A 106,583-nucleotide genomic window follows, 5' to 3' on the forward strand; every position below is an offset into this window, starting at 1 on the left:
TGAGATTATTTTGTGCCCAATAGAAATTAATGGTAAATTATATATTGCCATTTTGGAGTCACTTTTGTTGTAAATAAGAATAAAATATGTTTCTAAACACTTCTACATTAATGTGGAGGCTACCATGATTACAGATAATCTTAAATTAGATAATCTTAAATTAATCGTAGATAATGATGAGTGAGAAAGTTAACGGCATAAATATCATATCCTCCCAAAAATGCTAACCTCCCCTGTTATTGTAATGGTGAGAGGTTAGAATGTCTTGGGTATGATATTTGTGCGTCTAACTTTTGAATGAATGAATCTCATGCTTCCTGTTTCCTTTCTCTACCTTGCTTTGGATGCAGAGCAACATAGTAAGTGGTTTTAAGTCTAATAGGTAGTCTCACTAGAGTCTCCATCCACTAGAGTGTCCCTCCTAACATCACTCCCATGTAACTGTCATTGTAGTGTCCATGTCTCTGTGGTGGCTTCCTATTGCATTCATTGTCTCCATGCTCCAGCAAATGTCTCAACAGAGGCAGTGGAACAAAACATATAAACATAATATAATTCCACAGCCCCTATGTACTAGAACAGTAGTATTCAAAGTCTGGGTTGTGACAAACTTGAGTACAGATTATTCATATTTATTTTGATAAGAAATGAAGGTTACTTGTTGATGTAAAAATATACAAACTGATTTGGGGTGGGGTTGCAAGAAATTCTTGGGGAAAAAAGGGGTCCCTACTGAAAAAGTTTGAATACCGCTGTACTAGAATATATCCGGACTTCAGATATGTTTGTGCTGCCTTGCCAACGCCTATGATCAACATGACAATGACCATAACAGTTGGGTATACATCCCTAGAATTCACTAGCTCGTGACATCTTCAAGTCTCTAAAGGGTGTGTGCTCGTGCGTGCTTGTTTGTGTATGTGTGCACTTGTCCTTCCCCCAGAGCATAGACCCCATCCACCAGATGCGTATGGTGGAGATCTTAAATGATGGATAGGGGGACAGGGAGAGACGGAGGATTAGGGACAGCCTGTCCAGCGTTAAGTGCGAGAGCGGCTCCGAGACCGGCGAAAAAGTGAGTGTGGAGTGGAATGGGGTGAGTACAAATACACTTCAACTTATTCAGTCCCCTAAACTCCAGTGACCTTAGTGATGGACATAGCAGTCATACAGACTACACTGCTGAGCTAATGGTCTGGTACAGTAGGACACCCGCCCTAATCCTCAACATTGCACAATCCGTTCTCACTATCCCTTGCTGTTTCTAACATGGTTGTGTACTGTTAGGTTCTTATTTTTCAGAGTAAATAACTCACGGCCACTAGAGAAGCTTAACCAAGTTTAATTCTTCCCAAAAGGTTGTTGCAGTTGTAATTCAGACAAAAAATGTTCTCACCATCACAAGTATATATTCCCCACTTTGGACAGTCCTCCTTCTCTCCAATCCTTACATCGTATGGTTCCACAGGAAGAGGGTAACAGGATAATATAACCAGTATTTCTCCCTTCAGGGGATCTGACCTGACCTCACCCCCCCCCCCCCCCCCCCCCCCCTTCGCCTAATCCACAGATGTCCTCTCGTATCACCTATCGCACTCCCGTGACTCTCTCCCGTCCACCCAGGACATTCCACATCCACTCTGTCTTTCTACAGATCTCACTCCTTTATATACTATGCGTCTGATCTATCATGTCTTTAATATCACGATGTTCAAAGTTTAGCCCGAATCCAACAGTACCAATTCTTCGCACTTTTTCCAAAGTGTGTACTTGCAAACCTGTACATGGATTTACAAGGATTGTTGTGAAAGTATTAGCTGGAGGGAGTTGTCACCATCGTTAAAACCATGAGAGGGAGGGTACTCACACCTGGAGCACACATTTCGGGTGATGCATGAAACATTTGGACGCTGACAGAGTCATCAGTACTAAAGTATGTGTGCAAGGAAATTAAGGCTGTTCACTCCTGGATCTGGAGCAGCATCTATAAGAAATTGTTTTCCAGTTAGCTATACTGTATCAGTCCACCAGCTCTGTATTAGTGCCCTGTCATCACTAAAGTGTCAGCTGGAAATGCTTTTTGAAAAGGTAAAAAGCTGATCGAATGTCCTGGCATACCCTGTTGTGTAACTTCTTTTCATTTAAATACTGGCTTTGTATGTCTTCCATTTTTTTGGGTGGTACTTGTATATTATAATTTCTCGTTTTAATGTCTGAGAGTTGTTAAATGTCGCTGATGTCGCTTGTTAAAGAAGAGAGACACTAATGACACAGGTTCACTCTGGGGCATCTTGTAAAGGCAGAATCCTCTTTTTTTCAGAATTCACAAGGCACTACTGTTTGGCCTGTTACCTTAATGACACCTAGCTAATGTGTCAATCTGATAGATCACAGCTTAGTATAGTCACTCACCATTGTTTGGGGTCAGTTCCATTTCAATGCAGTCAATTCAGGAAGTTGACTGAATTGAAATGGAATTTACCCCAAACCTGGTTCGAAGTCTTTAAAATGCCCAGCGGCAGTGAAATGTACCTCAGTCAGACGCTGGCTGTTTGTCCCTTTTAGGACATCTGGACTGGTAATGCTGGCATGAGTTTTTCTCCCATTCTCTCCTCTGCGAGCCGTATGGGAGGGAGAGATTAATTTACTGCATTTAATGGGCTTTTACAGCCCATGCTAGTCAGGCAACAGATCTGCTGCAGTGGGAGCGCTGCCGATAAGCCATGACTAAAACAGTGAGGGATAGTGAGAAGGGATTTTGTTGGATGCGTCCCAAATGGTTACTGTGACCCTATGGGCCTTGGTCAAAAGTAGTGCACTATATAGGGAAATAAGGTGCTATTTGGGACTCATTTGGGACGCACGCAACTGATCCTTCCAAGAGATACCCAGACTGTGCCTCATCTCACTAACGCACCCAGCCACCTCTTGCTACCCCCCCCCCCCCACTCCAAACACACATGTTCCGCCACTGCTAGCCTGCGAGGCTCACCTTTTAACACGGGACATGCCATGTTAAACAGTCTGTTATATCTGGAGTATTTCTCCTGTCTTATCCGGTGTCCTGTGTGAATTTAAGTATGCTCTCTCTAATTCTCTTTCTTTCTCTCTCTCGGAGGACCTGAGCCCTAGGACCATGCCTCAGGACTACCTGGCATGATGACTCCTTGCTGTCCCCAGTCCACCTGGCCGTGCTGCTGCTCCAGTTTTAACTGCTCTGCCTGCGGCTATGGAACCCTGACCTGTTCACTGTGATTACTATTATTTCACCATGCTGGTCATTTATGAACATTTGAACATCTTGGCCATAATCTCCACCCGGCACAGCCAGAAGAGGACTGTCCACCCCTCATAGCCTGGTTCCTCTCTAGGTTTCTTCCTAGGTTTGGGCCTTTCTAGGGAGTTTTTCCTAGCCACCTTGCTTCTACACCTGCATTGCTTACTGTTTGGGGTTTTAGGCTGGATTTCTGCACAGTACTTTGATATATCATCTGATGTAAGAAGGGCTATATAAATAAATTTGATTTGATATTCAGTTGGTTTGAAATGCAGTACATTACCCATTAACCACCCATTAACCACCGCTGTGCTTTGGCTGATTCATGTGTCCTCATATCTTTGAGGTTATTTTATGTTCTTATAATCCTTTTCTTGATCTTTTAAAGAAAGGTACAGTGTGTATTTGTTAAATTGTGTATGATGGCAAAACATTTTTTTAGCTTGCTATCAAGAGTCTGAACACAATTATTCTGATAAAAAAAGATTTAACATTTGCCAAAATCCAGTCTCCTATAGGAATTGTGTGTACCTAGTACCATATGATCAGACCTTTCACATAGGCCCAGAAGCAGAGCTTAGTGTTCTCGCCCATATGGGTGCGAGGCATAGCCAGGAGCCCATCCTGTACGTAAAATCTTACTCAGTATGGGCACACGATACCTGATTTCCAAGTCGAACATGTACAGAGAATATAGCTTTTTAATATCATTTTTATCTGCTATGATGAACACAAGATTGTATTAGGCTACAAAAATTCTTACTTGCAGTTCCAAAGCAAGTCCTGAACTATTTAGCTACACATAACATATACTGTAGCTATATAGCATAACCATGCATTAAATAATACGCACAGACAAATGTCAAAATTGTATCACAAATAGCATTGAAATTTGAATCTGCAGTAGGGTGGAACGGCACCACTGGCTGCCCCACGATTATGGATCAGCTACTCTTCCTGGGGTCCAGCAAAATTAAGGCAGTTTATACAGTTTTAGAACATTACAATACATGCACAGATTTCACAACACACTGAGTACCCTCAGCCCCCTACTCCACCAATACCACATATCTACAGTACTAAATCCATGAGAATGTGTAGTGCGTATGTTATTTTGTGTGTGTGTATGCATGTGTCTGTGCCAATGTTTGTTGCTTCACAGTCCCCGCTGTTCCATAAGGTGTTTTTTAATCTGTTTTTTAAATCAAATTTTACTGCTTGCGTCAGTTACTTGATGTGGAATAGAGTTCCATGTAGTCATAGATCTATGTAGTACTGTGTGCCTCTCATAGTCTGTTCTGGACTTGAGAACTGTGAAGAGACCTCTTGTGGCATGTCTTATGGAGTATGCATGGGTGTCCGAGCTGTGTGCCAGTAGTTTAGACAGACAGCTCGGTGCATTCAACATGTCAATACCTCTCATAAATAAAAGTAGTGGGCTCTCATTCTTAATTGGAAGAAGTTTGTAACCATCACAACTCTTCCTAGAGCTGGCCGCTCGGCCAAACTGAACAATCAGGGGAGAAGGGTCTTGGTCAGGGAGGTGACCAAGAAACCAATGGTCACTCTGACAGCGCTCCGGAGTTCCTCTGAGATGGGAGAACCAGAAGGACAACCATCTCTGCAGCACTCCACCAATCAGGCCTTTATGGTAGAGTGGCCTGGCGGAAGCCACTCCTCAGTAAAAGGCACATGACAGTACACTTGGAGTTTGCCAAAAGACACCTAAAGGACTCTCAGACCATGTGAAACAAGATTTTCTGGTCTGATGAAACCAAGATTGAACTCTTTGGCCTGAATGCTAGGTGTTACGTCTGGAGGAAACCTGGCACCATCCCTATGGTAAAGCATGGTAGTGTGGGGATGTTTTTCAGCAGCAGGGACTAGGAGACTAGTCAGGATCGAGGGAAAGATGAACAGAGCCAAGTACAGATAGATCCTTAATGAAAACCTGCTCCAGAGCGCTCAGACTGGGGCGAAGGTTCACCTTCCAACAGGACAACAACCCTAAGAACACAGCCAAGACAACGCAGGAGTGGTTTCGGGGCAAGTCTCTGAATGTCCTTGAGTGGCCCAGCCAGAGCCTGGACTTGAACCCGATCGAACATCTCTGGAGAGGCCTGAAAATAACTGTGCAACGGCGCTCCTCATCCAACCTGATAGAGCTTGAGAGGATCTGCGGAGAAGATTGGGAGAAACACCCCAGATTCATGTGTGCCAATCTATTAGCGTCATACCCTAGAAGACTCGAGGCTGTAATCGCTGCCAAACGGCTTCAGGAAAGTACTGGTAAAGGATCTGAATACTTGTGTAAATGTGACATTTCAGGGGGGTTTTTGTAATAAATTTGCAAAAATGTCTATCCTTTTTTTGCTTTGTCATTATGGGGTATTGTGTGTAGATTAATGAGGGGGATAAAACTAAAGAATTTTAGAATAAGGCTGTAACTTAACAAAATGTGGAAAAGGTCAAGGGGTCTAAATCCTTTCCGAATGCAATGTAACATGCAAATAAAGATCTATTCTATTTGAATTTAAGAGTAGTCAATACTGCAGTGCAGATTTGGCCAAAGGCACATCTCTGTTAGGATAACCTGAATAGGTTAAGGATTGCGTTTAGTTAGATGATGCCCCACCTCAGAGCTTTTAATCCAATGTTTTTTGTTTGTTAGTGTTTCTTTCTCTTTCCATCAGGCCTAAGCCACATCAAGATTATTGCTCCATCCTTTTCTCTCTTCTCTCCTACCACGAAATTAAAAGTTCATCCTCTACCATTCCTCGTGTCCTCGGCAAGACTGCTCCTTGATGTCACCTCTGTCCCTCTACTGACAACCGTTGGGATGTTTGGTTTCCTCTATCTTCTCTCTCTTTTCACCCTTTTCTTTCACTGACCCTGTCTCGTCAGAATTGTCAGAATTTTCTCTCCCTATTCCCATAACACAAAGTCATGCCTATCATACACACTCCTCTTCTCTCCCTTCTAACATCCATCTGTAATATTGAGCTGTATTCCACTGTATTTAATTATGACATGATAGAAGGGGTCAGAGTTTGGAAAAACGGTTACCCGTGGGGAGCACAGTAGAAAATACCAGAATGGTATTGGACAATGGGGAATCTGTGTCTATGTGACCTGCAACTGCTCCCGTCACCCTTAACATCTGCCCAAAACCCCAGTCTATTACCATGACAACACCTGTCCCGTCACAACATAGCTGAGGTTTGACTGTCTGCATCTCAAGTCTCCCTTCAGGATTTCACTGTTGCTTTGCGTTGGCCGCAGTCTTTATTTGTGTTGGAGTCATATACACACATACACACCCAGGACCGTAAGCAGCTGGCATGTGAAAATAGTCTGTGATCAAATACAACATTTCTTGGAGTCTGCAGTTGACAAACTTGGTACCTGTTTTTTAGCCATAGTAGTATCTTCTTATTGAAAAATGCAGTTTTATTTGCTTCTTTAAAGTAAGTTGAATCATTTTTTAAATGTACCATATGCCTGAGATCAATGAACTGAGCAGTTTTAAAGAGGTATTGTAATAAATGCTCATGACTTTGTTATATTACATTAGGTAGGCTAACGCCGATGACTTTGAGTTGTCAAGCGCGGGGATGTAGTGGATTCAAACGTGTCCTGTTTTTATATATTTATTTTCCTTGTTTACATAACTTGTATTACTCTTGCTGTGTCTTGACGGCTGAAGAAAGCAGGGGTGTTCTAACTTACTATACTACCGGTATGTGGCGTTACTGTATCATACAGTAACCGCTGCCTGTTTGTCTTGGTGGATTAATACACACTGCAGCATTTTCAGCCTGTGAATAATATAGCGGCTTTAATGAACCATTTTTCACAAAAGAAAACTGTCATTGCGACCTTCAAATTTACCCTGTGGCTTGTGTTCTTATTGGCTAGACTGCTCTCCCTTTTTTGACGCATAGCGTTTTACATACTGTAGGCCTACTGTTTACCATGCACAGGTTACGTTTAAAAAGGGAATAGTGACACATGATCAAATGGTTAAAGGCTACTGTAACAAGACAACCAACATTTACATTATCAAAACATCCTCGTCCTCTGAGACCAAGGATAAGTTAGTGACTTGATGGGCTCTTCATTGCCCTCAATATATAGCCTTTGAATGATATGTTGGCGTTGAGATTGTATAGGACAAATTAGTGTTGCTGTTTGAGAACATATTAATCATAGTATTTGTGTGTGAACACTTTAATGGAATATGTTGCTTTATGTCAGAGTTTATTACAGGTGAACATTGTCCATAGTTAGTGCTCCCTCAAGGCCAACTTAAGTGTTCAACCAACTAAATTTAGTAATTTCCACATTATACTTAAGTGTATTAATGATATTCATGGCTTTGATAAGTGCTCTCATCACATTAGGCGTTTGAAATGTCCTTTGCATTGATTTTCCATTCCTAACCATGAAGCATACTGTTAAGAATACAAGCAACACTGACAAAAGAGGGAGGGAAACGACAATGTTCATCACGTAATTCTGACAATATTGTTGAGTTATAGTGGAATGCTGCTGGTTTATTTAACCTGTCTGTAATTGATGTTATGTAGCGTGAACTTCCGTTTCCTAGGGCAGAAGTAAACTCCATGGCAAGCACTGTCTTAGAATGGACTGCATAATATTTACCATTTATTCTTGCAGTGTGATGATTGTTGCATCAACACTTGTTGGTATTCTCAAATAAAGTTTTTCCTTTGAAGTGTCATTTCTCTCTGTACCTCTTCCAGATCATGAAAAGCTTCCACACCTGCAAGTTGTGGCGTAAAAAAAAATATAAAGTTTTATTGTGCCCTCTGCTGGCCACTGATATACTGCCATCTCTATTTAGAACATTCAGAAACATACTTTTTGAGTTTGGATGGCCACATCAAATGTATTTCTAAAGTTATTTGTTTGAATCAGCAGGTGTCACAGGGTCAAATAATAGTCACAGTGGTTATAGAGGGTGCAACAGGTCAGCACCTCAGGAGTAAATGTCAGTTGGCTTTTCATAGCAGAGCATTCAGAGGTTGAGACAGCAGGTGCGGTAGATACTGGAGGCTGAGACGGGGGTCTCGGTACACAGTGGCCCTGTCCGGCGATACCTCCAGACAGGGCCAACCAGATGGGTATATAATCCTATTCACTTTGCCAAAGCACAGCCCCCACACCACTTGAGCGATATCACCAACTTACTACCTTGAGAAGGCTGAGGATAGCCCACAAATATCTCCACCGCACCAGCCCGAGGGGGCGCAAGACCGGACAGTGACTCAACCCACTCAAGTCGAGTATAGTGAAAAAGCCTGGCACAACGTGACGCACCCCTCGGGACGGCATGGAAGAGCAATATTAAGCCAGTGACTCAGCCCCCATAATAGGGTCAGAGGCAGAGAATCCCAGTGGAGAGAGGGGAGCCGGCCAGGCAGACAGAAAGGGCGTTTAGTCACGCCAGTGCTTTGCCGTTCACCTTCGCACCCCTGAGCCAGACTACAGTCAATCATAGGACCTACTGAAGAGATGAGTCTTCAGTACAGACTTAAAGGTCGAGACTGAGTCTGCGTCTCTCACATGGATATTCCATAAACATTTAGCTCTATAGGAGAAAGCCCTGCCTCCAGCTGTTTGCTTAGAAATTCTAGCCTGCGTCTCGTGATTTTAGTGTACGTATTCTGCCCTTGAGTTGCGTTCCCATGCAAAACTAGACATATAGCTAACAACTAAGTCTTCAATAAAACTCCCAAGGCGTGACTTTTCTTGAATTAATATATTGAAAACGTTTATGTTGTGAAACTGCAAAATACAGAAAAGAATATACTTTAGTATTCAATTCACACCGACATACTGTAGCTGTACATTATACTGTAGCGACCCGCACAGACAGCTGTGTGTTATGTGTTAGGCTAGTAGGTGGTTGTGTTGTACTAACCAGTACCCAGTGTTCGCGAGGTCCGACATGTCAATCAACCTGCTATCTGCCAATCACGGGAATGCCTGGAATGTTCTGATGCCGGGCATCCTGGCGGTTGGCGGAGTGGCGTGGAGGGGGGTTGGAGCATTGGAAGTTAAGACCAGGTTTAGCCTTTGTTCTCTCTCTTTTACGTCTGGGCTTCACAAGAGAAGGTCACGATTGGCTTGTGGGTTATCTGGCATTTATTTGGCGTGGGCTACGGCCAAACAGTAGCCTGTGTAAAGTTGGTTGAATAAACCGTCAATTCGCAAACTCAATCCTCTGTCTGGACAATTGTTCATTTATGATCTAGTCAGGTTTTATTGCCGCCATCCTTATGTCTGAAACACAGGCTTCCAGGGTAGGTAATTTATTTAGTTTTTAAAATGTATTTGTATTTATTTTATATACATTTTCTGGGTCAAGGTTTGTCTTTTTCAGGATTAGGCTTTATTACTGGCACTTTTGAGTTGGGTACACATCCAGAAGATAGGGAGCCGTTTATTATGTTCAACATAGGAGGACCAAGCACAGGAGTAGCTCTTTCAGTAGTTTAGTTGTAATAGGGTCCAGTAGGCAGCTGGAAGGGTTAGAGGTCATGACTACTGTATTTTTGTGAATGTGTCGAGAGATACAGGATTCAAAAACTTTAGTGTCCATTGATACTAGGTCCTGGCAGTTTTGTGCAGACTCAGGACAACTGAGCTTTGGATAAATACGCAGATTCAAAGAGGAGTCCGTGATTTGGTTTCTAATGATCATGATCTTTCGTCGAAGAAGTTAATGAATTCATCACTGCTGAAGATCCTCTGTTAGGGAATGCTGCTTTTTAGTTAGCTTTGCAACACGATCAAAAATATATGTTGTATTGTTTTTATTCTCCTCAATTGGGTTGGAAAAGTAGGCTGATCGAGCAGCAGTGAGGGCTTTTCAATATTGCACGGTACTGTCTTTCCAAGCTAGTCGGAAGACTTCCAGTTTGGTGTGGCGCCATTTCCATTCCAATTTTCTGGACGCTTGCTTCAGGGCTCGGGTATTTTCTGTAAACCAGGGAGCTAATTTCTTGTGACAAATGTTTTTTGTTTTTAGAGGTGGTCCAATAGTCCCGGATTATTAGGAAAAACATTTTTATCCACAATATTTATTCCACGGGACAAAACTAGATCCAGGGTATGACTGTGGCAATGCGAAGGTCCGGTGACATGATGAACAAACCCCACTGAGTCGATGATGGCTTAGAAAAACTTTTGGAGTGGGTCTGTGGATTTTTGAATATTACATTTAAATTGAATTTAAATGAACATCATGTATAATGGCATGACCTGTGTTTTTTAATTGAGCATCCGATTAGGCTTCAGATGGGCCTATTATGTAGGACAGATGGAAGTGATGCATGGATGGATGGATGGATCGACAGGTGGAGCCTCTCTAGACCATAACAGGTTGTTATACCCCGGGTACAGGAAAGACTTATTGTCATATCTAGGAATGTGACGTGATATCACAGAATACTAGCAGAAATGAGAAGTGAATATTGTGAAGTGTGAATAGGGTCACAAATAGTTTGAGAATTTAGGTATCAGTTACACTACTTAGATCAATGAGACAATAACCCTACATAAACCAGTTTGGCCATTGCCTTTGGGTATAATAATTGGGTGACTACTCATATCATACATAACACAAAGGAAATTGAATGTTTGCTTAATTTCAGTTTATGTGACAAAACAAGCAAGTATAGTGTAGAGAATCATTGTACCATTTAAACCGCTGTGAAATATATTTTCCATAACCAAAATATTGTATTTTCAGCTGTTTGAAGCTTGTTTACTAAACCGAAAGTAAGACACAAAAACTAAACTTAAAAACGGAAAACACAGAAATGTCTAGCGCACATAGAACAGAGCTACTGCTTATTAAACTTGCTTTCAATTATTTATTTATTTAATTTAACTTTTATTTAAACAGGGAGTTACATTGAGATGAAAAATCTATTTTACAAGAGAGCCCTGTACACATTACAATAATAACAGAATATTAAAACATACACGTGTATAAAACAATATAATTCCACACACAATTAACAAAAATAAACATTTAATAAAAGCAATCACATTCAACTACATAGAGGTCCTCAATCAATCATTTAAACTGCCAGAGGGGCACCAGTACATCTAGCTGCAGTGAACTCTGCATATTGTTCCACAAATTAGAGGCAAAAAAACGAAATGTGGATTTTCCTAAATCTGTAGAGACAGAAAGGATCTCTAGTGTCATCCATTCCTGTTGACGGTTTTAGTAACTTATTATTCTTATCTTAATTAATGAAGTTACATATGGAGGGAGTTTCTGTAACATTGCGTTGTAAATAAATAAGAATGCAGCTCTCTTTTTACAGACAGAGATGTCCATCCCACATTTTTATACAGACTACAATGATGAATCCTAAAATTGTCCCTTGTGATAAAACGTATTGCGGAATGGTAGACTGCATCCAAGGGTTTTAAAACAGAGGTTGCCGCATGCATGTAAACAATATCACCTAAATCCAATACAGGGAGAAGCGTTGCTTGAACAATCTTTCTCCTATTTTTAATACTAAGGCATCATTTATTTCTATATTTAAAAAACTATCTTAGCTTCTTAGTCAGATTTTTTTTTATATGCGTTACGAAGGATAACTTGTCATCAATCCAGACACCCAGGTACTTATATTGAGAAACAAGTTCAATTTGGACTCCATTTATTGCGCAAATGTGCAGGTCCTCAAGGTCAACATTTCAGGACCTAGAGAACAGCATGAGCTTGGTTTCACTTGTATTTAACACTAATTTAAGATCTGTAAGTGATTTCTGAATTGATTCAAAGTCATGCTGAAGTTCACGAATGGCCTGCTGCACTGAGGTGGCTCAGGAATACAAAACTGTGTCATCTGCATAGAGATGAATGCTACAAGAATTAACTGTTTTTCCTATGTCATTAATATACAAAGTGAACAATAAGGGACCCAAAATCGAACCCTGAGGAACACCTTTTTGGATTTCAAGAAATTCTGATTGAACCCCATCTACAGTGGCTTGCAAAACTATTAACCCCCCTTGGCATTTTTCCTATTTTGTTGCCTTACAACCTGGAATTAAAATTGATTTTGGGGGGGTTTGTATCATTTGATTTACACAACATGCCTACCACTTTGAAGATGCAAAATATGTTTTATTGTGAAACAAGAAAGAAATAATAAGAAAAAAAACAGACCTTAAGCGTGCATAACTATTCACCCCCTCCCAAAGTCAATAGTTTGTAGAGCCTCCTTTTGCAGCAATTACAGCTGCAAGTCTCTTGGGGTATGTCTCTAAGCTTGGCACATCTAGTCACTGGGATTTTTGCCCATTCTTCAAGGCAAAACTGCTCCAGCGCCTTCAAGTTGGATGGGTTCCGCTGGTGTACAGCAATCTTTAAGTCATACCACAGATTCTCAATTGGATTGAGGTCTGGGCTTTGACTAGGCCATTCCAAGACATGTAAATGTTCCCCCTTAAACCACGTGAGTGTTGCTTTAGCAGTATGCTTAGGGTCATTGTTTTGCTGGAAGGTGAACCTCCGTCCCAGTCTCAAATCTCTGGAAGACTGAAACAGGTTTCCCTCAAGAATTTCCCTGTACTTAACGCCATCCATCATTCCTTCAATTCTGACCAGTTTCCCAGTCCCTGCCGATGAAAAACATCCCCACAGCATGATGCTGCCACCACCATGCTTCACTGGATGGTGTTCTCGGGGTGATGGGAGGTGTTGGGTTTTCGCCAGACATTTTCCTTGATGGCCAAAAATCTCATTTTAGTTTCATCTGACCAGAGTACCTTCTTCCATATGTTTGGGGAGTCTCCCACATGACTTTTGGCAAACACCAAACGTGTTTGCTTAATATTTTCTTAAAGCAATGTCTTTTTTCTGCCTACTCTTCCGTAAAGCCCAGCTCTGTGGAGTGGACGGCTTAAAGTGGTTCTATAGACAGATACTCCAGTCTCCGCTGTGGAGCTTTGCAGCTCCTTCAGGGTTATCTTTGGTCTGTTTGTTGCCTCTCTAATTAATGCCCTCCTTGCCTGGTCTGTGAGTTTTGGTGGGCGGCCCTCTCTTGGCAGGTTTGTTGTGTTGCCAAATTCTTTCCATTTTTTAACAATGGATTTAATGGTGGTCTGTGGCATGTTCAAAGTTTCTGATATTTTTCATACCCAACCCTGATCTGTACTTCTCCACAACTTTGTCCCTGACCTGTTTGGAGAGCTCCTTGGTCTTCATGGTGCCGCTTGCTTGATGGTGCCCCTTGCTTAGTGGTGTTGCAGAATATGGGGCCTTTCAGAACAGGTGTATACTGTACAGTTGAAGTTGGAAGTCTACATACACCATAGCCAAATACATTTAAACTCAGTTTTTCACAATTCCTGACATTTAATCCAAGTAAAAATTCCCTGTCTTAGGTCACTTAGGATCACCACTTTATTTTAAGAATGTGAAATGTCAGAATAATAGTAGAGACTGTTTTATTTCAGCTTTTATTTCTTTCATCACATTCCCAGTGGGTCAGAAGTTTACATACACTCAATTAGTATTTGGTAGCATTGCCTTTAAATTGTTTAACTTGGGTCAAACGTTTCAGGTAGCCTTCCACAAGCTTCTCACAATAAGATGGGTGAATTTTGGCCCATTCCTCCTGACAGAGCTGGTGTAACTGAGTCAGGTTTGTAGGCCTCCTTGCTCGCACATGCTTTTTCAGTTCTGCCCACAAATGTTCTATAGGATTGAAGTCAGGACTTTGTGATGGTCAGTCCAATACCTTGACATTGTTGTCCTAAATACATTTTGCCACAACTTTGGAAGTATGATTGGGGTCATTGTCCATTTGGACAACCCACTTGCGACCAAGCTTTAACTTCCTGACTGATGTCTTGAGATGTTGCTTCAACAAATCCACATAATTTTACTTCCTCATAATGCCATCTATTTTGTGAAGTGCACCAGTCTCTCCTGCAGCAAAGCACCCCAGAACATGATGCTGCCACCCCCGTGCTTCATGGTTGGGATGGTGTTCTTCGGCTTGCAAGCCTCTCCCTTTTTCCTCCAAACATAACGACGTTCATTATGGCCAAACAGTTCTATTTTTGTTTCATCAGACCAGAGGACTCTTCTCCAAAAGGTATGATCTTTGTCCCCATGTGCAGTTGCAAACCGTAGTCTGGCTTTTTTATGGCGGTTTTGGAGCAGTGGCTTCTTCCTTGCTGAGCGGCCTTTCAGGTTATGTCGATATAGGACTAATTTTACTGTGGATATAGATACTTTTGTACCTGTTTCCTCCAGCATCTTCACAAGGTCTTTTGCTGTTGTTCTGGGATTGATTTGCACATTTCGCACCAAGGTACGTTCATCTCTAGGACACAGAACGCGTCTCCTTCCTGAGCGATATGATGGCTGCGTGGTCCCATGGTGTTTATACTTGCGAACTATTGTTTGTACAGATGAACGTGGTACCTTCAGGCGTTTGGAAATTGCTCCCAAGGATGAACCAGGTTTGTGGAGGTCTACAATTTTTTTTCAGAGGTCTTGGCTGATTTCTTTTGATTTTCTCATGATGTCAAGCAGAGAGGCACTGTGTTTGATGGTAGGCCTTGAAATACATCCACACCTCCAATTGACAAAAATTATATCAATTAGCCTATCAGAAGCTTTTAAAGCCATGACATAATTCACTGGAATTGTGATACAGTGAATTAGAAGTGAAATAATCTGTCTGTTAACAATTGTTGGGAAAATGACTTGTGTCATGCACAAAGTAGATGTCCTAACCGACTTGCCAAAACTATAGTTTGTTAACAAGAAATTTGTGGAGTGGTTTAAAAACGAGTTTTAATGACTCCAACCTAAGTGTATGTAAACTTCCGACTTCAATTGTATATGCTGAGATCATGTGACAGATCATGAACTTAAATAAAGTCCACCTGTGTTCAATCTAACTAATTATGTGGCTTCTGAAGGTAATTGGTTGCACTAGATCTTATTTAGGGGCTTCATAGCAAAGGGGGTGAATACACATGCACCCACCACTTTTCCATTTTCTTTTTCATTTCACTTCACCAATTTTGACTATTTTGTTTATGTCCATTACATGAAATCCAAATAAAAATCATTTTAAATTACAGGTTGTAATGCAAAAAAATTGGAGAAACGCCAAGGGGGATGAATACTTTTGCAAGGCACTGTATCAAGATGGCCTGAGTTTTGTCGCTAAGATAATTCTAAAACCATTAACAGGCTGTATATCCCAGGCCTACTTTCTTCAGAAAAACAGAATGATCAACAGTGTTGAACGCCTTTGACAGATCAATAAACAAGGCAGCTCTTTTTAGCATCCAAGGCATTGACAAGATCATTAGCAACTAGTGTGGTTGCTGTGATAGTACTATGCCCAGGCCTAAACCCTGATTGGTTTATATTAAGAATACAATTATCAGATAAAAAGGAACGAAGTTGTACAATAACCAAGGATTCAAGAATTTTAGCTAAACAAGGTAGTCTTAAAATGAGGCGATATTTGTCAAGATCATTCGTATCCCCACTCTTATGGAGTGGCAGCACATATGCGTATTTCTTTTGGAATACTTCCTGATAATAATGTTAAATTAAAAATGTGGGCTACTGAGCCAGCAATAAGGGGTGCTGCACACTTAAACAGACCAGGATCCAAATGATCAACCCCTGTGGATTTTTTGTTGGTTTGTTTGTGTCTAATATTAACAAAGCATCCAGGACTTCTTTATCTGTCACGACTTCCGCCGAAGTCGGTCCCTCTCCTTGTTCGGGTAGTGTTTGGCGGTCGACGTCACCGATCTTCTAGCCATCACTGATCCATTTTTCATTTTCCATTGGTTTTGTCTTGTCTTCCTTCACACCTGGTTCCAATCCCATCAATTACATGTTGTGTATTTAACACTCTGTTTCCCATCATTGTTGTAATTGTTGTTGTAATGCAACAAAATAGGAAGGGGGATGAATACTTTTGCAAGGCACTGTACCTTACCTGTACTTACCTCATGAAGGTGGGGCTATCAATTAGCTATGACAGGCAGTCTTATGTAATATTTTTATTTTTTTATTTTTTATTTAACCAGGTAGGCTAGTTGAGATCAAGTTCTCATTTACAACTGCAACCTGGCGATATACTTTTGTTATTCCAGTCTCCTGGTGTAAATAACACATCCCCTTTCCCAGACTTGTTCTGTGGTACTAAACCAGGGAGTCTTGTGTCCTCTAATGTTACATGGAGCTATTGGTTAGTTTGGTTAAGAGGGGAGACATAGGCTCACAAAGAAAGCAGATGTCTTAGCAAGGCTCCATGATCAACTATCACTGCGGTCTGTAGTCATTCCTGATCCAACTGTCACTCGACAAGCACCTCATGGAAGCCTATAGTGCTGTTTATACACTCTTAAATGATAACAAGGGGAGACAACCATGTTCAGTGGTTCCTCATTTAAAAGTTGCGTAATACTGCAGTACAGCGTTCAGTATGCTGTGGTATTCTTCGATTTGTCGCAGTCCTTGCCGTTACTGCTCATTTGAACCACCAGAGGGCATCTTAGAGCACATCTGCTTCAAATAGACATCCTGATAATGTTATGGATGCTTTGGGTGCGTTTAAACATTTAGTTTATTGTAATTCATCTTAACAGAATAGAAATTAGCCTGAAAGGTTTTAATAAAGTAGAATGATGTTCTTATACCAATATGACAGGTTTTATTCAAAAGCAAAACAATGGCCGTTGCATCTTCCTCCTTGCTATAAATCATAAAGGAATATAATAATACCTGGGTTCGAGTCCAGGCTCTGTCGCAACCGGGAGACCCATGGGGTGGCGCACAATTGGCCCAGCGTCGTCCGGGTTAGTGGAGGGTTTGGCCGGCAGGGATGTCCTTGCCCCATTGCGCCCTAGCGACTCCTGTGGTGGGCCGGGCGCAGTGCACGCTGACTCAGTCGCCAGGTGCACGGTGTTTCCTCCAACACATTGCTGCGGTTGGCTTCCGGGTTAAGTGGGCATTGTGTCAAGAAGCAGTGCGGTTGGGTTATGTTTTGGAGGCTCTCGACCTTCGCCTCTCCCGAGTCTGTACGGGAGTTGCAGCGATGGGACAAGACTGTAACTACCAATTGGATACCAACCAAGAAATTGGGGAGAAAAAATAAGAAAATAAAACTAACATAAAACAAGTTTCAGCAAATTATTTTTGGTAGCATTTCTATGTTGAAGATGAACAAGTAATTGGGTGCATTTTCCCTTATTCCATACAGTTCGCTTAATTTTTATAATATATTACGCTTCATCTTTCTCAAATAAGTTCCTCCATTTCTTTTTGTTTTAACTCTCACTTAATCTTGGGGCGGCAGGTAGCCTAGTGGTTAGAGCGTTGGGCCAGTAACCAAAAGATTGCTAGATTGAATCCCCGAGCTGACAAGGTAAAACTCTGCCGTTCTGCCCCTGAACAAGGCAGTTAACCCACTGTTCCTAGGTGGTCATTGTAAATAATAATTTGTTCTTAACTGACTTGCCTAGTTAAATAAAGGATACATTTTTTTAAATCTTTGTCTCTATGGTATAGTTTTTATTGCTATCAATCTGTTCAGTAAATCCTTCTATTTCCTTAGGACTATGGACTCTTTTGACCTAAATTGCTTTTGTTTTACAGATGAGTATTGTATTGCATGGCACATTTAAGTGTCCCATACAATAAGGGGATCTGCTGTACCTACACTACCGTTGAAAGAAAGCACGTGTTTTGACCATTAAAATAACATCAAATTGATCAGAAATACAGTGTAGACATTGTTAATGTTGTAAATGACTATTGTAGCTGGAAACGGCTGATTTTTAATGGAATATCTACATAGACGTACAGAGGCCCATTATCAGCAACCATCACATCTGTGTTCCAATGGCACGTTGTGTTAGCTAATCCAAGTTTATCATTTTAAAAGGCAAATTGATCATTAGAAAACCCTTTTGCAATTATGTTAGCACAGCTGAAAACTGTTGTGCTGATTAAAGAAGCAATAAAACTGGCCTTCTTTAGACTGGTTGAGTATCTGGATCATCAGCATTTGATTACAGGCTCAAAATGGCCAGAAACAAAGAACTTACTTCTGAAACTCGTCAGTCTATTCTTGTTCTGAGAAATGAAGGCTATTACATGCGAGAAATTGCCAAGAAACTGAAGATCTCATACAAAGCTGTGTACTACTCCATTCACAGAACAGCGCAAACTGGCTCTAACCAGAATAGAAAGAGGAGTGGGAGGCCCCAGTCCACAACTGAGCAAGAGGACAAGTACATTAGAGTGTCTAGTTTGAGAAACAGACGCCTCACAAGTCCTCAACTGGCAGCTTCCTTAAATAGTACCCGCAAAACACCAGTCTCAACGTCAACAGTGAAGAGACGACTCCGGGATGCTGGCCTTCTAGGCAGAGTTGCAAAGAAAAAATAATATATCAGACTGGCCAATAAAAAGAAAAGATTAAGATGGGCAAAAGAACACAGACACTGGACTGAGGAACTGCTTCTTAACACAGCGCGCCTCCAACCCGGAAGCCAGCCGCACCAATGTGTCGGAGGAAACACCGTGTACCTGGCCCCCTTGGTTAGCGCGCACTGCGCCCGGCCCGCCACAGGAGTCGCTGGAGCGCGATGAGACAAGGATATCCCTACCGGCCAAACCCTCCCTAACCCGGACGACGCTATGCCAATTGTGCGTTGCCCCACGGACCTCCCGGTCGCGGCCGGCTGCGACAGAGCCTGGGCGCAAACCCAGAGACTCTGGTGGCGCAGTTAGCACTGCGATGCAGTGCCCTAGACCACTGCGCCACCCGGGAGGCCCCGTTCCTGTGTAGTTTTCAGTTTTGTAGATTTCTTAACCATTCGTGACGTTGGTTCAACACCGTCTGCCTGCTTGGTCTATGGAGTAGTAGCCATTTCAACGTGGGGACTCCCGTCCCTGCATTTTCTTGACTAAATGTACATTTTGTCACAATTTCTATTTTTGTCATTATGTCTGTGCTCACGTGGGCATGGCCACCGACTTGGTTAATTAAGACTTCATATGAAACATTGGATGTAAGTCTGGTAATGGGGAAATATGCACATTCAGGGATACAGTTATGTTGTTCTTCCATCTTTAGTTACATCACAAATTATTAACAAATTCGACAGGATTGTTCTTTAAATACCCATGGACCATTTCAAATGTTTGGATTACAGAAATACTGTTTAATTATTCAACCTTTTGACGTTACCGTACTGCAACGTTTCTCTCTGTGGTAACAAAGGGATTTAACTTCCATTTCTGAGAGTGGGAGACAGAGTTTTCCTGCAGGTATATATTGTAAAACTGTGGAGAGAGAGCGGGGGCACCTATGATCCTCCCCAAAGGGCAAGTCATGACATGTTTTATATTATATAATAACATATGCCTAGGAACTCACTTGGTGAAGTCCACAGGACTGAAAATGTACGAATTCAACAACCATGTCTCAGTCACTAACAGATGCAGTCATGGGTGGTAGTAACTTTACAATTCACTCAAAAATCTAAGGCACTCTGGGAAATTATATTTTAGGCGTGGCTTAGTGGGGGCATGGCTTTCAGATAGTTATTGTTGTCCACCTGTGAGTGGAAGTGTTGTACCAGTTTTAGAGGTACATTTTTCCCACTACAAGGAACACGTGGCTTTTTCACTGTGGTGTCACTATATAAAGGCAAAAAGCATTATTTTGAACTAGTGGAGAAATGTACTGAGGTATGAACTTGGGTACAATTATGTACATATAACTAAAAGTACAAAGGAGGACCTTGCAGGGTACCACCTCAGTGACGAGTGGTTGTTCCCTTTTAGGAGCAAATCTAAACCATTATTTCTGAGAGTGCAAGTGTGACAGTGTTTCCATTCGCAGGTAGTAGCTGGCTTTTGGCCTATAGAAAATGTGAAAAGCCGATAAATTACATGAGCACCTGTCAATTGTCTTGGAAGAAGAAAAAATAACATTATAAAATAATGCTTTTTAGCCTATTCATTGATGGAAATATCAGTCGATGGACATACATTTGACTGGTCATGTCTATTGGTACATTTGCATAATTTAGTGGAATTAAATTGCTGTGTGTGTAGGCTACAGTATATTCCTTGTGTATCTTATTTATCACATGCATACAGCATACAGATACAGAGCCTTTGAGTGGAAAAGCTGTCTGACAGCACTAGAGCTGCTGCATCTCAAATGGCAATGGAAGGCAGGCTTCATCAGCACGTCACACATCACTTTGCAATGAGCTGGAGGCAGTAGGCTATGCATTTTGAAAAAATATACTTAATTGTTTGAAACCTGAACGTTTTATTACATATGAGGCATGTCTTACCTTGATTCAAAGTAGCCTATTAGATCTCCTCGCTTTCTACATGTCTAACGGATATTTTCATCTCTGTCACATGAAAACGCTCGCATGTGCTGTGCCCTTTTGACAACAATGTTTTCCGCTTATGTATTATGGAACGAACATTCAGGTCTCTTGTGGCCTTGGGTGCAATGCTGTGCTTATAATGTGACGTAATAATAGTTTATCATCATTTTAAGCTAAAACTTCTGATCAGTTGCATCAGCCTCATAGCTTTTAAAGTTTTAGATTTTTATGTAGCCTAGGCCTACTGGTTGTGTGAATTCAGGTTCTATCTACCCACAACTGTCAGAGTCTGTTTGGAATAGGCTATTTCTTTCTCAACAAGCTGACCAATAGAATCGGTCAACTTTTCTACAATGGAGGATAGTAGATTGAAATAGGCTAGTGATTTTTCTGTTTGTTACTCGTCTTGTTGGCTGAGAAAGTAAATGTGGACAGTTATTCTAACATCTTCAAAGTGCACATCAGAATTCGGTAAGAAGGACCACACATCATTGCATCCTCGACTTGTATGTTCTGTTAACCTTTTCACACATACCAACAAACGGGTGTGATCATTCTACAGTGGTCCCTGCAGCGTATGTTCAAACCAGTGTGATTAGAAAGATTATTATTCAAACCAGTTTCAATTGACGCAACAGTCTCAGTATTTGTGCTAGCCAGTTTTTTTCCACAGAAACATTTTGAATAAACACATTCCTTAAAAAATGTATGTCCTGAATGTGACCAGTTTATTTTTGGATGCAATGTTCAGACATTCACAGAAATAGAGACAGCATACACAATCATCCAAACTGGAAAATGTAGGATGCACTAGTCCTAGTGCTAACTGAGGAAAGATTGACCTAACACAAGCGGTCATATTTAGAGAACACTCAGCTGATAGAAACCACAATATAAATGAGCTAATAGCAATTACTATTTATAATTCATCACGTCACGGTTGAGCTCAACATTGATCTAAATAATTGAGTAAAACACTTTCTAGAAATCAAAAGTCATCCGACGATGGGTAGTTTGTGCGTGTAGCCATGTTTGTTTTTTCGCAATCAACCAAAGATAATAAAAGGAGACTAGATGAATTTGGTCTGTTGGCATGATGCATGTTGAAGGAGGATCGTCTACGATCATTCACTTCCGGAAGTTTACTCAAAAGATGAGTGAACAATTCCTTCACCTCATTATAACATCTTTGGTCTGACTGACATTTACGTGACACCCAGAATGCAGTGTATAATGTCAACAAACATGGCGCCACACATAGTTGGCAAATAGCTTAGCATTAGCTCATTATAATAATCAGTACAACAAAATACCCCAAAAGCATTTTACAATCTATGCAATAATCTAAACCAAAAAAAGTGTGGAACAAATCAAAATATATGTTATATTTGAGATTATTCCAAGTAGCCACCCTTTGCCTTGATGACAGCTTTGCACACTCTTGGAATTATCTCAACCAGTTTCACCTGGAATGCTTTTCCAACAGTCTTGGAGTTCCCACATATCCTGAGCACTTGTTGGCTTATTTTCCTTCACTCTGCGGTCCAACTCATCCCAAACCATCTCAATTGGGTTGAGGTCGGGGGATTGTGGTGGCCAGGTCATCTGATGCAGCACTCTCCTTCTTCGTCAAATAGCCCTTACACAACCTGGAGGTGTGTTGGGTCATTGTCCTGTTGAAAAACAAATGGTAGTCCCACTAAGCGCAAACCAGATGGGACCGCGTAGTAGTCATTGGTTACTACATGATTCCATATGTGTTATTTCATAGTTTTGATGTCTTCACTGTTATTCGACAATGTAGAACATAGTAAAAATAAAGAAAAACCCTTGAATGAGTCGGTGGGTCCAAACATTTGACTGATAATCTACATACATACATACATACATACATACATACATACATACATAGTATGCTACAGTAGAAACGACAACACGACATAAGGCACTTACTTTGATAGGAACTCACACATGTCCCAAGTTATTATTTGTAAAGAAAGCAACAATGCGAGCACCGGTCAGAAAATCAGCCAGTTTAGTGCAAGACTGCGCAAATGTCTGCATACTTGATGTGCGTAAAAAATGGGGACGTAAAAAATGGGGAAGGGCTCTCCTCGAAGAGGGAAGTTTGTCCGGCATGGTAAAGCCTCAAACATAAATACTGAAATGGGCTACTTCTATGTGAATTAATGAGGCGGAACACACCTCAATTCAAACTGTTGTTAGAAAATACAACTTTAACGAAAATAATTGGAAATTGACATGTTGAAACAGCCTAAAGAAAATTAGCAGGCAGCGCGTGTTAACTATCCTGTTGCTTAACAATCACAATTTGGAACAGTGAGTGCATTCTGATTTCACTTGCATAAAACAACTCACGCTGGGGCGACCGTTAGAGATATTTGGAACTCACTGGTGAAAAGGTTCATATTAATTGCCATAATTAATTACGATAATTCTGTCATTCTGAGCACCTGTGGGTGCACGCCCTAATCAGGTTACGCACCAAATGCATATGGGTCCGGGAGATTTCTAAAATGTCCTGTAAAACCCTGAAGTGTGAGCTCCCAAACCGAACCACAGAATTATGGGTAACAAAATATCCATTCAAACCTTTCTACCAAAGTGGTAGCTGAAAATGTTATCTGTTTAGAGAATTCGTACCTGAATGGATTTTCTAGAGAGATGGTTCATGGTAGTGGTATCACAACTAATTGAGCAATTTAATCACACAACTTTTGTATTAATGTGTACAATTCTTTATAATGTACTGTATATATAGGTGAGTTCCTGAGGTCATTCATTCTTAGCTGTGCGCTGAGATGTATTGTTGCTCTCATGGAAGATTCTCAGCAGAGAACAAGTGGTTCTTGTTAGCAACGAGCAGCGGAAAAGAGACTAATTACATTTAATTTGAGTACTCTAATAGATTACGTTACTAACCTTGAGACATGCCTCTAAGTGTGTTATATTTATTGTTATACTGCCGTTTTAATTTTTTTTTACACTTGATTCTCTATTTTTCTCTTTTTTCTTTTTCGGTTTCCTTGGAAATAGGGAGATCTGAAACAGTTCTTGAGAATCTGCCAAAGCAAAGATGAGACAATCAAGTCTCAACCTATCAGCACAAAGACCAAAGTAAGTAGCATTCACTACATGTTGGATGCGATTTGCTCATTTAATTTGAAAAACAAGCACACAACACAATCATTATGCTCTGTTGGAAACCTTATGTGCCAGCTGGAGGGTACACAGGTGTCTGCATTTTGATGCAAATTAGTCCTTTTTTCTCTGTAATTGGATTGCTTTGTCTAATGGGGCTTTAGACAGCTTTTATAAACCCTATGTAAAACCTGCCTGATTCATGCCATTCTGGATCTGAGTTGAGCAGCTTTGTATTATATGCCAATGCCCTTTCTCTGTCTCTCTCGCTCTCTCTGTCTACCCAGGTATCCATTTGTGCCCAGGTAGCTCATGGGATGGAGCATATGTCCAATCACCGCTTTGTTCACAAGGACCTGGCTGCCCGTAACTGCCTGATCAGCAGCCCACGCAGTGTCAAAATCTCAGCTCTCAGCCTCAGCAAGGACGTTTACAACAAGTCACAAGTCATGGGGCCTGCCACGTGTAGTGACGGTCCATCATGTGAAAAGAAAGTATAGCACATTTGTACTAGGATAATGTATGCAGCCTTGGTTAAGCATAAAGTCAAGACAAAATAGTAACATCATGCACATAATTAAACTCTCGACATTAGTCTGTTTGTCTGACCCTCAATACATGTGTCGGTCTGTCTGCAGTGAGAGTACTACCACTACCAGCAGGTGTGGATCCCCCTGCGCTGTTTACCGGCCGAGTCTGTGTTTGAGGATGACTTCTCCACCAAGTCAGAGGTCTGGGCCTTCTGGGTGCTCGTGTGGGAGGTGTTTAACCACGGGGAACTGCCATACACCAAACTCGGTGATGATGAGGTGCTGGAAGGTTTGTATAAATCAATAGAAATTTTGAAATGAAGTACTTTGACTAGTGCAATTTACCAGACTACATAGTGCCCACCAATCTTTGTAATCCAATGGCTGAGCAATCACTGTTCAGAAGGGGGGGCTTTAGATCACTACTGGCTGTAAGCGAATGAGTGAAGTGCATTTGGAGCAATACTAGCTGTATCCAAGGCTCAGCCAATCATTCACATAACAACAGAATGCAGCACCGACTGGAGAGAAGAGACAACCAACTTGCTAGTTACAGCATCAGCGCACACTCTGGAAAGACAGCAGAGAGTGGAAAGGGAGTTTGCCAGTTACAGCAGCGCTTCCCCTGAATGATAATGAAGAAGTAGGTGAAAAGCCTGACGATGGGGGTGAGATGGTGATGAAGCTACTTCATGAGCTGAAACCGAAAAACTGGCATTTGGAAAGTTTGAGGCGAGGGAGCAAGTGTGGTGGAACAATAATTGTTAGCATCTTGCTAACTGGATCAAATTATCCGTTAGTTAGCCTGAGAACTGTTGAGCAACATTAGCCAATTTAGCTGATAAAGTAATTAAGTTTATGGTGTGAAAATTAGCTGGCTAATAAAGTCAGACAGCTAGTTGACGTTACAACAACAGATGAGCTAACGTTAGTAACCTAACCAATTCCTTATAGTATTAACTGGTATACGACTCCTTGCCGTTCCTCAAGTTATAACGTGTGTTGCTTACTGGACCCTGGCAATCTGAAATGTTAACTAGCTAACGAACTAACTACTATCTATGAACTAATATTTTCCCTCTAGTATGTGGTTCATTTCAGAATGAGAGAATTAGGTGAAAATGAGGCGTTGCTTGTTAAACAAGTGGATTCAGGGATGAAGTGGAGCTGGGCTTGGCTTAAACTGGATGCCACTATAGAGGTGAAAGGAACACCACACTTTTTCCTATTTCTCACTTTTTCAATACAGTGGATAAAAAGGTCTATGCCAGGTGTACTCTGCCTGAAAGAAATCAATTATGCCAACAACGGGTCTCATGCTCTGCTGCTAGCACATTGTAGAACACATGTCCACAGGCAGAAAGTGTACAATGTAATAACGTGCAGTGTAGCCCAAAGACATTGCTTTTGTCTTGTTGAACTTGACATAGCGTAACACTTGTGAGTGAGGGGGGATTATAAAACATTTTACACAGTGAACGTTATTTTTGTTGGTGCACTTGATCGATGTCTACATATAGTGGCCACTATAATAGAGCAAAAATAGAATGCCTCTTTCATTCTATTTCTACTTTAAGATGTTTTTTTCCCCAATTGCAATATTTAGATGTATGTGGTCACAAGCGTTCTATTATAAAGGCTGTCATGGCTAACTGCAATATTCGTGTGTAGTTTTTTTTCTCTGGACTTGTGTCATTTGCAGTAAAGTCTAGGCAACAAATAACATTGGATTGCTTTCCTTACATTTTTTAGCAGTGAGATAGGTTCACATTTACCACTTTTTATTTTACACACTGTAAGAAATTGTAATAGATACTGGAAACTAGTAATAACAACATTTCAACATAAGCCATCTTTTATACAAAATACACATACTCCTCATTTCTCTTGGACATATGCTGGACTTATTAAGACACCAACTACAGACACACACAATTCCCCTCCCCCATGATAACCACAGACACACACAACTCAAGGTTGGAGCTCAAAACAAAGAACTATCTCAGGAACCAATGGAACGTTGACACCAGGCCTGTTCAGGACTACCCAAGACCCAGATCGACCAATCGGAAGGCCAGACTTCCAGATCAACCTACTTTGCTTGTTGTCTATATAAAACTGTACAACTGCTTAAACTATCTCTTTTCCGGACGATTCCATACGAGTCAGACAGAAAGAGCCTTGCTGCAAGATTTTACTAAGATGTCTTTACATGTGATTAAACGGCCTTATTATAAAATTATCCACCTCGTCCTTATGTCTCCTCTTGTTCTCCTGTCTCCAGTAAACGTTTTATCAACAGAAACTTGGTAAGCAGAGGATGGTTACATCTTTGAATTCGGCCCAATAGAAAATGGTTATCAGACAGGAGACGAGGGGGAGAAAGATTCCAGAGGAGAGGTGACCTGTTCGGACGAAAATCGCGATTCAACTCACCCAGGAAACTGATCAGAGAGCTCGAAATTAAAAGGTAAGCAGATGCCTGTTTAATCAAAATCTGTATATTGTATTATAGCCAATATCTAAATTATGATCAGGAGTACTGTGGTGAGTGTGAATTGTTGCTAAATTTATGTGGAATTGTTTAGAATCTAAGGCATTGTGTAACGATATCTAAGTATTAATAGGTCAAAGACTTATTCACACAGTCTGGCACTACGCGGTATGCTGATCGAGTAGGTGTACAGTGAAGAATAAGCTTTATAACGATTCACACAGTCGGGCCATATCTGACAGTCGATCAGATAGGGGTTACCGTGAAGAATCCATAATTAAGAGATGGGATCCAGATAGCCGGGCAGTAGTTTGACTTGGCAATCAGCTAAGTGTTACCGTGAGGACCCATAAAAAAAATATTAAAAAAATAATATGAATACGATTCAAATAGTCGTGCAATAGCTATTTAGCTAGGTGTTACGTGAGGAATCTAATGTGATATGTATGTGTAAGTTGTGTTGTCGCAATGTGGGGGATTGAACGTTCCACGAGACCGAATGCTACTAATTAGCCATATGCTTAGTTCAGGCTGGGTTTAAAATGACCGCCGAGTCAGAATGTGTGTGCCGCTGTGAAGCAGCTATATACTGTGGATAAATTGACCTGGTTTTTCCCTCTTGTGCTGTTGGTAAATCCTTAAGGGTTAGAATTAATTTGACAATTATTTTAGAAGCGCTTGAATTACTAGAATATTGTTCCCAAAGGAAAGTTCTGAAATACTTTGCCAAAGTATTTAATTAATTGAATAAGCGAAAAGCAATAATACTTTTCTTTAATATAAGTACCTAAAATTGTCATTCCAATTATATCAGGAGCGCGTGAATATATTCGTATATTGTTTCAAAAAGATATAGCTGAAATATTGTTGGAAAACGAAAATAATTCATCGAATACACGGTAATAAAATTCTTTGTGCACGCGGGTCGGACACGAGATTGGTGGGTGGTAGAGAAAAAAAATACATCGCTGGTTTCGATCAGTGACGGGCTAAAGTATACAAAGATATTAATAGACCCAGACATAGCTTAACGACAAAATGACCACGACTATCGTCCCCAAACACAAATTCAATGTATATTTAGATCAGAGAATGAAAGACAGAGCAGGCGGGAGATTACATTACAAGGCCGTTGAATTTGGGAAGAAGTGAGGCTAAAATGGACGCAAGCAGGTTTCCTTAGTGGAGTGGCCCCATCAAAAGGGCAACTCCTCACTATGGAGAAAGAATTAGAGGGAGCAGTGAAACAAGGGATAGAAAGTGAAGTTGATAAGAATAAGAGTCACTTATTTAAAAAGGAAGGAACAAAGATTGTGGGCAATTGAAGAGATTAGGAGAGCTCTCCCTTACAGGAAACCTGACACGATGGGGGTGGTCACTGGAGCACCAACTGACACCAAAGAGGGCAGGCCCAACAATAATGATGCCCCACCTACCACCACAGCAGTCCCATCGGCCCCAACCCATCTCAGGGGCACTGTGGGGTTAATGGCACTTCCCCAGGTTCAGTTCAACTCCCATGAGCATCACCACATCACCCAATACAACAAGGATAAGGGAGGGGCTGAAACACAAGTCCAGTCCCTACAGGTACAACTTTTGAAACTGCAACTGAAAGAGGCTCAGAAGGGGGAGAAACCCAAGAAACAGATGGTGGCTGAAGACCAACAAGAAATCTCACAAATTATTGAAAAAACTGTTTCCCGAATGATACAGCAACAACAACTACCCATCTTCACCCAGCAGGGATCACCTATACACCCACCCCAGGAGCAGCCATTCCAACTGCCGTATGCCTACCCGCTTCAGCCATACCCTTCGTCGGAACCACCACTACAACCCTATTACCCACTACCACAATCAAACTATTCACCCACATGGGGACAGCCCCAGAGGTACTCTGGATCTTATAGAAGCTGTCATAATTGTAAACAAGCTGGGCACATGGTGCGACAGTGTCCGCACCCAATAACCCCGGCCCAAAGCCAGTTTCTGGCCAATAGGGGACGAGGATACGCCCCTAGACCAAGAGGGGGAGTCAGGCCAATGATGTATCAACCACGTGCGGCCCTTCAACCCGCATACAACCACCCGAATCTAGACCCAAATCAGCAATCACTTCCCCTTTCCAGGGCATGTCTGACGAATATGCCCCATGGCCCTGAAGCTGGCCACCACTAACCTACACTCATCATTGACCTGGACTACTGAAGCATCAAAGGCTTTTGCACTCTTGAAAACAGATCTCTAAGTGGCAGTAGCCTTAACAGCACCTGACTAAAAAAAACAAGTTCCATCTGGATGTTTCTGAAAAAGAAGGATTTACATCATCCATCCTTTTCCAGAACCTAGAGGGGGAGAGTAGAGTGTTGAGGTATCACTCCTCCAAACTGGACCACATTGAAGAAGGACAAACCACATGCTCCAGGTATGTGGCTGCAGTGGCAAAAGCTATTGGAAAAACAGCCCACATGATAATGTGCCATCCATTGGAAATCCACACCCACCATGGGGTTGCAGCATATCTGATGAGCAAAGAATTCACGTTCAGCGCTGAAAGAAAAACGAAAATCCAGAATAAAATGCACACAATCACACATCACATTTGTCAACACTGACAAAAACATGGCAAACGCACTCAATGCTGAAGGAGGTCTGCCCCACTCCTGTGCAGAAAGAGCTGCACAAGAACTGAAACTGAGACCTGACCTGGGGAACGAACCACTCACCAACCCGGACCTATGGTTATACACAGATGGATGCTGCTATAGAGGAGAGGAAGGGAACATAGCAGCATACGAAGTGGTACAACAGCTTCCAGACGGGTCACACGTGACCTTGGAATCTGCCATCATCCCACAACCTGCATCGGCCCAACTGGCAGAAATCATAGGGTTAACACAAGCTTTGGAAAAGGCTGAAGGAAAGACTGTAAACATCTACACCGACTCAGCGTATGCTCATGGAGCAGTCCATACTGATGGACCACAATGGGTTAGCAGGACATCAGCATAGATTACACAGATATGGGGCAAGACAATGTGACAAATGGAAAAGGTACCTGTTAGTTATGGTAGACAGGTTCTCTAAATAGGTTGAGGCAATACCAACAGCAAGGGAGGATGCAAAATCGGTCATTAAGTGGCTGCAAACCGAACTCATACTAAGGTATGGAGTTCCAAGGCAAATCTGATCCGACAAACGGGTCCCGTTTCAGTAACCAACACCTGAGACAGGTGGAGGAAAGATTGGGTATTGTGCACAAGTTTGGGTTAGTGTACAGGCCACAATCTCATAAGTCTCGTGGAACGCGCCAATCAAAGGTATGTGCATGCTGGGTTCACCAAGGGAGGGAGGTCATATGCCCGCCCTTGATGTACAACAAATTGTAATGTCTGATAATTGACGGAACTTTCTGCAGCTCTCTCCACACAGATTCACAAGGTCCAACGGGGAAGCTGACGGGAGATCCGGCACCACTGAAGGTAAAAATTGGTGACTGGGTGGGGTTAAAGTCCACAAGAGAAAGTGGCTAGAACCCAGGTGGACTGGACTGTACGAAGTGAGGGAGGTTACTTCACACTCAGTCCAGGTCAAAGGTAAATCAGGCGCACCTTGGCACCACCTCACACCTCACACATTGCACTCCAGCCCCAATCCCTTCTAGAACACTGACAGAAGTCAGAGTTGAATTAAACAGCTTAAATTCGATTCCAAATGAAGACATTCCTGACTCAGGGGATGCGGCATCAAACTCCGCCTCCCCTGATAAAGGAACATCGCCCAGTTAGAGGGACATTTCTCCCTCCCTGGGCAAGGCTAGGGATATCTGGCCCCTTATTTGTGATATTCCTACTGATATTTGGGGTGTCCCTGGGCACTTTCACATGGTTAATAGAATAACTATAACCGGATCCCCATGGATGTATGTCACGGACACTCTAGTCTAACTAGGTAATAATAGATTTAAAAAAAAAAATAATTAAAAAATTTAAATTAAGAAAACAATAGTTAAAATAAGAAACTAATATGGCTCAAATTGAGAAGGTTGAATAAGAGTGGGTGGAGAGCTGTGCAGAGAATGGACAGAAGATGGCAGTATTGCAGCACCCAACGGTCTCCCAGCCGACGGGGAGCCTGGTTGAATGCTGGTGACATAATTTTGTTTTTTGGAGTAAACATTAAGGTTAAGGGTTTCCGTGTTCCCAGAGATAAGATATCTTAAAGGAGTACACTTATATATATATTAGGAGGATTATTTTCTGAGTTTTATTTAGACAAGGGATTTTTTAAGATAAAGGGTTCTTTTGGTATGTCTAGATATGGTATGGATAGGTGTAACCTTTTGACCTATTTTCTGTGTTCGTTGCATTTTCCGGTGACTTGATCACTCACGGGGAAATGTAGTGAGAATAATGAAATTGTGTCATTTGGGATACTAGTTTTGAGGTCTTGACCATAAGGTTAGCATTTGTATTGGCCATTAGAAGATAGAGATAGGTTAATTAAGGTTATGTAAGGACTTTAGAGATTGACACTATAAGACATGTTGTTATTTTTAAATCCATGCAGATAAAGTCAAAACAGTGAGACACTTAGTTAATATTGCATAGGAACACATAGTTGTTATTGACTATTATTAGAAAAAGGCAGACAGAGGGGTCTACCCCGCACTGTTGAGACCTTGAAGGTTTGAGAGCAGAGTGAAGAGGGTGGACCAGGAAATGAGCAAGCTAGGCTGTGAAATAAGATAGGAGAGAAAGGGGTTAACATATATAAGCAGCACAGATACATTTCAAAGTAGATAAGTCACTTGACAGAGAATTGGAAAAGAATAGATATGAATGTACGCCCAAGGGAGAATTGGATATGCGGCGAATAAAAGGGACGTTCCTATAATATGATGTACTAAGTCATTATTTAGAGTAGGTAAGGTTGATACCTGGCCAGAGCCAGGTATCAAACGAAGGAGGGTACATTGTGGTATAGGAAAGGATGGGGCCTATTGGATAATAAACTTATTTAAAATTAAAAATTTCTAGCTAAAAAAAAATAGGCATAGAAGTTAAATATATAATCAGAAAGAATAAATGAGAAACTGTTTGTTAACCAAACCTGTATGTCCAAGAGTTTATGCATTGCAGGTGAATTAAGGGAGAAGGTGAATCACTCGACCTGGGGGCATATCGCACTTGGAGGGTGAGACACACTGACACTGCCGAATGATCACAGAGTTAAGGAGAAGAACCGTTGCTAATAGAGCTCGGGGATCAACTCCTTAATGAAGAATCCCTGACCCCGACCTCTCAACACTGTGTACGTTCATAGAAGTGAAAGTGTTGTTTGATCTCTGGCTGATGATGTGTTCTCGGGGAGAGGGTGGGGTTTTACAGGACTGCTTGTAGTCCTGAGCTGTCTGATTAGGATACGATGGGGATGTTACCATCGCAGTGCTGCCAGAACCACCACCAGTTCCAACGGACCAGGGTTCAGCCGGCCTCCTCCACCACTTCAAGACCAAGTCCCACGCCATCACCTAAGCTCTCCAATCTGGTACAGATAATAAATATAAAAGACATCTCAGATAGTGAACATTTGGGGACTGAAACTGGTTATGAGGAAAAGGGGAATATGTGGTTGGCCTACAAAACACTTAATAGAAAGGACTGTGTCGTATGTGGACATGCCAGACCTATTCTGGCTGCTCACCCATTTGTCCTAAGTAATGGGGAAGGTTGGATGTGCATATTGGAAAGTTCAAGCCAAATTCAACCCTGTGTAAAACTCTGAGTCTTGTGTTCCCAGAAGTCCCTCCCCAGAAGGTACCGTGGGGAGTTAAGGCATATGGGGGATATAACAGCTGTATCACTGGTACAGGTAGAGGTATAGACTATGGAAGGCTCCCTACTACTACCTGCATCACTAATGCCACTATTAACTAGAGGTGTTGCTGATGTATGGTGGATGTGTGGACCTGCCAGGCGGTTGACCCCATTTTGAAAGGAAATTGTCGTTGCTCATGTGTTTTGGCTAGTCTGATACCACCATTGCCTATTATTGAGGTTATAGCTAATCAACTTCTGGGAGCTACACATGACACAGAGGCTTGGGACCAACCCAGGAGACGGCAGAAACGTGACGCTCCTTGGTCCGAGGGTACAGATAACATGCACACCAACCTGTTGGGGTCCCAATAGGTGTCCCCCACGAATTCCAGACATTAAACAGGAATGATGGCCTGTGGCATCTGATGCCCATCATTGGCCCAGCTATTGTTGATGCTAAAACAAAAGGTCTGGATCAATTATATCTACTATAATTAATGATGATTTGTTAAACACACCCACACAGGACTTACAGGGATGGCTGAACAATTGGATGCTACCTCTCAAATCAGTAGACACAATAGACTAACACTGGACATAAGTCTGGCCAACCAGGGAGGTGTATGTAAAAAGATTGTAGAACAGTGTTGCACGTTTGTTCCTAACAATACTAGTCCGGATGGGAGCATTTCAAAAGCTCTGAGTGGGTTGGCAAGGTTATCAGTGGAGATGAAGGGTCTTGCAGGTGTGGAGGAGAGTGGACTGTTCCCCTGGCTGGGTGGTTGTTTTGGTAAGTACACTGCAATGATGATTACTGGATTTCTGACATTAGTTGTTGTTTTTCATTTCTGTGTTGCCTGTATCATACCTTGTTTGAAGAAGTTTGTTACAGATGTGTAAGGGGCCTCTGGTATGATGCCGTTGCTTGATGCTCCAGTTGGAGAGGCTGATACGAAAACAAGCTTCCGCAGGAGAGTGGGCTGACAGAGGAGGACCCTTGGTTTGCTGTAGATGATGTTGTTGAATGAATAAAAAGTGATGTTTGTCCTCCCTGATGTGAAGGTTTGAAGTTCCCGGGTGGCGACGAGCCCACCTGGTACAGGTTGTATAGAGGGATGGACCTGAGGGTTTAACATATTCTCGTTTTTTGGTTTACTAATGTGTGGTTGGCCACTCCAGGTGTAGTTATTGGAGTGGTCTCCTTTTTGGTCCTTGCTCATTTACGACTCAACTTACATTGATGCTATTGGTGTCCCTAGGGGGTGCCAGATGAATATAAACTGGTGGACCAAGTGACAGCTGGGTTTGAATCTTCTGTCTGTTGGTGGTGAACAGTTAGTAAAAATGTGGACAGAATTAACTACATTCATTTTAATGTCCAGAAACTGGGCAATTGGACTCCACAAGGCTTCGAGGCGGTCCATGGACAATTGGCAGCTACGTCCCTGATGGCATTTCAAAATAGAATCGCGGTTGATATGTTATTGGCTGAACGGGGGGGGGTCTGTGCAATGTTTGGTGAACAGTGTTGTACTTTCATTCCCAATAACACAGCTACGGATGAGAGTCTGACTGTAGCATTGGAGGGACTTCGTACCCTTAATGGTAAGATGAAACAGCATTCTGGAGTGGACACTTCTATGTGGGACTCATGGATGGATGCTTTTGGTAAATATAAGACGCTGGTTTCCTCCATCCTAGTATCAATTTCCGTTTTTGCGGCCATTCTTGTACTTTGTGGATGCTGTTGCATTCCATGTGCGTGCACGCTTGCAAGCCGTGTTATAACTGCCGCCATAGACCCTAATCAGGAAAGGGCCCAAATGTTCCCATTGCTTGATGATGGGGAAGCTGGACCTGTCTATCTATTTGAGGACTAAGATACTTTTATGTCACGTCTCTTGTGAGACGTGAAGAGAGGGAATTAAAATTTGTCTTCTGACAAATTTTATCCCATAGCTTTGTCTTTTTTATACTTTTATGTCACGTCTCTTGTGAGACGTGAAGAGAGGGATTTGTAAGAAATTGTAATAGATACTGGAAACTAGTAATAACAACATTTCAACATAAGCCATCTTTTATACAAAATACACATACTCCTCATTTCTCTTGGACATATGCTGGACTTATTAAGACACCAACTACAGACACACACAATTCCCCTCCCCCATGATAACCACAGACACACACAACTCAAGGTTGGAGCTCAAAACAAAGAACTATCTCAGGAACCAATGGAACGTTGACACCAGGCCTGTTCAGGACTACCCAAGACCCAGCTCGACCAATCGGAAGGCCAGACTTCCAGATCAACCTACTTTGCTTGTTGTCTATATAAAACTGTACAACTGCTTAAACTATCTCTTTTCCGGACGATTCCATACGAGTCAGACAGAAAGAGCCTTGCTGCAAGATTTTACTAAGATGTCTTTACATGTGATTAAACGGCCTTATTATAAAATTATCCACCTCGTCCTTATGTCTCCTCTTGTTCTCCTGTCTCCAGTAAACGTTTTATCAACAACACAGAGACTGATCATGCAGATCATATTCTTTGTTTAATTAGTTAAAACCTGCATTTCAAGAAGTGATCCAGCCTAAGTCATTAGAAATTAGCATTTTAAAGCTGATATTAAAATAAAAATGTATCGCCCTAGCAGGGATTTTTTGCATGTTTCAGTAACCTTGCCCCAAAAAAGTGTCACCTTTTTGGACTCTCACCAGTTTGTAGCCCTGGTACTTCTGTTCTGATAGTAGGCTGATTGGGTATGAGAAAATAATACGTCTTATCTGCTCTGTGTATGTACCCCCTAGTGCCAAGGCTGCGAGGGCTGCTGCCCAAGTGGCTGACTGTCCACCAACATGCTGCAAAAATCATTGCAGACCAAGGCCAATTAATACATTTTTTTTTAATGTAAAATTTGATGTACATGACTTCTCTGAATGTGATTGATTCCATTGTTATTGATGATTGTGTTCATAGAATGTATATTTTCTGGGTGATTTCAATATTGACTGGCTTTCATCAAGCTGCCCACTCAAGAAAAAGCTTCAAACTGTAACCAGTGCAGTCAACCTACCATCAGTCAACCTACCAGGGTGGTTAAACAGCACAGGATTGATATCATCATGTATTGATCACATGTTTACTAATGCTACAGAAATGTGCTTGAAAGAATTATCCAGATCTATCGGATGTAGTGATCACAATATAGTAGCCATATCTAGGAAAACCAAAGTTCCAAAGGCTGGGCCTAATATAGTGTATAAGAGGTCATACAAGAAGTGTTGTAGTGATTCCTATGTTGTTGATGTAAAGAATATTTGTTGTTCTGTGGTGTGTAATGAGGAGCAAATAAACGTTGCTTATCCCATGCACCCTAAGGCTAGGCGTCCCACTAGCAGTACAACTTCCAGTGACACTGGAGGGCACGCAATTCAAATAAATAATCATAAAGATTATGGATATTTAACATTTAGGAACATACAAGTGTCTTATATCGGTTTAAAGCTTAAATTCTTGTTAATCTAACTGCACTGTCCGATTTACAATAGGCTTTACAGCGAAAGCATGCCATGCGATTGTTTGAGGATGGCGCCCCACATCAACATTTTGCCACCAGCACATAAATTCACAAATAGCGATTAAATATTCACTTTTTGAAAATCTTCCTTTTGATTTGTCATCCAAAGGGTCCCAGCTACAACATGTAGTGTCGTTTTGTTATATAAAATCTGTCTTTATATCCCAAAAAGTCAATTTAGTTGGCACCATCGATCTGAAGCCAGGCAGCTACTTTGGGCACGTCAATCAGGCGGAAATTGAGAAAAATAGACCCTAGCCTGAAGAAGATTTATTAAGAAAATTACTGTAACAACTGTTAAATCCCAGTGGATTGATAAGGAATTAAAAAATTGTATGGTTGAGAGGGATGAGGCAAAAGGAATGGCAAATAAGTCTGGCTGCACAAACGATTGGCAAATGCACTGTAAATTGAGAGATAATGTGACTAAACTGAACAAAAAGAAGAAACTATACATGAAACGAAGATACATGACATAAAGAATGATAAGAAAAACTTTGGCGCACCTTCAATTACATTTTGGGAAAAAGGCAAACTCGGCTCCACCATTCATTGAATCAGATGGCTCATTCATCACAAAACCGACTGATATTGCCAACTACTTCAAAGATCAGCAAACTTAGGAATGACATGCCAGCAAAAAACGCTGACACTACACATCCAAGTATATCTGGCAAAATTATGAAACACCAAAATAAAAAATTTGAATTCTGTAAAGTGAGTGTGGAAGAGGTGAAAAAATGATTGTTCTCTATCAACAATGACAAGCCACCGGGATCTGACAACTTGGATGGAAAATGACTGATGATAATAGCGGACAATATTTCTTCTAAAAACATATGCAGAGGAACTGACCTATCAGTGGTCTGTAGACTCCCATTCTCTCCCATCCATTTGGAAAAATGCCATTATCACTCCAGTCCCCAAAAAGCCTTGTCCAAAAGAAAATAATGACTTTAGACCTGTTTCGCTGACCCCCATCGTAATGAAGTGTTTTGAAAAGACCATGGTGTGGGAGCTCCGTTCAGATGTGAACCCTGTGTTCGATCCTTACAAAATGCCTATAAGCAAAATCGTGGGACTCATGATGCAATCAACATCTGGAAAACCCCAAGGCCTATGCTAGACTGTTATTTATTGATTTCAGTTCAGCATTTAAGACAATACAGCCACATGTCCTACTCAGCCAGTTAAAGCAGATGCGTGTTAACCCCTATACCATAAGGTGTTACCACTCATTCCTGTCTAGCCATACTCAACAGGTTAGAGTTAACAGGAGATGGTGTTTGACCCCAAATCTGTTGGCAACCACGCGCCTATGGTTGTCCACAATGCTGAAAATAATGCTCCTGTTATACTATGCGCTCATAGAGAGTATCTTGAGATACGGCATCACAGTCTAGTTTGACAATTTATCAGTCCAACTGAAATCCCGAATTGCCAGAACAGACCGTTTTTTTTAGATCAGATCAGATTAAACCAGATCCTTCCCATGTCCTTTACTCGTGAGTATCACCTCAGATGCTTTAGGGTCCCTCCTCCCCTCAGACACTATAAGGTCCCTCCTCCCTTCAGACACTGTAGTGTCCCTCCTCCCCTCAGGCAGACCTATAGGGTCCCTCCTCCCCTCAGGCAGACACTATAGGGTCCCTCCTCCCCTCAGGCAGACACTATAGGGTCCCTCCTCCCCTCAGGCAGACGTTATAAGGTCCCCCCTCCCCTCAGGCAGACACTAATATCTCTCCTCCCCTCAGGCAGACGCTATAGGATACCTCCTCCCCTCAGACATACGCTATAGGGTCCCCACATGTAAGCTGAACAGGTGTAAGCATTCCCATGTCCTTCAAATACCTAAACGGCAATAAGTAAAACTGAGCTGTTAGTGCGCTACTGACAGAATAAGGGAATAAGCAAAGTATTACTTATGTGGCTATATGAGAAGTGTATGATGATAATGGTAACGTGCAATGTATGTATTATGTTGAGTGTGTAATGTAGTGTCTAATTTGTGTACAGTAGTACTGTGTGTCTGACAATTTTCCCCTAGGGACATTAAAGTTCATCCTTTCCTATCCTCCTTATAGTATGTGAAATTTCTAAAATGTTAAATGCCAGGATGTCAGACTAATTTGGGTTTTTCATCTAGTATGAGAATCATCTTTCCAGACCCACGTGCGTTTGACAACAGCCAATAATCAGTTAAGGTGATGAGCTGTACCAAAATGAACGAATGGCTGGAAACAACGCAATTGTGCATTAGATTACACATTCTCAGTATGGATGAGCCTAGTATGTTGATATTTTACATAAGTAAACTGTAGTTGACTTATGTTTTACTATACAGTACATTCTAAATAGTATGTAGTACAATTAGTGCACAGCATGCAGTTTTAGTAAGTAGTAAGCAAGACAGATTTCGGACACGGCCACTCTCCTATTCTTGGGGTAACTTCAAGCTATTCTCGAGTGTCAATCGCAGGACTGTGATTAATCATTTTTATGGTTCTGTTAGGAGAACAACTTGTATTTGCTTGACATTGTATTGAGATACACTATACTGTAGGTCACCTTGACAAAGTGTGCTAAGTGGCACATACAGTATCATCATTTTATTATCAAGCTGAGGGCAGGCTATCTGCCCAATCATTCTTATGAATTCCCTACCAGAACCAGCTTTACTCTATTCTTATGAAGATTTGACTCATTGCGCTATAAGAATGGAGTGAATGAGTTAAATCACATTGACCTGTACATTCTGTCTCCCAAGTCTAACCTCCCCTGTCTCTCCCCTCCACTCTTCTCTCCCCAGGTCTGCAAGCAGGCAAGATTAAGCTGCCTGTGCCCAAGTTTACAAGCTCATGTGCCGCTGCTGAGCCCCCAGTCTCGAAGAGAGCCCCTCCTTCAGTGAGGTCGTCAACACCCTGGGGGAGCTGTCCTCTGACAGTAAAGCCTGAGAGGAGGACAACTGACCCCACCCCACCTCCATCTCTGCCCCCCCTCCCAAATGAACACAGAAATGCTGGATTCTGAGTCACACAGATTTCAAGGACGAGGGGGGTGGCAAGGAGTTATTATTTCTAAGGACGTGTGGATAAGAAGAAGATAATACTTTTTTATACCCTTGCGTGTGTGTAGATGGTTTCATGTGAGGAGGAGTGCCAGGAGTTTACATTTGCCTTAATTGCAGCATGGAAGGCATGCCCCACTGACGCTGTCCCTCTTTGCTCATGTGGTTTCACTGTGCCCATGCCTGGCATGGGTCTCTCAGGGTGTGTCCTCAGGGTGTGCCCTTTTCCCGCTCAGCCCAGTCAAAACTGTTCGCCGCTCTGGCACCCCAATGGTGGAACAAACTCCCTCACGACGCCAGGACAGCGGAGTCAATCACCACCTTCCGGAGACACCTGAAACCCCACCTCTTTAAGGAATACCTAGGATAGGATAAAGTATTCCTTCTGACCCCCCCCCCCCCCCCCCCTTAAAAGATTTAGATGCACTATTGTAAAGTGGCTGTTCCACTGGATGTCATAAGGTGAATGCACCAATTTGTAAGTCGCTCTGGATAAGAGCGTCTGCTAAATGACTTAAATGTAAATGTCCTAGAGACGCTCTCCCTCTCCTCTATGACCCTGCAGCACAGGAACCATAAGAACTACAGTGCCTCTCCTTGCCTACCAGGACCTCAATCAACCCTTAAATCCCCCCAACTAATCCAGGAAGAGAATTTAAACTACTTTTGTCCAGCAGGGGGCACATTGTGTATGTGCTGCACTGGACTCACCACCTGAATGCTGTATGTACAGTACCGTGAAAACTTATTTGCCCCCTTTCTAATTTTCTCTACTTTTGCATATATATTTATTTATTAGATATTCTTTTACAGATGTGTATTTTTACTGCTTTTTCGCCCCAATTTCGTGATATCCAATTGGTAGTTACAGTCTTCTCCCATTGATGCAACACCCGTACGGACTCGGGAGAGGCGAAGGTTGAGAGCCATGTGTCCTCGGAAACACGGCCCTGCCAAGCGACACTGCTTCTTGACACACTGCTCGCTTAACACGGAAGCCAGCCGCACCAATGTGTCGTAGGAAACACCGTCCAGCTGGCAACCGTTGTCAGCTTGCAGGTGCCCAGTCTGCCACAAGGAGTTGCTAGAGTGCAATGGGACATCCCCAAACCATCACACTACCACCTTGACCTTTGTTATGAGGTTCTTACTGTGGAATGCAGTGTTTGGTTTTCGTCAGGCATAATGGGACCCATATCGTCCAAAAAGTTATACTTTTGAATAATCTGTCTGCTTCATTGGCAGGTGCTTTATGGCAAACTTCACTCAACTTTTTGGATGACATGGGTCCCATTATGCCTGGTGAAAACCAACCACTGCATTCCACAGTAAAAACCAACAGTCAAGCATGGTAGTGTGATGGTTTGGGGAAGCTTTGTTGCCTCAGGACCTGGACGACTTGCCTTAACCTGTCTAGGACTGGGACCCCGTTCTGCTAACGGAATCCCTCGCCAACAGCCAATGAAATTGCAGGGCGCCAAATTCAATCAACAGAAATCTCATAATTCAATTTTCTCAAACATACAAGTATTAGACACCATTTTAAAGATAAAATTGTCGTTAATCCAACCACAGTGTCCGATTTCAAAAAAGCTTTTCGACGAAAGCAGACATATCATTATGTTAGGTCAGCAACTAGTCACAGAAAGCATACAGCGATTTTCCAACCAAAGAGAGGAGTCACAAAAAGCAGAAATATTGATAAAATGAATCACTAACCTTTGATATTTCTTTGATATTCTTCATCAGATGACACTCCCAGGACAACATGTTACACAATACATGTATGTTTTGTTTGATCAAGTTCATATTTATATCCAAGAACCTCAGTTTACATTTGGCTTTGCCTCCAAAACATCCCGTGAATTTGCACAGAGCCACATCAAATCACAGAAATACTCATAATATACATTGATAAAAGATACAAGTGTTATTCACAGATTTAAAGATATACTTCTCCTTAATGCAACCGCTGTGTCAGATTTCAAAAAAACTTTACGGAAAAAGCAAACCATGCAATAATCTGAGTACGGCGCTCAGACGACAAATCAACCCAAAGAGATATCCGCCATGTTGGAGTCAACATAAGTCAGAAATAGCATTATAAATATTCACTTACCTTTGATGATCTTCATCAGAATGCACTCCCAGGAATCCCAGTTCCACAATAAATGTTTGATTTGTTCCATAAAGTCCATAATTTATGTCCAAATTATTCCTTTTGGTTCGCGCGTTCAGTACACAATCTAAACTCACGACGCGCGGGCAGGTCCAGGCAAAAGTTCAGACGAAAAGTCATATTACAGTCCGTAGAAACATGTCAAACAAAGTATAGAATCAATCTTTAGGATGTTTTTAACATAAATCTTCAATAATGTTCCAACCGGAGAATTCCTTTGTCTTCAGAAAAGCAATGGAACAGAGCTCGCTCTCACGTGAACGAGCGTCATGAGCTCAAGGCATTCTGGCAGACCTCTGACTCATTCCCCTCTCATTCGGCCCCACTTCACAGTAGAAGCATCAAAAAAGTTTCTAAAGACTGTTGACATCTAGTGGAAGCCTTAGGAAGTACAAAATGACCCCATAAACACTGTGTATTGGATAGGCCAAGAGTTGAAATTGGATTTTTCTCAGGTTTTTGCCTGCCATATGAGTTCTGTTATACTCACAGACATCATTCAAACAGTTTTAGAAACTTCAGAGTGTTTTCTATCCAAATCTACTAATAATATGCATATATTAGCAACTGGGACTGAGTAGCAGGAAGTTTACTCTGGGCATGCTTTTCATCCAAACATGAAAATGCTGCACCCTATCCATAACAAGTTAATAGAAGGAACCATGAATGCTGCTCTGTGACAGAGAATTCTACAGGAGAATGACAGGCCATCCTTATGTGAGCTGAAGCTGAAGCGCAGCTGGGACATTCAGGAAGACAATGATACAAAATCAAATCTACATGCAAATGGCTAAAAAGCAAAACAAATGAAGTTTTGGAATGGCCTAGTCAAAGTCCAGACCTAATTCCAATTGAGATGTTGTGGCAGGACTTGAAACGAGCAGTTCATGCTTGAAAACCCACAAATGTCGCTGAGTTACAGCGGTTCTGCATGGAAGAGTGGGCCACAATTGCTCCACAGCGATGGGAGAGGCTGATCAACAACTACAGGAAGCGTTTGGTTGGAGTCATTGCACCTAAAGATGGCACAACCAGTTATTGTGAGTAAGGGGGCAATTACTTTTTCACACAGGGGAATTGGATGTTGCATAACTTTGTTAATTAAATAAATAAAACAAGTATATATATTTTTTGTAAACTCAGATTCCCTTTATCTAATATTTGGTTTTGGTTGAAGATTTGATAACGTTCAGTATCAAAAATATGCAAAAATATAGAAAATCAGAAAAGGGGGCAAATACTTTCACGGCACTGTAGTGTTTCAGACTTGCAATTTGCAGCCTCTAATGTGTGCCACTGATGCTGTTGTTTGAACTTGTTCTGATATCTGTTGAAGAGGCAACAGCCAGGGTAGAAGCACAAATGAACAAGGTTTCGCATGAAGGTTTATACTATTAACATTTTTACTTTATTTTATAGTCAGTTACACATTGTGTCTGGGGAACTCAATGGATTGACTTGTCTGGTTGAAATATGAACTTCACATGAACAAAAGTACTGTCAAATGTATAGCCAAGGATTATTTAGAGTGAGTGAGTTTTGCTTGTGTGCACTTTTTAATCTCTTCTGAGCATGTCATTTTAACTCTGAAGTGCTCAATGGTGACCATCATTGACGGAATTTACCATATAATAGACCACATATTACATATATAACCATGCTATCACTGTTGCAGTCTGTCATTTCAACATAACCTGCAACGCTGTCTCTTCAGAGGTCCAATCACAATACCCCTTATTTTCTAGCTGGTCCAATGATTTTGTGCAATGTTGCACATTCCACCAGGCGATGTGTATGTAATGTAGAAGCCATGCACTAACTTCACTTAAAAATATCCCTTTTTATTACTATCATATTGTAGAAGGATGTACTTACGGGAACCTTTTTATTTATTTTTAAGGTCCTGTCTTTTTTAACCATATTTTTTCATTAAAAGATACTTTGATCTCTTAATGCAGTTGCATATGTATTCAGTATCTTATGATACATTTCAGTAATGCAGTCAGTAGGGTTATACATATGTTATTACAAAGAAGAGTCTGACTACAAGTCACCAATGCTCTTCAAGGGACTCTTAAGTGCCTGGTAAATGAAGGATAATTAGCTGTTTTCCCTCCTTCCCTTTACACAATATCTAATCAAAATGTAATGGCCTTTTTTGTTTGTAAAGACCTTGCTTTTTTAAAATGGTTTTTAGTGCGAAATTGTTTTTTGTTTTTTATGAAGGCTATGTGCTCACACTTAGGCCTGTTTTTGAATCCGCTTCAGCTAATTGCCACAGTAACCACAATGTATACAAGCTGCTACCAATAAAGTTTCATGTGTTTTTAAACAAGGTGTCTCGTCTTTCTAATTTCTGTGTTACATAGAACTCATTCTGATTGGCCCCATACACGCTCAAGTTGTGAAACTGATGTGCAACACGTTTTGCATGTACACTCTTAGAAGAAAAGGTGCAATCTAGAACTTAAAGGGGTTATTTGGCTGTCCCGATAGGAGAACCCTTTGAATAACCCTTTTTGGTTCCAGGTTAGAACCCTTTTGGGTTTCATGCAGAACCCTTTCCACACAGGGTTCTTACATGGAACCCAAAAGGGTTCTTCTTACCTGAAACCAAAAAGGGTTCTCCGATGGGGACAGCCGAAGAACCCTTCTGGAACCCTTTTCTCTAGTAGTGTATGGTTGTGATACAATGGAGTGTTTTTCTGTACAAAAATAAGTACACTAGTGTTGTGGAGATGCCACACAATGGCTGTGTACACGTTTTGTGCAGACTAACCCTCCACTGTGTCACAAAAATATCAGTTGTGCCACAACCATTGTGTCGTGCATGAGTTGACCAACATCAATGTATGTGTACAGGGCCATGTAGACTGGAGAGATTGGAGATACTGAAGAGCCAGCAGTGTAAAGAACTTTGTAGAAGTTAAAGAAAGATTGTTTGACAAATGCCCCTCTGAGGCTTTAGGGACGTGTCATTGTACCTGTACTCTGTACTCTATAAGAGCTGTGTTGTCTCTGATGTGTGTTTACATGAATGGACGGTCACACAGGATCGAGGCTGGAGGCAACAGGATCTTGGGCTGACATAGAACTTCACAGCCCCATGATGTTGCTACCTCTTCCTAGAAGGACAGAGCTTGAAAAAACAGGTAATGAGCAGTGTATAGTGTGTAAGCGTGTAAGCAGTGTATAGTGTAAGCAGTGTATAGTCCAGGCTGTTAATGTACAGTACCATTCAAAAGTTTGGACACACCTACTCATTCAAGGGTTTTTCTTTATTTTGACTATTTCCTACATTGTAGAATAATAGTGAAGACATCAAAACTATGAAATAACATATATGGAATCATGTAGTAACCAAAGGAGTGTTAAACAAATCCAAATATATCTTATATTTGAGATTCTTCAAAGTAGCCACCCTTTGCCTTGATGACAGCTATGAACACTCTTGGTATTCTGTAAACCAGCTTCATGAGGTAGTCACCTGGAATGGATTTCAATTAACAAGTGTGCCTTGTTAAACATTCATTTGTGGAATGTATTTCCTTCTTATTGCTTTTGAGCCAATCAGTTGTATTGTGACAAGGTAGGGGTGGTATACAGAAGATAGCCCTGTTTGGTAAAAGACCAAGTCCATATTATGGCAAGAACAGCTCAAATAAACAGAGAAATGATAGTCCATCATTACTTTATGACATAAAGGTCAGTCAATCCGGAACATTTCAAGAACTTCTAAAGTTTCTTCAAGTAGAGTCGCAAAACCCATCAAGCGCTATGATGAAACTGGCTCTCATGAGGACCGCCACAGGAAAGGAAGGCCCAGAGTTACCTCTGCTGCAGGGGATACGTTCATTAGAGTTAACTGCACCTTAGATTGCAGCCCAAATAAATGATTCACATAGTTCAAGTAACAGACACATCTCAACATCAACTGTTCAGAGAAGACTGCGTGAATCAGGCCTTCATGGTCGAATTGCTGCAAAAAAAACACAACTAAAGAACACCAATAATAAGAAGAGACTTACTTGGGCCAAGAAACACGAGCAATGGACATTAGACTGCTGGAAATCTGTCCTTGGTCTGACGAGTCCAAATTTGAGATTTTTGGTTCCAACCGCTGTGTCTTTGTGAGACGCAGAGTAGGTGATCGGATGATCTCCACATGTGTGGTTCCCACCGTGAAGCATGGAGGAGGTGTGATGGTGTGGGGGTGCTTTGCTGGTGACACTGTCTGTGATTAATTTAGAATTCAAGGCACACTTAACCAGCATGGCTACCAAAGCATTCTGCAGCGATATGCCATTCTATCTGGTTTGCGCTTAATGGGACCATCATTTATTTTTCAACAGGACAGTGACCCAACACACTTCCAGGCTGTGTAAGGGCTATTTGACCAAGAAGGAGAGTGATGGAGTGCTGCATCAGATGACCTGGCTACCACAATCACACGACCTCAACCTAATTGAGATGGTTTGAGATGAGTTGGACTGCAGAGGAAGGAAAAGCAGCCAACAAGTGCTCAGCATTGTGGGAACTCCTTCAAGACTCGTGTAAAAGCATTCCTCATGAAGCTGGTTGAGAGAATGCCAAGAGTGTGCAAAGCTGTATCGTCTGTATACCACCCCTACCTTGTCACAATACAACTGATTGGCTCAAATGCATTTATAAGGAAAGAAATTCCACAAATTAACTTTTAGCAATGCATTTCCACCTGTTAATTGAAATGTATTCATGTGACTACCACATGTAAGCTGGTTGAGAGAATACCAAGAGTGTGTAAAGCTGCCATCAAGGCAAAGGGTGGCGAGTTTGAAGAATCAAAAATATATTTTGATTTGTTTAACACTTTTTTTGGTTATTACATGATTCCATATGTGTTATTTAATAGTTTTGATGTCTTCACTATTATTCTACAATGTAGAAAATAGTAAAAATAAAGAAAAACCCTTGAATGAGTAGGTGTGTCCAAACTTTATTAAAAAAAAATACAATTAAAAAAATCTGGGGGGGGGGACTGATATGGGAGAGCTAGTTGGACTCATGCTTACAAATACTTTTTCCATTGAGTATTTGCATAGGTGTAGAGGGTATTTAGGTGTACTACTGTGATCCTACTGTGCTCCCAATATTCTGTTGCCTGTGATATGTAGGCCTACTGCTTATCATTAATGATGACATTGACCCTTGATTGGCCTGATTTATTCTACAATGATCTACTGGGCTTGTTGTCCATGGCCCTTGATTGAAGGTTATTTGTGTAAGGAGGAGTGTTAATGACCTCTAATATGTAAAGTTATAACATTTTATTACTAAGTATTTAACAACATCCAATGTCGCTCATTCTAACAAGATTATGCCAAAATGATTTAGGCTATTACCATCAGATAAAGTATTTATTAAAATTTGGAACATGTAATGTTCAAATTCAATCTGCTTTTGAATTATTTTCTAAATGTGATATTTTAGATAGTACCACCATTTATTTAGCTATTTAGCTATAGTAAATTCTAAGACCCACTATCCTGTTCTTAGGCACAACACGTTTATTATTGTCTATAACACGTTTATTATACTATTATTATACCCCTTAATTTACTGTCTTGATACAAATTAAATACTATGCTGCTTTGAGGGCATGCATGTTTTGATATTTCAATATCTCAACGCATGACCACATTGACGTCGTGTACAGCGCAACCATTTTGGTATTTATTCTAATAAACATGCTCTATTGACCAATGGTAGCTCTACTGAGAACCTCATCGGCCAATCCGTAGACGACGCTTTGACTCGCCAAATAAGGAGAGACAACTCCATAAAAGGAAACATTGTATCTCTTTATAAGGAGGAAAGTAGTTCTTGGGTTGTAATATTAGTCCACTATCTGATACATTATTTCAAAAGGCATCAGGTTTGTGTGCAAATGCACGGCTAAAATACAGATATTCGATTAAATATTTTCAGCGTTTGTGCATTGAAGGCGGATACCGATGACACTTGAAGCGTTTAAGATGTGAACTACATGACATGGCGGAGTAATAACTAATGCGCTCTACGCTTTTTCCTTTTTGAGAAATTGCTCGGAGTTTTGGAAATAGAGGAGGTTGAGCCAAGCTGTACCGGGCTGAAGAGTCCTAGGGGCAGCATCACTTTTGAAAGTTTACGTTGGTGGTTTCAAACAGACGCCAATTTCGCAATGTCCTCATTTTCGCTGTTTGTTTACCTTTTTGGTGGTTGGGTTGCATGAGCTGTGCCGTAATTTTACTAACACGCGCTCCAGCAGTCGGCTGGCGATTTCAGAGACCGGGTCCTCTAAATAGAATGTTACCAAGCCAGGCTGGATCAGCACCATCTGGAAACGGATCAGCGTCTGTCAGTGGTAACACAGGTCACGGTTCTGTGGTTATTGGGAGTGGAATTCGCCCCGTGTTGGTCAGAGCAGTGCAGACGACAACTGGGGTCAGCGACAGCACCGGTGCGGTTGGGATGTTGGGGGGCAACGGTCCAGAAGTGGGTCCAAGAGGTGGGGCAAGACCAGTGAGCGGGACGGGACTGACGACTCTACAGACCGCCGGCCATGGAGGCATCGGAAGTCTGAATACGGGAGTTGGGGTTCACGGAGGCAGCCGGTACGACCCAGACAAAAAGTGTGCGCCCATGGGGTGCAGTGGGTCAGACGCTGATTCGGACTCGGGGGATGATGACGACATGATGGGATCAATCAGAGACAACAGAAGAGGTGTAAAGCGGGAGAGACTGGAGATGGAGGCTGCGGTGACAGGGCAGGAGACTGGGGTACCACCGGGGGCTTATGGTTTAGTCCCCGGAGGTGTTGCTGGCGCAAAGCCGGGGAAGAAGACACGTGGACGTGTAAAGATAAAAATGGAATTTATCGACAACAAGTTGAGGCGATACACAACTTTTAGCAAGAGGAAGACAGGCATAATGAAGAAGGTGAGTAATCACAGTGAAAATTCCAGCTGTTGCATCTATCATCACACGTGACACTCAGGTGTGATGGGACACTCATAGAGGGTATTTAGGTGTAATACTGTGATCCTACTGTGCTCCCAACATTCTGTTGCCTATGATATGTAGGCCTACTGCTTATCATTAATGATGACATTGACCCTTGATTGGCCTGATTTATTCTACAATGATCTACTGGGCTTGTTGCCCATGGCCCTTGATTGAAGGTGATTTGTGTAAGGAGGAGTGTTAATGACCTCTAATATGTAAAATTATAACATTTTATTACTAAGTATTAGTGTGTCCACTCCAAAGTGTTACTTGGTCATGCATGATTTTGCATAGTCTATATACAGGCTGAAACTAATGCCTGCAAAATCGTGTAAATGATCCTTACAAGCCAGAACGTTGAATAAAATTATATGTGAACTTACTCCCGGGTGTCTGTGTGGTTTGTCCTTCGGCTGCTTGACATTTTTGACAAAATATCCACAAGAAAGCACCAGGTATAATTAGGTTTATATTGGATATTTGGTTCTCTCAAATAGCTTTTGAACCAAGCGCTCCATGACAATGACTCAGTAGAGGATGGAGAACAATTGATGTGAATTTTAAATGTTTAATTTGGATTTCAATGTTTAAAAAAAAGTTAATTGTTCTTCATCCTCCCCTGATTCAGAATATAAAATGTTCATTGTCATGACATGCTTGGTTCCATAGCTATTGACGAGAGAACCGATTTATCCAATATGAAACTAAATTTACCTCGTTGTGGAACTGAACCATATATCTACAGGCTCTCTAAAAAGTCTAGTAAACAATACTTTCCTGTGGATATTTTATCTCAAATTTCGAGCAGCTGAAGGACAAACCACACCGTCAACCGGTAGAGTAAGTTAAAATGCAATATTATTAAACATTCTGGCTTGTAAGGAACATTTACACCACAGGAGGTTGGTGGCACCTTAATTGGGGAGGATGGCTTGTGGTAATGGCTGGAGTGGAATGGTATCCAAGACATGGTTTCCATTCTATTCGCTCCGTTCCAGACACTATTATGAGCCGTCCTCCCCTCAGCAGCCTCTACTGATTTTAAACGATTTTGCAGACATTAGTTTCAAGCTGTGTGTATACTAGGCTTGGGCGGTATCCAGATTGTCATGTCAACCATGTGCCATCCTGGGATATTCTGTAATACTGGCAATGAACACAAGGGGCACAACAAGTACATATAAAATCCCATAGCACTCTCTGACAAACTGTTTGCAGGGCAGACATCCCAGCTCATAAAGTGACTTATAAATGCTACTGACAGTTTGCTGCACACACAAAACAAATATTAGACCGCAAGTCTCTTGATCCAGTTGGGGGGATTCTCTGCTGTTACCAAGAAGAGCTTGATTGCAAGAAGCTAACCACTTAGCTAGCTAGATAACTAATTACTAAGTTAGCAAACCAAATGCACAACTGTAGAGCATTTAGCACATTTTAGACAGTTAATAGTTATAAGATTATGGATGTCATGACATCAAATGTTCAGCCTGCTGCACAGACCCTATGGACGCTATCCCATAATGACAGTAAAAACATGTTTTTATACATTTTTGCACATTTATTGAAAATGAAATACAGAAATATCTCATTTACATACAGTACCAGTCAAAAGTTTGTACACACCCACTCATTCAAGGGTTTTTCTTTATTTTGAAGATTTTCTACATTGTAGAATAATAGTGAAGACATCAAAACTATGAAATAACACATATGGAATCATGTAGTAACCAAAAAAAGTGTTAAATAAATCAAAATATACTTTAGATTATTCAGTCACCACCCTTTGCCTTGATGACAGCTTTGTCCACTCTCTGGATGACCTCAACCAGCTTCATGAGGAATGCTTTTCCAACAGTCTTGAAGGAGTTCCCACATATGCTGAGCACTTGTTGGCTGCTTTTCCTTCACTCTGCGGTCCAACCCATCCCAACCATCTCAATTGGGTTGAGGTTGGGTGATTGTGGAGGCCAGGTCGTCTGATGCAGCACCAACACTCTCCTTGGTCAAATACACAACCTGGAGGTGTGAAGTCATTGTCCTGTTGGAAAAACAAATGATAGGCCCACTAAGCGCAAGCCAGATGGGATGGTGGCCAATTCAATTGTTTGGGCAGATTTTAGAAATAAACACTTGTAAGGTCTCACAGTTGGTAGTGCATGTCAGAGCAGAAACTTTACCATGGGATGATCTCTGAGATATAATTGTGATGAGGCATATATGTGGGGAAGGGTATAAAACATCATTCAGAAATTGAAAAAATACGGAACTACCCAGACTTTGCCTAGAGCTGGAAGTCTGACTAAACTGAGTAACTGGTCAGGGAGGTGACCAATGACCACTCTGACAGAACTACAGAGTTCTTCGCTGAGATGGGAGAACCTGCCAGAAGGACAAGTCTCTACAGAGAATGGCCAGATGAAAGACACTCCTGAGAAAAGGGCACATGACAGCGCGTCTGGAGTTTGCAAAAAGGCACGTGAAAGACTCGGATCATAAGGCGACAGAACAATGACCCCAAGCATACAGCCAAAGCAATGCTGGAATTGCTTCAGAACAAGAATGGGAAAGTCCTCAAGTGGCCTAGCCAAAGCTCAGACTTGAATCCCATTGAACCTCTGTGGAAAGACTTGAAGATTGTTATTCATGCTGCTCCCCATCTAACTAAACAGAGCTTGAGATAATCTGCAAGGAAGAATGGGAGAAGATCTCCAAATCCAGATGTGCAAAGCTGATACAGACATACCCAAGATGACTCAGAGCTTTAATCGCAGCCAAAGGTGCTTCTACAAAGTATTGTCTCAGGGGTGTGAATACATATGTAAATTAGATTTCTTGACCGACAATGAAGGCTGCTTGGCCTAAGGTGGAGGAGTCCTACGCTCACATCACAACCATTGGCTGTGCTGCTCATGCATTGAATCTGCTCCTCAAGGATATCATGGCACTGAAAACAATAGATACACTCTACAAGAGAGCCAAGGAAATGGTTAGGTATGTGAAGGGTCATCAAGTTATAGCAGCAATCTACCTCACCAATCAAAGTGAGAAGAATAAGAGCGCCACATTGACGCTGCCCAGCAACACCCATTGGGGTGGTTTTGTCATGTTTGACAGTCTCCTGGAGGGGAAGGAGTCTCCAAGAAATGGCCATATCTGTCTGCCGATATGGACAGCCCCATCAAGAGGATCCTCCTAGATGATGTATTTTGGGAGAGAATGGTAAGCAGCCTGAAACTCCTGAAACCTATAGCAGTAGCCATTGCACGGATTGAGGGAGGCAATGCCATCCCGTCTGATGTTCAGACTCTGCTTGCAGATGTAAGAGAAGAAATCCGTACTTCCCTGCCCACTTCACTGTTGCTCCAAGCAGAAGAAACTGCAGCTCTGAAATACATCAAAAAGCGTCAAGACTTCTGCCTGAAGCCCATACACGCCGCAGCGTACCTGTTGGACCCCAAGTATGCTGGCGAGAGCATCCTGTCTGGTGCAGAGATCAACAAGGCCTATGGTGTCATCACTACTGTGTCTCGCCACCTTGGCCTGGATGCGGTCGAGGTTCTTGACAGTCTGGAGAAGTACACTTCCAAGCAAGGGCTTTGGGATGGAGATGCAATATGGCAGTCGTGCGAACATATCTCGTCAGCCACCTGGTGGAAGGGACTTTGTGGATCTGAGGCTCTTTCCCCTGTTGCCTCCATCATCCTCCAAATCCCATCAACATCAGCCGCCTCAGAGCGCAACTGGTCCTTGTTTGGGAACACACACACCAAAGCACGCAACAGGCTGACCAATACAAGGGTTGAAAAATTGGTGGCTATCCGGGCAAATTTTAGGCTTTTTGAGCCTGACAACGAGCCATCCACAACAAGGTTGGAAAGTGACAGTGAAGATGAGGCCTCAGTCTGATGTTCAAGAGGTGAACAATTTAAGGAGGTCCAGGGAGAAGACATGGAAGCCTGAGAGGAAGACAACCAAAGCTTTAGATTCTAGACTATCATTTTATGTTGAATTTTATGTTGAAAATGTTATTGTGAGATGCGATGGATCATTCAATATTCCCTTTCTTTTGTTGTTCAGTGAAATCATCCCATGTGAAGAGTCTTTTCATTTAATTAAAGTTACATTTCTAACTAAGTTGTTTTTATCTATTGGAAGGATTAAATAATTTGCAATTATGTCCACTGATAAGGTAAAAGGTTTATGTTTCTGTCTTCATATGTTATGGTAAATATATCCAATGCAAAAAATATTGACATTTTAAATGGTATTAATATTAATTTGCATATGTTTCCGTTAATTCCCACGGAAAGTTTCCACCTCTGACTATTCCCCAAAATGTGCAACCCTAGTCAAGAGGTATGAATACTTTCTGGAAGCCCCTGTATATTACGCTACTTTCCATGATGTGTGTCTACAGAAGTGGACGTTTTGATCACATCGAATTGGGGGACAGGTTATCCTTTTTACCGCAGATTCGTGATGTTAGTATAAAAGTTTTTGTCAACATAGTGACACAATCAATTGTTTAAAATTGATCAATGTATTTGGTTTTGTTGAGTTGATCAAACGTGCTGGAACTTAGAACGCAGCTCTAAAAAAAAATCTCAAATGGTACTGGATAATTCTGGGGGAGGTCTCTATAAAAGTTGTTGGCCACACACCAATACGGAGTTGACAGTCAAACTATCACTTAAATGGCAGCCAACTGTTGTCACTGTTAGTATCCTGTGGCGGTTCGTGATTCATTGAAGTTGACTAACAACACTTTTTTTCCCTTTTCCATGATGGCAGCCTCCTGAAATCAACGTCCGCCATTCCAAAATATAGATGGAAGCCTTCTACAATTTGTCAGCTAACCAACCATGTATAGGTTATTCCAAGTTTCAGTGTGGCCTTTGAATAATTTTAGTTTAAACAGCGCTACACCCCAAATGTTTGCCCACTGTACTATTGATTTCTGCGTAATATCGATGGAAGTGATTTAACAAAAGTTTTGGGTTAAACTTTCCATATTGGTGAGCCACTTGATTCAAAATGCAACACTTCAAAATGTAGCTTGCTGTCTTATACAAATTGTCCTCTAACCAGTGATGTACAAAATTCTTTGAAGTACTTTAAATGATGTCTGCGTGTTGTAGTGTTCCCTTGGCTATCCGAAAATAAATAAAAAACAATAAGATTGTGCTGTCTGATTTGCATATTATAAGCAATTTGAAATGATTTATACTTTTTGATACTTAAGTATATTTTTGCAATTACATTTACTTTTGATACTTAAGTAGTATTTTTCTGGGTGACTTTCACTTTTGCTTGAGTCATTTTCTATGAAGGCATCTTTTAATTTTAGTCAAGTACATTTGAGTACTTTTTCCACCACTGCCAAATTCCGTGTGGTTTTTGAGTTGTGTTCGTGTTCGTTTTGATTTCAATGTGATAAGAGTGATTGACAAAAGTGTTGCGCTCCTCTTTCAGTTTTGGTGACCCCGTATCAGAATGCAACATTCTAAAATCTAGCTAACTGTCCGTTTTAAACAAATACAAGCAATATGATTACTATTATTGCACATGTGTAGGTTGTCGTCAACAGGAAGCAGCGACCGCATCAATGTATATTCCTAAGTTAAAAATGAACTTTCAACATTTAATTTCCAATGATATTGTACTTAATCAGGTAAAAACTGCTGAATGAGCTCAAAAACTTGTTGTGATTTTATTTTGATTTACCAGAAATCACCCAAACTGGTTTGCCCTGCCTAATACGATATCGCAAATATTTAGCTGTGAATTCCATACTGTAACTAGATCAGTGTGTGGTGCACAACAGTGAGTGAGTTACTCACAAGGCTCCGGTCTCTCGTCGTTGTGTGCAAACGTGACTAGGGACTATCTCTAAGCCTCATAGTGTGACTGTTGAAATAAAGAACGTTATCTGCTTTATCTCCTAACGTATTGCACAAGTTGACTGCAGGTATTTAATTTAAAAGTAGCTACAAATATTCAAAACCATCCCGTGGCTATTTCCAAGTACCCCGGTACCGTCCAAGCCTAGTGTGTGTGGGTGGGTGTGTATATACCAATTAATTGTGTGTGTGTTACAGCCTGATTAATCAGACTAGATGTTGCATTGCTTGATGTGTATGGGGCATCATCAAGTCCTGTGAGTCTGTAAAACTCCTGAGCGGCGCAGCGGTCTAAGGCGCTGCATCTTAGTGCAAGAGGCGTCACTGCAGTCCCTGGTTTGAATCCAGACTGCATCACTTCCGGCTGTGATTGGGAGTCCCATAGGGTGGCGCACAATTAGCCTAGCATCGTCCGGGTTTGACCGGGGTAGGCCGTCATTGTAAATAAGAATTTGTTCTTGCATGACTCGCGTAGTTAAAGGTTAAAAAAAACATGCACCTATAGCAGGGATCATCAACTAGATTTAGCTGCGTGCCATTTAAAAAATGTAATAAAACATTCAAGAGTGGCTGGTTAGGGGGATGGAACATAAATACAAATAATTTGTAGACTGCAAATTGACCGCAAGAAGCCCAAACGGATATCATTCAATCATTTCAAACTTTGCATCCATTTGTATACGATCACATCTCTCTATTATGCATGGAAAATACTTTGGAATAGATTTTAAAAATTATAATCACTTAGAGCTTGTTTTTAGTCTTATGTCCAACAATTTAAAAAATATATTTTTGGAGGGCGGTTGGGGAGCCCTGACCTATAGGCTACACCAACACTGACCAAGAATGTCATCATGAGGTAGACTTTAACTTCCCTGTACAATATCCTTCCCTTGTGTCACTTTGACTTATATATTATTTAACCCGTGGAAGGCCCAATTCAATCCCACAGAATTTGCCATAATCTGATGTAATAAGACTCGCAGACATAATGTGTAAAGAACCAAGTGGGACATGCCATCTCTGTCCTGGCACTGAGTGACTGGAAGTCACAACATTCATGTCTGGCTTTGTGTTTTAAATAGACTAGAGCAACTGACATTTCTATTTATAACCACAACGTCACCTCCACTATACATCTCTGTGTCTGGTAGGCATAGTTGCAGTAACACACTTTTAATCTAAATGTAGAAATAGTATATTTTTAGCAAACTATTTTCAATTTGCATTTTTTCACATTTTCAAAGAGGAGTTTGCTCAGTATGTTTAAATGTTTCTCATTCAACCTTTTTAAAGTAGCTATTTGTATTTAATATCGATCCCCATTAGCTTAAAATGGTGTGAACCAAAGCAGCAGTTACACTTCCTGGGGTCCAGCAAAATGAAGGCAGTTTATACAATTTTAAAAACATTAAAATACATTCACAGATTTCACAACACACTGTGTTCCCTCAGGCCCCTACTCCACCACTACCACATACATACACATGGATTTAGTACTGTAGATATGTTGTCGTGTGTGTATGCATGTGTCTGTGCCAATGTTTGTGTTGCTTCACAGTCCCTGCTGTTCCATAAGGTGTTTTTAAAAAAATCTGGTTTTAAATCTAATTTTACTGCTGGCATGAGTTCCTTGATGTGTAATAGAGTTCCACGTAGTCATGGCTCTCTGTAGTACTGTGTGCCTCCCATAGTCTGTTCTGGACTTGGGGACTGTGAAGAGACCTCTTGTGGCATGTCGTGGGGTATGCTTGCGTGTCCGAGCTGTGTGTCAGTAGTTTAGACAGACAGCTTGGTGCATTCAACATGATAATACCTCTAATAAAAGTAGTGATGAAGTCCACTTTCAGCCAGGAGAGATTGACATGCATACTATTAATATTAGCTCTCTGTGTACATCCAAGGGCCAGCCGTGCTGCCCTGTTCTGAGCCAATTGCAATTTTCCTAAGTCCTTTTTTGTGGCACATGACCACACGACTGAACAGTAGTCAAGGTGCGGCAAAACTGGGACCTGTAGGACCTGCCTTGTTGATAGTGTTGTTAAGGCAGAGCATGGCTTTATTATAGACATACTTCTCTCCATCTTAGCTACTACTGCATCAATAAGTTTTGACCATGACAGTTTACAATCTAGGGTTACTCCAAGCAGTTTAGTCAACTTGCTCAATTTCCACATTATTTATTACAAGATTTAGTTGAGGTTTAGTGAGTGTTTTTGTTCCAAATACAATGCTTTTAGTTTTAGAAAAATTTAGGGCTAACTTATTCCTTGCTACCCACTCTGAAACTAACTGCAGCTCTTTGTTGAGTGTTGCAGTCATTTCATTCGCTGTAGTAGCTGACGTGTATAGTGTTGAGTCATCCGTATACATAGACACTCTGGCTTTACTCAGTCAGTGGCATGTTGTTAGTAAAAATTGAAAAATGCAAGGGGCCTAAACAGCTACCCTGGGGAATTACTGATTCTAACTGGATTATATTTGAGAGGCTTCCATTAAAGAGCACCCTCTGTGTTCTGTTAGACAAGTAACTCTTTATCCACATTATAGCAGGGGGTGTAAAGCCATAACACATGTTTTTCCAGCAGCAGACTATGCTCGATAATGTCAAAAGCTGCACTGAAGTCGAACAAGACAGCCCACACAATCATTTATCATCAATTTCTCTCAGCCAATCATCTACTGCGCAAGCTTCCAACATACCTCACTTCTTTGTTGTTGAAGAATAGAGACATGAGTTACAAAACACATTTGCAGTGTTGGTTAACTCATGAGGTTCTTCGGGTCTTCACCAAATTGTGTAGATCCGCTTTTAGTTTTGATGTGCCCTACTGCTGGAACAATCTGCAGATCTCGTTGAAATGGGATGTTCTGGTGCTGCTCAAGCAGTTTAGGGTATTAATTGAAGACCTGGTAGCTGAGAGATGTAGATGTTATCCATGATTTGTATGTTTGTGTATTTTAACTGTTGCTTGTATTCTATAAAATTGTAAAATGCAGGGCTCCCTTGTAAAATAGACCTTTGTCTCAATAGGACTCCCTGTTGAAATAAAGGTGTACATTTTTAATTTATTTAAAAAAAAATTAAATCATATGTCTGAAGCAGATCAACGCTTTGTTGAGAGCGAGAACAGTTGTCTCAACAAAGTGCTGATCTCCTTCAGAGTCCCATGCAGTGCAGACATTCTTTTTTAAGATTGTGTCATCAAAATAATTGCAATGCCACTCTTTGCATTGTTTGATCTTTGTAAAAAGGTTGAGTTCTGACTGATGAGCAAGTCCCTGCCTTGCTTGTGCTTGTTTCCTTTTGGCATCCTCCACTGTTGCCGTGGAAACTGAGGTTTCTGTATATTGTACAGTAGGCAGCAGCATGACTGGTTGTCAAAACCAGAGTGCACAGAACAAAGTATGACAGCATTCAGCAGTTTGTTTCAGATCTCTGAGGGTGCAGGCCAGGGCAGTGTAAAATGGTTGAAATTAATGGATTTCTAGATCTGAAATCTGCCTCTGGTTCAGAAAAGGATCTGCAGGCTCATTCAAAGGCATGTCAAGCCTGCACACCCTCTAGCAAGTCTATTTCTCCAAGACCAGGATTTTACTACTGCTCAAAATTTTCATGCCCCTGAGCTTTAATGTATAGATAGATCTGAATGACTGTTCATCACCACAGTGCTAATTTGTGTGACTGCCTCAATGGAGCCACATGCCCCAAAGCTTTACATGTAAATCAAATACAATTTTATTAGTCACATGCGCCGAATACAACCGGTGTAGACCTTACAGTGAAATGCTTACTTATGAGCCCCTAACCAACAATGCAGTTTCAAAAAATTTAATAAGAAATAAAAGTAACAAGTAATTAAAGAGCAGCAGTAAAATAACAATAGCGAGACTATATACAGGGGGGTACCGGTACAGAGTCAATGTGTGGGGGCACCGGTTAGTTGAGGTAATATGCACATGTAGGTAGAGTTATAAAAGTGGCTATGCATAGATGATAACAACAGAGTAGCAGCAGTGTAAAAGGGGTGGGGGTTGAAATGCAAATAGTTTGGGTAGCCATTTTATTAGATGTTCAGGAGTCTTATGGCTTGGGGGTAGAAGCTGTTTAGAAGCCTCTTGGACCTAGACATGGCGCTCCGGTACCGCTTGCCGTGCGGTAGCAGAGAGAACAGTCTATGACTAGGGTGGCTGGAGACTTTGACCATTTTTAGGGCCTTCCTCTGACACCGCCTTGTATAGAGGTCCTGGATGGAAGGGAGCTTTGCCACCGTGATGTACTGGGCCGTACGCACTACCCTCTGTAGTGCCTTGCGGTTGGAGGCCGAGCAGTTGCCATACCAGACAGTGACGCAACCTATCAGGATGCTCTCGATGGTGCAGCTGTAGATGTTTTTTGAGGATCTGAGGACCCATGACAAATCTTTTTAATCTTCTGAGGGGGAATAGGTTTTGTTGTGCCCTCTTCATGACTGTCTTGGTGTGCTTGGACCATGTTAGTTTGTTGGTGATGTGGACACCAAGGAACTTGAAACTCTCAACCCCCTCTTTTTACTGTAGTCCACAATGATCTTCTTTGTCTTGATCACGTTGAGGGAGAGGTTGTTGTCCTGGCACTACACGGCCAGGTATCTGAGGCTGTCTTGTCGGTGTTCAGGCCTACCACTGTTGTGTCATTGGCAAACTTAATGATGGTATTGGAGTCGTGCCTGGCCATGCAGTCATGAGTGAACAGGGAGTACAGGAGGGTACTGAGCATGCACCCCTGAGGGGCCCCTGTGTTGAGGATCAGCTATGCGGATGTGTTGTTACCTACCCTTACCACCTGGGGCAGCCCGTCAGGAGGTCCAAGATCCAGTTGCAGAGGGAGGTGTTGATCCCAGGGTCCTTAGCGTATTGATGAGCTCTGAGGGCACTATGGTGTTGAACACTGAGTTGTAGTCAATGAACAGCGTTCTCACATAGGTGTTGCTTTTGTCCAGGTGTGGAGTGCACTAGTGATTGCATCATCTGTGGATCTGTTTGGGCGGTATGCAAATTGGAGTGGGTCTAGGGTTTCTGGGATAATGGTGTTGATGTGAGACATGACCAGCCTTTCCAAGCACTTCATGGCTACAGACGTGAGTGCTACGGGTCGGTAGTCATTTAGGCAGGTTACCTTAGTGTTCTTGGGCACAGGAACTATGGTGGTCTGCTTAAAACATGTTGGTATTACAGACTTGGACAGGGAGAGGTTGAAAATATCAGTGAAGACACTTTCCAGTTGGTCAGCGCATGCTCACAGTACACATCCAGGTAATCCGTCTGGCCCTGCGGCCTTGTGAATGTTGACCTGTTTAAAGGTCTTACTCACATCGGCTGCAGAGAGCGTGATCACATAGTCTTCCGGAACAGCTGGTGCTCTCATTCATGTTTCAGTGTCATTTGCCTCGAAGTGAGCATAGAAGTAGTTTAGCTCGTGTGGTAGGTTTGTGTCACTGGGCAGCTGTCGGCTGTGCTTCCCTTTTGTAGTCTGTTATGGTTTGCAAGCCCTGTCACATCCGACGAGTGTCAGAGCCTGTGTAGTATGATTCGATTTTAGTCCTGCATTGACGCTTTGTCTGTTTGATGGTTCGTCTGAGGGCATAGTGGGATTTCTTATAAGCTTCCGGGGCTTCCCGCTCCTTGAAAGCGGCAGCTCTAGCCTTTAGCTCAGTGCGGTGTTACCTGTAACCCCAACCATAAGCCATGGATATGTACATACGGTCACTGTGGGGACGACGTCATCGATGCACTTATTGATGAAGCTGATGTGTGTACTGATGTGACTGATGTGATGTACTCCTCAATGTCATTGGAGGAATCCTGGAACATATTCCAGTCTGTGCTAGCAAAACAGTCCTGTAGCTTAGCATCTGCTTCATCTGACCACTTTTTTTTTATTATTTAAGGCCAGAAACAGAGCATACAGTGCCTTCAGAAAGCATTCACAACCCTTGACTTTCTCCACAATTTTTTGTTACAGCCTGAATAAAAAAATGAATTTCTGTGCCACTGGCCAACAGATAATACCCCATAATGTCAAAGAGGAATTATATTTTTAGAAATGTCTACAAATGTTTTGAGTCAATAAGAAATGTTTTGAGTCAATAAGTATTCAACCCCTTTGTTATGGCAAGCCTAAATGTTTAAAAAAAAATTTTTTTTTTATTTATTTAACCTTTTTAGCTTGGCTAGTCAGTTAAGAACAAATTCTTACTTACAATGACGGCCTGCCAAAAGGCCTCCTGTGGGGACGGGGGCCTGGGATTAAAAATAAAAAATAAATACAGTATAAGTATAGGACAAAACACACATCACAACAAGAGAGACAAAAAAACACTACATAGAGAGAGACCTAAGATGACAACATAGCAAGGCAGCAACACATGACAAAACAGCATGGTAGCAACACAACATGGTAGCAGCACAAAACATCGTAGAAACTTTATTGGGCACAGATAACAGCACAAAGGGCAAGAAGGTAGAGACAATAATCACACGAAGCAGACACGACTGTCAGTAAGAGTGTCCATGATTTGAGTCTTTGAATGAAGAGATTGAGATTAAACTGTCAAGTTTGAGTTTGCTGCAGCTCGTTCCAGTCGTTAGCTGCAGCGAACTGAATAGAGGAGCGACCCAGGGATGTGTGTGCTTTGGGGACCTTTAACAGAATGTGACTGGCAGAACGGGTGTTGTATGTGTAGGATGAGGGCTGTAGTAGTTCTCTTAGATAGTGGGGAGTGAGGCCTGAGAGGGTTTTATAAATAAGAATCAACCATTGGGTCTTGCGACGGGTATACAGAGATGACCAGTTTATAGAGGAGAATAGAGCACCGTGATGTGTCCTATAAGGAGCATTGGTGGCAAATCTGATGGCCGAATGGTAAAGAACATCTAGTCGCTCGAGAGCACCCTTACCTGCCGATCTATAAATTATGTCTCCGTAATCTAGCATGGGTAGGATGGTAATCTGAATCAGGGTTAGTTTGGCAGCTGGGGTGAAAGAGAAGCAATTACGATAGAGGAAAGTCTAGATTTAACTTTAGCCTGCAGCATTGATATGTGCTGACAGTGCACCATCTAGCCATACTCCCAAGTACTTGTATGAGGTGACTACCTCAACCTCTAAACCCTCAGAGGTATTAATAACACCTGTGGGAAGAGGGGCATTCTTCTTACCAAACCACATGACCTTTGTTTTGGAGGTGTTCAGAACAAGGTTAAGGATAGAGAAAGCTTGTTGGACACTAAGACAGCTTTGTTGTAGAGCATTTAACACAAAATCCCGGGAGGGGCCAGCTGAGTATAAGACTATCATCTGCAAATAAATAGATGAGAGAGCTTCCTACTGCCGGAGCTATGTTTTTGATGTAAATTGAGAAGAGCGTGGGGCCTAGGATTGAGCCTTGGTGACAGGCAGTGGCTGAGACAGCAGATTTTCGGACTTTTTACACTGCACTCTTTGGGAGAGGTAGTTAGCAAACCAGGTCAAAGACCCCTCAGAGACACCAATACTCCTTAGCTGGCCCACGAGTGGAATGGTCTACCGTATCAAAAGCTTTGGCAAAGTCAATAAAAATGGCAGCACAATATTGCTTAGAATCAAGGGCAATGGTGACATCATTGAGGACCTTTAAGGTTGCAGTGACTCATCCATAACCTGAGAGGAAACCAGATTGCATACCCCAGAGAATACTATAGACATCAAGAAAGCCAGTCAGTTGATTATTGACAAGTTTTTCCAACACTTTTGATAAACAGGGCGAAATAGAATAATAAATAAATAAATAGAATAATAAAGGATGAACCGTGGCTGCCTTCCAAGCAATGGGAACCTCCCCAGAAAGGAGAGATGGGCGTGGCGATGATAGGGGCATCAACCTTAAAGAAGAAATGGTCTAAACCATCTGACCCAGATGTTTTTTGGAGGTCAAGTTTAAGGAGCTCCTTTAGCAGCTCGGACTCAGTGACTGCCTGCAGGGAGAAACTTTGTAGCGGGGCAGTGGAAAAAGAGGGAGAGGCATCGGGGAAAGTCGCATTAGAAGGGGTGGGAGATGAGGAAATGTTGGACGGGCAAATAGGAATCCTGACTTAATGAAGTGGTGATTAAAGAGCTCAGCAATGTGCTTCTTGTCAGTAACAACCACATCATCAACATGGGCAGCTGTGAAGAGGAGGGTTTATTCTCCAGGTCTTTAACCGTTTTCCAGAACTTCTTGGGGTTAGACCCACAGAGGGAGAACTGCTCCTTAAAGTAACTAACTTTGGCCTTCCGGATAGCCTGAGTGCACTTATTCCTCATTTGCCTGAAGGATAGCCAGTCAGCCTGAGTATGCGTGTGCTGAGCCTTTCGCCAAATGCAATTCTTGAGGTGGAGTAACTCTGCAACATCACGGTTGAATCAGGGGCTGAACCTATTTTTAACATTTTCTTTATGGGGGCGTTAACAATACCACTGAAAATTTCAAAAAAGAAGGGCCAAGCGTCTTCGACAGAGGGTATCAAGATGATTCTATACCATTTTCCCTAGGGCAGTTCATGAAGGAAGGCTTGCTCATTAAAGTTTTTTAGCAAGCGTCTATGACAAATCAGGACAGGTTGTTTCACTGAGCACCCATTACGAACACAGGCTGTAAAACAGTGATCACTAAGGCTATTACAGAAAACACCAGACTGATGCCTATCAGGATTATTTGTGAGGATAACATCGAGGAGAGTAGCCTTGCCTGGGTGTTTGGAGTCATACCTTGTGGGATTGGTAATAATCTGATAAAGATTTAGGGAGTCCCATTGCTTTAGGACTTGGTCAGGTGGTTTAAGTATGTCACAGTTTAGGTCACGAAGCAGGACAAATTCAGACTTGGTGTAAGGGGCCAGGAGAGAACTTAGGGCAGGTAGGGTACAGGCCGGTGCTGATGGAGGACGATAGCACCCAGCAACAGTCAACAAAGAGCTATTTGAAAGTTGAATTGTTAAAACCAGCAAATCAAATTGTTTGGGGACAGACTTGGTGGAGACAACTGAGCACTGAAGGTGATCCTTGGTAAAGATTGCCACTCCCCCACCTTTTGGAAGATGTGTCTTGCCGGAAATAGGTTATAACCAGAAAGGTTAACCTCAGTATTCAAAACACTCTTTCTTAACCACGTCTCCGTAATGACCAACACATCTGGATTGGAGCTGTGAACCCACACTTTCAATTGATCCATTTTAGGTAATACTTTTCTAGTGCTAATGTGCAGAAAACCCAGGCTTTTACGAGAGCAGAAATCAGTGAAGCAGATATCAAAGCACAAGTCAGAATTGGGGCTAGCAACAGTAGATGGGCCAGGGTGTACATGCACATTTCCAGATATCATCAATAGTAATACAATCAAGGCACGGCATAGGACAGGAGTAAACATTTGCCACTCAGTGTTAGTCCTGTGGGTGAAAACAGCTTGTTGATATTAGAAGTCGAAGGCAAGCTAACGGGTGGGCCACAAACGGCCAAATAATGGCTCAGTACAACAGTGGTGTGCTGAATTGCATCTCGGAACACACAACTAGTCAACTTTTGTCACAGATGGGCTATTGCAACAGACGACCACACCGGGTTCCACTCCTATCAGCTAAAAACAAAAAAGTGGCGCCAGTGGGCACACGATCACCAGCACTCGTCAATTGAGGAGTGTAAAAACATATCAAGTGGGTAAAACGGTATGTAAACATTTATTAAAGTGACCAGTGTACATAGGGCAGCAGTCTCTAAGGTGCAGGGTAGAGTACAGGGTGGTAGATGGCTAGTAACAGTGACTAAGGTTCAGGGCAGGGTACTAGATGTCTTCATGGGTCTGGGTGGAACTGATATACCCAAGACTCGACCTGGCTCAATTGGGTTTGGCTCTGAAATTCTAACTTTGGTCTCGGGTCTATGTAACTACAGCTGATAGACCCGACCACGGCTCCACGGCTCTGCTAATAAGGTGAATTTATTGACGTATAGAAGGCCTAGCCAACATCTATAAAGACTTATTCATTAACCAGAAAAGCAACTTAGCAGATAAACATATTTTTTTGTCACCCGGGTCCATTCTGGTCTAGACCCGGACCCGTTAGACCCGACCAGTACCCTATGTCGAGTTGTCCTCGGGTCCATTCAGGTCTGATTATTCTCTGGTCCGTCCAGGTACCCATTTTTGTTATTTTATTAAAAACAATTGGGGGTCCATTCAGGTCAGTTCTGATTGTCCTCGGGTCTAACTTTTTGGACCCGTGAAGACCCCTGCAGGGTACTGGGCTTAGGCCGGCTAGTGGTGACTATTTAACAGTCTTATGGCCTGGAGATTGAAAAACAGCTTCTGTCTCGGTTCCAGCTTTGATGCACCTGTACTGTCTCCTTCTAGATGGTAGTGGGGTGAACAGGCCATTGCTCTGGTGGCTGAGGTTCTTGACGATCTTCTTGGCCTTCCTGTGACACTGTGTGCTGTAGATGTCCTGGAGGGCAGGCAGTGTGCCCCCGGAGATGTGTTGGGCTGACCCCACCAGCTTCTGGAGAGCCCTGCGGTTCTGGGCGGTGCAATTGCCATACCAGACGGTGATACAGCCCGACAGGATGCTCTCAATGATGCATCTGTAGAAGTCTGTGAGTGTCTTAGGGGCCAAGCAGAAATTCTTCAGCTTCCTGCCTCCTTATTCAACATGCTGTCTGTGTGAGTGGACCATTTCAGGTCCTCAGTGATGTGCACGCCAAGAAACTTGAAGCTTTTCACCTTCTCCACTGCTGCCCCGTCGATGTGGATGGGGGAGTGCTCTCTCTGCTGTCTCCTGAAGTCCACGATCAGCTCCTTCATTTTATTGACATTGAGAGGTTATTTTCCTGGCACCACTCTGCCAAGGCCCTCCCGTCCTCCCTGTAGGCTGTCTCGTCAGCCAATTTGATGATTGAGTTGGAGAGGTGCGTGGCCACACAGTCATGGGTATCAGAAGTAAAATTACAGGCAAACTGGCATGCTACTGGGCCTTTCTAGATCTTAAACTGTCGAGTAGATCCACGACTGATCCAAATGGAATGAAACATTCAAATCACTGGGCTTTTGCACCGTTATTCAAATGATATTTTCACTGCAGGTTAGAGTAGAATTTTGTACTCCCTTATAAACAATAATGCAATTATTCATTGCAGTGTGGTGTTGTAGGCTAGTCTAGGCAGGATAATTGTATTGTCCCTCAAGATCAATAGGGAAGCTTGTTTGTAAACAAAGTAAAAGTAAACAAACACTATACAAAACATTGTTAACTATAATTTTGATATCATGTATGGTCAGTCTGTGCATCCAAATCTCTGTTTCTGAATTTAATTGGTTACATTTCTCCAGCTCCATCACACTTTTTACTGAAACAACAGGGGCGAGGAGGCTGCTTTGTTATTGTTTCAACTGTTGATTGCCTCTCTAAGGAATACATTTGATGTATTATCACTTAATTTCATGTTATTTTTATGAAAATGACACTCACTAAGCTATTTTAAACATGACTATGGATTCATTACATCTACATTGGCAGCCATTCTGAATTCCGCTTCCTGCCTAAAGTTTACAATGAACAACGCTTCTAGGATGTTTTCATATCACAATCACCGTTGCACTACACGCTGCCCTATCCCACCTTGACAAGTGTAATACATATGTGAGAATGTTGTTAATCGACTACAACTCAGCCTTCAACATCATAGTGCCCTCCAAGCTCGTCACTAAGCTCAGAGCCCTGGGTCTGAACCCCTCCCTGTGCAACTGGGTTCTAGACTTCCTGAGGGACCGACCCCAGGTGGTGAAGGTTGGCAACAAAACTGCTCCACCACGCTTATCCTCAAAACGGGGGCCACTAAGGGGTATGTGCTTAGTCCCCTTCTGTACTCCCTGTTCACCCATGCTGCATGGCCGCACAAGATTCCAATACCATCATTAAGTTTGCTGACAACACAGCAGTGGTAGGCCCGATTACCAACAACAACAAGACAGCCTACAGGGAGGAGGTGTAACCTCAATGTCAATAAAACGAAGGAACTAAGGAGACTGCAGTGAGCATGCCCAACGGGGCCGCAGTGGAGAGAGTCAAAAGCTTCAAGTTTCTCACTGAGGACCTGAAATGCTCCCTCCACATCGACACCGTGGTGAAGTCGCAACAGCGCCTCTTCAACCTCAAGAGGATGAAGAAATTCGGCTGGGCTCCTAGGACCCTCCAAAACTTCTACAGATGCACCATCGAGAGCATTCTGTTGGGCTGCAGGGCTTTCCAGAGGATGGTTAGGTCAGCCCAACACATCACCGGGGGCACACTGCCTACCCTAAGGACATCTACAGCACCCGGTGATACAGGAAGGCCAAAAAGATAATCAAGGACCTCAGCCACCCGAGGCCCGGCTTGTCACACCCTGCTACCAGACTGAGACCGTACAGGTGCATCAAAGCTGGGCCCATCAGACTGTTGAACAGTCATCACTAGCCGGCCTCCGCCCGGTTCCCTGCCCTGCACGTTAGACACTGTCACTAGCCGGCTACTGCCCGTTACTCTACCATGTATTTTTGTCTACTGTCATATGTCTATATAGTCATTGAACACTGATCACTTATTAATTATTGTTGTTCTGAAATCGTTTCTGTAGTTGGAAACAGATAAGAGTAGCATTCGTGCAACATTGTTTTATTGATTTTATTTTCTCTGAGAAATAAAGCTAATTGATTACAGTTTATATGTACATACTGCATTCTCGACATAACTCATCCTATATAACCACTGCCATAGATACCTTTTCTTACTTGTATATTGTCCATACTGTCTATACACACCACATATTAGTATTCCAGACTCTGACATTGCTTGTTCTGATATTGCTCATTCTGATACTTGATAGTTTCTTGTTTTTAACTTTTTTTTGGGGGGGGGGGGGGGGGGGGATTATTTGTGTATTTGTACAGCTTTTTTTGTATTGTACTGTTAGACACTTACTGCACTGCTGGAGCTAGGAACACTAGCATTTCGCTGCGCCTGCTTTAACATCTGCTAGTCTGTGTACGTGACAAACTTTGATTTGATATGTCACTAAATGTCATGCTTTTATCTGTTGCATCATACTTGCATACATTTTCTTCTGGTCAAATACCAGCTATTATGGCAACCATTTGGTATTTTTGCAATAACTCGTTTCCTGGTGAAGTTTGAAATGGGCACCCCTTCTGGGATGTTTTCATATCGCCTGAAGAATGTTTGTACCAAATTTCATGCTTTAATCCACCACGTAATGTTTTTTTTTGCTCAGGCCCTGGACCATAAAGCAAACAAGCTAGAATGACAGAAGGTACAAATAGGAATGAACAAACTCCCCCTTCCCCATTTTCAACACTATGTAGTTATCAAGCCGTGCACTTGGGTATTGGTCAAGCCACCCTGACACACACACACACACACATATAGCCCTGGTATGGCTGAGACAAGCTGACCACACAGTTCTTGGTACAGCAAGACATCCTCTGTCATTGAATTATGGATCAAATCCATTGGAAGTGTTACTGAGCGCTGCATACTCTATGCACTCCATTTCTAAGAATATTTCCGCAGGGCCCACTGAAGCTGAATAATAAAATGGTTAAGTGAGTCCAGCCAACCACAGGTCTCATCTTCGCTGCTTTTCAGAGCATGCATATATTTCCAGAGGCTGGCTGTCTTTGATTCGTTCATTAGACACATCAGCTCTAGAAGTGAAGGCTGCACCGCTGGCCTAGCAAGTGTGACAGACCCACAGAAAGAGTGTTGGAAGTGGCTCATACACTCCTTGCCCCTCTATTTATTTTCCCCTTTTTCCCTCCAATTTCGATCTTGTCTCCTCCCTGCAACTCCCCAATGGGATCCGGGGGCGAAGGTCGAGTCATGCATCCTCTGAAACATGACCCACCAAACCAAACTTCTTAACGCCCGCCCGCTTAACCCGGAAGCCAGCCACACCAATGTGTCGGAGGAAAAACTGTTCACCTGGTGACCAAAGTCAGCCTGCAGGCGCCCGGCCCGCCACAAGGAGTCGCTAGAGCACGATGAGCCAAGTATAGACCCCCCCCCCCCAACCAAACCCTCCCTTAACCCGGATTATGCTGGGCCAATTGTGCGCCGCCCTATGGGACTCCCGAACACGTCCGGTTGTGATACAGCCCAGAATCAAACCCGGGTCTGTAAGTGACACGATGCAGTGCCTTAGACCGCTACGCCACTCGGGAGGCCCTTCTACCTTTATTTCATGTGGAGTTGCATTTCACTCCTACCAAACGATGATTAGATGAGTAGCTTCAGCATTGTCCAATTGCTACATTAAATGATGCAGGACATCATATCTGAAAATGAGAGGACAGGCTAACAATGAACAAAGTAACACCTTGCCACACTTCCAAACCTTGCGATGTCTGAAAGTTCCTTGAAAGCTAGAAACCGGTAAGTTCCTTGAGAGAATGTAACTTAAAGTAACTATTGATACGTTTGATGCGAGTTCTGTTTGATAGAAATTTCTCATGTAGTAACGGCACTGTAGTTTAACAGTATAGGTCCTATGATTTCACATAGGCTATTTGATAAAGGTAATGAAGTGATTGTTGGTTGTGGGAATGACAGCCATCCTCTAGTCCTCCTTCCTACTCTGCATTTCTGCCAGAATGATACCCTGTGGCTAGCAATGAAATCATTCATCAGCCAACGGAAATTGTATTCATTAAGGTGATGGTAATGGTAGTCTGCCTACTCTACATCTCTCTCCTTTTCTCCCTTTCTCTCTGAAAAACGTGCCACCAGAAGCATCCTACACTTTACTGATCACTCAAGTAAATCAAAAGGCTCTCTTAGGGAGTTCACAAGGTTCACTCCAAGTGCAACAATAAGTCTGTGTGAGAATAGCTCATGGTGTGGGTTGCATATCTGATGCAAGACCTGTGCTGTATTCGTGGAACACTACACAACTGGCTTTGTGTGGTTAGAGTGTCCACCCTGAGTTTGGATGGTTGGGAGTTCGATCTCTGATCGAGTCATACCAAAGACCAAAAATGGGACCTGATGCGTCCCTGATTGGCACTCCGTATTAAGGAGATAGATTGGAGGTAAGGCCCTGTGATAGTGTCCTGTCCAGGGGGTGTACTTGTACATCAAGCTGCCTCACGCTACAGAAACAGGAGAAAGGCTCCTGTGTGTGTGTGTGTGTGTGTGTGTGTGTGTGTGTGTGTGTGTGTGAGATGTCTGGTGTAATGTATGACAAGGCGGGACAGCTCATGTTCTAATGTTTCACAGCTTGTGAGAGGAGTCATTGCTCATGTGCTCTATTTAAGATCTACAGTGCCTTTGAAAAAATATTCAGACCCCTTGGCTTTTTCCACAATTTGTTACGTTACAGCCTAAACATTTTCCTCATCAGTCTATACACAATACCCCATAATTACAAAGCAAAAACAGGTTTGCTAATTTATTAAAAATAAAACACTGAAATATCAGGTTTACATAAGTATTCAGACCCTTTACTCAGTACTTTTTTGAAGCAGCTTTTTGCAGCGATTGCAGCATCGAGACTTTTGGGTATGACTCTACAAGCTTGGCACACCTGTATTTGGGGAGTTTCTCCCATTCTTCTCTCTCAAGCTCTGTCAGGTTGGATGGGGAGCGTTGCCTTACAGCTATTTTCAGGTCTCTCCAGAGATATTCAAATCCGGGCTCTGGCTGGGCCACTCAAGGACATTCAGAGACTTGTCCCGAAGCCACTCCTGCGTTCTCTTGGCTGTGTGCTTAGGGTTGTTGTCCTGTTGGAAGGTGAACCTTCAACCCAGTCTGATGTCCTGAACACTCGGAGCAGGTTTTCATCAACAATCTCTCTGTACTTTGCTCCATTCATCTTTGCCTCGATCCTGACTAGTCTCCCAGTCCCTGCCGCTGAAAAACATCGCCACAGCATGATGCTGCCACCACCATGCATCACCGTAGGGATGGTGCCAGGTTTCCTCCAGAGGTGACACTTGGTATTCAGGCCAAAGAGTTCAATCTTGGTTTCATCAGACCAGAGAATCTTGTTGCCCATGGTCTGAATCCTTTAGGTGCCCTTTGGCAAAGTCCAAGTGGGCTGTCATGTGCCTTTTACTGAGGATTGGCTTCTGTCTGGCCACTCTACCATAAAGGCCTGATTGGTGGACTGCTGCCCAGATGGTTGTCCATCTGGAAGGTTCTCCCATCTCCACAGAGGAACTCTGGAGCTCTGTCAGAGTGACCATCGGATTATTGGTCATCTCCCAGACCAAGGCCCTCCTCCCCCTAATTGCTCAGTTTGGCCGTGAGGCCAGCTCTAGGAAGAGTCTTGGTGGTTCCAAACGTTTTCCATTTAAGAATGATGGAGGCCACTGTGTTCTTGGGGACCTTCTTCAATGCTGCAGATATTTGTTGGTACCCTTCCCCAGATCTGTGCCTCAACACAATCCTGTCTCTGAGCTCTACAGACAATTTCTTTCACCTCAATGTTAGTTTTTTTCTAAATCATGTCCAATCAATTGAATTTACCACAGGTGGACCCCAATCAAGCCATATACACATCTCAAGGATGATCAATGGAAACAGGATGCACCTGAGCTCAATTTAGAGTCTCATAACAAAGGGTTTGAATACTTAAGTAAATAAGGTATTTCTGTTTTTCGCTTTGTAAGCCATGGGTTATTGTGTATAGATTGCTGAAATGTATTTATTTGTTTATCTGTTTTAGAATAAGGCCGTAACGTAACAAAGTGGAAAATTTCAAGGGGTGTGAATACTTTCCGAAGGCACTGTACATGGCTATTACCACTCCCCCTTTCCTTTCTCTCCCTACAAACCAAGACACCCATCGCAAGGAATGCAATCATTCTCACAATATCACACTCTATTCTTGGACCTTTTATCTCATGATATTTTAGCTACATTTGTGCTATACGTCCAGAGTTCACCAGAGAGGTATTTTTAGACTTGCAGTGTGTTTCTTGGCTAGTTGGCTGCAATTTCAACCTGTTATCTGTGGGTAACCCATCAAGAACTATGTTTTCCTATTCCAATTAAGTCTTGTCTGTGTTGGTAAGGAAAGTTTTAAACAATTTGTTTCAGTTATTAAGAACGTGGTGGGATGTCAGCTTACTTTGTTTATTTTGGCACATTCCTCAGAGACTGATGTTGATGCTCATGCTAAACTGAAGCTGATATGGATGTTGAAACTGATATTAGATATTGATGCTGATTCTCTCTCTCCCTCCCTGCCATGACAGGCTTATGAGCTCTCCACGTTGACAGGAACCCAGGTCCTGCTACTGGTGGCCAGCGAGACGGGCCACGTCTACACGTTCGCCACGCGGAAGCTCCAGCCCATGATCACCAGCGAGACAGGCAAGGCCCTCATCCAGACGTGCCTCAACTCTCCGGACTCCCCGCCCCGCAACGACCCCTCCACTGACCAGCGTATGAGCGCCACAGGCTTCGAGGAGACGGACCTTACCTACCAGGTGTCTGAGTCGGAGAGCCTTGGGGAGACCAAGGTGAGTTCTGCTGCTGCTCTTCACCATAAGGACCAGGGTCGTATTCATTAGGCACCGAACATTAAAAAAAATTGACTGAAACAAGGAGGGAGTACATGAACTTGACCAATAAAAAATGCTCATTTTCATTTTCCGTTGCAAAACTTTTTGCTACAGAGTGCCCTAATGAAAATGACCCAGAACAAACTGGCTTTGGAACAGAAACAGAACACATCTGCATGTTCTGCTCATCAGTTTACCTGTAATGTACGTGCTGTCCGGTTCCCAAGTGTTTACAAAGAATGGCATTGCTATTTTTTGTGTGTGTACTGTTGTCTGTATTTCAATGCTAAAGGAATACAGTAATTGCAGTCAACATAGCCGCTTACTTAAAAAAGATATAGCACCAGAGTTACTATAATAGATGCTCAGCCAAATCCTCCCAGAATTTGACAGCCAAGCACAGCAGAGGAGAACTAGACTAGTTCATCAGATTCACATTCAGTTATGGAAACTCAGCTTACTGGTATGTATAGAATGAGCTGCGGTTTGTCACCGGTTTTAAACCTTTGTGTCAAACTCAAGGCAACCTCTTTTGGCTTGTTGCTCACGGCTTTGTTTGATTGTCTACTAAATATTTTTCTATTGGCTCAAACAACCTGGTTACGTCTCTTGTGGCAGGAAGCAGGGGTGTAAAGACAGACCAAAGTAGTGGAACACGAAACCGCTCAACAGAATGGATTAGAAGTTATCTTCACTCTACCTCGCTGAACTTGGCACAGAAACGCTCTCAAACCCCTGTCTATAAACCTGTAGGTCAAGGCAGGTCGGGGTTGTATTATGAGAAATTTACAGCCGGTTGTATATGTATGTGTGGATGTTTTTTTTTCTAGTATGATTTATTCATGTCGTCCTATAATGTCTATAATACCATACATATTTTTTTATCTTTTAGAATAAAAGTTTTTGTTTTTTTGCATGCTGATCCAGCATGAGCACTTCACTGTAGTTCCTCACTGTATCAGTGGAAGAAGGGTTTTTCATGAGAAACTCAATATTGCTATTCTAATTGTGCAGTGATATACCTGATACTGTTCTAAAAAAAGTAGTAGGCTTTGTGATGTGCAGTGGAAAGAGATTACAATGTTTTAAAGCCATTTGGACATTCTTTATAGTTAGATGTGCTTCGTTACCCAATGGAACACCGTGGTCCTGTTGCTCACATCGTCACGTGCTAGCCACCAGGATTTCCTCCACTGTTGACTTGATTTAAGTACACTCCTTTGAAGAGGACCTCCTTTGAAGAGGACCATACACTATGTGCTCATTTCATGTTTTCACAAGCCAGTTACTTGCTGTCTACCTTGAGGATGGTGATCAACCTTTGGGTTGTTAAGTCACTAATGCCCGCTTCACTCATTGGTAAAAAAAAAAATTGATTCTGCCTCCAAGGCCATATATGGTATGGTTTCCCTGCCTGTTCTCTTGGCTGAGGCTCCTCACATTCCTTATAAGCTGCAGCTGTCTTTGGAGTTCTGCAACAGTGATGTGGTGGTGGGTTGTATGTACAATTGAGTAGGGGGATGGGGGGGTGTAGATAGGGATATATTATTTAAGAAGACCGATGGAATGGAAACATTTGGCTGTTATCAGTGATATGTCCCCTTGGATGTCATTTGTCATTGAGACTGTGGATGGTTGGTGATGGGGCCTTGTGCAGTTATTGTGTGGAAGATCAGTGTGTGTGTGTGAGAGAGAGAGAGACTCTTGAGCATGGTTTCATTGTAAAGGCAATCCAAGTTTAATACATGTGGGGGATCAACACTCGTATTGTTAGACCCTGGCAGATGGTTACTGTAGCCATGATGAACTCTGGATCCTTTTGCTTTAGTTTTCAAGACTGCTGCTTTATGCTTCCCTGAAGTCTCTATATACCATTGGTCTTGAGAACAGTATGTCATACATTCTGTAGAAACTAGTCTAAACATTCACCTTTTGGTCTGGTTGGTGGAGGGAGAGGGGGGAGATGAAGGGAGGGACGGGTGCAAGGTGAAGCAGAAGAGTTAGGTCAGTAGCACCCACGTGACAAGATACAGTCGAGCCATGCTGCGAACATCATGTGACATTTGGAAACCTGTCGTAGCCTAATGATGTGTGTACTACTGTACATCATATGATTACTTTCAATAGGTTTTCTCTGCATCTGTCACTTCTGTCTCCTTTAGTTTTTTGTGTATTTCCCTGTTCCGTCTGTTAGTGGGGTGAAGTAAGCTACTCAAGACACTGATCTAAGGCAAGTTTTTCCTCCGTAACAGTTATGGTTAGGATTTTGGGGAGGGTAAACTGATCCTAGATCTGTGTGTAAGGGTAGCATCCTAGTGACACCATGCCCCCTCTCTTGCACTCCCTCCCTCCCGCTCTCTCTGCCTGGCTGCTAGTACTGTCGTAGTTGTAATTGGGGTGGTTTTATTTGTTCCCAGCGGTTGTTAGTGCAGATCGTGTTTCCTCACCACCACTGTTGTAACATTGTTGCATTCTTCTCACCAGAGCTCACACACAAAGACACCACTAGGCCAGAGAATGCCAACTAAGATTTAAAATGTTTGTTTTTCTATATATTGGTGATCAATTAGTTCAGTTGTACAATAATTGCCACTCAGGGATGAATAATATTGAATTATAATGTTCTCATTATTCAAATAATTCAAAGCTTATTTTTCTCTATTAGTCCTCATTCCCCATAGTAATGAATCAGGTCTGTTATATTATTCCTGTCGATGGAAAACTGCTGTAGGTAAATATAGTTTTTCTACTTCTGCTCTCCCACCACTGTGCCACTGTGTCTCTCTGGACACAAGATGAGCTTTGGCTTTGGAGGGCTGCAGGGGGCATTCTGTGACAATTGAGTGTCATTGAGATAATGGAAAGTTAATTTACTCAGATATGCAGCCTTATCACAAGGTTACTCCTAAATAGGGAGTCTGTGACACATTTAGTGGAAGTGGGTGGATGGGGGGAAGGTGAGCGCAATGTGTCGCTGTGCAAGAGAGGGAGGGCTGTGACATTATGTTACCCCCCTTTTATTTGACAGCGAGCAAGTGGACAGGCCAGCTGCCATTGGCTGCACCTCCTCCACTTGGGCTGCCTTGCCTTTTTTAGAAGTCCCCCAAAAGGAGCTGTGAATTCCATGTTGCTGGCAGGGTGCCAGTGCGTGAGTTTCGGAGCCAGCAAATGGGAGATTATTAGGGGGACAGACAGCTACCAGTGAAGTTGTAGCTAGCTACAATGGGCACTCAAAGCAGAAAAGGGGCTGAAGTAGTGGTGGGCTGCCAGTTGTCACCTTCATTTGGGATTTATTTAACCTCCCATGAATACTGAATCATCTCACAAGCCCCCAATGGGGGGACCCATTCTCCTTTCCCTTCACTTTATCTATCATCACAACATTACTTATAGTTGAAAAGAATTGTCACCTCAGTTAAATAGAAGAACGAGCACAAGGACAGGCCATTGTTTGTATGTGTGTGCGCTGTGCGTGCGTGCGTGCCGTGTATGTGTTACGTGGAAATTTGACCATGTCTGTGTGTGTAAAAATTATTGGTAATATCTCTCCTGGCTTAAGTAGTATAATAATGTTCCTCAGATGTAAGAGGGTATTTAAGTACATGCATTCTCACTGGAGGGGGCAGACAGATACATTATCCCAGAGAGGACCCATCCATCCATAACTCCTGTCCCAACTAGCAACTCCGTTTTATTTATTTTTTACCCCGAACAATACATTTGGACGTACTTTGTTAAATCCTGTTGCTGCTCCATTATATTAAGTGGAGTGTTTCTCTGCGTCAGTGTTTTTCTCTGCGTCAGTCTTGGTTTCCTTAGAGATGGTTGCAGTGCTGGAGATGAAGTAAAGGAGTAGGGGGTATGGGGGCTGAGGTTCCATTAGTGACTAAGCTTCTCTCACCAAGGTCCCATGGAGAAATGACAAAAGCATATAGTGCACCCTTGATAAATAAATGCAGCTGTGTGACATGAGTAGTGTTTTATTGAATGGCAGAAAGAGACAGGTTTCAGGTAGAGAATACTACTGGAGGAGAGTTTCAAGAAAATGTAACGCTGCTCTCGTAGAGTTGGCTCCCGTAAGTGGAATCTTTATGTCAAGGACAGATGTTTTCTTCTGTACCACCGGACTGAAGGAGTAACTTGAGTGCACTGTGGTAGGCTACATTTAATACACTGCTAGCCTGGCTTGCAGCCTCAGAGCTCGTTGCTTTGGGGAGAGACTAATGCAAGGCTGCAGGTTCCCTGCGGGCAAAAGCCTGGCATAATGTAACATTTTGATTTGATATTTAGTTGAGTTATCAACCAATGTGAATTCTACCTGAAATAAACCAACCCCTGACATCCTGTAGTTGAATTGTGGTTGAAATCTGGTTCAAATTAGTGTATTTCACCACTTTTTAGTGTTTTCAACCAAAAATATAACTGATGTTCAACATCAGTATGTTGTAAAGAAACTTGGTTTAACATATTTTTTCCCAGGTTGGTCTGAACCAAAAGCCAATGCAGATGTTATGGTTCAATCAACCTGTGGTGAGGAATTCAGAGGAGAGAGTAGAGGCAGAGGGAGATGGTCAAACAAACATGTTTGAAGAACAATGATAAGTCGGCCATAGAGATAGCGTGGCTGAACTGACAGAGTATTAGTGCCAGGTAACTGATGGCAATATTTGACTTACTTCGATTCAGTCCAGTGCCCCATTTCTTGCTCAGACAAAGGACTATGGAAAATGTGATCGCGTCATGTTGATAATGATGTGTCTTACAGCATGGTCAGCTGCCCTATAGTAAATTGAGTATTTTCAAATAATGTGGCCGAATCAACTACTTCTATTTGAAGTATTTCAAAGTATTTTCAAATAGCCTACTTGTTTCCAAATAAGTTTAAAATACCCCTAGGACCAAACAGCAATGTTGTAGTACTCGAGTCCGGGCTTGAGACAACATTTTGAGTGTCTTGTCTCTGTGTCAGATACATTTGTACTTGGTCTTGACTCTGTCTCCGACAGTGAGGACTCATAATCTCTTACAGAGACCAGCGGAGTAAAACACTCTTAATTATCAGCTTCCATTCAGTAAGCGCATAAAACCGCTTCGCCATGGCCAAATATATACACTCCTTTCTTGAAACATTAATACCTGCAGTCTTTATATCTATTATAGACATGTTTGTGCAATGGCGAACCTATTGGACCTAGGCCTTCAGTGTGTGACAGGTTTGTGATGCTGAAAGTACAGCAACGGTAATACCAACACACTCCTGTAGGAGTGCACTTTTTGTAAAACACAAAGGGCCAGTGGCGTAGTGGAGGCTATACGCAGGTGCCGTGTACCCACTTTTTTTTTTTAAATGGGCATTGCTTATACGCACTTCTTAATCCCTACTGATGCTTATCAAAGTAGTGTGGTGGAGTTATACGTCTTATCAATTATGTAGTACAATAGAGAAATCATGCACAAGCCTACACAATTGCAAAGCAACACATAGCCTAGTTTCAGCTGAACATCATCTGCAGGCAGCAAGAGCGCACAGCTCTCAACTGGTTTTGGCATGGGACAGCTCACAGACTAATGTTTTTTTGTAAAAACTGTCCCACCAACTACAAGTCAAAATGTGATTGGTTGAGTCCACTGTCACTCCAAAATGTTGCCCTAATACAGTTGAATGGCAGACGCCTTCTATCTAGCTTCTGATGGCCAAGCCAATTGTTGACTTAGCTAGTTAGATTTATCTCCCCGGAGACCACTAAAGAAAAATCCTGATTGGATCTTTTTTCTCTTCAGTGTTAACCGTTTCCTTTCCAGCAAAAACTGAAGAGGGGTAGTAATAATTTGTTGAGTGGCTCTATTTTCCCTCAGCATGCATTTTTCCAACATTCTGAATGTCTAAAGAATCCATATGTTTTTCTGAAATATGAACACAGAAATACTGGACATTTTGAACTCTTATTATGGTGGCGATTTGACAAAATTACAATCATGGTCTTGAATTGGACTCGCATTTTTCTGGTCTCTGTCTTGACTCGGTCTTGGACCCCTTGTCCCACTCCTGGTCTCGACTCTGTCTCCCTTTCTTGGTCTTGAATCGGTCTTGCTTTAGGTGGTCTTGAACACGACACTGCCAAACAGACCTGGGTTCAAATGCATGACGTTTTTAAATATTTGTATTTGAAAATACACTTATCTGTGCATTTCAGTATTTTCAAATACATGCCAATACTTTCCTAATGTATTTCCAAATAGTTTCCAATATTCGTCTACTTGTACTTTCAAAGAACATTTTTCAAAATACTTACATCGAAACGTATGTGAAAGTAATTGAAATACTTAGTGGTATTTGAATCCCAGGTCTGTACTGAAGCAATGTCCGCCCGGAGATTGCAAGGTTGGTGGACTTTAAAATTGGGACCCAATGTCCCTCTGTTTGGCATTGGGGGTAAGGCCCTGAGACAGACTAGCGTCCTGTCCAGGGGATGTACTTCATCAAGCTACCTCACACTTCAGAAACAGGAGATTCACTCCTGCCCTATGGTTCGGACAAGGCTTACTTACTGCTACTACTGAAGAAGGATGCGTTTGAGTTTCACAAGATGCGTTTGAGTTTCACAAGTCTTCTCATACCACTCATGTCAGACCAAAGGGCTGTGAAATTACATCTATTCAGGCTGTGGCCTGTGGCTCTTCACGCCGGCTGGCCTCCTGCCCTGTCGTCCCAGCTGGTGTGGAAAGGGTTAACTCCCCTCCCGAGGTGCTTGGGTTACCCCCCCCTCCCACCAGCTGTCTACTGCCCCCTCAGCTGTTCATACACTCACCCTTGTCCTCTCTCTGTCCCCTGTCCCAACCCTGGCCCTCATGGCCCTCCCTCCTGAATACCTCAGACACTCCTCACACCCTCACTCCCACCCCGTGGTCTTGCCGGCTAACAACTGGTCCTCACCCTGTCACTCTCTCCTTTTAGCCCCTGGCAAAGGCACTATAGTAGTTATTCAGTGCATTTTGGGCTATTCCTCTCGGGTCGATATATCTCTGTTGATTTGATGTGATTGAACCCAAACACCAGAGGCACGGTGTTCTCTTGTCTAGACCTACTGTTATCCTATCCCACACACACAGACATACATGCACGTAAATAATGGCCATATGATAGACACACAACTGTGATTACATGATATGATGGCACATATTGGTTAGACAAAATTATGTATAAATCAACCAATTTTTGCTCTCTAGTAACCTCGACCACAGGCTCAATTGCTACCAAGCCGGCTGCAGACGAGATAAGCTCTCTAGTAGAGAAGCAGCACAACACACCTCTCACGCCCCCTCCCCTTATGCTGTTTAACTAGAGAAGGACCTTGGTCTAGTAGAGCTCCCTTTCTCTGTGTGGATTATAGACTTGTGGTTTGGAGAGGACGGACACTGCTCTGCTTTGCATTTGTGCCTTGCTTATGCTGCTCCCTTCTGTCTGTTTGGCAGTCAGGAATACTCATTTGTCTAGTCTCTGATAAGGAGCATGTTTACAAATGATTCATGTCTGGTAGTGGACACTACTCATATACTATGCGTTTTGGTATATATTAAATATTTGAGAATAGATGTCAGTTATTGAACCTCTACAACAGGATTTTGTGATAGGAAAATAAGGAAGGTATTTTGGGGCTGTCTGCGACATGGGACTGTGGGTTTATGTTGGTGTGTGTGTGGGTGGTTGCAAGCACGTGTGTGTGTGTGTGTGTGTGTGTGTGTGTGTGTGTGTGTGTGTGTGTGTGTGTGTGTGTGTGTGTGTGTGTGTGTGTGTGTGTGTGTGTGTGTGTGTGTGTGTGTGTGTGTGTGTGTGTGTGTGTGTGTGTGTGTGTGTGTGTGTGTGTGTGTGAGGGAGGGGAGGGCCTTATCAGTAAAGCTTCTGTAGTCCATGGTGCATCCAGTACCTCTCACCCACTCAATCAGTCACATATAAAAACCAACAGGGGTGTTACTCAGGTTTGCTGCTCCTGCAGTAGCCTGCACTGATCACGAATCAAATGTTATTCGTCACATGCTTCGAAAACAACAGATGTGGACTAACAGTGAAAAGCTTATTTACTCATGGGCCCTTCCCAACAATGCAGAGAGAAATAAAAAAGAGAAATAATAGAAAAGTAAAATGCATAATAATAAAAAAGGTTATAATAGATAAACAATGAGTAATGATAACTTGGATATATACAATGGGTACAAGTAACGAGTCCATGTGCAGGGGTACAAGATAATTGAGGTAGTTATGTACATATGACTAGGAATCAAGTGACAGTAGCAGCAGCGTATGTGATAAGTTAGTGCAAAAAGGTTCAATGCAGATGACCAAATAGCTACCCGGACTAACTATTTAGCAGTATTATGGCTTGGGGGTAGAAGCTGTTCTAGGTTCTTCTGGTTCCAGACTTGTAGTACCGGTTGGCGTGCGGTAGCAGAGAGAACGGTCTATGACTTTACAGTGTGATGCTTACTTACAGTTGAAGTCGGAAGTTTACATACACTTAGGTTGGAGTCATTTAAACTCGTTTTTCAAACACTCCACAAATTTCTTGTTAACAAACTATAGTTTTGGCAAGTCGGTTAGGACATCTACTTTGTGCATGACACAATTAATTTTTCCAACAATTGTTAACAGATAGATTATTTCACTTATAATACACTGTATCACAATTCCAGTGGGTCAGAAGTTTACATACACTAAGTTGACTGTGCCTTTAAACAGCTTGGAAAATTCCAGAAAATGTCATGGCTTTAGAAGCTTCTGATAGGCTAATTGACATAATTTTAGTCAATTGGAGGTGTACCTGTGGATGTATTTCAAGGCCTACCTTCAAACTCAGTGCCTCTTTGCTTGACCTCATGGGAAAATCAAAAGAAATCAGCCAAGTCTGGTTCATAGAACTCCACAAGTCTGGTTCATCCTTGGGAGCCATTTCCAAACGCCTGAAGGTACCACGTTCATCTGTACAAACAATAGTACGCAAGCTTAAACACCATGGGACCACACAGCCGTCATACTGCTCAGGAAGAAGATGCTTTCTGTCTCCTAGAGATGAATGTACTTTGGTGCGAAAAGTGCAAATCAATCCCAGAACAACAGCAAAGGACCTTGTGAAGATGCTGGAGGAAACAGGTACAAAAGTATCTATATCCACAGTAAAACGAGTCCTATATCAACATAATCTGAAAGGCCGCTCAGCAAGGCAGAAGCCACTGCTCCAAAACCACCATTAAAAAAAGCCAGACTACGGTTTGCAATTGCACATGGGGACAAAGATCGTACTTTTTGGAGAAATGTCCTCTGGTCTGATGAAACAAAAATAGAACTGTTTGGCCATAATGACCATCGTTATGTTTGGAGGAAAAAGGGGGAGGCTTGCAAGCCGAAGAACACCATCCCAACCGTGAAGCACGGGGGTGGCAGCATTATGTTGTGGGGGTGATTTGCTGCAGGAGGGACTGGTGCACTTCACAAAATAGAATTATGAAAAATGATGTGGATATATTAAAGCAACATCTCAAGACATCAGTCAGGAAGTTAAAGCTTGGTCGCAAATGGGTCTTCCAAATGGACAATGACCCCAAGCATACTTCCAAAGTTGTGGCAAATGGCTTAAGAACAACAAAGTCAAGGTATTGGAGTGGCCATCACAAAGCCCTGACCTCAATCCTATAGAAAAGGAACGGGCCAAAATTCACCCAACTTATTGTGGGACGCTCGTGGAAGGCTACCTGAAATGTTTGACCCAAGGTAAACAATTTAAAGGCAATGCTACCAAATACTAATTGAGTGTATGTAAACTTCTGACCCACTGGGAATGTGATGAAAGAAATACAAGCTTAAATAAATCATTCCCTCTACAATTATTCTGACATTTCACATTCTTAAAATAAAGTGGTGATCCTAACTGACCTAAAACAGGGAATTTTTACTAGGATTAAATGTTAGGAATTGTTAAAAAAAATTAGTTTAAACAACTTCTTAAGGACAGGGGGTGCTGTTTTCACTTTTGGGGAAAATCGTATCCAATTTAAACGGCCTCGTACTCAATTCTTGCTCGTACAATATGCATATTATTATTAATATTGGATAGAAAACACTCTCTAGTTTCTAAAACCGTTCTAATTATTTCTCTAAGTGAAACAGAACTCTTTTTACAGCCCATTTCCTATCCGGAAGTGAGATTTCCAAAAGCGAGGTCTCTCTTCAAGAGCTTGTCTATAAAAGGGCATGTCACTTATGACTGTAGAAACACGTCATACACCTTCCCCTGGGTGTCATGCGGAAGTGAGAGCAGAAATGACTTGATTATCTCGTTCTGGGATTGAATACAACCTCTTGGAGTGAGAGGTCCGCCATTAATTTTTTTTGGAAGGCGCGAAGTTGGACCTGGAATCGCCTCCTGGAAAACCGTCGTTATAGGTGAATATGATCTCCGGCTTCGATTTTATTTGATACTTTAGGATGATATTGTGACATGTATGTTTTTTCAATATAGTTTAATTATATTATTGAAATTTATTCGGGACTTTAGACGTGATGCGTTGGAGGAATTTGTTCAAGAAGGAGAGGTTAGCGCCGCACGGCCAGTGTGCTTGCTAATTCAAGAGGGAAATAGTTCGTTCTGGATCCAAACAAAGACGGTTCTGAACAAAGGACCCCTTGTACAACATTCTGATGGAAGATCAACAAAGATAAGGACCCAATTTGGGATGCTATTTCATATATCTGTCGAACTGTGCTATCGCTACCGTTTGCCTTGAATCAATGCTGTTGTGTGATAGCTATTGTAGTAAGCTAATATAACGATATATTGTGTTTTCGCTGTAAAACACTTCAAAAATCCCAAATATTGGCTGTATTCACAAGATCTTTGTCTTTCATTTGCTATCCACCATATATTTCTCTGAAATGTTTTATGATGTGTAATTAGGTAGTTGACGTTGGTGTCTGTATTTACTCTGGCTACTCCCGTGCTATTTCTGACTGTAGCTATGATGGTAGCAGTAATGTAAAACTGATTTATAGCTCAAATATGCAAATTTTTCGAACAAAACATAGATTTATTGTATAACATGTTATAAGACTGTCATCTGATTAAGTTGTTTCTTGGTTTCTTTGGTTTGTTCTAGGTTAGTTTGGTTGATTTTGATTTTGCTACCTGTGCTGTGAAAAATGTCTGTGCTTTTTTCTATTTGTTGGTGAGCTAACATAAATATATATTGTGTTTTCCCTGTAAAACATTTAAAAAATCGGACATGTTGGCTGGATTCACAAGATGTGTATCTTTCATTAGCTGTATTGGACTTGTTAATGTGTGAAAGTTAAATATTTCTAAAAAAATATTTTTGGAATTTCGCGCTCTGCCTTTTCAGTGGAATGTGGGAGGAGTTCCGCTAGCGGAACGGGGGGGGCGAGACAGGTTAAATGTATTTGGCTAAGGTGTATGTAAACTTCCGACTTCAACTGTACATGCCCTTTCCCAACAATGCAGAGTTAAAAAGTAAGAATAATTAGCAACAAAAAAAAGGAAATATCAACACAAAAAAATAACAAGGCTATACAGTATACAATGAGTACCGGTACCGAGTCGATGTGCAGCGGTACGAGGTAATTGAGGTAATATGTACATGTAGGTTGGGATGAAATTGACTAGGAATTTAGGATAGATAATAAACAGAGTAGCACCCGTGTATGTGAAGAGTGTGTGTGTGTGTTGGAATGTCAGTGTAGTATGTGCGAGTGTTTGGGTAGAGTCCAGTGAGTGTGCATAGAGCCAGTACAAGAGTCAGTGCAAAAAAATGTACTGGGCCATACGCACTACCCTCTGTAGCGCCATGCAGTCGGATGCCAAACAGTTGCCGTACCAAGCGGTGATGGTGTAGCTGTAGAACTTTTTAGGGATCTGAGGGCCCATACCAAATCTTTTCTGCCTCTTGAGGGGGAAGAGGCGTTGTCGAGCCCTCTTCACGACTGTGTTGGTGTGTTTGGACCATGGTAGGTCCTTAGTTAGGTGGACACCAAGGAACTTGGCGCTGTCGACCTGTTACACTACAGCCCCCTTGATATGAATGGGGGCGTGTCCGGCCCTCCGTTTCCTGTAGTTTTCCTTTGTCTTGCTGACGTTGAGGGAGAGGTTGTTTTCCTGGCACCACACTGCCAGGTGTCTGACGACCTCCCTGTAGGCTCTCGTCGTTGTCGGTGATCAGTCCTACCACCGTTGGAAACCTAATGAAAAGGGGTTTGAATACTTTCCTCGGAAACCTAATGATGGTGTTGGAGTCGTGCGCGGCCACGGAGTCGCTTGTGAACAGGAAGTACAGGAGGGGACTAAGCACGTACCCCTGTTCATTTTGTCCAAGTGGGAAAAGGCAGTGTGGAGTGCAATAGAGATTGCGTTATCACAAAAAATAATCACTAAAAACAGAGATCACCCGAAAATAAATATTAGAGACTGTTAAAACATTCGCAGTGAAAATCACCAGGAATTGACGGCTTTCCCATAGAAATCTATTTAACATTTTGGCACAAAGTAGCTCCCCTATTTACACAAATGACACTCAATTCAGTGCTTCCTAGTTCAAACCGTTATTTCAGTTATATTAAAACCAGGAAAATCTGGAGAGTCCCCTGCTGATTTAATAAATTGTGATAATAAAATAATAACAAAGCTCATAAGCAATAAAATGGCAAAAGTCTTACCAGACTTGATACATATCAATCAAACGGGGTTTATTAAAAATAGACACTTACAAACAAGAACATGTTTCAGTTTAATACGCTAAAAAACAAGATATATAGATTCATCAATAGGCTTTCGACCGTCTTGAATGGCCTTTTCAAAACTTTGGAATCTTTTAACTTTCCAGCTGAAATAATACATTTTATAAAAAATATGAAATACATTTCCTTAAGCAAAAAATATAAAAAATAATACATCTGATGCAATTGCTTTAGAAAGGGGCACACGACGGGGATGTCTCCTCTACCCCTCCTGTTTGCACTAGAAATTGAACCACTTGCAGAAATAATTAGACAGGACCTAAACGTAACAGGTATTGGTAAACATAAATATAAACTCAACTTAATTGAGGTGATCTCCTGATATATCTGACCAATTTTGAAAACGCAATGCCCCCCTTGATAAGAATATTTTCAGAATACTCTAAAATCTCAGGATATCAAATGAATGTGGAAAAAACAGAAATAATGTCAACAGGAAAAATAATAACTCATGATCTACAGTGGACCACAAATAATTATAAAATACTTAGGATGCTTAATAATTGACAACAAATATATAACGAACTTTATTTCATTAATTAACAATATGAAAGCAGATCTAATTAAATTGAATAATCTTCCCATAAATCTCTTCAGAATGGCATTGCTCCTAAAGTGTTTATATTTATTCTCGGTAATACCAATTACCCCACTGAAGACATTCTTTAAAAAAGTATACTCTGTCATAATAGACTTTATATGGGCAAATAAATTCATATAAATAAAAGGTACGTTTGACATCTTCCTGAGTCTGAGGGTTGTTTTAACCTTCCAGACTTGGAATTCTATCAACCTCGCCACCCAGTGTCACGCCCTGACCTTAGATATCTCTGTTTTTCTATATATTTTGGTTAGGTCAGGGTGTGACTAGGGTGGGTACGCTAGTTTTTGTATGTCTAGGGTTTTTGTATGTCTAGGGGTTTTGTATGTCTATGTTGGCCTGATATGGTTCCCAATCAGAGACAGCTGTTTATCGTTGTCTATGATTGGGGATCATATTTAGGTAGCCATTTTCCTCGTTTGTGTTGTGGGATCTTGTCTACATTGAGTTGCCTGAGTGCACACCTGTAGCGTCACGGTTCGTTTTATTGTTTATTGTTTTGTTAGGTCAGTTTCAGTTTATAAAAAATATGTGGAACTCTACTCACGCTGCGCCTTGGTCTCATCTTTACAACGATCGTGACACCCAGTGCTTTTATTAGCAACATATAGTTAAATGCATTAAAGTGGAACTATTGGGTACATATTGAAGATGTGCATGCTCATCCCCAGAATATTTTCACATGTCTCTTTTCAAAGGATAAAGCTAAGAACAGTAATAACTTCATAGTTAAGGACACTATAACAATATGGAAGAAAACAAAACGTATTCTACAAGAACCAATATCACTCCCTAAAAACACAATCCTATGGAACAATCCTTGGATAGCTTTTCAGAATTCACAGATAAATTGGTCCACATGGGAAACTGAAGAAACCGTAAATTAATTGGTAATATATTTATTCCATGATAGAATTAAAAAGCAATTTTGGACTAACCAATGTAGATATTTTCAAATACAGTAGATGCAACTTAAGTTTCATATCAATACATTTTTATTTGAAATCTTTTGGACATCAGAGCAAACTTGAGGGAATCCTATTTCAGTTAGAAAAGGATATTCATATGATAAGTAAGATATACAAAACTTGCAGAGAGCCTATCCAACAGACAATATCTTAGAACAAAAATTATAAACTATTGGAACCAAGACTTAAAAATAACTAATTGAGGGGATGTTGGAACATAACCAACAAAATTACAGTTCATGAAAATGTATGCTTTATCCAGTATAAATTAATGTATCAAATATATTACACGAGACAAAATTCACATTCTACAGCACAACGGCAGAGTAACTTCTGAAGTGAAAAACTAATAACCACTCAATAATCCATGCCTTCTGGGAATGCTATAAAGTCCAAAAGTTATGGGTGGTGTTCGAAAGTTGGCTGTCAGAAGTATTACAATGTAAATGAAATTTGTATCCATCTGTCTGCATATTTCAAGACCTGGTATATCAGGGTCCAGAGAAATACTGATGGGTTGGACGATACTTTTCTCATCAATCATCTTGAAATAATGTATACATAAAAACTGGAAATTAACCAATACTCACTTTTTAACACAATGGATTGGTCAAATGCTTTATTATCAAAATGTTGAAAGTGCGTAGGCGACGGAGAAAAAACAAATGGTGCCATTTTAGGCCATGTGGCTGAGTGATGCGGGCGCTGGGTCTTGGCAGGGGTGTTGTGGATGAAATCAAATCAAACTTTATTTGTCACATGCGCCGAAGTGTAGACCTTACAGTGAAATGCTTACTTAAAAGCCCAACAGTGCAGTTCAAGAAGAGTTAAGAAAATATTTACTAAATAAACGAAAGTAAAAAATAGTAAAAAGAAACACAATAACAAGGCTATATACAGGGGGCACCGGTACCGAGTCAGTGTGCGGAGGTACAGGTTAGTCGAGGTAATTTGTACATGTAGGTAGGGGTGAAGTTACTATGCATAGATAATAAACAGCGAGTAGCAGCAATGTACAAAACAAGTGGGGGGTGTCAATGTAAACGTAAATGTGGGGGGTGTCCCGTGTGGCTCAGTTGGTAGAGCATGGCGCTTGCAACGCCAGGGTTGTGGGTTCGATTCCCACGGGGGACCAGTACAACAAAAAAAAGTATGAATGTACTTGTAAGTCGCTCTGGATAAGAGCGTCTGCTAAATGACTTAAATGATGTAAATGTAAATAGTTCGGTGGCCATTTTATTAATTGTTAAGCAGTCTTATGGCTTGGGGGTAGAAGCTGTTAAGGAGCCTTTTGGTCCTAGACTTGGAGCTCCGGTACCGCTTGTTGTGCGGAAGCAGAGAAAATAGTCTATGACTTGGGTGGCTGGAGTCTGACAATTTTATGAGCTTTCCTCTGACACCGCCTATTATATAGGTCCTGGATGGCAGGAAGCTTGGCCCCAGTGATGTACTGGGCCGTACACACTACCCTCTGTAGCACCTTACGGTCAGATGCCGAGCAGTTGCCATACCAGGTGGTGATGCAACTGGTCAGGATGCTCTCAATGGTGTAGCTGTAAAAAAAAAATAGGCTCTAGGGACCCATGCCAAATCTTTTCAGTCTCCTGAGGGGGAAAAGGTTTTGTCGTGCCCCCTTCACGACTGTCTTGGTGTGTTTGGACCATGATAGTTCGTTGGTGATGTGGACACCAAGGAACTAAACTCTCGGCCCGCTCCACTACAGCCCGTCGATGTTAATGGGGGCCTGTTCGGCCCGCATTTTCCTGTAGTCCACGATCAGCTCCTTTGAGGGAGAGGTTGTTGTCCTGGCACCACACTGCTAGTTCTCTGACCTCCTCCCTATAGGCTGTCTCATCGTTGTTGGTGATCAGGCCTACCACTGTTGTGTTGTCAGCAAACTTAATGATGGTGTTGGAGTCGTGTTTGGCCACGCAGTCATGGGTGAACAGGGAGTACAGGAGGGGACTAAGTACACACCCCTGAAGGGCCCCAGTGTTTAGGATCAGCATGGCAGACGTGTTGTTGCCTACCCTTACCACCTGGGGGCGGCCCGTCAGGAATTCCAGGATCCAGTTGCAGTGGGAGGTGTTTAGTCCCAGGGTCCTTAGCTAGACCCAATAGACCAGAGGGTAGAGGTGGTTTATTTACGCACAGACGAGTTTCATCAGGGTGCCCGCACATCGGCTTCTATATTGCCGTCTGTTTCTCTTCCGAGTGTTGGGGATTAGGGCCTGGTCTGGGTTGAGCAGTATGTCCTGTGCCGCTGACCTGTTGAAGTGGAAATCTTCATCCAAATCCAGAAGCTTTTTTCTGTCATAGGACATTTATTTCTTCTGCATTCAGCGTGCAGTTTGCTCTGCCTTCCCTATCTTTTGGTAGTGTTGTCTGTCTTATATGAATGGCAGTGGCAGTATGAAATCAAACTTTTAGGGGCAGTTTCCTGGACACAGATTAAGCCTAGTCCTGGACTAAAAAGCATGTGCATTCTCCATTGAGTTTGCTATTCAGTCCAGGACTCGGCTTAATCTGTGTCAGGGAAACCCCTCCCTCAGAGTTGAAAAGAATATAGATCCCAATGACAGTCCATCCATCCAGTGTGTGTTGTAATAATACTGATGTTAAGGATTTCTGAAATAGCCCTATCAACAGGGTGTGTGGGTGGGTGTGTGTGTCTGATATGTAGCTTTTCTCTGCCTAATGCCTAGCACTCCTTGCACCCCACTCACAACAATGTTTACTTGTGTATCGTCACAACCCTAGTATACAACATCACAATAACTCTTTGGTCCTTTTAAAAACCTGCTGTATGTAAAATATTGCGTCCTTTAATTTGGAAAATAAATAAATGTGACTCTGGATGGAAACATAATGATGTTTGTTTCCAACATTAGGGCTGTTTCCAACATTAGGGCTTTTCCTAAAGGAGTTAAATCTGCTTCGTGTTTTGTTTCCTTGCCAGCATACTAATGAGTATCGTGATACAGGTATCATCCCGGCCCTATTGTATACCCTCACATAATCACGCTTATGTTTTGTTATTATGATATACACTATACTACCACTTCTTGCCAACTTATTACACAGCTTTGTTAAATAATTTGCATTCGTTATTTCTGTTTGTTGTTGGATTGGTATGATTCCACTCCGATGACAGAGAGACAATCAAGGCAAAACAATAAGGCTCTGTTAAAACATGTCATTAGTCCTATTATGCTGATACAAGCGGAGTACTTAATTTATTCGTGACAACTTTGACGTCCTGTAATGATTATTCCTGTTTGACACTACTTTTCCATCCACTGACATGCGTTTACACTGGAGTAAATGCTGTGGCATTGATGTCCAGTAGGCCTAAGTGCAGTAAGTGGTTGGGTTCCGATTCTCTTTAATGAGACGTGTGTACTGGACTCGTTCAATCCCCCCATGCATTTGATTGGTTCAAGCAAGGGGAGTGTACATGAAACTGTATTGACTGACATTCGGCTACGGACATGTTCAAGTGTGTAATTGCATTTTAGGACTGTCTCCGCTAAAAATAAAATGGTGGTCGACCAAGAGTAGTCTGTTCATTCGACCAATCGACTGTTCAATATTTTAAGATGTATATTTTTCCATATATACAGTGCCTTCGGAAAGTATTCAGACCCCTTGACTTTTTCAAAAACCAAGCCATGAGGTCGAAGGAATTGTCCGTAGAGCTCCGAGACAGGATTGCGTTGAGGCACAGATCTGGTGAAGAGTACCAAAAAGTATTGAAGGTCCCCAAGAACACAGTGTCCTCCATTTTTAAATGGAAGAAGTTTGGAACCACCAAGATTCTTCCTAAAACTGGCCGCCTGGCAAAACATAGCAATCGCGGGAGAACGGCCTTGGTCAGGGAGGTGACCAAGAACCCGATGGTCACTCTGACAGAGCTCTAGTTCCTCTGTAGAGATGGGAGAACCTTCCAGAAGGGCCTTGAGTTTGCCAAAAGAAACCTAAAGGACTCTCAGACCATGAGAAACACGATTTTCTGGTCTGATGAAACCAAGATTGAACTCTTTGGCCTGAATGCCAAGCGTCACGTCTGGAGGAAACCTGGCATCATCCCTACGGTGAAGCATGATGGTGACAGCATCATGCTGTGGGGAAGTTTTTCAGCAGCAGGGACTGGGAGACTAGTCAGGATCAAGGGAAAGATGAACGGAGAAAAGTACAGAAAGATCTTTGATGAAAAACTGCTCCAGAACACACAGAACCTCAGACTGGGGACAAAGGTTCAACAGGACAATGACCCTAAGCACACAGTCAAGACAATGCAAGAGTGGCTTCGGGACAAGTCTATGAATGTCTTTGAGTCGTCCAGCCAGAGCCCGGACTTGAACCCGATCGAACATCTCTGGAGAAACCTGAACATAGCTGTGCAGTAAAACTACCCATCCAACCTGACAAAGTTTGAGAGGATCTGCAGAGAAGAATGAGAGAAACTCCCCAAATAGAGGTGTGCCAAGCTTGTAGCGTCATACCCAAGAAGACTCGAGGCTGTAATCACTGCCAAAGGTGATTCAACAAAGTACTGAGTAAAGGGTCTGAGTACTCATGTAAATGTGATATATATTTTTGTAATAGATTTGCAAACATTTCTAAAAACCTGTTTTGCGTGTAGATTGGTGAGGGGGGAAAAAACTACTTAATTTTAGAATAAGGCTGTAATGAAGAAAATGTGGAAATAGTCAAGGGGTCTGAATACTTAAAGAATAAATACATACATACATACATACATACAGTTCAAGTCAGAAGTTTACATACACCTTAGCCAAATACATTTAAACTCAGTTTTTCACAATTCCTGACATTTAATCCTAGTAAAAATTCCCTGTCTTAGGTCAGTTAACATCACCACTTTATTTTAAGAATGTGAAATGTCAGAATAATTGTAGAGAGAGTGATTTATTTCAGCTTTTATTTATTTCATCACATTCCCAGTGGGTCAGAAGTTTACATACACTCAATTAGTATTTGGTAGCATTGCCTTTAAAATATTTAACTTGGGTCAAACGTTTTGGGTAGCCTTCCACAAGCTTCCCACAATAAGTTGGGTGAATTTTGGCCCATTCCTCCTGACATATAGAGCTGGTGTAACTGAGTCAGGTTTGTAGGCCTTCTTGCTCGCACACGCTTTTTCAGTTCTGCCCACAAATGTTCTATAGGATTGAGGTCAGGGCTTTGTGATGGCCACTCCAAAACCTTGACTTTGTTGTCCTTAAACCATTTTGCCACAACTTTGGGAGTATGCTTTGGGGTCATTGTCCATTTGGAAGACCCATTTGCGACCAAGCTTTAACTTTCTGACTGATGTCTTGAGATGTTGCTTCAATATATCCACATCATTTTCCTCATCATGAAGCCATCTATTTTGTGAGTGCACCAGTCCGTCCTGCAGCAAAGCACCCCAGAACATGATGATGCCACCCCCGTGCTTCGCGGTTGGGATGGTGTTCTTCGGCTTGCAAGCGTCTCCCTTTTTCCTCCAAACATAACGATGGTCATTATGGCCAAACAGTTCTATTTTTGTTTCATCAGACCAGAGGACATTTATCCAAAAAGTACCATCTTTGTCCCCATAAACAGTTGTAAACCGTAGTCTGGCTTTTTTTATGGCTGTTTTGGAGCAGTGGCTTCTTCCTTGCTGAGCGGCCTTTCAGGTTATGTCGATATAGGACTCGTTTTACTGTGGATACATATACTTTGTACCTGTTTCCTCCAGCATCTTCACAAGGTCCTTTGCTGTTGCTCTGGGATTGATTTGCACTTTTCACACCAAAGTACGTTCATCTCTAGGAGACAGAACGTGTCTCCTTCCTGAGCGGTATGACGGCTGCGTGGTCCCATGGTGTTTATACCTGCGTACTATTGTTTGTACAGATGAACGTGGTGCCTTCAGGCATTTGGAAAGATTCCTGAAGATTTCTTTTGATTTTCCCACGATGTCAAGCAAAGAGGCACTGAGTTTGAAGGTAGGCCTTGAAATACATCCACAGCTACACCTCCAATTGACAAAAATTATGTCAATTAGCCTATCAGAATCTTCTAAAGCCATGACATAATTTTCTGGAATTTTCCAAGCTGTTTAAAGGCACAGTCAACTTAGTGTATGTAAACTTCTGACCCACTGGAATTGTGATACAGTGAATTATGAGTGAAATCATCTGTCTGTAAACAATTGTTAAAAATTACTTGTGTCATGCGCAAAGTAGATGTCTTAACCGACTTGCCATAACTATAATTTGTTAACAAGAAATTTGTGGAGTGGTTGAAAAACGAGTTTTAATGACTCCAATCTAAGTGTATGTAAACTTCCGACTTCAACTGTACATACGTACATACATACATACTGTTGGGTTCTTATTTTTCAGAGTAAATAACCCACAGACACTAGAGAAGCTTTAACCAAATGTATTCTTCCCAAAGGTTCTGTACAGCTGAAAACAGACAGCAAAAGATTTCAAACTTCACAGTTTATATGCATCCTACTTAAGACACTCCCCTTTCTCTCCAATCCTTACATTTTATGGTTCTACAGAAGCTAATAAAGAGGGTAACAGGATTCCAAACATTTATTACTCTCTTAAGATAATCTGTCCTCACCTCCTGACCTCAACCCCTCTTTCATCTAATACACAGATGTCCATCTGTCTCCCCTGTATCAACACATCGCTCCCCTCTCCTCCATCAAACACATTCCAAAGCCTTCTTTCTTCTGAGAACCATTAACTTCTAACATAAACCAGTCTCTTTAGTTTCCTATCATTCATTTAATATCTCAATGTTCAAAGTTTAGCCGATTCCATACATACATACATACATACATACATACATACAATATATTAAAGGGGGGAAATGGCTACCTGCTGAGAACATAGGGCTGAGAGTAAATCAATGGTAATTGCTTGGCTATGAACTTCCTCTCTGCCCCACTTGCTCTAGTGAAAAGTGCTGTCATGGGCTTGGTTTGTTCAATAAAATATGTCTGTCAGTAATTGAGTTAGTCAGTAAGTCCAGTGGATAAGAGCCCAAAAAATACAAAAAAATTGCACTTTCTGATGGAAGCATGAAACTGCTATTTTGACAGCCCCACTCATAATTCATATTTTCCCTCCTTTCCCAGGACCAGCTAAAGCCTGCGTTCACGGTGGCCAGCCTCCCGGGCACCACCAGTTCCCACGCGCCCACGGCCCCCACCACCTCCACCAGCATGCAGGTAAGCAGCGGGCCCTCCTTCCCAATTACCAACTACCTGGCGCCCGTCTCGGCCAGCAGCAACGTCAATGCCAACGGCACCATCCTCAAGACCACTGGTTCCTCCGGAGGGCAGGTCATGCAGCTGCCCAGCGGCTTCACCTTCATGTCAGGTGACTATAGCTATGCTATGCTATACTTTAATAAAAAATACTATGCTATGCTGTACTATACCATACCAGTCAGCATCCAGGGTCATGTTTTGACATTTTTTGCAACAGAAAATGAAAATGAGTGCCTATATTCTTCTGCTTGGTGGCTAAAGGAGAAAACTCACCAGACCAAATATTCGTCTGTACAGTAGGGGGCCATTCGTTAATGGACACAACCCATTTCTAAGGAGAAACTCATACCATTTAATGCAGTTTGTTTGTTTACTGGGATACATAGACATCATTCTCTACAATGGAGTTGGTGTTCACCGGGATCAACTCTTTGTGACACTTGTGTACCATGCTTGTGTGTCACTCAAGAGTGTTAGTTCTTCACAGACCTGGGTTCAAATACTTTTTAAAGTATCTAAATTACTTTCACATATATTTCAAAGTAAGTATTTGGATATTTTTTCTTAAAAAATACAAGTAGTTGAATATTTGGAAATGTATTCGGAAATACACTTGGTAAGTATTGGCATGTATTTGAAAATACTCAAATACAGACAAGTACATTTTTTAATACAAACATTGAAATATTCCCATGCATTTGAACCCAGGTCTGTTTGGTCCTAGGGGTATTTCAATTGTATTTGGAAACAAGTATTTGAAAAAAGTTTCAAATAATATTTATAGGAAATATTTCAAAATACTTCAAATAGAAGTGTGTAATTCTGCTAAATGATTTTAAAATACTTATTTTCTGTTTATTTGAGTATGTAAAATACAAATACTTAAATAAGCGTGTATTTGAATCCAGGTCTGGTTGTCGACATACATTTTTTTTTGCTTTGTCATTATGGGGTATTGTGTGTAGATTGATGAGGAGGAAAGAATTATTGAATCCATTTTAGAATAAGGCTGTAACATAACAAAATGTGGAAAAAGTCAAGGGGTCTGAACACTTTCCGAATGCACTGTATAGCAAATCCTGTTACAAGGGGCACCTCTGTCTAGATAGATACTGTAGCTTTTCTGGCGCGATGTGATGTAATGAGGGGCCACGCCTGGTTCCTCAACTCTGTCTGAGCCGGGGCTCTATGAAGTAGGACTAAATAATAATCTCAGCACTAGCTGCCCAATATTCATTGAATATTCATTACTAATTATAGGCAGAGCTCGGCAGCCCTCTCCACGATGGCCATTGTGTTGGACCTTCCAATTATTCCTCTATTACAATGGAAATCAAAGGCAGGAGCTGCTGAGCCCATAGATGTAGACGTTTCCTTCCTGGATACTGGTGTTTTGTTATACATGTAAAACATAGCCAAACTGAGAGGACTTCCTGGAGATGTGAAATGCGCCATAAGGTAAACAGTTGATGTGGAGACGCAAGTCACGCTACTGCAACGAACCACCTTGAGGTCATAATTGCTACCAAAGGTGCTTCAACAAAGTACTAAGTACCTATATAAATAAGGTATTTCAGTTTTTTGTTTAAAAAAAACAAAAAAAATATAACTTTGTCATTATAGGGTATTGTGTATAGATTTATGAGGAACATTTTTTATTTAATACATTTTAGAATAAGGCTATAATGTAACAAAATGTGGAAAAAGTGAAGGGGTCTGAATGCTTTCCGAATGCACTGTATATCGCATACCAGGCGGTGTCAGAGGAAGGCCCTAAATATTGTCAAAGACTCCAGCCACCCTAGTCATAGACTGTTCTCTCTGCTACCACACGGCAAGCGGTACTGGAGCGCCAAGTCTAGGTCCACGAGGCTTCTAAACAGCTTCTACCCCCAAGCCATAAGACTCCTGAACATCTAGTCAAATTGCTACCCAGACTATTCACATTGCTCCCCCCTCCCCTCTCCACACCACTGCCACTCTCTGTTTTCATCTATGCATAGTCACTTTAATTAATTAACTCTACCTACATGTACATACTACCTCAACTAACCGGTGCCCCCGCACATTGACTCTGTACCGACACCCCCTGTATATATTGTTATTTTTTTATTTCTCATTCTTATCTGTATTTTTTTAAACTGCACTTTCGTTAGGGGCTCGTAAGAAAGCATTTCACTGTAAGGTCTACCTACACCTGTTGTATATGGCGCATGTGACTAATACAATTTGATTTGTATATATTCTGGTTCAGAGTTTTGAAAACTTTGTAATATAAGCTGGCTGTCGCCTTTATAAAGGAGTCTTTGATTTTGTATATTTGCATAGCCATGAATTCATTGTATTACTCTCACTGGAATATTGATATTAAAATAGGTAAAATCAGTACAGGAGGTCCAGGTCTCTTACAACTATGCAATACTGGGCAATAACCACCTTAAAGCTTAGAAAGTCTTATGTCATGTAGTGGTGCAGTCACTGACGGTAAGGTATTACCCTTGTTGTTGCTGGGTGAAGTCTGTATGTAGTGACAGTGTGGCTGAAGCTGTAGCTAGTTGTGGTAGCAGATCTTTCTTCCCATCTCTCTTTTCTCTCCCATTATGACAGCAGGCTGAAGGGCAGCTTGGGAGCCTCTCTCTCCCTTTCCCCCACTCTCTGCACCACCTGTCTGGTACATGACCAGTGCCAGGTGGAACAACATACTACTTTTTTTTTTAAACTCTGTTGAAATCTCAAACCCTAATAGCGCAACTAAAGAACCTGTCGATGGACCATATGACCAAGTGTGGCTATGCAACACCCTCTCCCTGTTTAACTCTTCCTTTTCTCCTCTCCATCCTGCAGCAGGCACGCCGCTCCCCCCCGGCACCCCCACCATTCCTCTCAGCCAGCTGCACCAGCACTCCTTGGCCATCCAGGGACAGACGCTCACCTCATCGCAACTGACACAGCAGGGCCAGCAGGCCGTCTTCCGCTTTCCCACTGCAGTCTCCCTAGGTCAGTCAGTCTGTCGAGAGAAAAAAAGAGACTAGTCTGTGTCTGCCTGGAGACAAGTCTGTCTGTCGAGAGAGAAGTCTTGCACACCGTTAGAGCCTGGCGCAGTCCAGTCAGTGTGGTGCTGGGTGTAAGATGTGCGCTACAGAAACACAGGGCCCTTTTCCTCCCCTTCCTATATCAATGGGTAAGCGGGCATCCCGTAGCTCTGTAAGACAAGGCCCTGCCCCAGTTGTGTTTTTTGAGATTCGTGGGATGATATGTCTTGAGGGCTTTATAAAATACATTTGATTGTAAGAGGGGGTAATTGGGTTACTACATATTTCCAAAAAGGGCTAGTATTTATCTTTCATTTGTGCGGATGTAGTTACTCATGTTCTGATTTGTGCGCCGGGAAAAAATAGGGAGACTAGTCTATCTGTGGCTGCAGAGGGGATGTACAATGGATAACAGGCATGAGGCAGGCATGAACTTTAGCTGATTTATACGTAGGTGTATGAAACCATGTCCAAAACTGTATGGGTCGAACTTGTAATATTCTTATAATTTATGTGTTCTGACATTAAGATAGAATAGTGTACAGGTGAGTGAGCAGGTGTTTGGTGTTGCCTGTTCTCCTCCAGGGGGAGGGATGACCCAGCAGCTGCAGGCCATCCAGGTGCACCCCACCACACATGCCAACGACAGCAGCTCGGAGATCTCCCAGACCTCCTCTGTCTCCACTGGTAACTATCCTTTGATTAACACAGCGCTGTAAAACTCTGGTTATGCGTGAGAAGCTGTAGCCATAGTCTAACTTAACCCTAACGTATCTCTCTGAGTGAGCTGAGTGGGTGGAAGGTTGTAGTCTACAATACTGTTATGAGGAGTCAACTATGGTTGAACAGAATGGACTTTATCCTCAGTGATACAGTGCCATCTGGTGGGCAATGTCTCTTATAAACTCATCTTTCTTTGTCTCACACACTTTCTTTTCTACTCCTTCCAGCGACCATCGTCACATCGTCAGTGCCCACATCTATGGCGGGTCACATGATGTACACCAGCCCCCATACAGTGATGTATGCGTCCACGCCCACGCTGACCGATGGTGGCCTGGCTGTGCTCAACACCTTTTCCCAGGGCCCCTCGGCCATGCAGGTGTCCCATGGACAGTGCCAGGACACAGGTGAGACCACGCTAGACTACAGTAGGCTACGCTGGGACACAGGTGAGACTACATCAGTCATGGGTTAATGGGGGAAACCAGGGAGGGGGAGGTTGATTGATGTATGAATTAGACCTGGGTTCAATTAGTATTTTTTTCTTGCCAATATTTTTAGTTGGGCAGATTGAGCTTGGAACTTTCAAAATGCTCCCATTCCAGACAGGCTCAATCAAGTGCTCAAAAGATGAAAACGCATACTATTTGAACCCAGGTCTGGTATGAATATAGCTACATAGTCAGGACGTTGATTATGACAGGCTAGTGAGTTTGACCCTGACCAAAAGTGGGGTGGTATACCTTACACACCATGCACATAGTGTCTGTATATATTCAGTGATAAAATGTTAGTTTAGATGAGTGTGCTGTGTTCTTCATGTTGTTTGTGTCCGTCTCTCTCTGGCTAGGTGCTGTCCCTCAGGTATTCCTTACGGCACCCTCGGGCACCATGCAGATCCCAGTCTCGGCAGTGCAGCTACACCCAGTACGGCAAGACCTACATTTTACAAGTGAAACTCTCATATTCTATCTGCAACCAGCATGCCACTGACCTGCACTAATGCATCCGGACAGAGCACTGTCTTCTCACTGTGGAGGGATAGGGTTTGGCCTGCCTCCTGTACTGTTACTGTATGTGGATGATATAGTCCTATGACATTTGGACAACACGTGTGACACAAGCAAAACCATATGTTATTTGGAAGACTTGTTTTGTTACTATAATTGAGAAAGTCATGCAAGATTGAGATTGTTTTTGTTTGTGAATGACTAATGTTTAGGAACAGAATAGAAGCCATTGTGTTTCAAGAGCCCTAGTTAGAGTACAATAGTGACACTGTAACAACACAAATGACCAAACTTGTGCAAAGTGATGCTTTTAGAAAAGGCTTTCTTATCTAAAAGAGATTATTTAAGTTAGTAAATTTCATGTCAATAATTTGGTGCTTACGCAGCAGGGTTGGAGTCTATTCCATTTCAATTCCAGTCAATTCAGGATATTCTCTTAAGTGAATTAAGATCAAATTCATATTTACAGTGAAGGCAAGAGGCAAAAGGGACTGAAAAACAACAACAATGTTAGACAAAACGGACAACACAGACCGAAAAGAAACTGGCAACAGCACAAATACAGCAGCAAAAAAACAGTGTATGTGTGTATGTGTGCAGGCATGTGTGCGGGTGGTATCAATGCTTTTCAATAAGGAAAAATTGTAATTTGAATTTGGTTTAATTCATGAATTTACAGGAATGGAATTGAAATGAAATTGACCCTAACCTTGTTAGGCAGTATTATTGTGTGACAGAAGTCTAGTCAACAATCACAAATTAAAGCATGCAAAGTGGAACCGTGCTGAGCGTAGAGGTCTTCAGTGGCGCATGCTGACGTTGATGTTATGTGTTGCAGATGGTGATTAGTCAGAAGTCGAGGCACAGCAGCAGTAACCTGACAGCTGCAGATGGTCAACCTGGACACCACACAGAGCGCTAAGAACGACTGACAGACAAACGCATGAAAACCGGCCAAATAGACAAAGACTCTCTATTTATTGATGCCTTAGCACTTCATTTTACACCTCTGTTGCTTTACAGTACAATAGTGTAAGTAAACAGTCCATTCGGAAAGTATTCAGACCCCTTGTTCCACATTTTGATACGTTACAGCCTTATTCTAAAATTGATTCAATTGTTGTTTTTCTCTTCAGTCTACACACCAATAGCCCACAATGACAAAGCAAAAACAGGATTTTAGAAATGTTTACACATTTATTACAAATTAAAAACTGAAATATCAAAAGTTTGGGGTCACTTTGTAATTTCCTTGTTTTCCATGAAAACATACATGAAATGAGTTGTAAAATGAATAGGAAATATAGTCAAGATGTTGACACGGTTATAAATAATGATTTTTAATTGTGTCCTTCAAACTTTGCTTTCATCAAAGAATCCTTTTGCAGCAATTACAGCCTTGCAGACCTTTGGCATTCTAGTTGTCAATTTGTTGAGGTAATCTGAAGAGATTTCACCTCATGCTTCCTGAAGCACCTCCCACAAATTGGATTGGCTTGATGGGCACTTCTTACGTACCATACTGTCAAGCTGCTCCCACAACATCTCAATATGTTTGCGATCCGGTGACTGTGCTTGCCACTCCATTATAGACAGAATACCAGCTGACTGCTTCTCCCTAAATAGCTCTTGCATGGTTTGGATCTGTGCTTTGGGTCATTGTCCTGTTGTAGGAGGAAATTGGCTCCAATTAAGCGCTGTACACAGGGTATGGCATGGCGTTGCAAAATGGAGTGATAGCCTTCCTTCTTCAAGATCCCTTTTACCCTGTACAAATCTCCTACTTTACCACCACCAAAGCACCCCCAGACCATCACATTGCCCCCACGATTCTTGACAGATGGCGTCAAGCAGTCCTCCAGCATATTTTCATTTTTTCTGCATCTCACGAATGTTTTCTGTGATCCGAACACCTCAAACTTAGATTCGTCTGTCCATAACACTTTTTTCCAATCTTCCTCTGTCCAGTGTCTGTGCTCTTTTGCCCATCTTAATATTTTATTTTTATTGGCCAGTCTGAGAGGTGGCTTTTTCTTTACAACTCTGCCTAGAAGGCCAGCATCCCGGAGTCGCCTCTTCACTGTTGACGTTGAGACTGGTGTTTTGCGGGTACTATTTAATAAAGCTGGACTTGTGAGGTGTCTGTTTCTCAAACTAGACACTCTAATATACTTGTCCTCTTGCTCAGTTGTGCACTGGGGCCTCCCACTCCTCTTTCTATTCTGGTCAGAGCCAGTTTGCGCTGTACTGTGAAGGGAGTAGTTCAAAGCGTTGTACGAGATCTTCAGTTTCTTGGCGATTTCTCGCATGGAATAGCCTTAATTTCTCAGAACAAGAACAGACTGACGTTTGTTTTCTGTCCATTTTGAGCCTGTAATCGAACCCACAAATGCTGATGCTCCAGATACTCAACTAGTCTAAAGAAGGCAAGTTTTATTGCTTCTTTAATCAGGACAACAGTTTCAGCTGTGCTAACATAATTGCAAAAGGGTTTTCTAATGATCAATTAGCCTTTTAAAATTATAAACTTGGATTAGCTAACACAATGTGCCATTGGAACACAGGAGTGATGTTTGCTGATAATGGGCCTTTGTACGAGCTATGTAGATATTCCATATCTATATTATATTCAATACAAAATCAGCCATTTCCAGCTACAATAGTCATTTACAACATTAACAATTTCTACACTGTATTTCTGATACATTTTATGTTATTTTAATGGACAAAAAAGTAGCTTTTCTTTCAAAAACAAGGACATTTCTCAGTAACCCCAAACTTTTGTACGGTAGTGTAAGTATTCAGAACCTTTACTCAGTACTTTGTTGAAGCATCTTTGGCAGTGATTACAGCCTCAAGTCTTCCTGGGTATGACACTACAAGCTTGGCACACCTGTATTTGGAGAGTATCTCCCATTCTTCCCACAGATCCTCTCAAGATCCTCCCATTCTCCCCATCCAACCTCTGTCACAGCTATTTTCAGGTCTCTCCAGAGATGTTCGATTGGGTTCAAGTCCGTGCTCTGGCTGGGCCACTCAAGGACATTCAGAGACTTGTCCCGAAGCCACTCTTGCGTTGTCTTGGCTGTGTGCTTTGGGTCGTTGTCCTGTTGGAAGGTGAACCTTCACCGCAGTCTGATGTCCTGAACACTCTGGAGCAGGTTTTCATCAACAATCTCTCTGTACTTTTCTACGTTTATCTTTGCCTCGATCCTGACTAGTCTCCCAGTCCCTGCCGCTGAAAAACATCCCCACTGCATGATGCTGCCACCACCATGCTTCACCGTAGGGATGGTGCCAGGTTTCCTCCAGAGGTGATACTTGGCATTCAGGCCAAATAGTTCAATCTTGGTTTCATCAGACCAGAGAATCTTGTTTCTCATGGTCTGAGAGTCCTTTGGGTGCCATTTGGCAAACTCCAAGTGGGCTGTCATGTTCCTTTTACTGAGGAGTGATTTCAGTCTGGCCATTCTACCATAAAGGCCTGATTGGTGGAGTGCTGCAGAGATGGTTGTGCTTCTGGAAGGTTCTTCCATCTCCACAGAGGAACTCTGGAGCTCTGTCAGAGTGACCATTGGGTTCTTGTTCACCTCGCTGACAATGGCCCTTCTCCCCTAATTGTTCAGTTTGGCTGGGCGGCCAGCTCTAGGAAGAGTCTTGGTGCTTCCAAACTTCTTCAATTTAAGAGTGATGGAGGCCACTGTATTTTTGGGGACCTTCAATGCGGCAACATTTTTTGGTACCCTTCCCCAGATCTGTGCCAAAAAAGGTCTCAAGATCCTGTCTCAGAGCTCTACAGAGCTCTTCTTCGAGCTCATGGCTTGGTTTTTGTTCTGATAATTCACTGTCAACTGTGGGACCTTATATAGACAGGTGTGTGCCTTTCCAAATCATGTCCAATCAAATTAATTTACCACAGGTGGTCTCCAAGTTGTAGAAACATCTCAAGGATGATCAATGTTAACAGGATGCACCTGAGCTCAATTTCGTGTCTCATAGCAAAGGGTCTGCATATTTAGGTATTTCAAAAAACCTGTTTTCGCTTTGTCATTATGGGTTATTGTTTATAGATTGATGGAAAATGTTTATTTTATTCGTTTTAGAATAAGGCTGTAATGTAACAAAATGTGGAAAAAGTCAAGGGGTCTGAATACTTTCCGAAAGCACTGTACACACGCACGGAAGGGTGTGTGTTGTTAACCCTTGTATGTTAGTAGATGTTTGAAAAAACATATGTATTCATTCACTAAAGCATAGGAAGGAATTGAGGTTTCACTACATCCCCTTTTCTATTGGGTGTTTTTTCTTTTTGTTTATCTTTTTTTGGAAGATCTGTAAGTAATTGCCATGTGAACACGATGCAGGTGCTGCAGCTTCACACGTCAGCCAAAGATACATTAATTGTCTGAATGTTTGTGCGTTTGTGTGTGGGGTTGCAAGAGTGGGATTTATAAATGGGTGGGGAATGCAGGACATTGAGGTTAAAGACATTTGGAAATGTACATAATTATTTTTTAAATTGAATCAAATTGTATTTTTAGCCTGTTTGTGCGATGGCATGTAGTTGTTTTCTATTTAGTTGTTTTGTGTGTGTATATATATATATATATATATATATATATGCAACTAATTTGCATATAAATAAATTATTTACACACTATGTATGTAAATTAATGTAATATTCGTGCATATTATGTTGATTTATATATGCGGATGGGAATTGACATCCAGGACAATTTATTATTTTCAAGTCGTGCAAAGACGCTGGATATTTGTTGACGTTTTCCATTTTGACATCTGAGGGGTATTTCTTAAAGCAGGATTAACGAGTTGGCTAAACCTTACTAAATAAAAGTCTGAAACAGCCACTTACTGGACTTCCTGCTTGATCTGTAATGAGTAGTATTTTGATTTCAATAACTATTTTTACATTAATTTATGAATCTTGAAAAGTAGGATAAACTTGAAACGGGCATGATAAAAATGTATAATATAAATAATGAGCTAGTTAGATAATGTAATGATCCTGCGTTGTGAAATACAAACCAGCTTGTGCCAAACTGACAATGATAGTGGTGAAGAAGTGCATTTTCCCTAGTGACGAATTCTTTCTAGAGTGATCCACAATGATCCCTTGCCTTGCTGAAGGACTGCGTCTACTGCTGCCTGTATGGCCATGTAGGCTACTGAAAGCTACTGTTATGTTCTCTAATCAGGGCAGATGTGAGCAGGACACTGGCAAGCTCCTGTGTAGAGGCATTCACAGGTCCAAAAAGTTGGACCCGGACCCGAGGGCAATCAGAACCGACCAGAATGGACCCGATAATTAAAAATAAATGGGGACCCGGATACGAGAACAATCAGACTGAACCCGAATGGACCAGAGGACAACTCGACCTAGACCCGACCGGAGTACCACTGAAGTATCCTATCATGTGCATTTTACCAGTAAGCATATGGTCTCGTGAGTCTTTTCAAGTACCCCCTGTGGCTAGGCCAAGTACCCCCAGGAGTCCTTGTACCCCTGGTTGGGAACCACTGCTATAGGCTATGCAGAGCAGTGGTCGCATCTATCAGCTGTAGTTACATAGACCCGAGACCCGATAACAATTAAACAGGACCAGAGGGACAAGTTAGAATTTCAGATCCGAACCCAATAGGGCCCGGGGCGGGGTTCTGGTATATTGGGCCCACACGGACCTGTGACCACCTCTACTCCTGTGCCGTTTAAGAGTTAGACATAATGCCAAGATGAAACGCTGACATTTTCAATGGTTTTCTGCTATTCTCATAAACTGAAATAAAAAGGGTCTATCCACGTTCTATAGGTGTCACTACTGTATGATGGGTTTGTTAGTGTCCTTTTAACCATACCTGGGTTCAGGTATTATACATAGTATCTTTCAAATACTTTAAGCATTTGCGTTAGCCTGTCTGGAGTGCTAGGTGGGAGAGCTTTGCACTTTTGGGACTTTTCTATTGGTTCCATCGCAACAGGCAAGCTCCCTCAAGCACAACTTAAGTATTTGAAATGACTTCAAATAGTGTTTGGACCCAGGTCTGCTTATACAGTAACATGGTTAATCAATCAATCTGTCATTGTATTGCCTCTGGACCATTTACATTTCATAGCAAAAGTAGGTCGACATCCCTTCAAATTAGTGGATTCGACTATTTCCGACACACCCATTGCTGACAGGCGTATTAAATCGAGCACACAGCCATGAAATCTCCATAGACAAACATTGGCAGTAGAATGGCCCGCATTGAATAGCTCAGTGACTTTCAATGTGGCACCATCATAGGATGCCACCTTTACAAGTCAATTTATCAAATATCTGCCCTGCTAGAGCTGCCCGGTCAATTGTAAGTGCTGTTATTGTGAGGTGGAAAAGTCTAGGAGCAACAACGGCTCAGTTGCTAAGTGGTAGGCCACAGAAGCTCACAGAATGGGACCTCCGAGTGCTGAAGCGTGTAGAGCATAAAAATCGTCTGTCCTCAGTTGCAACACTCACTACCGAGTTCCAAACTGCCTCAGCACAAGAACGGTTTGTCAGGAGCTTCATAAAATGGGTTTCCATGGCTGAGCAGCCGCACACAAGCCTAAGATCACCATGCGCAATGCTGAGCATCGACTGGCGTGGTGTAAAGCTCGCCGCCAATGGACTCTGGAGCAGTGGAAACGCGTTACCTGGAGTGATGAATCACGTTTCAACATCTGGCAGTCCGACAGACTAATCTTGGTTTGGCGGATGCCAGGAGAACTCTACCTGCCCGATTGTATAGTGCCAACTGTGAAGTTTGGTGGAGGAGGAATAGTCTGGGGCTGTTTTTCATGGTTCGGGCTAGGCCCCTTAATTCCAGTGAAGCGAAATCTTAACGCTATAGCCAATGACATTCTAGACAATTCTGTGCTTCCAACTTTGTGGAAACAGTTTGAGGAAGGCCCTTTCCTGTTTCAGCATAACAATGCCCCTTGTGGACAAAGCAAGGTCAAGATCGGTGTTGAAAAACTTGACTGGCCTGAACAGAGCCCTGACCTCAACCCCAATTGAACACCTTGGGATGAATTTGAACGCGGACTGTGGGCATAATCGCCCAACATCAGTGCCCGACCTCACTAATGCTCTTATGGCTGAATGGAAGTAAGTCCCTGCATCAATGCTACATCATCTAGTGGAAAGCCTTCCCAGAAGAGTGGAGGCTGTTATAGCATCAAAGTGGGGACCAACTCCATATTAATGCCCATGATGTTGGAATGAGATGTGGACACCGGCTCGTCAAACATACCATGGAGTGTACACAAACTATACTGGTATTTGCTTGTATTTGTTTAACTGTGTTGAGGAAAAATGTTTTAAAGAGTACTTCATAAAAGTATACATTTACTGTCAACCCCAAACAAGTATTAAAGAAAGAGGTTATATCCATCACTTCATAGTATTTATTTGGAGAAAGTATGGTGGATTGGGTGTAGTGAAAGCACCATTTTATTTTTCTATAACACAATGCCTCTTTCATAAGTGTGGGTTTATGTTTACATAAAGGGAATTTAAACATCTTTATTCTGCAAACCATCACAAGAGCCTTGGCCCTTACCTTATACTGTATATTGAAACTGTCATGTTTTTCTCCCATCCCACAAATTTGTTTCATCAGTCAATGGAGCCTTGATGAAGTCCGTTTTTTATTGTGTATGGACCTGGCTGACAAGATCTGTTGAGCAGGGTCATGCAATGCTTTGATTTGATTTTCCTGAAGTTACAAAGACCAGGATCCGATCCGGTCGCGTTTGTAGACTGTATTTTACAGGCACTTACGGTGTTTGCAGAGATCGCATTCAAGGTAAATGCTGCAGATGTTGGCTCAATTGGAGAAAATAATGAAATGCTATAGCGTGGTTTTGGATTGAAACCCGTCCAAAGTCTCTTGTGCGTTAGAAGTTGACACACTTGTTATATCAGATACTCAGGTCCCTCCAATGGTTCTTAAAAACATAAGAATAGTGCATTTTAAAGGGGATTATGAATAAATGGAATGTGCAGTCCACTCAGT

General features: G+C 42.1%; 1 protein-coding gene across 1 annotated transcript; it reads left to right on the top strand.

The window, feature by feature from the left end:
• The first annotated feature begins 47,477 nt into the window (after positions 1-47,477).
• LOC120046439 (serum response factor-like) lies at positions 47,478-99,767 on the top strand. Its single transcript, XM_038991668.1, is given in 9 exon segments — positions 47,478-48,535; positions 71,808-72,074; positions 93,629-93,872; positions 96,608-96,760; positions 97,381-97,482; positions 97,746-97,925; positions 98,369-98,445; positions 99,367-99,410; positions 99,412-99,767. Coding segments are annotated over 9 exon segments (1,827 nt in total). The 5' UTR covers positions 47,478-47,824; the 3' UTR covers positions 99,461-99,767.
• Positions 99,768-106,583: the final 6,816 nt, after the last annotated feature.

Source organism: Salvelinus namaycush, chromosome 4 (genome assembly GCF_016432855.1).
Source record: "Salvelinus namaycush isolate Seneca chromosome 4, SaNama_1.0, whole genome shotgun sequence".
NCBI lineage: Eukaryota > Metazoa > Chordata > Actinopteri > Salmoniformes > Salmonidae > Salvelinus > Salvelinus namaycush.